Source organism: Anopheles nili, chromosome 3 (assembly GCF_943737925.1).
Source record: "Anopheles nili chromosome 3, idAnoNiliSN_F5_01, whole genome shotgun sequence".
In the NCBI taxonomy this organism is placed as follows: domain Eukaryota; kingdom Metazoa; phylum Arthropoda; class Insecta; order Diptera; family Culicidae; genus Anopheles; species Anopheles nili.
The window spans coordinates 57,277,192-57,418,508 of NC_071292.1; the positions used below are offsets into that span (position 1 = coordinate 57,277,192).

Sequence of the window (141,317 nt, forward strand, 5' to 3'; positions counted from 1 at the left end):
GCGATGATGGATCGTAACGGTCCGATGGTGCTGCAGTTTCGTTCGCGAGAGTGCATTAAGAATGTACATGATTTATTTCACTATTAAGCTGACGCGGTTCCGAGCTGACCAGGTGCGTTTTGCCGTGGGCTTCTTTATCCATAATCAACGCGGTGTGGCTTTTGAGACGTGCTAATACGGTGTTTTTTTTTTGCTCCCCCCTCACAAAAAAAAGCCACTTTAACAGCCCATTTGGAATGTATGTTGTGATTGAAAGGGGGTAATATGATAGGGGATGTTTTTTTGTTGTTGTAATCTCTTTAACCCTCATTCTCGCCGGCGAACTTGCCGAAATTAGCAAAAATTTATCGGACCAAATTTATGCACCGAACCGGATCGCTTCCAACCTAAAAGGCGTGCTCTGCTGCAAACCGTTCGGAGGTCAATTCTTTGCCCAACGTTCCAAAACAACCGTCTGCATCGTTAAACAAAAACTGGCAATTAAATTTGCGAAACCCGTGCCCAGCTGGTTAGATTGTTGTTTTGTCGAACGGGCGCATGAAGAAACGAAAAAAAAACAGCACAAGCACACAGAACGGTTCCGGGTTTGCGGGAGATTGTTCGCGCACAATTTGATTGCGTATGCATATCGACCAGATACCCGCCCGGGACGGCTTTTATCGTCCTCCATACGCCATATGGCGCTTCGCAGCGTCATCGTAAATGTTTATCGCCACTCGTACAACACAAAAAAAATGGAAAACCCAGCCCGCCGAATGTTTCCAGAACACTTTCTATCTCGAGTTCTACGTTTACGACCCGCGACCTGGCTAATGTCAAGGTTTACATTCCTCGCGCCCGCGGATCGGAAGGGTGTTGTTCGTCGGGATGGGATTTTTTTTTGCCTCGAGCATGTCGCTGCAAAAAAGCAAGCAAAAAAGGCGATCACGATTCGGGCGATTGCGCCATCGCTTGACATGGTTGGGCAAATTGCAATAACCTGTCGGGCGGAAATGAATGCAAAGCTGGCTAGACCCCTGGCCAGAACTCAGAGCCCCCCAGGGGGCTGCCGGACAGTGGGGTTAAGTTGCCGACGAGGCAGAAAACTCCCTCGGACGGTGTTGGCGTAAACACACAACCGACGAGTTCTGATTTGTTGGCTCACTCGAGGGCTTCTGGTGGTGTAATTGATTAAGCGTAAGTAACCACCGTGCACCGTGGTGTTGAGATTTTAATCTAAATCTCCAGAACCCATCAGTCCCGTCCACCGGCTTGGGGTCGGCAAATGCGTTCCCTCGATCACGTGGCCAGTTTCGCCATCGCAATGTGCCATTAATTGAATAGCCGCGACGCCACAACGATCGAGTGTGTGTCTTTAAGGTGCTCGGTGCCTAAAGCCCGGCAATCATCAGTCGAGCGGGGCGCCATCGAAAAACCGGGCTAATCGTTTGCGTTGTTAGTGCGTCTGAGCGCGGGAGGCGAAAAATCGAAGCGCAACGCGCGACCTGGCGAAAATAACGACCCACACGGGTGCTTTCGAAAGGGACGCTCGGTTTGCTGGCGAATATTCCTGCGGCTTGATTGACTTTAACCTACTTCCGAGCCACGGCAGCCAGCTTTGGCATGGCTCTCCTGCGCGTGATTACGCAACAAAGCCCACGAAATATACCCCCGGCTGGGGGTCCTTCGTGCACCTTCTCGCTCCTCCCCCGTGAAACGTGGAGAGGTTTCAAATTTCTTCCGAAAACTGCGGCTCATCTGGAGCTACAAATCATCATCCCAAAATTTGCCGTTCGTCGTGCCGCAGCGAACTAGGTCAGATCAAAGAGCTCGCTTTCGGGCGATCGGTGGCTCCGTGTTTGAGCCCCAACGCTAGTGTTTCGTCTCTTCCCGGGCTTGAGCACCGGGGGCGCACCAGAAATGGGGTCGTAAATTTTTACCCCAAAATCACAAGTTCATGTCGAATTCATGGTCAGCTCTCACGGGTTGACCCGGGCGCGGGAAGGCCGCATTCGGAAAGGCGATCGTGCGTCGCCTGCGGGCCACCACCAGCTGTGTCGAGGACCAGCCCAAGTGGACCTCGCACAGCATCGAGAGGCATTCCGGTGTTTTACACCCCCTCACACGAAGTGCTCCCCCGAATTCGGGCTAAACTGTGCTCCTAACGCATTAACCCTGTTACGTAACGCATGGTCGATGGCCGCGTGCGCTTTTTGGAGGGAGCTTCAGTTCAGAGTGTTCTTTTTAATACGAACGTTTTTTTTTCTCCTACGCGCAGGAAAGCGCCCCGGAAACCTTGGGTGGGTGTGGGGTTGAATTTTCTCAAGATAAGCGCCTCCGTCACGAGAGCGCACACCGTTTATACCCGCTAGTTCACCGCCCGTAAAACATGGCCGGAGTTTTGTAGGCGAAAAACAAAACATAACGAGCCAGGTGGGCACGTGCAATAAATTGCTAATGGCACACAGGAGGAAAAACGAAGTGCACCACAAACAAACACACACACACGCGCAAAGAAAAAAAACACAGCAACCTGCTAACGTTTTACTGCAAGTAGCAGTTCATTAGCTCGATGCTCGAGATAAGATTCGTTTCTCAACGCAACTGTGGGGATTTTATTTTTTTTTGTTGCGGTCCCTCAGCTGCCTGGAGGCTGCTTTTTGGCAAACGCGAAACGCTGCGGGCGTTGGCGTGAGTGCGTTTTTCAGCGATTTTCCGTCGATTCCGAGCAAGGTCGTGCCCGTGTGGGAGCAAAGGCCGTAAGGCTCGAAGCTTTCAAGCGCGAGCCCCGCTAAACGAGAGCATGATAAATGATGCTGCACTGGACTTTCGTTAGATGACAAATGGGTGGGTGGGTGGGTGGGTTGGATGGAGCAAAAAAACAACAAACCACCGCCCAGTGGGAGCGGTTCCGGCCGATTCGATTTGCCTATCAAAGCAATCCATTTATTGCCAGGCCTACAGGTGAATGTGCGGTGGATTCGATTAATAATTCGCTGGCAGGGAGGGTGTACGCACACACACACACACAAAATGCCACCCCCTATTGCTCCCTTTCGATCGCATAAAGTACACGAATGGATTCGTTTTTTTTGCAGGTGAAACCCAGCGCCAGAGAATGTCCTGCCCGTGATCGGACGAGATTGCCGTGGGCACGAAATTGGATTCTGTGTGTCGCCCCCGAGAAGTCGGGAAGATTCTTGAGATTAATAGCTAATTGCGATGAATGGGTTCGTTTGACGAATGGGGCGCACGATCGGCGGCCCTTGAAGCCCAACCCAGACGGCGAGCAGATAGCCATCGATAGAAGGGGGACCTCTAAAACGAAACGGCAAAAGGGCCACAACCAAATCTTGAAACAAACCACCGAAAGGCTCAACACCGAATTTTCAAGGTTCCCTCGAGGGGTGTGCGACCTTCAGGGACGCTTCCTTCGCGGGTGTGTGCGTTCGCCCTCACTCGCTCGCTTTCCACACCCAGTTCGTGATCGCGATCGCGAGAGACGAGCCTCGAAGCTGGGCCCGGTTGGTCCGGTTCAAAGCGGGAAAGCCTTCGAACGCGCGCGTTTCACACGGCACTCACGCGTTCGCGAGGGCGTTTGTCAGAATTAACGACACCGCGTCGTGGAGTGACAAAATTAATAACGTTCGTCACCTTGCGCGATCGTCGGTTCGACCGGAATGATCCTTTCTAAAACCTGACCACCAGCGTGAGGAAGGAGACGCTTTTATTTTGCTTTTTCTCTTCATTCCACTCTCGTTCGATTCTAGCCGGTCATTAAAATGCGTCTCATAATCGGCTTATCTCGCGAGGCAGATTACTTTGGCGTCGAGTGATTGATGAAATTACCAACCGGCAGCAGGTGTTTGGGGCGTTTTTATCCATTTCCATCCGCGCCTTGCAGACTGTTTGCTCTCGTTTGCTCGGGAAACACACCCCAAGCGGAGAAGCCACCATTTTGTGGCAAAACGGGTAACAGCGCGTAATGAAGCGCGGTGCAACTGCGTGCATATAAATCAATAAACCCCCTTTGAGAAAAAAAACCGGAGCACTTGCCACACCAAGCGTAAGGCGCGCACAATGGCGCGCCACCGGGTCTACTCTCCTTCGGGGGATGCTGGGTTTTCTTGTGTGTGTGTGTATGCCTTTGGTCACGCAAGATTACGCAGCTCGAGAGCTCGTGCTTGTGTCCATGCGCGTGCGCAAACACGCCTCGCTTGATCTCGATGCACTTTCGATCTTGCTCACGGCTCGCAAAAGCGGCGCTCTTGCAGTTGCCAAAGGGCTATGGAATTTCGATTATGCTTCAAAACGAGACACACACGGTGTGCACGGTTGCATTGTGGCTGATGAGGAAAAGCTGTTTGCACTGTGTGTTTTGTTAGTGCACGCGCTATCGGGGATAATGAAATGAGAAAAGAGCGGAAAAAAAAACAAACTGGGAGGTTAAAAAAAACACACACCCTCGGATCAAATTGGACCTCGTGCACGTGGTGTGCAATTTATTATTCAAATTCTCCAATTAAAACCGCGCAGTAAATTAAGCGAGCACGTTTCGTTCATTTCTCTCCTGGGGCTGGGGCTGGGATTGATGGTTTTCTGGTTCGCATCTCCGCCAAGAAGCTGCGATTGCACCATTCCGGCCTGGCATCGACCACAATGTTGTGTTCCGTTTGGTTCAACCTTACGACATGGTACCGTGCGCGTGTGCGTTGCCTGCTGATTGGCCACATCGGCCAGTCTTCCGCCCTTTTGCCACAGCACGGCACCAAATCCAGCCCAGTCTCACAAGCCATCAATCAGCTGCCCGGGTGATGTATCGAAATATTTGTGCTTCTATCGTACGGCTGGCCGGACCACCGGGCACGATCACACGGACGGACGGACACGGTGACACCACTCGACGGCCAATCGGCGACTCATTAAAGGATCACGCGAGTGGAAATGCATCAATGACCCCTGGCACCCTACTGGCAGGACGAGGGCCACATTTGTGACACTCCACGACAAAATGGCTCGTCGGTTGGTATGTACCGGTATGAATTATGTAAGTTAAATTGTTCGAAACTTACCTCCCAACGCCTCCCACGCGACTAATGGGGCCGCATCTCGTTTTCTTCGGCGGTTGCGGCCGAGAGTTGTCGAAGCGCTCGTTAGTGGCGTTAGTCTTTGTGGGGATAATTTTAGAGCGGGCATGGTCGGTTGCTTCTGCATCGGTACCGTTTCCGGCATGCCAGGCATGTCGTGAATAATGCACACGGCACAGGTGGCGTGAAAATGAGAAGACAACATTTTGGTATCGCTAACGGCAGCTGACGCGTGGTCAAACTTGTCCTGACGATCGTTGTCATAATGCCGATGTTTGAAAGGAAAACTTCCGAAAAAAAGGTTCCAAATGAGGGAATGAAACCGTGTGCAGCATCGACAGTGAATAAAACGAATGAGTCATCTGTTACGCAAGCAGTAAACGGTTCGAAAATTTATCGATCTTGAATAATCTGTTTTTTTTTTTGGTTTGAGATGACAAACGGCCTACTCAAAATCGAGTGCAAGAGCTGTTTTCTTAGGCTTGTTGTTACGTCAAATGTAGCAAGAAAAAAACACACATAAATGACTCTTCTATTACCTCACACAACGACTTGATTCTTATCCACCGGTTTTTTTTTTGCGAAAGCAACACACACGCCGTGGCCCTATTTTTGCATTTCTCTCTTCCGCCTAATCCCGAAACATGCGCGACATAAGTCAATGATCACGTCAAATGGTGCACAAATTTCCGATGACAGAGCTTTCGCCGGTATCGCGTGATCGGTAAGATCGGTCGTGCGATAGAGGCTGTATCGTGGGCTCCATCCTCTCAGCCAGCCAGCCAGCCAAGCTCTAATTCGGTGGCCTCACTTTTCCATTCAAACCCTCCTCGGTGGCATGTCACCGTCTCGAGTTTGCGATCGCTTCCACGAACACGTACGACTACGAGCCCGTGAAATGCAAAAAAACAACACACCAACCCGACGAACCCGACCGCGTGTGTTGAGCTTCATCTCCACCGCGATTGTCCGCCACTCAAAAGCTGCCAAATTGGTGGCAGCGAAAGCAGCGACGGCGACGAGGGCAAATGGTCGATCGATTATACAACGCCACAATTGAAACGCACATAATTATAAGGCTCTCGTGGCGTGCGCTGCGTGCCTGGAAGTTGGACAAAGTTGTGCACATTAATTCGTATGACATGTGTTACCGTGTCACTCTGGGCGGCTGCATACCGGGGCTGCATCCTGGCCGAGCGAGGGTTGCAACTCCACTCGACACTCGGTGGCACCGGAGTTTCGCGCATAACTCTGCATTCCGCGGCCATCTCCTGGCGTGAGCATTACTCGGAGGGCGCTTGGCGCTGGAACAACATAAAAGAAGGTGGAGAAGCTGAGCAGAAAAAAACACACACACACACAGAACTCGAAGAAAAGGAGCACAGGACGCTCGAGTAGAGCTCCGAAACGATGTCACTTCATTTTTGCCTCACGATGCTATTTCGTGGACTGTCTGGCGGCGAACACGAGCACATTGGCTGCGTAAAAATAATGGGTCACTTCTGCGATCGAAGCGAACAGCCTACCCAAGCCCAGCCGACCGGTGGCTTACTTATCTTGCCCGGCCCCAATGGAGGGATTTATTAGCTCGCACCGAATTCACCCGATGACAGATCAATTACCCAACCGGGCGGGGGCGTGGAAAATTCCGCCCATAAGCACGCGACGCCATCGCGGTCTGTTTCGTTGTTTTTGTCCCTAGCGGCGTTTGAAGCGTCGAGCGCAACCGAAAACCGAGCCCTTTTGGACCCGGGTCGACCCATTCGTGGACCTCTTCGCGTGGCTTGGGTTGTTTGCATTAGCGCACGGAGGAAACATAAGCCTCACTGGCCTCTCTGGAGGGGTCGCGTTCGTGTGCGTTGCACGCCTCCAAACGGACCCCATGACACAAGTGACAGCCTCGCATGACATGAACCGATTCTTTCTATTGGGTTAGGTGTGTGTTTTTTTTTTCTCCCCTTTGCCGACAACGCAAGAAAAGAGAAAAGCTCTACCGCACGCGCGTTCGAAGGTGGAAGAGAAAATTGGTGGCGATCGCCTTTCGAAAAATCGTCCAGGCCCTGTAACTCGATATTGTTCTACGTCCAAATGGGCGAGTGCGTCCACCGGTACACGGTTTCACGGTTGATCACACGGCACAGGGAAGGTTGTTAGACGTCTGTTCGCTCCGTTGCGGTTAATGTCGTCATTTTGCAAGCGGTGACGCGAGAACTCAACTGTTCGGGCATACACCGATGGCTGTCCTTTCGGTAAACCGATTCCCATCGATCGAACAACGGCGAAGTAACGAAAAAACCCATGCCGGAAAAACAGAACACAAACATCGGTTCGGGAAATTAATATGAAACCACGCGAGCATGAGTTAAGGGCGCCCGTTTGAGTGCTGTACCTGAGAGCTCGCAAACGACCGTTCGGTAATTCAACTACGCCAAATTGACTCGTGCCCTATCGATGGCATTCCAGTGACGAGGCTTCCTCGCTTTTCCGGGAGCAACGGTTGCGAAGGATAACGGCCCGGTTGCACGCACTTTTCGCCACTTGTGGTTGGGCCGGAAAATTTCGCGAATTTCTCTACCATTGCCCAATGCCCGGGCGTATCATAAACGGGTGGTCGCGCTGGTTCGGTTTTACCCGAAGGACGGAAGAAAAACGTGGCGGCATTTTCAATCGAACACACCGACCGAGTGGCGGACATGCGAACGATACGGTATCATATATAGCGTGGCACGCCGCGTTACGAACCCCCGTTCACCATGTAACACGAGGGAAAATAACAAATTGCTCCCTTGGTGGTTCGCGGCCGTAGAAACTTCCACACCGTAGGAGTTTTAATTTAGATGAATAATATCAGGTTCGCGATTTCTTGTGTGGGTAATTTCCTGGAGCACTTTAAAAGCACACCCCCAATGGCTTCACCGGCCAGCGCCCCATATCAGCCGGCGCAAGGAAATGGGGTAATAAACACACGTTAATGGGATCGTGTCGGAACATTCGGTAGATGTAATGGGAGTGATTAGTACTCACTCGCAGCGGCAGTGACGATCGACTGACGACGGACAAAAATGTGCACAAGTGCGGAAATCCATTCCGAAACGTTCCACGCTGGCGGGTGGCGTTTACTCTGCTAAAGCAAAGGTCGTCGACTCCCGCAATGGACATCGAGATGAATTACCGTGGCCATGATTGAGTGTCCACAAATTGATTCGCAGCTGAATGTCAAAATCTATTTGGTCTGGTAAATTCGTGTTCTCAATCACCCCGTTGATCACCTTCACCTAGCAAACAACGGCCGTCTGATTAGGTGTCACGATTCTCGAGAGGCTGAGATGGAAATAAAACCACGCGGAAGGAGAGTTAAGACTCAGAACACTTCCAAATTATGAGGCACAAATCACCGCACGTTTCCACGAGTAAACAACGACTCAGAGCCAGTGCGCCTTCGTTGGCCGAGCAGGGTCATTGGCTTAATTAAACCGCAGCCATATATCACGTACCCTAATGGAGCTTTTATTGGCACGTCGTCGTAGGGTGTGTCTGGTGGTCATTTCGATCGACTACGATCCTCAATTGCGGTCGTTTGCAGAGCGTAGCACAGGTACCAAGCCGCAAGTACGGTGCTGGTAGTGAATTGATGCTGAATTTCCATCGGGTGTCGATTTCCAAAGCTCCATAGAAACGGTCGCACTGTCACAAGTCCGCATTGCAGCTCGATCTACTCAAATGCACGCCAATTTGTACGTTTTCGAAATGGCGATCATGCAGCCACAGCACAAGAACCTCCACTAATATGGCAGCGGCCACCCCGGACATTCCACGGCACGCGTTTATCCACATCCGCAGTGTTTGAGGCACGCGAACAAAGGTGCTACTTGCGGTTTTGACGCCGCGTTCACACCCCCATCAAGGTGGGTGAAAATTATGCCCACTAGCCCTCAGAACGGAGGCGGTTCTAGCCAAGGTTGTGACGAATTGCACACCCGATTGAAATATGCAACAGCTTCGGTCACTTTTCCCTCGAAATGAAGCTGTTTATTGAAGGGGCGCACGATTGGAAAATCGTATTTTCAATCAGCTACTCATGCCGATCGGAATGTCACACCGGAATACCACGAGCACGAGGGTGAAGAAATTATGAAGCAGTCCTTCAAGCACTTCGGAGCAACGAATCACGCGTAACGCAGCCGCTCTAATTTTGGTCCAGTAGCAGACCTGCAGCAGATGAATTATGCCGTCAAAGAACTGTTCATTCAAGTGCACGTTGCACCGGCCTTCTCACGAATCCGCTGGCCACGTAGACGGTCCGGTGACCTTAGCATACCAATCGTTCGCCCAACCCCTGGGCTGTGTTTCCCTTCCGTCGACCCAATTTCCACGCATCATCGACCACGAGTGGCCACCCGGCTTCCGGAAGCATAACGCGAGCTTCCACAGCAGCCCTCGCGACGGTACTCGGTACCGATGGCGTTCAATGTGTTTCGCTTGGCCGATGACTTACGTGTCTGCCACCGTTACATCGCATCCCGGGAACTACTGTGGGTCCATTCTGCTCTGGTGATGGCGGGGCTACTCGATCATCCTTGCAAAATCGCACATTGTCTCCCAACGCGAGCATGCGCGAGCTGTAACGGTCCGAGCAACCGTGGCATTATTATGTCATTAATCTGCCTACTCTCGCTCGTTTTTCCAGGTGGCCCTACGTCGGTGGGCCAAGTTTGTCGCAGCTTTGGTCCAGTTTTCCATAGCCCGTAGTGTCTGTGTTATGTGTTTTTTTCTTCTTCTCCTCTCTAAGCTCTGCTTTCATGTCAAGAATGTGAGAAATTTTGATTAATCTCAAACGCCCCTAAATGGGGCCAGAGCCTGCACACCGATGCCAGCCGTTGCCTTCTTCGATCCGAAACCGTATGCGTAAGCGAAAGTCATAACGATTTGCAAATCAGTCCCTCGATCGAAGGTGGCCATGCGCGGTTTTTATGGGCATCGACATCGCCGCGATGGAGGTAGGACAAATCATGGTGGCGAGAAGCAACACACACGCACGAAAAAAAGCCACCCTTAGAGCGGTTGCTTAGGCAACGCCGTTGTTTGGAGGTTCCAGCGCGAAAGCTCAACGCGACATTTTGTTTTCGGGGGAAACCTGATCAACCGAGCGGCTAAAACAATGGCAATTAGTGTTTGGAAATAAATCATTCTGCGCCGCGGTGAGCCAGAACAAACAGTGAAAAATTGCACGCAGCCTGGTGCGACGTGTGTAACGAAACGCTTAAATTACATCTTTGGGGATGTTTTTTTTTATTTCATCCCCATGCCACCCATTTTCACCACACAACACAGACGACATGGATTCGAGCTTGAAAAATGGGCTTCCAAAAAAAATAGAACCAACATTCCACCACAACACCAATAATTAGAGTGGGTCTGTTCGTGAAACGGACCATCGAGCTCGCATGAGTGACTCGTACTTGACCAAACCGCTTCGATCGTAAATCAATCGCACCAGAGGAGCGGCCATTCATGTGTCAACCCCGAAAAAGGGTCGCTGGCTGTCGTTGGTTTTGGCCAAACGTTGGCTTTTTTTTGCTGCTCTTCCACGTTGTTTGCTCGAGGTGTGCTTCAGCTGGAAGGTCGTAAATCATGCATCGATACGAGGCGCACTCGCACTCGGCGTATTAATCCATGGAAGCCTTCGCTGCTGTCACAGGCACAAACAACTGTCTTTCATTCCTCCAGACGCCACAACTGGTGCGATATGGTTTTTTGATATACATTTTCGCTTCCCTTTCGTTCACTCCCAAGAACTTTGCACCAAGCCGCTCCATCTACGATAACCGATACCGATCCTCAAGCGATAATCTCTTGCCTTCTTGAAGACCGAGGTCGTGTTTGGCGAACTGAAAATGGTAGCCCACCCTTTTCAACCCCCAAAAACACCCGTCGCGTTTTCCCGGCCATCGATTTGGCAGGGTCGTAAAATAGTGGATAGATTCCGGTGGGTGACGATTTTATGGCACACGATTAGATGCGTGCCACATGCGCGTAAGAGCATCGACTGTGGGACATTTTCCTTCTTTCCTTTTTTCTCTCTTTTTCCACCATCTCTTGCGTTGCCAGCACCACCGACGGTCGTAACGTTTAATTTCTCCCGAAGGCACCGATTTAACGACCAGCCCGATGCACCGTTGCGCAATGGAATTGTCATTCCGCCCGTACGGAGCCGTATTAAGATGCACTTTCTACTAGCTCCACATTGCTATGCCGCGGAACAGTCGCCACTTTCTCGAGCGCCACCTGTCATGTACGGGGGGGGAGGTTTGAAAAATAACCGAGCAGCTGTATTAGGAGAAAGCCGTCGCTCCAAATCACCCTCGAAGTGTTCTGAAATTGCTTCGGAACGTAAATAAAAGGATGACGCCAACGGTACGGGATTACCCCATCCGTTGGTTCGGCTGTCGGTTGCAGTTGCAAGCGTTTTATTCGATCACGCCGCACGACGCAGCCACAAACAAAACTGGTTCGCACGAGTCCCCGCGTGATAAGGCCCATTCCATCCCAACGATAACCCTAATCATGGCCTCGAGCAATCGATTGGCGTCATCTTGAATCGCAAAACTCTATCAGTTTTGTTCAACATGCGGCCGTTGCAGGTCCCGACCTGGGTGCACATTTCGTACGAGGAGAAGAAGCTGATCGCCTACCTGGCCGGTGTCGGTACGACGGCTTGTAGCCTCTATCTCCTCACGATGGCGGGCCGATCGTTGAGTTTTTCCGATCAAAGCAGCCCGTGTCTGTCGGAGAACAGTGGTGAGTGAGCGTTGTCCTTGCTAGCAAGCCAAAGGAGAGTGTCCTATTTGTACCTGTTTGTTTCCCACATCCAGCGTACAACCTGGAAATCACGCTCGTGGTCATCCTGTCCGTGGTGTACCTTTTCATTGGTGGTGCGTTCTTTTGGGGCATCTGGCGCGAGAAGGCCAAGTATCTGTTGCCGTTCTTGTGCTTTCTGGTAGCGGCAACGGGTTTCCTTGGACATGCCCACATCGACTGGATGCTGTTCGAGGCCGGCACTGGTGAGCGACAGTTTGGTATCTTCGCTTTCATCTGGGCAACGAGTAAGTGTTTTGTGAATGATTTTCCTCATCGATCGTTCCACTAAAATGCACACGTTCTCTTCCAGTGGTTCTAACGTTTGCGAGCACGATCATCTTGCTTCTGTATCGCGAAATGAACTCGGGTAAACACACCAAGAAAGGCCTTTTTGAAGTGTTTTACAACGACGAAAAATACTGAGCATTTCCCCGCTGGTGGTGAATTGAAATCGCGTGTATATTTAAGGTGCAGCTGTAAGCTTTTAGTGTTACAAATAAAGTGTTATTCCATTTCGAACACACACACACGCTGGTGGATGGATTACAAATTGCTCGCTTCATCTCTGTGCAGTCGTGAAGCTTGCTGAGAATGGTGTCCGACTCGTCAGGTGCAGGTTGCGTCCTGAGGCGGTGCATAAACGTGCGCTCTATCTGCCAACACTAATTAAGCTCCGGTGGGCCTCACGACCAACCCTCGGGACGTTCCCAACGCGAGCAGCACAAGTGTGAGCAGACAGCGAGGGCAGTTTTCCTCACTCTTTCTATTTTATCTAATTACCAATAAACGAGCCCGCGGTGCGTGCGTGCTAATAACCGTTCTTGTGGTGTGCCTTTTTTTTACTATCACTAGTTTTTACCCCGATTTGACTGCCACCCCTTTTGCATGCGGTGAATGAGGGCTTCGCGGTCGCGATCGTCATTATCCAAAAGCGGTCATATTGTGGGCAACTTTTTGTGTGGTGCCTCCGAAGTGCGCACAAATGCACCCCACAAAGGCGCTTTACGCGAGCGAACGCAGGTGGTGCTCGGTTGCCTCGAAATTAAACATTTTTACGTGAATTACTTAACAAATCGTGCCGGACCGAGCAGCTTGTTTGGTTGCCAATTTCTGCATCGATCGCACCGGTCTGATAATGACCTCCACGGCTGGTACACGTGAGTAGGTGCGCACTTTTTTTTTTCCTTCCTTCATTTTACTGCCCTCAACCACGGTATCGTGGTGCGATCTCGACCCACCATCGTCCTGTCGTGAGGGGTCGGAAATTCTCCAACCCCATCTCGAGCAAGATCGATCGAGTTTTGTTGCGTTCTATCGGGGCCGTTGCGATCGATCGTTAAAATTGCGCTGACTGCGTTTGATTAACCTCACGACTCAGTGGCGTGAATGGATGAAAAATCTGCGTCTGCGATTGCTGAAATTGGCCGCGGCTGTCGAACCAAAGCGCACTGAAAACCCGGACCTACCGAAACGGGCTCGCTGCTGCCCTAAGACGACAATTTCCACCATCGCGTACTCGTGTGTCTGGTGGGTCGCTTGTCGTCGCAAACAAATCCATCCGCCCGAGAGGTCGTGTAGACTGACAAACCCCCACGTGCCTGCCTGTAAAGGCTCAAAGGCGGGCTGGAAATTTGAAAAATATTAAAGCAAAGCAAAAGACATAAACCGACCAGCACGGCGGAACTGAACCGACCTTGCATTCCGCGCCGGCAGCCACCAATTGGTGAAGGTATGCTGCCGATCGCGCTCGGTGCAGCACGCACCTCCAGCAGTCACTGGGGGATTCCGCTCCGACCAACCCTCTGGGTTCGCTTTCGTCCTTCCGATGGGGCCTGTTGTAACGGAGCGTTTGAACGAACTAATAAAACCGCTCGAACTGCTTCAACCGCCCTTAGCATTACGACGCGCGAACGATGGAGCTGCGTGGCGTGCTTTTGCGTTGCGTATTCTACCACCCAAAAGAAGGAGGGAAAAGACGTTGAAAATGCCTTTTGCGAGCATGACGATTGTTTGTGTTTCCCCCCATTTTTTTTTCCTCCACACCGCGATCAACCAACAGATGTGTGTTTTTCCAGTCGAACTCGATTAGCGGACAACTCAATTTCCACCACGAAAACCCCGAAACCCGGCCATTGGTTGGGCGCTCGTGTACCAAATTTAATTAAACATATTTTACAACATCCGCCTACCCGCCGTACGACATGGCTGACGATCATTCGCGCGTTGCACCATGCAACGCGTGTGGTAACTGCGCACACGCGGAGCTCGCGGGTATTATATGCGCGCCGCGATTCCCGAGCATAAAAAGGCTAAAAACAACAAACGCGAGAAAACTATTTCCACTTTACGTAAACGGGGCGCGCCTGCTCGATGGAAGGCTGCCGGAAAATGGGGCCTCCGGATCGCTCGATTTCGCTCGAGCAGACACGCGCACGGGGGCAGAAGATTCCGACGGTACGAATTAAATTAGGAAGCTTATGAAATTGGTGCCAATTCAGCGGGGGCAACCAAACCAATCACCGGCTCGAGATGGAATCAATCCCGCCGTTTGAATAGGGACGGTTTCCACACACACACCACACACGGAGTAGGGTCAATGCGCTCATTCATCCCTGCGTGCGAGGGCCATTTGTCATCTGTTTTCCTTCCACGGGCGAGTGAAAAGCCATTTCCATTCCAGCACCAATAGCGCCGGAGCCACAATTAGCTGTACCACCCTAATGAGCGTACGGTGGCGAAACGAGGCACTTACGAGCGATAGCAGAATCGTTCTTGAATAGGGTTTTCCTCGCTCAAAACCTCCACATGCCATTACGCCGCACGTCCATTGCAATGGCGTACATCTTATCGTGCTCCACATTGCCATCAACCACCACCACTGGTACATACGCGAACAATACGCGAACGAAATGGGTGACATTTCCAAATCGACTCGCGCGGATTTCTCGAATGGATTTCTCACGCCGACTTCTGCATTCTGGCGATCGTAGGAAGAGCGAATGGGACACAATGCCAAAGCGAGCCCTCGATGTAGGGCATGCGAGCGATGGCGTGTGGCAACGCGCGGTGACGCGGAGGAAAACGTGTCGCTGATTAGATTAATCTCAGCTCACGACATCACCTTAATTAGTGTAATCATGGGCTCCCGGCACGGGTGGCTACATGTGTCTGTTTTCTTGTTGTCGTTTTTTTTCTCTATTCCGTTCTGTTATTTATCGTTTCATTTCCCGCCATTCGCTTGGAGGGTGGTTTTTTATTACGGTTTTTTTTTCAGAAACTCCTGCACAGTGCACCTGCACTCGATCGGTCAGGGCAGGTGGTCCGGTTCTGCTTCTTTACTAGCGGCTTACCTATGCCGCTATCAACCCCTTGCGAGTGCCGGTACTTACCGGGCCCGTCTTAGATGATTGGTACGCCACGTGGAGTGACCAGGGTCACGAACGCAGTCACAGAAAATTTCGCCCTTTCACTGGGCTGCCACTGGTTTTCCATCGAGCGCGTTTCAAGATCGCCCGCACGATCCGAGAGCGGCTTTTGTGCGGTTCGTCGCTTGTGAAACGTCGTTAAAGTCGCGTCGTACACAAATTACTTTCGCCGCCACCGCTTTTGTGGGGACTTTAGCATTGTGATATCCGATCCGTCGTCGTCCGGCTGTTCACGGACCCCGTGGACCCCCGCGTTACATAAGGCTTTTTGGGGCCGGCCGGATGCGGGCCTCCGGTTTCTCACGAGCGCCAGATTGGACTACCGGCCGCGCGGACATTTGAGTCCACTTGAGGTGTGCATTGTTCGCCGTACCACACGTTCGCCAATTATGACCGTGACATGACACGGCCGATGCGGTGCTGCACACAACAGCAAGCAGTTTCGTCTCCACAGGTGGTTTTGGATGCGAAAAAACGGCGTCACAAAATGCTCACAATTTGACCATAAATCGCTTAGTTCACTTCCTTCTTGGGAGATAATAATAAAAGAGAAAAAAAACCCCGAGATGGAATTAAAGCCTGGCGTCTCATTGACGCAACGAGTTGGTTGAATGGCGTGAGCGGTAGCTATTTGGCGTAGGCAATTTCCAACCTTAAGTACTATCATCTCGGTGTTCTCGACGCCAAACGGACGTCGGGTGGGTTCGCAATCAAACGCAACAGTCGAGGTCACTAGAACTACCTGCAATTGGCGATTCCGCCGGTAGGTTTCCTTTCTCCCAGGTTTGGTCGTTTAAAAGACCACACCATTAATTTAAGCAGCCGTGATTAAAATGTGAACCAACCGAACAACTTCCCGGGGAACGTGCTGAGGCAAATGTGTATCCGTTTGTACAGAAAAAAAAACACAAAAACACCCGCCATAAAATCGATCCGCAACGCGATAGAGATCTTGATCAGCAGTGGTAGGTACAGACAAATGTTCGGTGTTCGAATCCACTTGGCTTTTGGTTGACACATTCCGGTGGTTAGGGCGAGCGATCGATCGCGCCCCTAATTGATTTGTCACGCATCGCGATCGATTGATATCGATTGACTTAATGGGCGGTCGTACATGCGTTCAGCCTGAAATAGGGTTAATTTGGGATGGTTTTCGGTGGGGTCGTGATGGGGCGCGATTGGAGTTCTTCAGTCGACGAGACCTCCAAAAGAACGATGAAGACATCTCTTGCAACGAGCGGGTATTTGATTAAATCGTGCTGCTTTGGTTGGTGGGACGTGTCAGTTTTATGGGCCATTTAAAACTTTGTATTCATTTTCACGACAACTGTCGAAATATCTGACCTTTGAGAGAAGTCCTCCCATCGAGTCAAACAACTACCAACTCGCACTGCCGAAGCGACGGCAAAAACCACGTTCAAAAGCTTAAATTCTTATTAGTGGGATTAAATTTTCGCAAACGAACACGGACACGCTTTCCCAGTTCCCGGTCGTTGGCAGCGAAATGTGGTCCGCTAAATGAAAACCCCACAAAACCCTCGTTTGATCTTGACAAAGTGATACACCATACAGCAGGAAAACGTGGGTTTAATGAGCCAACGTTGGTTATGACATCCCCGTCCCGGGGTCGACTTTCCGTCTCCGCTTGGCGTATAATTGGATATCGAACGGTCTCATCTGCAGACGCGTGTCCTGATTCCAGGGCGACCCCGCGAAAACCGAAGGGTTCGCCCGTGTGACAGCGTCGAGCCCGTTTGCCGGAAGGAGCAACTGTCAGACCCTCGTCTCATTACGCCACCGAGGGAAGGCAATTTGCGCCCAACGGACCTACCCTTTTGCCGTCGGCTTCGGATACCTATTCGGGATGCGGTAAATTGTGGTGCTGGCTCTAAAGGAGATACAGAACCACGCTTCACAGATTTTCACATAAAATCTCCAATTTTAAAATAGTCGTGCTTATGTAGAATTTGCGACCAACGCATAGTACAGTTAAACCCATTGTGGCGAGATATATGGCTCTAACGGCAGTCAAATCACGTCCATCAATCTAGACGCCCTTCCGGGAGTAGCTCTCGTTGGGTGTAAAAAGGCGATACACACTTTAAAAAAAGAGAGAAAAATCTCAAACAGCCGCAAGGGCCTAGACCTGAGCAGATTAATCATAATTGAAGTCTCACGTCTCGCGAACTGCGCACCCGGGTTAAGCCTGCGAGCACCCACCAGGAGATGTGACGAACGCCTTCCCAGACGTCCTACGCCCGTCGGCGCGTTCTTTGTCCACGGTCGAGGTCGAGGTGTGGTCCGCGAAGTGATCATAATCGCGTGAGATTCTACCTCCTTCTGGTGGGCTTCGAGCCCGTTTGTAAGTGGCTCACTATTCATCCGAATGGCGACCGAAATGTCAAGCGATCCGTTCGAAAATGTGTGTTATTCTTTCCATTCTCTGCCCTCGAGCAGCCACGATCACGAGGCGGAAGTGGCTCGGGAATAGGCTCACCGTGAGACGAAACAATCGGGCAGGTGCTCCATTGCGAAGGCACGCACAGTGAATGGAGATGACAAAAAAAACCCAACATAGTAGGCTATTCCGCTAGATGCAGGGCTATTTAGTGAGCGTAGTTTTACGGCTTCGTCCAATTGATTCGGGAGCGATTTTTTTTGTCTCTACTACCTCAATCATAGTAGGCTGTACAGCATGCTGGATGTCAGGGTTCTAGCGAATCACCAAACACACACGCGAAACAAAAAAAAACCTATCAAAAGTACACCACTCTGGTCAATGTCATGAGATTGCGAAATTCCATGCTCGCATGTCACCTCAAATGCTCCATCGAAGAACAAACGAGGTAAGCAATCGCTGGGCGTGGTTGTAAAATTAACTTTACGCTTGTTCTCGGTTAGTTCACGACTCCTGTACCGATCGCTACCCCGGGGGCGTCCGTCGTTGTTTCAAGTCAAGTGTAGGACGCCACACTGACTCATGTCGGTGTTGTGCAACGTCTAAGTTGTTTGAGCTGTTCAACACCGTGAGGGCCGCCGTATCGCTCCTTCGCTATCCTAATCCACCCCGCGAGAGAAAGAAACACTTACGAAAGAAATGAGGTGTCGCTGTTCAAGATAAGGACCCCCTTTCGAGGACGTGATCGGTGCAAGTCAGATATCGTCAGCAGGTCGTTTCATCATCCGTCATAATCCGCCCAAAACACAGGCACGTTCCCAGCAACCGATCGGGTCCGTCAGCATGCTCGATCGATGAAAAAGCCCAAACCTGCACGCACCGGCCTTGATCGTGGCGGAGTGACAACTTTTACCCCCAAAAATCTCCCACCCAAACTCGAGGCAATCCGATAAAAAGGAAGTCTATCGAGAAGCCTGCATCTGGAGCGCGTCGCTCGTAAACAACGCGCTCCGTAACGCGAATCTCGGAGAGCTCGCGAGAAGGGGTGAACTCGTTTCCAATGACTGATAATCATGCCACCGACAAGGCCACCGGCCGGTGACAGGTGCAGGATGCGTGGAGTTTGCCCGACCCCGGATAGAGGGCCAACACCATCGAACCGGTGGATGTGTTGGCCTCCGACAGGCTCCGACAGTTCGGGTTCGGGTTGGAGTTTCAACTTTCGAAATCCGACAAACGGCCAAAAACGGTCCCCGGTTCGCCAGCAAGGGGGTTGGTTCCGTGAATTCCGGTATCGCTGCATGCTGAGGCTTGTTGGTGTGATTGGACCCTGCTCAGAGGACGCATGCAATGTCAACGAGTTATGGCGTAGTGGGTAGCACGCCCCCTTTGAGAGTAGCTCCGTTGCAAGCGAAGGGGCTTGGGGATGTCCTGCAAATGGGCGGATGAAGGACCAGTCCTGCTCAACGTACGGTACCACACAGCTTGGTGGGGACCACTAAAAGCGACATTACGGTTCCGAACGAACGGGTGACGGCCCATGGTAACGCGGGAAATATGGAGCACCGTTTCGAGCACTGTTTAACTGTCTCGAACCGCCTGAGGTATGTTTCAGCGCGCGTCGAATCTTGCGTGGCGACCTTGAGCCCAACGAGAGGAGTGTTGAAATCGATCAAAGCATGCCTTAATTCGATGTAATCGATGGTAAAAGTTCGCCGTGGAAGCTGAAACAAAAGCGCACCCGATCGGACCGCGTCGGTAAGGGTATGGGCCAATTTTTTCTTCTTTTCCCGCTGAACGATTCCACCATGATACTTCCTTATCGAAACCCGTTTTTCTAGATCACTCGCCTCGATTACGTACCAGCAGCGGAATGTTCCACCGTAATGATTGGATGTGGAAGCCAAATTATCATACTCAACCTTCGCGCGAGGAACGCAAACTATTCGCGCGCGAAATTGGATCAGATGGATGATGATTTACTGAATCGCGGACGCTGCGGACACATTTATTTATGCACATTTTATTCGCATGCTCGCAAATTTATGCCCTGCCCAGGCAGACCCGCGAACAAGCGGCACAATTAGCAGCTGTTTCCACGAATGCACCCCCACACGCTTGGGGGGTGCTTAATTTATCGCATACACGAACGAACGCCAACCCCGGCGCATAGCTCGCATCCTTGACGCGCGCGGGACAGTACCGAGCGAAAACCGGTGCAAAAATTCCGACGGCACGAAACGTTAATTATGCCACCCGCACGCAGCAGCCACATTTGTTCGCTGGTGTCAGTTCACAAGGGAAGCGTTCGCTTTCGTGCGATTCGAATGGTCCACCCGCAGCATTTGAGCTGCGTGTAATTATAATACGCGTTCGCGTGGCCACAAGGCTGCAAGGATTCGATAATACCAGGGCAGGACATGGCGATCGCAGAAAGGCTGCGATCCGTAAATCACTTCAAACCGTACCGTGGGGTCCTTTTTTCGATTTGCCCGTGACCTGACCCGGCCGTGACGTTGGAGGACGAGTGGGAAAGCAGTCGACGCGGACAGCGCATTGTCTGTTTACTTTCGCAGGGTTCATAAAGGATCAATTTTGATTAATTGCCACACCGATCGGATCGAATCGAACGGCTCGAGCGTGGTAACGTGTCCTTACGCGTGGTAATGAGTCGGTTTTACTTTTATTATTCACGAATCGCCCGAGGGCAGCCATCGCCGAAGAGTAACGCATTTCATGGCCTGGAAATGAGTCATTTCGCTAGCCGAAGATAAAGTGCCCCTAAAAACATAATTAAACATGATTAAGGTATTGCAGAAAGTGTATGTGTACCTGGGTGTGTGTTTTTGTTCTATTTTGCCCTTCTGCAAAAAGCCTCCTATTTCGGGTGTCCTTGACGTTTTTAAAGTCCTTTCTAAGACGGTACCATTGGAAGCGTTTGACCGACATACACAGGAGTTTGCAGATTTGCTGGCTCTCTCTCTCTCTCTCTCTCTCGCCACCCACCAACAGGAGTGCCGGGGAATCAATCATAATGACCACCCATCGTGAATCACACCATGCCGTAGTTATCGCGACCCAGAACCTAACCGCACCCACTCCAAACGTGCACAAAACATGACCGGTACAAATAAGCGCCTAACGCCATCAGGGCGGGCGTGCATTTTTCTCCGTCTGGAGGTTAGGTGGGTTGAATTTGCAGCTGGCAAAAGAACCGATCCGATGTGATGACGTAGCCAGGCACAAGCTACAATGTTGCGGCGTACGTTTCCCGTTGTGAGTGCTGTGCCCCGGCGAAGGTTAACAGCCCTCGACGGTGTGCGGAAGGTCAGCTGAATAATCGATATTTTGCCCGCTGGACGACGTCAGTTCCCAGGCGGTTTCGCACTCCCACCTAGAGCCGTTGGGTCGGGAATCTGACCAACTCGGTAGGCCGTTTATCAGGCAGCACCGATCGACACATGCGATACGGGGCGAGGCTTGTTCTGGCGCGAAATTAATAAAACCTCACAATTGGAGCACTTGGCGCGGAAGGAATTCCATTCACAAATCATACGCGTGAAGGCGTGAGTGCGCGCGCATGCTGATCCAGCCGACGTAGCGCAAATCTAAATCGTAGTTAAATCGTAAAATTAATTTCCAATCGATCAGCGATCGATCGCACCGTCGCCGTGTTTTAACGATCTGCAAGGAGTGGTGCGCTTGCATTGGGTCGTTTTGTTTTGTTGTTGTCTCCATCGATGTTGTTTATCAACTTCTACCACTGGAAGGATGTGGGCTGGCGTATATCCGATTCGATCGCGCACTCGATCGTGTGATTGAACACTGCATTTATGCGCACGCGGCTGGTGCGCTTTCGGTGTAGTGGGCTGAACGATGGACGAGGCGAATGAAAAAAAAAATGGTGCACTAAAATAAGTGCTCCTTGGCGGAGGTCATCGGACCACTTATCGCGCCCGCCACCGAATGCAGCGAGATCAGGGCCCGAGTTTGAGTGTCGTTGAGTGACGGAGGCTTAATCTGCGTCCGAAGGATAAGCAATTAGGGTTTGCACCGAACCAGTGGGTCTGTTGTGAGCTGGAAATGGTGGCATAAGACTGGCTTTGGCATACGCATAAACCGTCTGAGAGATATGCGGGGCGAAATCCGGTGATAGAACGCATATTTAACCACCATGGGTGCAATGTTAATGAAGACGTTTGATACATTAGAAGCAGGCTTATGAGGCTTTTTGCATTTATATGAGGGTTTGAGATATGAAAAAAATCAATTCAAACGATACACAAACTAGTTTATTAACACAAAACGGTGCAACAGAGACTATAAATATACTATTTGATTACGATCCAACGGCTCAAATGTAACGACAGTCCCTTAATTATTTTTTAAAACTCAGAAAATAAACTTCGCTTTAAACGATCTTTGTTCCAAATTGCTGGCATTCCTCCACCAAAGGGTTAGTTCACCTCAAAACCTATCCTATCATTGTAAACGCCACACGTACTGTTCCTGCCACAACTTCTAGATGGACAGCTCTCTCTCTCTCTCTCTGTCTCGTCGTCGTTGACCGCAACTACGATTGACCCAGCTGTCAACCCCAGCATCACTCCCGCGATAAGGGTGGATAGGATTGGAAGTGGTGCGAGATTACGTCCGTACCGGGCCGTGGCGTTCCGTCGGAGGTTACGGGAGTCACGATCACTGAAGCCGTTTTCACCGAAACGCACCGTCTTGAGGCCAACATCCACCGTGCTGCATGAGCCGCTCGACCATCTGGAGTGACCATTTTCTAGGGCACATAGGGGTGAGTTGTCCATTTATGCGCCAAACGAATCGCCCCAAGGAATATAACACTTTATGCTGCCGAATGAGGGGTGCCTTTTCGCTTCATTTCTGCAGCAGTGCATTCGCTGGTGGATGCGGGTGGAGCTGTTAAAAAGAGAGCAATAATCGAAAGACGCAAAAACGGCTCCCCGAAGGTCACGGTGGAAACCCTGAAGGTCGCCATCACTCGTAACCGGGGTGACAAGAAAGCGTTCGGGTGCATTTATGCGATATTATGTGCCGAACTCGAGCCCCAGATGGAATGGAACGGATCGGAAGGTCACTGGCTGGGGGCATAGATGAAATGCTAAGCCACCCGATATGACGGACGGGCGAGCAACATTCGATCGTGCCAATCGCACGCATGGGGTGGCTTTGTAGTGCCGCAGAAGGAAAATGAATTCAAAAATATTGAAAGAACAACAAAAAATCACACACGAGCCCCTGAAATTCCATACCCGGCGGTCGAATAGCCGCTCCAATCTGGCCGATAATAAATGATTATCCGTTTTTAATGCATTGCGATGTCGAATAGTGGCAATAATTTTGTCACAACGCTTGTAAAACAATCGGCAACATTGGGATTGCCTGAAAAACCTGCTAAAAGCGTCCAGCCAAATTCGTGCCACAACCAGTTGAGTTATGTGATCGTATAATGTTCGGATCTCAGCGTAGTTCGCCGACATCGGAGCGAGTTTACTGTCAGTTTATCAGTTTATCTTCCATCTAAATGAAATACAAATGTTTATGCAAAAATGTGAACGAATGCAGATAGCACAACATAAAGTTTCCAAACCTAACGATAAGTACGATTGAAATGCTATAGAATCTGGAAAATGGAAAACAAAATGCCATGGACGGAAAAAATGACTCACAAAACCATAATATTTCACCAGACCTGGAACGGTAGAATCATATTTCGAAAATCAAGATCATCCTTTTCACTTTCAGGCATTTGTTGAACTTAATTGCTAATTTCTCATATCTTTTTCTGTAGCATGGAGAATCTTTTTTCACTTTGAAAAAAGTACAAATAAAACGAAAAACGTAGGTTATATTACACCTAATGTCTGTATGTATAATATCCTACATGGTAATTATAACATATTCCTAATCTTTGCTTACATGTTATTTCTAACATATTCCTCATGTTTATTACATTGTTGAAAATAGACTCGACTGGTCACCGCTCCTCATTAGACGATCGTTAAACAAATAATATCCGCGGAATGCGAATCAGCGTACCAGTTGTGGTTTCAGATCATTCCGTTTCCTTATCCATACCTTCTCGCACAGTTTATCAGTTTATTCTGCAGCTAAATAGAATAGAAAAATATACCAGACAATATGATCTAAAGTAGAAAACAAAGCATAAAATCTCGTAGTCTCACGATATATCACAACTGTGAACGAAATGCTACAAACAAATGCTTATTTTATTTTACACTTCTTTTATACACACGCACACACAATCCATTAAAGTTTTATTGTAGATTTTTTATTCCTTCTCGCTTGCTTCCAATGCCAACATCCGGCTCGATCAATAAACCTCTTACAGCCCGGCACTGCCCGTTCGTGTATGCTAATGGGCACTTTTAATTACATCCCCAGTGGGGCTGCCGTTTTCCTTCATTTCGATTCCATCAATTTCCTTATTGGGCGTTATTAATTATTGCCCTGATCCTGGGTCGATCCGGCGTGGGCTGATCTGATATCGTCCCAGCCAACGGCGACATAGAATCGTTTAGCGATACCAGATCGAGATGATTGATTCCGCGTGGCAGGTGACGTTCTGGCGCAGGGCTTTGATCAGGATAAAGCGCCGGGATCCGGGAGCTTGCCCGATTTGCGGATAATCCTAGCTCCCGAGACGTCGCGTCTAATAATGACATCCGTTGTGTGCCTAAAAATAATCCACAATCGATGGTGATGGAGCCCAGAGAACAAAGCCGAAAAATCCTCACATTCCACCGTCTGTCCAACTGTCCTCGAGAGGTGCGCCCATCAGGTTCGGTGACATGCGCTCTAAATACGTCCACCAAAAGGGGGCCACACCAGGCTGCGGGCGGATACGCCATCGGTGGCGGATTCCCTTCACCGGACGGCCGGAGGCTCCAACACCAGCAGGACCAGCATAATTAGTACCGTGCCGAACCGCGAAAAGCACCGTGACGGCGTGGAAGAAGACGAAAAAGACACCCGAATCCATTTTATTCGCGCACTTCACGGTTTGCCCGCCGGCCACGAGGGAGGGCCCACGGTGCGTTCTGATATTCTCGTTCCGTACAACTGGCTGGGCGATCGACAGCGGGCCTTGAGATCGCCGAAACACACGAAGAAGACGGAAAGCAAGAACAAGAAGCATCAACCTCGAAAGCGAAAGCGAAGCCGAGCACAAATGGCGAATTTGGAAGCGAAACAATTCAACCGGCCCCGTGCGCTATGCCAGAGATGAAGTGGTGACCGCGCCAAGGCCGGATCGCGCTATTGACCGGCAAGGTGTGTGTAGGGTGTGTTCCACCCCCCGGGGGGGGGGCCTGCGTAGGGGTGGAAGTTAAAAGTAATGAATTAGACTATCGAAACCATTGCCCATGGTGGTCGCGTTGCCCAATGGATCCTGGGCGTTGCTTGATGGGAACGGTGAGACAATCTGGGCCTTATTATCGGCATAGAGAAATGAGATCGCTATATTTTGCTACCCATTTATGGTAGAGGAATTGAAATTGAAATCGACCGATCAATCGACGAGTTGATGAAATACATCCCTCGTAGGAGAAATTTCAAAAGAGATCGTTATGCTATCCACTCAGAGCGCTTCACATACAATGTTGAAAACTAAAATCATTTGAGCATTGAGCTGAGCTGTTGTTTGGCATTAAACTCAGCCCCTATGAATGCAGCTGAATGATATTTTAAATGGATATTTGTTCTGAAATAAGTGGCATTGTGAGGAAAAAAAAAACTACCGGTGGCCTACCTCACGGGGGAACCGATCCACGACGAATCGATTCGCCGCTACAAGCCTTTCGATCGGAATAGATGATATCTTCCGGGGCGCTGGACGTTCACCAACAAACAAACAAACAAAAAAAAATACATCCACCTTCGGTAAGTCAATGAACGGGATGGCGAAAGGAACGATCGTACCTCAAAAATCCACCACCATAAACCGCCGACCGGACGGGGATTTGCGCAAGCACTGGGTCCGATCATGATTTATTAGAATTTAATTCCGTTCCATGTTCATGGGTTGGGTTCAGCCCCGACATTAAATGATATTCGATTCTTTCGATTCTACCCCCAGCTCGTGCCAGCGGCTTTCGTTCACGGTTGTCCCATTAAGCCAAACCACATAAAACCAACCCCAATTCCGAGCGGAACTACAATTCCGCTTAATGGGGACAGGGTGGTCCAGGCCGTTTTTCGTTGTGCTCCACGATTGCAAGCGGTCCAGCCACTGGAATTCGCTCGCCAGCCCCAGATTGCTCCCATTTCGGAACGGCGAGTGCCCGACTGCGAGGGTGCACATTACCATCAGGGAAACCGTAAAATCGTTCCCCTCCAGGATATGACTAATTAAGGTCACCCGCCAGGCCAGGCCCCTTCGAACCGGATTTCAACCACCGCTCGACTGGCGCTTGTTCTGGAGTTCGAGCGAACAAGCGATCATACACCTTCACGGCCACGGGTCCTCCGTTGGTCCTCCTAGCGCGTGAGAGTCCCTCGCAAACAAAGGGCCCGCTAGCCGGCATCGCGCGTGGTCCGTCACGATCGGTCGATTCCGGTCACATGCCGCCGTTTCAGTTGACGCGCGATTATGTAAATAGAAGCCACACTTGCATTCTGGCTTGCCACACGGCTCGCGATTACGTGGCATTCCGAGCCGGCATCCTGGACAGCGGTCATATTTCATCGCCGGGGCGTGGGGTGGTCCGAAAAAGTTTCGTTCCCATTCCGGGTCGACCGTTGATTCGAACCCGATAAGACATGTGTCGGCTTGACACTTTCGAAACGTGCCGGCCTATCGGTCGGAACCGATCTCTTCGAACCATGCACCGGTCTCGCGTGAACATATGTTTGTGGAAACAAATCACCGCCGGAGTCAACCGTTGGACCGTGGGGTCAGCAGTTTGGGTTGGACAAAGCGAACCAGCGCCCGAAATGGACCGCTTCCGATGGGCGGGAGAAGGAGAACCGAAGTGTGTCACCGTATGGGCGGAGTGCTTAATTTTTGGGTGTATTTTTCGTGCGCCTTATGATTTATGCACTTATCGAGCGGTGGGAAACGAATGGCGCACTGTAATTAACCCTGTCAGCCCGACGATAAGCGTGCCGGTCGCGTTATGTATCGCGGGGCAGCAAAAACACAGCCGTATGGGAGCAATTTCGGCAACGGCTTACGTCATGCCGCGAAATTCCACAACCGTTGCTGAATTGAATTCGGTAGAACTCCTCCGCCAGCCACAAAGACGTGTGGATGCAAATGTGATGCATTGTGGGATCTCTTTAGGGTTTTGTTTTATTTTGCCACCTATGCTCACGCCAGTCGTTTCGAAAGTTGACTCGTTTCTGTTCGACGAACCAAAAACCGCTTTTTTTTGCGATGGTTTAAATTGTGCTGAATTTAAACTGCCACTCACCGACGATGTGGGGCTTCCAGTGCGGTTGCACCGCCACAGAGAAATGGCTCCCACAAGGACTGATAACCAAAAACATTCTGAGCCGTTTTCGACGCGCAATTTCATCATCGTCATCTTCCAGCGCACGAAACGCACCGCAGCGTCATGCACCTGAGGGGTCCTCAGACGCGAAAAGAGACACGGACGAAGAGAACGCAGCGAAGCGGGAGAGTGAAAAACGGAAAACGGTGCCTCGTCGAGTGAGCAAGTGAGTGCGCGAACGAGATGCAACGAATCGTCCGCAAAAAAAAAATGGAAACGGCACAAAAAAACCGGGCCCCGCTAGAGCAACGGTGGGCATAAAAAAGATCACTTTCGATCTCGTTCACCGCACGGTGGGAGCAACACATACACACGCTCTCAAACCGGCCCCGCGGAAAAGTCTCACAGCTCACGATCAGCTGCTACTACGGGAGAGCGAGCGAACGGTACAAACGCGCGTTGGTGGTGGGGTCGACGATCGTGACCGATCGCGAACCCCCCACGGGTGCGAGTGAACGGCTTTTGCCGGAGCTTTTCAAAGCGCACTCAAAGCTCGCACTCAATCTCGGTACCCCTTCCAACGGGAGATTTGAGCCGACAACCGGGCGCTCAGTGGCACGAATCCGGCCGTGAGGAAAAAGCTTACCATGAGTTACCCGCACGATCGATTTGAAATCGATGCTCTCGATCCTACAATGAAATGAATATACAACAGCTTTTTTACGGGATTTTAATAGATTTTTCACATACAAAATAGTTCAACTTTGAAGCACTTGACTCCTCGCTGAAAGATCTCATTGACATCAAAGAACTTCAATGACGCGAAGTTCAACAAGCGACGAACCCTGATGCGAAGCTCACCACACCTACTTGAGTGCGTTCGAAAGATCCTGCCCAAAATGCGCTCAACTCAATCGATCATTTATTTTTTTTTCGGTCTCACCAGCCTCCCCCTCTACTTCCCTGTGACCCCAGCATTCTCTCTACCCCAGGGCTCGTCCACCAGCCCCGGTCGGGTGCGAGAGAAAGAAATTGAAAGATTACCGTTCCTTCAATACGCGCCACTCGGCTCGATCAGCTTTCATTACCCAGCGAACCGTCGGCGCGCGCGCACGCACTGAGAGCCACAGCCCTCTCTCCAACCACCCATCGGACCCACCCCGACTACCGCAGCCCCCCTGCCCCCGCGAGGGCGGCCCGAAAAGCGAAAGCCCCCGAGCCATCGAGCCCGCGATCGTCCGTGCGCGAACACTAGCGAAGGTGACTAGCGAGCGTTCGCGAATAATTTTGCGCAGTTCCACTTGATCCGTCCGCCCGAGCAGTGGTGTGTGCCGTCTACCGACCCCACCCCAAACCGCCCTGGCCGTGGTGGCCAGTTTTCGTCAGGAGTTTTCGCGTGTTTTCCAGCGAATAGTTTGTTTTTTTTTCTCTCTCTCTCGCTCGATCGCACCACCGCGGAGTGGTAGTGTCCGCTGGCTAAAGTGCTCGTCAAGTGCGCCGAAATTGAACGCGCGCGCGCGCGTGCCCCCTTGCGCAGTGACATCCAGAGGTGCCGTGCGATTTCGTGTCGTAGCGAGGGATAAACGGGTGAAAACGCCATAGGAGCGAGGAAAAACAAAACACCTCAGTGACGAATAGATTTTTCCGTGGCCGTTACAAGCGAAGCGAGTGAAGCGTTCGGTTTCGTTCAGTTTTTTTCCCCACTCCACTCCGGTACAAGCTGCCGTCCGCAACATGGCCATAGACTGGCGAAATCGTGCGAACATACTTGCCCTCGGCATCCTGCTGGTAGTGGCCGCTGCGGTCGATGGCGTTCGCGTGCAGCATCTCACGTCCAGAAGATTCAAAGGTGAGCCCGATCGGGAAACTCCCCCATTCGAGAGTGTGTTCGAGCGTGTGTACGTGTGAATGTGTCCTTCTCGCCAGTGCCCATTTGGCACCCCCCCGAAACCATGCCAAATTGCACGGCAAAACGTGGCTCGCGGAAAAGGTCGCTGGTCTGCTGGCACCAGTTCAAACGAACACCCAAACAAAGGGGCCCGTACGCTAGGGTTTTTGCTGCCAGAACGAGCTTCTTGGCTAGGCTGGGTGGCTTGCACGGCCAACGGCAGCTCGGGTTGGCCATTATGCAATTGCGAGCAACCGTGTTGTTCCCGCCGACCCGGGGCCCGTTCTCGAGCCCCACCTTCTTGCGTCGGGAGCATTAAAATGTGGGCTATGTGTGTCCCATTAGCGCCCCAGTGCAACGGTGCAGCGATGGCCATTTTTTATCCTTGCTTCGCGTTGGTTTGTCTCCACCACGCAGCCGGGTCGCTTTATCTCGCGACCCAATAAAATCCCGCCCCAGTCCCAGCCAGCCCAGCTTTTTCCCGGGGCAGAACCCACCCCCCCGGGTGGGGGTGGTGTATTCTGTGCGCAATTAAAGGGGGTGCTTGGCACGGAACCGCGCCCGCTTTTCTGCGTCCTGTTCGTGCCTCGGTAGCGGTATTTTGCAGGCCATCTAGCGAATGCATACCCCAAGAACGTACGCTAAGGTCGCTGGCGGGATTCGTGCACGGTCTGCTTGTCGTGGCACCGAGCGAACGTAGATTTTTTTTTACTGCCTTTTCGCTGCCTTCGCTGCGCACGTCGTTCAAGGTGTAGACCCACCGGAACTGATGGTCTGGCTGGGCGCCGTGAACGGGGCGGCTGAACTAAATTGCTGACATTAAATTTTCGGACAACTTTATCGAACCTTCGCCGGAATGGCGGGAGGTCGTTCGCAAGGAATGGTCCGCTACACCGCTGCGGAACAAACGAGCTGTTTATTTTAACTTGAAACTCACCCCCCAAAAAAAAAGGCGAACGATCGCTAAGGAAACAGCTAAAAGAATGATTCCACCTCGGTTAAATATTAAAGCCACCAGCGTGGATGGTTTTGGGGGAAAAAAGAACACGCCCTATAAATCACGCCAGCAAATGTATCAGGCGAACCATGGTCGATGGAGGTCGATTGTTTTCGCAGCATCAAACGCCACAGCTCCCGTTTTGGCGTTTCTACGTTAGCAAGCAAACAGAACGATCCGGTCGTGTTTGTCTTCCCCACTTTCGTGCGGTGGCGTACGCTAGAGTGCAAATGAATTTTTCCAACACATCGTCGTATCGCCAGGGGATCCATTGGAAAAATTTCTCCCGACCAAAATGGCGACGATCCGTGGCTTGGTGGTTCGGAGAAATGCGCCCATAAAATGCGCCAGTCCCCGAGAATAATGGTTCCCGTGCGATTGAGCGCGAGTTGGTAGCTATTTTTCCCGGTAAACAGAAAAACAGCACCATAATTTCGAGTGAAAAATGTGATTCTTTCATTTCGCGATTTCGATTACGCCGAAACTTATTGCCGATGGTTTTGCGGTTCAACAAGGGGGCTTTTTCGGTGTCTCTTTCTCTTCGAAGTGCGACATTGTCCATTTGCTCGCGGTGTTGAGTAGCGAAAAGCTCGAATCGAACGAAAGTGGAACGACACTATCGAGCGTTGGATCAATATTTTCTTTCGCCTGGAAGATCTCCAAAAATCGATCCCACACAATGGTGGCATGTTTTCGTTCCTTCTTTGTATCTTTTTTGCTTTCGTCCCCAACCGAACGGCCGCGGGAACTATTGCAACTCGCACGCCGTACCGGATTGACAGCATCATCGGCCAGGTGTCGAACGGACTGGTCGCATTTCACTTTCGGTTTCCTTTTGCGGACGATTTGCTACAGGTGATTTTCTTTCTTGTGCGCTCAAACCCACCGCCCAGTTCCGTTCGGCAATTATAGATGTTGGAACAAATTGTTTGCCGTTGGCTGTCATTTTCTGTCCGCACCGGAACGCGAACAATACCACCGTACCATACTTTGCGTTTTTTTTGCCTTCCTTCCCATTTTTGGTGCCACCGCTGTTCGCTTCTTTTTTGTCGATGTTTTTTTGGTGCGTCTGTTGGACCATGCTTGCCGGTGCGACCGATATTAGCATTCCGGTCCCGCGACTACTTAACCGCCCATCGTTTGCGTACGTGTGACAGATGTTAGTTCGTGTGCTTTTCCTTCCTTTTCCGAACGGACTCTTGCCACATCGGTTTCTTGCTTTTCCCACCCATACGCACGTAAATCGAACGGATTTTTTTTTGAACTTCCACGACCCTTCAGTCGCGACTGGGCTGCACATTTCGAGCGTTTGTTTCGACAGCCAACAGACGCGGAACGAATGTCGAGTGAATTGTTATTTTGCGACCGGTCACCCGTGCTCGCTCCGATCCATTCGACAGATTTATCGATCAAGAGCGGCCGGAAATCGGTACGGAACTGAGTGGAAATAAAATGGAAAAAAAACCGAGCCAGTGCACGCGAAAAGAAAATAGAGTTGTTCGCAGTACCATGCCATGCTGTGTCCAGCGGTGCTTTTCTCCCAGTCCATACTTGGTGCTGTTTGCTTGGCAAAAAAAAAACAAGCAACCCACCCACCCGGACAACCTCAAACTCAAAGCTCGAAAGCTCCCGCACGGTCGTGACCTGAGCGTGGCACGGCACGAGAAAAATGACAAACTTTATTAATCCATTTGTTTCCATTTTGGTCCGGCATGGTCGGTCCAACATCTTGGTCCTTGGTCCTTCTTCGTCAATTCACTTACCCGTAAGCGAGCGAGTGCGCTTTCAAGCACCACAACAAATGAAGACATTATGGGTTGCGTTTTTCCACCCTCTTTTTTTCACCACCCACAATGCCGGTTGCAATTACGGCACGAGAGTTGACTGGCTGAAATGGCCTTTTTTTCTTCTCTATTTTTCGTCCTACGAACATCGCCTGCCCACGGCAACTGATCGAGCTCCATCGTGCCCACAGCTTACTGGCTTACTGGCGTGCTCGTTTTTTTGTTGTTGTTACTTTTTTCTAATGCCAGCTCCACAGAGTGGCTACCAATAAACAAAAACGCTGCTCCAAAACAAGCCACCGGCTCCACAATGCGAGCGATTAGAACTGCGCTTAAAGTGTTACCCCACTTGGCTCTCGCAAGGGAGGCTATAATTTTACGACGGTTCCTTTTTCGACCCGAGCACCCAACTTCCCAGTGAGCATAGCCACGACGCTGACGACGGTGGCGTGAGTTTATTGCCGGGAGAACGATCTTGCGGGCAACGCTAAACAAACGCTAAATGCACACGGTGCGCTCAACGGGCTCGCGATCGAATAATCGAAAGGCGTCCACGATCGAGCCGGCTGCCACAATTATATGCCATATAATAAAATAATAAAATGTCGTGACATAGAACGCCTTCGAGTGGCCACCGTCACTGACGGTCCCGTGGCTAAGATTCCATCTCCGGGCACCTGGTCTGCCACCGGTAGTAGTAGTCGCCAACACATGACCTCACGTTTGCTCACGTCGACCATCTGGTCGGAACGCGATCGTCGAGCCACGGTCGAGCAGGACCCAAAGGGCTCGGGCCTGTCAACGGGGTGAACCGCGACAAATAGCACCGGTTCTGACACACCGGATCGGGGATGTTGGACTAGGCATTATCGACAGCCAGCGCCCAGAACGCGACCTATTGCCTCACGGAGCATGTCCGTGCCTGGCGTGTAATTCCAGCGGAACCGTGGGAGAACTGCACTAACCGAGCTGCCCATTAGCCCTCCACCCAAGATAGCCCGAACGATCTGGGCCACCGTGTGGCGCCGGCATGCGGACAAAAGGAAACGGCATCCCGGCACGGAAGGCACGCTGATTGTAATTTAATTATTAAAAAACAATAATGCAAATCATTTAGTGCACCGGCACCTGGCCACATCCCGAAAGGAATATGAGGGCCAGTCTACGGCCGGCTTGATTGACGGACGGAAATGGTGCACGGTCAGTTTATGGGTCGTTAAGGATCGGCTGCCTTCGGTGGGGCTTACATTGCGGGTGGCCAATTTGCGAGCGAACGCTCATAATCATTTGCATGATATGGGGGCCCATTGTTTCCGTGCCGCAGGATCAGCTAACGAGGGGCAAAAGGGCGCGCGAAAATGAAGCCCTTTCGGGCTCACTCAAGCAATGAGTGCTGGTCAGCTTGGTGGCGTATTAGCTGCACGATATACTTCGAGGTGTTCTAACGGAACGTGCAACGGTGGATTGGGTCAACTAATCAGGACATCTCAAAACGCTTTTTTCAGCCCAGATAGTTATGTTGGAAAATGTTTGTTTTTGACTAATTGAGGTACCATTGAGTAAATCACGACGAAAAATAGATGAAGCAAGTAAAAGGCCCTTTTTCATATACGCCAGAAAATGCCCGAGGCTTTACACTCCTGTGTTACGAAACGTTTAAGAATCCGAATGGAAGAAATATCTTCCCCAAGGCACTCTCGGCAGTCTCGGACGGGTGAACATAAAACATAATCCTATTAAACCACCCGGCGTCCTTGTTGCTCTCGAACGTTCACAAGATGGAAGATTGAATCGATCTTAGAGACGACGACGAGACAGGAAAACTCCACACCAAGGCAGCGCGCTCTGATGCGAGCTGAAAATCGCCGCCACGCGTTCCGTTTACGGACATTCCGGAAGGCTGAAATTCCATCCACCGTACCATAATTGGAACGCCGGAAGATCGACCGGGCACGCGGTCGTACCTCGTCAGCTGTTTCAAGTCGCACGCGTGCCTTCGAAGCTGCCTCGAATGCTTTTGCAACGTGGTGCCGCTTGTTTTCCGTTCATCCTACCACGGTCCCAACGCACGACGTCATTTATTGCGGCAATCGGGGCCGAGTAATGGAATTTTCTGCTGCCCCACAGGCTGTCGGATGCACCTCGATGCAAGGAGGAAAAACGCAACCGAGCAAGGATTCGTAAAATATGACGCCAACGTTGGGGCGCAATTCTTACCGCGAAAGTGAAAAGCGCCCGGTGCAGCATACTTTCTGGTGCGGTTATGCTGCTCGCAAACGGGGTTTCCATTTCCCCGATGCGATAACACGCTGTGGGATCATCGTCTTCATCGTCGTCGTTGCGAAATGCCGGCTCGTACGTTACAACGCGCATGGTTCGGGGAAAATTTCGTTCCCGGAATCAATTAATTCCAGCGTTTCAACTGGCGCACACGCTGGGAGACGAGAATTTGCATGGATAATTATGCATTTTCCAACTCAAATTCGCTCGAATAGAAAACTCGCTTCGCTTCTCGCAATGGGCGGGGGAGGGATTGAAATAGTATGGCCCAGGGTGCGATCTCGAGCGTTTATCTTTCATCGTTCTTTTTTCTTGTTTCGCTTAATTTCTTCTGACTCAATTCACTCAAGCGATATGTTGACGCTGACAGCTTTCAACTCGCGCTTCTCGCCCAGGCAATATCCCGTTCGCAACACAGCTTCCGACCGTTCGGCTGGCAAAAGATTACAGCTTTTTTTTTCTTCCTCTCCATGCTTCATTTTAAATCAACTCATAAATATGCATGCGATGACACCGCGCGAGGGCTCGCTCCGGGAAAGCGCTGGGTCCCTGTTTACCCCCATCTGAAGCGACGACGATCACGCTTCTCGAGCAAATGTTTGTGTGTGTGTGTGTGTGTGTGTACACATACGTTCCCCATCTCACGGCGATGATCAAGACGCTGGTCGATCGACACTAATGAGGCTAAAATCAATAGGCACTTTAATGAGCCAGCATAAAACAAATATGGTGCGGACGCGCCCGCCGGGCGTTCGACGTCGAAAGAGAACGGAAGAGACCTCGAATCACGGCAGAAAAAGATGTTAAAAAGATAAATTTATTAGGGCTCCCCTACCCGGTGGGGTGGCCCTGGTTTTCCTGCCTCCCACCACCCGGGATGACGCGCGCGCACACACAAACACGTCTCTCGTTCGCTCGTGGATGGAAAACATTCGTCCGGTAACGGTTCTTTCCACCCCAATGGCGATACCCCGATGGCCTACGGTGCGTGCCTTGTACACACATAAAGCGCCGGGGTGTTCGAGTTCGGGCGCAAAACCAAACCCAACCAGCCCACTTCCCTTCGATCTGGGGGTCCGTTCCACCCAACGAAAAATCAATCGACATTGCGCGGTTTGAAACGAAGGGGTTTCATCGTTCAGCAACGTGCGGGTTCTGGAGGTCCCTCGCGGGGAATCGCACTCAAACAGGTTCTCTGAACCGAACATCGAGCCATCGAAAAATGGAACGAATCGGCCACCGACCGAGCCAAAACGCTAATTGTGTCAGTGGGGCTTCGGTGGTTATTCTGCTCGTTTGTCTGGTTCTGCTGGATGACATTTGACGTTCATCCCCGTGGGGAGGATGGAATGTACATTTTGTCTTCCTCTTACGCCGGTCGACGTTCGTGTTTTGTCACCCGCCAGTATTGAGTCAGGTCGGAACTGGTTGCTACGAACGGCGAGCCCTCAAATGGGTGGATGACATTTGCTTACAAAAAACCAACACGAAAACAAACAACCAAACCAAACACTCAACGACTGGTCTGTTGGTACGGGAAAGCGACGCCATGTCCTAGACGCTCGAACGGGATCTGACGGGGTGAAAATCATCACCCCAAATGGTGGCTCTGGTGAGATTGTTTGTTTTTTTCTTCAGTGTCAACCCACAAACACCACACCGCGATTGCCGTGGACAGGTGACGGCATCTAACTGTGGCTCGCGGAAAAAGGCTTCACATCGAAAGGCTTGTGCTGTACCACCCGGGGAGCACGTCAAACAGGAACACTGCTGCTCGTTGTCGCTGAACTTGACCGGTTTTTAGAAGTGGAGTAAAAGCGCAAAACCATTCCGCAATCCGGTCGGGAGCACTGGGCTGGTTACGAATCGGGTGAGCCTTTCGTTGTCACCGCCTACGGCCACCTCGTTCGCTACAATGTAGCACTGGCCAGGTCACCAGTTCGAGTTAGAACAATGTAGCGAGGCTCAGGGCTTGGGGGCGTATTGGAATGTGCGATTGATTTACGGGCTTCCTCGAGCGTGCATGTTATTAATACTCAATCAGGCTCGAGGACAAACACACCATCGAAAAGGCACAAAAAAAAAACATACGGTTGCAATCTACCGCTGATTAAACCATCCCAGTAGGCCGTTATCGTAAAATTGCCATTACCACGGCAGGGCCCCATCTGCAGGGCTTGCCCACCATAAATCAGTCCAACCGTGGAATCGCATCCCGTATCCCTCGCCATTGGCCAGCTCGGTTGTGCCCAAAACTGATTTTTCGCTGGTCACCGACAGTGACTTTGCTTGCTTTTCCTTGCCACGCGGTTTCTAGGCCAACCGATTTATGAAGCTTTCCATCGCACCATCGTCATCGCCTACTTCACCGGGTTCGCAAGGCTACACCGAAGGCTCGGACGAGTGAAGGAAGCAAAAAAAAAACGAATTTGCCCCAGCACACAACCGAACGCGAACGCACGCAAAACAAATTGGCGGTGTTGTTTTCCTTGTGCCAAACCAGTTCCCTCCAGTCGGGCCACTCCGCCTGGGGCTCCATTAAAAAGTAGCTCCAGTTTTATCATTCCGATGTGTGTTTCGCGGCTTATTATCTTTATTTATCGGGTACCTGAATGAGGCGAGGAAGCTTTCGAGAAGCGGGAGGATCGTTGTGCTCGTTGTTTTCTTGTTTTGTTTCGTTTTTTTTTTGCGCACACACGGCCGGCCTTCCAGGGCATGGCGTCATGAATTTTACAACCGTCCCGCTAACCGAACAACGGTAGAAAACGCATGTCGAGCTGGCTAATTGCTTCGGGCAGCTTTTTCGGTTGCTTATTAGATTAGGCGTGTTGTTAACAGTGCCTCCTCCAAAAAAAATGAGCTGCCATGGGGCCGCCGTTGGGTGACGGACAATTTCGAAGGCTCCCTCTCGACCAAAGTGAAAACCCCCTTCGAGGTACGAGGTTCCGCTTCGCCTGCGCCTTTCCAAACGCCAACGACGCGTGCGCAATGGCACGCGCTGCCGTCGCTTCAAGCGAGCAATATCCGGTTCGATCGGCGGTTACGCTTGACCACCGGTGTTCCTAAATCGACCACATCCGACGCCCTCCGGTGCAAACGGGCAGCGATCGATTAATCGATCCTCGGAGGCGAATCGCGCAGCGGTAGCGCACACACCTTAGGGCTCGCTCGCCACCTAAAGAGACCGAGAGGGTCATTTATCTCGCGCCTTATACCCATTCCCATCGTGGCATAATTGCCGCCATTCGGTGCCACCATTTATCAGCCACACACGCACTCCCTCCCTCGCTGCATGCGCGGTTACGATCAAATAAGAAGCATTTAAGAAACGCAATTTAATCATTATTTAATCGATTTTTCGTGCCCCGAACAGGAACCCCCGCTTGAAAGTCGAGTGGCGAAATCAGGGCGAGCTTTTCGGTGACCGTTCATGGGGAGCGAAAGAAAAAATTGTAAACTAAAAAGAAAGATGGCAAACGTTGATGAAAAAAAAAACAACACCGGTGCAATTATTATGTCACAATTACTTCACGATCACGCCGCCATTAGCTTTTGCGCCATCGCTTCCCGTCTCGCTGTGAAGCCTGCGGGGGTATAAAGCTGAAGATGCGTTTTTTATATGCGCTTCTAAATCACTCAGCTTACGTGCGAATGAGCCGTGACGGAGTTGCAAAACGTGCCGCCCGTTTTTCGGCACTGGATATCAGAGACAATCCCCTAAAAAGGCGATGATGAGATTAACCGCACGCTAGCAGGACGTTCTGCAGTACCGCTAATGGAACGCAATGGGACGCGCGTAATCAATTTCCCTCCATCGAGTACTTTTAATTGCTCTTAACACTTCATTAGCGTGCACGCTCAAAGTGATCGCCCAAAAAGTTGTACCATAATCGCCCCTATTCACCCCATAACCACCCTTGGGGCTCAAATCGCGCCCGATTTGCATAACGCTCCGTTTGGGCGGTGAAACTGCACTGCTGCATTTCAACGCAGTGTGCCATTAGCAACGCGAGGCACGGAATTCGAACATAAATCGATTAAATTTGATTACGCCTTCATATACACATATTTCGGCATATCGCTCCACCGCTTCAAAACGCGATGCAACCAAACCCAAAACGGTGCCAAATTAGCGCCATTTTATTGGTTTTACTGCACCCCGGTTTATGGTGTGAAATAACGGACGACCATTCCACTCGGGCACGACACAAGAACCACATTTGATGGGTGTTGGGCCGTCGAAAGGGGGCGATTCTGTGTCCATGTTCTCTCTCTCTCGTTCAACCCACACCTCACAACAACATGTAAAGTGACTTAATGGGAAAGTTTAGGGAAGGTGTTACGAAACGTTGCACCGTTCAGCTTTACCCAAATGGGCTGGTTCGAGTACGATTAAATCAAATCTAATATTTTCGATAGATCGCGTGTCGATCCGAGTGGCCCTTTGCTCACCGGCACGAACCACCACGAATTGCTAGCCCTTTTGGCTAGCTCAGCACGAGCAGGTGCTATCGAATTCACCGCTTGGCTATTGCTTAACCGCCACGACCCGGACAGGACACGAGAGGTCTACAACAACTTTCACGCGGCCAGTATCGCGGCCAGCGAGCTTTGTTTACCGCGTTCCAATTAACCTTGAACCAGATTTCAGCCAACTCGCTGTGCCACCGCATACCGGAGAGTTTGCGACTTCGCTTGGCATCGGCAAGACGGAATTCCCATCGTTTCGAAAACCCCCTCGGGTGCAGGTGTTACTGTCAGCATCTCTTGATCCTGACCTCCCAGAACCATCGAGCGTACAGGTTCTGCCTGCCGGGTAGAATCAAGGAAATTCCACGAACGATCCCGTGTACAGATTTGTTCGAATCGCAGAGATCGTGTACCTTGTCCGCCTGTTCTCAGGCTCCTGCTCCAGTCGCGAGAACACACGTCGGGTCTGGCTCTTGCCGGTCTCGAGGATTGCCGCAGGGATTTGGTTTCCTTAAACGTGACGCGTGTTGCAAACCCACGGTGATCCGGATTGCACAATCTAATTTAAATTCAATAACTATTTCGCAATCCAGCGAACCGCGCGGGGCCACAAGCTCCAACGCTGCATCCTGCCGGTGTCGTGTCCGCGTGTGTGCACATGCAACAGCTGCGGTTTGGTAACGGTGGAGCTCAACCTTTGGGCGAACTCGCGAAGCTTGTTTGCTGCTGCTGCTGCTGCTGGTGCTGCTATGGGGTGAACAAGCCCTTTGTAGAACGGCGTGCGAGAGGGAAGTGAGAGAAGCGAGAGAAGAAATAAAAAAAACCCTGACAGCAGACTTTAGCGACCCGCGCGATTGAATTACTTTCATAAACACAAAAAGCCCCAACCGCGGCAGTTATCGTTTGTTTGACATCGTTTGTGATAGCTTGTTTTCCGCAAGCGATCGTACGCAGGACAACGAATGCCAAACGCCCTGAATGATGTTGAGTGAGAGAGCGAGAGAGATGAAGAGAAAAAATGGAACAAAAAAAAACCGATTGCCAAGAAGGAGACAAAAAAGTTGAAGCTTAAGCACATTTGGATAGCGCCTCGAATTGTTTGGGGTGCTTTTTGCTCAAAATATTTACCTTCAAACCGCTACTTGGCAACAATTTCAGGGAGGGTGTTTTTTTTTTTTCGTATAAATGCACCCCCCTCAATTGACCCTGGCGTTGAATTGAAAGAAGCAAGACACAAAAAAAAAACAAATTACAAAACCATTCACACAAACGACAGCAGCGACACGCAAAAAAAAAGCTCATATTTGCAACATAAATAAAGTTCATTCACGTCCGTGCGTTTCGCGCCGATTGTCGCAGTTTTAGTGCGTTGTTTTTGCGTCCAGGAAATCATACCAATGTGAAATGCAGCAAAACATTCCCCGAGCCAGCTGCTAATTACTCTCAAGGACCCTATCGTGGTGCTCATACTTTGCTAATCTTAATCTCGCCCGAGGAGCCGTCGATCCACTAAAACAAGGCTTTTACCTCCTTCGCAAGATAGTGCAAAAGCGCCCACCGGTGGGCTTTAATCGTATTTTATCATTAGCTTCAAGAATCACGAAACAGAAGCCCACATTAAGCGCGGGCAGTGCATGTTACGGTCGGGTTTTAACACATCCAAACGGTCGCCATTGGACGCTCGTTTCACTTACATTAAGTTTATTTAAATGATGATGATTATGATTGTTACGACCTGCGCTCAACGGCACCATCCCGCCCAAGCCACGCGGATTAAACCACTGCCTCGCTCGCGGGCTGCATAATCGCGCTTGGCTTCGTCTAGAATTTGCACGTTCATTTAGCTCGATCAAGCAAAACCCACCAGGGCCGCTGGTTCGCCACTGACCATGACTGAAACCGTGGTGAAGCCTCCCAGGCGTCGGTGGGCTGGGGAGCATAAATATTTATTAATGCACACCAGCCGCCATGGCGTTGCGTTCGCCGGTGTTGCCCATAAACCAACACCAACGCGTGCGCGCGCACGCTCTAAACGCCGGCCCGATTGGCCTAGGTTAGGGAATCGGAAGGTTAATTGCCGGCTCTAATCGCCCTGAGCGGGGATTTCGCTGTCCAGACGACCCCGGACGGTCGAAAAGCGGGCGCATTTTGACGCACCGGTCGGTTGGGTTAAATAATTTCCCTAATAGCACCCCGCACGTTCTGTTGGTTCTGTTGGTTTGCCCTACCCCTTTTAGCCTCTTAGATGCCACGAAGGGTGATACCATCTCGGTGCATGTCGGGACGACTTTTAGGCTATCCAAGCTGACGATCGGACGCAAATGTGTGGGTGCTAAAGTTCGTTAACTAGAACCACGCCAACTGGGTCACTCCCTCGCGGAAAGAAGGCCTGAATTCGTGGCTCCAGCAGGCAGGCATCGAATCCGTGTCATTGTGGGTGTGGGAGCCACGCAGGTGACGTTGGTCGTCCATTGCTGCCAAACGGCTTGGTGGAGAATAAAAAAAGCTCTTTACACCCCTTGGGGCCGCCACAGCCGTAGAAGGAAACGCTTCCTTGCTGAGGGCGAACAAAATTTATTGCCCACGATCGGGAGTGTGAGCTTCGGACGTGCTGTGGATTGGCGTGTTAGCGGTAAAAAACGACCCGTCCCAGAAGCCGGTCCCAGGAGCTGGGTGACAGATTTAGAGTTCTACGAACCGCTGCACCGGTAGGCCTTCGTGACGGAATCTATGACTTAATGTTCTGCCCCGTTCACCTGGTTCACTGCGTGCGGCGTAGCGCTCTATTAGATAAGCCAATCGGGGGTCAAAAAGGGACTGGCATATAATTGTTGAAAAGGCGTACAAACTTCAGTTTGCAGTGGCCCACGAGTGCATCGATGGATTTTCATTCGCTTCAGCACGAGGTCACTCCCGGGGGCTAAAAAACGTACCTCGGGAGCTCTTCCCGACCCACATAAATAAATCCAGGCTCTGGTGATGACATAACCACTGTACGGTCCATTGAGCTCCCACGTACCACTCGATGTCGATGGAGCTGGGATAAAGAACTTTCGCTTTCCACGGCACAACGCGCCGTCGACGTCCGTAATGCCGCGCTCGTTGGGAACCCATGGAGCGGAACTGACCGAACTTTACAGCTGCGACAGAGGTTGCGAATCTGCAGCCCGGTTCATCGGTTTCATCGGAAGCACGTCGCGCGATGTCGCTTTAGTACTCCATTTTGGGTGCTGGAAGAACTCGAAATCTACTCCGAACGGATAGCCACACGATCACCAGCTTACAGAAAAATGTGCGCGCTTGATTGGAACATTCCGCTCACGTATCTTTTTCCGCCTGCAAAACTCCGAATTGAACGCCGTTTTTAACATCAATATTTTTTCTTTTTTTTCACTCTCTTCCAGGTAAGAAAACGGCTGTCATATTTATCTTCCAATGAATTGTGGACTCGGTAGTGGGATTCGTTCGAGAACAGTTTAACGTCAGACTCAAACATACCCCTTACCAAACGAGATGATGCGTGAGTAAAGTTTAAAAACCAAATCTCGCTGCCGAAACGAAAACTTTACAGAAAAACTCAGGGATGTTTTTCTGGTTTGTGTCAGCAGACATGCTGGCCTTATCCGTCCTGTGTTAGCGCTGTTCGTCTGTTTGTGTGTGAATAAACGCCTCAAAACAAACCCCCACTGTTTGTCGGTGGTCCGTGTGGAGCGGCAAAATTTTCAATCAAAACTTTTATTGCCCCCTCATGTAATGTATTTACTGCTGTGTTTCATGCACGCTTACTTACAGATGACAATTTCCAGCACCGGCCTACTTCGGTACGCCGGTTCACCCTCAGCGCCATGGCAACGGAGCTAACGGTGTGGAAGATTTTATTCTTTTTGTTTGCCATTTTTAAAGCTCAATTCCAAGGCACAGCACATGGGAAAAGGGAGAACAGCGATCCGAGTGGGGTACGATTTCGATTGGCCGCCTACGGAGAACCTGTCCTGCAAGAATCCAGTTTCGGTGGCGAACCCCCAGAACGTTGCAGCCAAAAATGCAAAAATCCTTCGCATGTCCATTGCCACCGTTGAGAAAGGCAGAAATCAACGCCACAAACGCGCGGTGTGAGCGTTTTATGCAAAAGAAAAAGAAACACACGACCTGTGCCGCCAACAAGCCGCCATCGCATACTTTCCACCTCGAGTTATCGTTTTCGAAAGTAGCCTTTTTTTATACGCGCTCACAAGCAAGGACACGCCTGGCTATCGCGAGAGGAAAGCAACCCTTTTTCGAAGGGACTCACGAAACTCCGGACCATCACCAGAACGCCAACGGCGGCGAATGGTAGTTTTTGGCGTGAGCCGGCAAAGGGTCAAACGAATCCGGGTCGGTTTGCGGTGTTTGCGTAACAATTGCGCAACTAAATGAGTGCAAATTTTTACACCGTGCCACGTGGCCGTCACTCCGATCGTGGCGGTTAACGGCGCACCATAAAGAGGTTGAACGGTGTAAAAGATGGAGAGAGAGAGAGAGAAAAAAAGAGCAAAATGTCGAGCCAAACTGGAACGGCCGTTTGGATGTGGGACGTCGGAACCGTGCGCAACCCCGGCCAACGTTCATTAGTGAGTTCAATACCATTTTCGGCCAATCACGGAACCTTCCGGCGGCTCGCCACGGATCGATTTCTTACGGTCGTTCTGCAAAACGGCACCACTTCAACTCCATTACCACGAGACCTCTGCACGCGCCTCCACGGTCTAATTCTAGCACTTCAAAGAAAGGTCTCTCCCAACGTGGTAAGCCTGACCATGGTCACGGTGGCGTCGGCAAAATGTCAAGTGATCGTACCGGCAAACAAGCCACAAGGTCCACCAGACTTCCGATCGACGAGCACAGAACGGGTGCCAGCCAGAAACCAAAGGCACGAAAAATAAAGGCCTCTTCTCGAACGGAAGCAGCCTCTCGTCCGGCCCACGGAGAAATCTCGCCCCACGCGCATAATGTCACGCGGATGACGCGGAACCTCGAGAAAGAAAACTTTCACTTTCCACTGCCAGAGCAAACGTTACATCATTTGCGCCAAGAGCACGAGCACGAAATGGGTAACAACGAATTGAATCACCTACCAAAATGCGTTCCTCCACGTTCCGGGTGGCTTGAGAAGCTAGCGGTGGTCGGAAATTTACGCTTCCTCGGTTGCGAGTGTGGGGTGGAAAACTTTTCCATCGCATCCACCCACGTTCCGTGGCGTAGTTTTTCCTTTTTTTTTTCTTCACCCAGCTTGGGGAAATTCGGGCTTCGAGACCCACCCCAATGTCTTACGTTCGGCGTCACAATCAAGCATCAAGCTCGATCGTGCGATCACAATCCGCACCAGGTCGGGTGTGGCCCAGCCGGGAAAGCCAACTCGCAAGTGAGCCAATAGAGCTTTTCTCCGCTCATGTGGGCCGCATAAATCCGAACCATCTACCAGCCATCCTACCGTGAAATCGCTTCGTTAGTGAATTTATTTAAAACAATGTTCAACCGCACTGCCTCGGAACGCATCACCGACCCCGAGCGGTTCAGATTGGGCCGACGGATGTCGGATATCTTTATGCACCCCTATCTACTCTGGCTCCGTTCGCTGGGGCGGAATGAAGTTAACAATCTAGTGCGGACGGCGTGGCACCATCAGCGAGGGAGGGAAGAATTTCGGTGAAATTTGATTTGAACCGCACGGCTCTATCGGTCGAGCTCCATCTGCGGTTGGTGTGCCCGCCACGCCAAAAGGAACTTAATTAACCCGCCAACGAACCGCAAAAGCGACCAAAACCACCCCCGGTTCGTATTTACGCCCGGTTCGTTCGTTACTTGAGCACTTGGAACAAATACCAGACCACAGTCTGACGAAGACGGCACCACAACGTTCACTCGCTGGGACGTCTTTATGCTCCACGATTAATCATACATAACGTACCTGGGACTGGGTACATAATTCATGGACCGAGCTGCTGCGGAAACGTCTCAATAGCTCACCTGTGCGGGTCTTATCGAGCGTTACCCATTGCGTCATGATTATCGTATATTATTAACCATTATCTTGAAGTAAAACTCAAATAATGCCTGTATTATATGAATTTACGGTCTCACTCGTGCTTCGAAATTAAATCATGCAGCACGACCTTCCACCGATAGCCTGTCCGAGGGAGCTGGAACTGCCAATGGGGCCGCTAAATAGCTTTTTAATCGCTGTCAGCCACATAATGGAGACACCTCGATTTATGGGTGAGAAATGTACTCGGGGCTTTTCTCGGGAACAGTTCCACCACTTAGCAACAGACTCGACATGGTGCTGAAGCCACTCCGGACAGTAGCCCTGGGTCCGGTGTTGGTTAATGAGCTGGCGACAGACGGATCTACGGTACGGCAATGCGCCCCAAGAACGTACCTCCATAGTCGGTGAAGCCATCAAGGGGGCCTTTTTTAGGTCAAATCCCCGCTTCCCAAGACACCTTGAGCAGCTCGCCCGGTTTGGAGGTGATCGCTTTTTGTTATTTCTCGCCGGAAATGCGACGGCAAACTCTCACGCGAATGCAGCCCTTCGCGCGGAAGGTTGACCAACACGCGAATCGAACATCTGTCCGAGCAGACTCCGACGGAACGGTGGGTATCTTAATTCGAAACCGGACGCCAGCTCTTGGTCGCAGTGCGGGAGTAATTACTTCATTTCGTCACCGACGACGAAGCGGAGTGATCTTTTTTTTATGCTCACCCGCTCTTCTGACGAATTTTTTCGAGGGGTTTAACTTGACGTTTGGCTGACGTTCTAAGGTCGTGTGAACGCGATTCGCGTCAGGACACCACCGATCACCGAAAGCGATCACATGCAAAATGGCCACTAAACTCTCAAATGCGCCGCGAAACGGAAGAGAAGCAGTAGATAAGATTTGGTTGCAAAGTGTCCGATTGGTGGAGATTTATATTTAGCGTCCTCATTTTATGCGAGAGCGCCACCCCATCCCAAGGCAACCCCCTGGAATTGGGGTGTCTGGCCATGAAAATAACGGACCCCAAGAGTGTGAGGCCCCACTTGAGTTTGGTGGAAAGAAAAATGAAAGCACTTGATCGCGAATGGTCTCCGCGCTGATGGTCAATGGTTTGCGTGGAAAAACGAGACAACCTCACCATGGCAACGCGAAGTGTACAGATCAACTCAGCAACACACCCGAAGGCTGCAAGAACCGGGCTGCTGGGTGCATGGCCAGCGATTGTGAGACCATTAAACCGACCAAATGGGCGACTGACCGGGAACCGGTTTCTTTTGTGGCCGCTGAACTTCGGCACACCATATTGGTAGAATTAGTTCAGCCCGGTTGGCAGCGGTTGCAGGACTAATGCAACCGCGAGTCGAGCTTTTAATTGGTGCGCAATGTCCGATTCGTTCGGCCGTGTGTTGACGATGTCCTCACAATTGTCGGGAGCAAGTGCCTTCGTGCCGGTGTGCCGGAGATACGCCACCGTATTTATCAATTAATTGGACGCAACGAATCGGACGCCTAACGGGCAGTGTGTGGTGTGGAACAATGGTGTGTGCTACGGACCCCGGGTGTCTATGGCGGATGCTATAAATTAACCCCTCTCTAGGGTGGATGGCGACAATTTCTAAGCTCGGTCCAATGGCACCGTTCATTTGATGGTTCATTTGACGAGAACAATCGAGGCCGGTTGTTCCCTTCACTCGGTGTTCCATCGCGACGCGTGGCTCCGGATCGGGCTCGATTGTCTTAACGGGAGGTTTAATTACAAGCCTTCGAAGGTTCCGCAACACGCTGCTGACGAGCGACTGACAAGCATCGATTTCGGCAGGCTCGGATTCTTGAATTGTGTGCTTCCGTTTGCCGAAAATTCCACTCTCGCAGACCGTAAGCCTTGCTTCAACCTTCAACTTGAGCCCCCGTCGGAGTGCCGTTGTTGGCACCTTGAACCTGCTGTTGAATTTCGCTCAAGGGTGCGGTTCGATGGTGCAGAACTTCATTCAAGCGGATCGCCCAAAAACGGTTCCCCATGACAACGGTGTGACGGGATCTAGTCGTCGTGGTTAGTCAATCGTTTCCGTGCCGACTTTTGCTGATCGTCGGTTACTCCGTCAGAAGTCGAAACAAGATTAGCACACAATTTCCGGCTCGCGATTGTCCAACGAACCGTGCAGGTGGTGTGCAAAAACAACCCGCTTCTCTTAAGGACACACTTCCTGGGGGCGTTTTAAACGCCACTTCCCGACAGATCTGTTTTCAGAATAGAGTCTACTTTGTTGTTGATTGTATAACTCGTTTGCTGATTTGTTAGATGCACGCCAGACGTTACGTTGCGATGCTGACTTCGAACCCTAACCAACACCACCCAAAACGGCTGCTCCAGACCCATCTCACAGCACCTACTCGTACCTCGGAAACCTGTCGTCTCGCTTTCTACCCCGCTTTCGTACACTTAAAGAAGTGCCCATCCTCCTAAGCAAACCATCACCACACAACGGCACAATCTTTCACTGGGACGTAAAAAAAAACCACCCCGAATTGTGGACCCCATTTGGCCCTCCGCTCGTGAGGGCGAAAGGCGTTCCGTTCCCGCAGCGGTATGTTTTATTTATGAGCTCGTAATTGGGCAAACGATGTGCGGCGGGATCGATTCGTCGGTCAAAACCGCAGTCAGCGCGTTTCGGAACCTCAAGAATGCGGCCCCAACCGACAAACCATCGCCGCGGTAAAAAGGACGTTCCGTTCGCTTCCTTCGCGAGAGTGCTTCCGCCTGCGTATGCGGCGAGATTTATTGCGTAATGGGTTGCGTCTCGTTAGCCGCAAGCGCAAATTGTGGGCAGTGGGCTCTTCACAACCGCTCGGAACTGTATCATCCCTAGCTGGCAGAGGGCAGCGAGAGCTAATATTATGCTGTCGATCAGTCGTCGATCAGCTACACAGTGCACGCGGTGTAACGAGCTAAAGGCAGACCTGCCAATCTGAGACTGCCCCGACAATGGCCAGCTCACACGAAGCCTCACAGCAGATGGGCCGATTTGGGTCAGACTGGCTAGCCGGCTGTGGTTTGGTTTGGTGTGTGATGGCGCAATAGCACACTAGCAAAACGGTACCACGAAGAGTTGAAACGGGACGGAACCCACACGCGATCGATCCACTTGATCGCGCTCTTTCCCGATCGGAACCCTCTCGACCGGCTGGCCCACTGATGTGAGCTCGAATTAGCTTTATGACCAAAGCGGGCTAACGGCTCGACTAACAGCGGCCAACATTGACATCACAGGGTGCCGGAGTTGATCGGCCCTACGTGACACTCAACCTCTGCCGATCTAGCGATCGTCGGTGGCCCCCGAAAGGTTGGAGGCCATCTATGGGGTTGGCTTGCAAATAATTGGCACCGACGAATCGATTGATTTTTATCGACTCCCCGGGTCAACCGCTACTGGGAGCCCTGGGTGCCCTAGGCGCGCTGAGGTTAAGCGTTGGGACGAAAAGTAATCACTCTCCCGGCCTGATCAGGTGGCACCTGATTCCACGATTGCCAAAAGAGGGTTTGCGAAATCGATTTTTACTCATTATTTTAACGCCCCAAGCCAGTAGATCATTCGCGCGATCGTACCAAACTAGGCAGCACGTCAAAGACGTACACCTTCGTGGCTTGAAGGTGCGCCACAAACTGTGTGCATCCGATTCCGAGCGGTCCTGGGTTGCGTTGCGATGATTCCGCATCTGCACGGATATGGATTCCCGTCCGTTCGCTACCAAACGCGGCGTCTGCTCTCGTTTCGATCGGCCATTACGTAAGCCGCGGTTGGGAAAGGAGTTTGCGCAAAAAAAAAGCTTTCACCGGGAGCTTCCACCATTTGTATGGCGCTTGTAATTGCGAACGAGGAAAAGGATGCCCGTAACGGGCGGCAAACGGCTCCATCTCGTTTAACGTCTCGATTTACCCAAAAATACAAAAAAAAAGCACTCCGTTAATTGCGGCACACGCGTGTATGTGGGCATTGTTTAAAATTTATTTCGTCCATTTTGCGGATTTGCCATGGTAACGAATGACTGCTTGGATGTCGAGCGCACGTGTGTCGTTTTTGTTTTATTTCTTCCATCCGTTTCCTTAAGCCATTCGAATTAACTTCTTACTTTCACGGAATCAACTATTCAGTGAAAATAATTCACTCAACCGGGTCTCATTTGGCTGATTTTTGAGCGCGTGTTTATGGTAATAAAATGGAATTGAAAATTAATCCATCTTTGGCATCTCTGGCGGGAGATCAGCGTGATTAATACGTTTACGAAAGCAAACGCGTCATCCATCACTACTTTCTTCTTAATGCGCGGGTCCGGGCTTGATATTATTCCTCCGATAAAACTCGCGCCCGCAATGAATATTGATGGTAACAACTTCGGTGGAAATGAATACATTCCAGCCGCTTTCCGAGGGGCGGCATTATTTGCCGAAGTTTCCGACCGCAAACTCGCACCCGATGTGCTTTTAATGGCAGCTAGCGCTCGCACAAAACAGGCTTCACGGTGCATTTCCAGGGTGATGCCGAAAAATAGACGAGCTTTCTTTCACAGCGTGCCTTTTTGAGGTGTAGAACACCCAGCCATTAGGCGGCAAATTAACATGTCGACCTTTCGAAGGGTAGCCAAGGGAAAAGCCGGGTGCTATTTGCTCCGGAAATCGACATTGTTTGAACGGTACTATCTCAACGGATGAGTGGAAAAACACGTAGTTTGACATGGAAACTCCAACAACCCACCAGGGAATAGTTTCCACCCCAGGCTCCTCGGGAAAATGTGGTGAAAAATACAGCTCGCCAGCTTTTTCCCTCCCACATCGGTGATCCATTTGTCGGTAAAAAGGTCAAAACCAAATGGAACGGATCAGCCGGGAGAAGAAGTTGCGACGGTCATCAAGAAAGCACAACATGGCACTCACAACATGGCCAACTATCAGCACGTTTCGATGCGAAAGTGGAGCAAAATTGTGGAACCGGCTTCAGACTGATGCCGAGGGCGGCGAAAGCAGCAAAACCAAACCGTTTTCCAATGCCATTTGTTGGGCCATTTTTCCGCCGAACGATCTTAATACGTTCTAAACGACCGTCTTTCGGCCACAAGGCAAGAAAAAGGGGTTGGCCTGTCCTCGTTGCGGGAGTGGTTTGAGCCAGCGAAAAACCCACCGCTTAAAGACCACAGACCGGGTCCGGGTGATAGCCAACGGGACAACCGACCAACCTAAAGTGCGACCAACCACCATTAATGGACGACAACCGACGGCTTACAACCGCACAGCTCAAACAGCGCACCATTGTTCCCGCCACGAAACAACATTTTATGTTGCCGTTGGGATGGAAACGAGGCCCACCAATAGACGGACGGATTTATTACGGTTTTTATTTCGTTTTAATCGCCCCAACAATCGAAAGTGGTGGTTGGCGATTTGCGTGGATCAGGTGTTTTGACTTTGTGGCTTTACCGTCGTCGTCCCCATTCGTGGCCCCAGAGGGAGACACATTGTTGGCGTAAATGAGCATACAACCCAACCCTCACGACCCCCTGCTGGCGGTATGTCACCCAGACACCCACTTGCCCACCCCATTCGGGTACTTTAACGAACGAGGATCGATTGTAGTTGAAGCCGCAACTCGATCGACCTGCCGTGGTTTCGCGAAGAAAGGTAACAGAACGGCTTAGGCACCCGAACCAACAGAACCACACGCTCGATGGCGGCGAAGTTTTGTCCCATTGTCGCCCTTCTCCCGGTAAAGGGTTTCCCCACCGTACCGTACCGTGTGCAGGATTACGTAAGCCTCCTCCCGAGCCAAGCGTACAGACGCCAGCCTCGTAGCTAGGTGTACTTACAGTGAGGACAATTTGAAGCTTGTTTGAAGCCGTCCCGCAATCCGAGCCCGGACAATGTGGCCACACAAACTAGGCCGCACTAGGCATTCCTCGTGTCACCGGTTTATGATGTTAAATGATTTAATGGCGCCACGGTGCAATCGACCGATGCTGCAGTTTGCCGGTGTATGGCCCGCGGGCGGTGATACAATCGGCTGGTGCGGTAGCCGATTTTAGGAGCCACTGTTCGCGAGAAGCTTCAAGCGCGAAGATTGCCATCAATGCGGGGTGGGTGAGCTTGTAACACGGGGGTGTGTACAATTGCACAATAAAATAAATCTACTCGCCGATGCCGACGGGCCGATGATTTATCTGCCAGTGATAAGCCATTTGCGCTGCAGCTGCGATCTAATTTTCCCACTCCCAGCCCAATTCCGCAGGTGCTGCTATCAGTTGGCGTCGGGTTGGAATTGCTTTTAAATATGCTCCCTCGATTAGGCTCCCACGGCTCCCTTTTTTGGCGTTCCCTTTTTCCGAGGCTGGCACGCCTAATCCACCATCGCCGTTATCGTCAAATTACCCACTGGTTGGTGGGAAATGGAGAAAAATGAACAGCGGGAAAAATTACACAATTACAAGCACTGTGCGCAACCGAAAATTGGTGCAATTCCGCGTCCGGGATTAGATTAGATCGTGCGGCACATCGCTCTGACGGAACAAAAGCCGCATCATAATCTGACATGATCACGCGAACCCAAATCAGCCGTGCCGCGCTTCTGTGGGGGCTTTCTGCAAACGGGCGTTAGGAATCGAACGCGCGACCGAGTGGAAAGCGAGTGGAAAATAATAATAACTGGCCACGCGCCCGCTGGGAATTTCTGCGTGCGGGTTTTTGTTTCGTGCCGTTGCTTAGCTAATCACAACCGCACACATTTTTCTTTCCCAACGTACTCTACTGAAAGTGAAAAAAAAAAACAAACAGGGGCGCCTATCACAGGCCGCTAAGGAAAAAACGCACGCGACACATCGCGGCCGATTCAAGTGTCATGCTAACCGGTCGTTCGGGCTACAATTATTTAGTGGGGCTTCTTTAAGGGATGAAAATTCAAACACAATCTCGGCACCCTCTCGAGTGCATGTTACGCCGTGCAACGTGGTCGAAGGCGGGCTAAGCAATAGCAGCAGCAAAAGAAATCAAACAACGGAGCCTTATGCAAACGTGTCCCACTGGCCGCGAGCCTCACACCGCTAAACGGTGCGTTTGATAGAGTGGTTAGGAAAAGTCAATATTAGCATTCATTTCTACGGTCGTTGAGCAGGTGTGTGCGCGTGTTTGCAGCCGCGAATCGAAAGCTCGACAAGCCGTGACGATGGGCCGGTTGGGTTTTTGCGTGTGTATGCTTGCTATTATTCTTCTGATTTCTTTCTTTAACTCCCATCCCGATTCACCTCCCCTCAGGCGACAGGAGGTCGTATTAATTAAGGCGTTTTAAAATTAATTATTGTTCAAAATTTTGCCTTCGAGCCAGCGCGTGTGGCGTTTTTTTTTGTGCGTGTTTGTCGCAAGTCTATTCCGCCAGGAAACGTATTTCAATTTTAACGACCCTCGGTCGCCACACTTTAAAGCATCTCTTATCTTGGAGCAATTTCCTGCAATTAAGCAGTCCTACTTTTGGCTCCCGCGAGCGTCCTAACGACACCCATCCCCTTGTGCCGGAGAGCCGCGACTCGGAAACAACAATATATCCTGCAGAAAGATAACAAGCTCCTCGGGTGGGAGGGAATAATAAATGGAGGATAAATATATATCAATTTAATTACATCACCGCTCGCAGTTCACATTAACGTTGGAGTCCCAAAATCTCGCTCGCCCCATTTTTCGCCCGACTGATCCGATGCAAATGGCCGTGATATTACCGGTGACGGGTTGAGCTCCTGCGTCCCGTGGCTCCAGGTACGAGCCTCAAAATGTCTCGACCTCCCGGTGCTGGATCAATAAATAACTAACCGTGCCGGACGGTCGCGACGTCCTGGGGTCCCATTTGTCCAAACAGCGGGGCCAAACGTCAAAGCAGCAGCGGATCCTAAGCAACAAAAAAAAAGAAAGAACATGATATATTCACCCGGGGATGCCATTACCTCATCGCGCGAGCGGGTGAAAGCTCTCTAAATAAATAATTGATTTACGGGTCCCAAGTTGAGGAGAGCGACGGCAAAATTTGATACAATTTGCTTAATCCTCCCTGCGTGGAGTTCCATCTCCCATGGACCCGTACCCGTTGACGTTTTCTCGGCTTTGTTGCTCGGAACGCGCCCAAGGGCTCGCGTCCTTGCGATGATGGATTGTGCTTGAATTTTAATTAAAGTCAAACTCCCTCGCCGACGACCGGCATTCATCACACTCACACACATAAATATCCACACAAGGCAGGTGAAATGAAGGAAAACCCGTGAAGGAAAGGGAGCGAAAAACGAGCATCCACAGAGAAAGAGACAAAATCCCTAGCGACCTTCTGGCGCGTTGGATGCAAACCACATGCAACATGTACGGGAGCGAACGTCAGGATGGAGAAAGGATCTGTGGTCTCCAACCGGTGGTCTCCAAGCAGGTCCTGCCCCGGCACCGGGAGGGTAGGGCAAAAGCACAAAACGAAAGTATGACCCAGCTCGGGCTTTTACATAACTTGTTGAACCAGTTATTTTCGTCGGTTTTCGCTCACGTCCGTCCGCAACCCGATCAGACCTGGTCCCTTGCGTCAGATTCTTGCCCTTGCGGTCACTGCTCGACTGCGAAGTGAGGGCAGCACTTTTGCATGTGTCGTAAGGCACACGGCACCGGCACGTGTAAAGCCACCACCAAACCGAGGCGACCGCGCGGCAAACACCAAGGAACACCCGAAAAGCAACTATGAAGGTTTCGCTGCCACCCATTCACCGAAACTCTCGAAAGCCCTGAAGGGCCGGTGTCGGTTGGCGAGCGCTTGCAAAAAAAAAGCTAAATGAGCCCCGAGCTAGGGGAAAAGAAAAGCACACCCTTCAGAGTGAAGGGCTTCAGAACCGTCGGGACGAAGCTGTAAGCCTGCGTCTGTGGTGTCCCGGAAGCCTGTTAAATCACACCAGGACGATGATTCGGGTCAGGCTTTCATTGAGTTTGGGGATTTGTGGTGCTGTTTTTTTTCGGCCTTTCGTAGGGACAAGTTCTCGTGCTTTCAATTTCATCGTTCCCAGCCACCGCCGTGCTACAGGAGCCTTTCATTACCGTCGCTTGTAAATAGCGTGCATCCTGGCGAGGACCTGCCGCCAGCGTATCGAGTGGCAAAAAAGTAATCTATGTAAACTCATGTTGGTGCCATGGCAACGAGGTGAATTTATCTTCAAAACTTCACCCCAAACATCGACATTTTCCCTCGACAGGGTTGTGGTTTTAACGCATAAAAAGGATTACGGGATGCCGAGTTTTGTTTCAGCAAATGACGACCTAAAGCCAGTGGAGAGCTCCTTTACGTGTTTGACCCACGCCGTGCCGGACGATAATCCGTGCGCTTTACGCCATCTTAATCCCTTTCGCTGAGGCCTCTTTGCATGGTTCCGGAAAGGTCTCCGTCACCGGGGTGTTGATGCGATTTGTGGGACGGATTCTTCCACCGAGCGTCCGATCGTTTGCGGATGGACATTCGCGTCGTTCACGTGCCGATTCTGTTCGAATGTCGGCAGTATGCCCGGTGCACAAGTGAAAGTAAAGGGGCATAATTTAACCACGCGGGATAGTCGACGAACTGTAACTCTCTTTTTTTTATTTTAATTTATTTCTCCCCCATGGATTACGTACACCCAAACTCGTGTATTGTAATAAGCTGGGTGTTTTTTTTTCATTATAAACCACCCTTCAAACATTGCATAAGCTCACCGTCACGCCACTTGCGGAGGATTTGTGCAACATATCATTCAAAATGTATGCTGATTAATAATGACACACGATAAATTCATGGAGTTATTCGCATGTGCTTTTCTCCGGTGAACAAAAACCGCTATCTCAAGCGGTGCCATTTTTCCCAAATATCTCTGCGCATTATTCATTCGCAGAATTTGCAAGCAATCGGTTTTGGTTAAAATGTAATGTGGTTGGATAGAAACGCTTTAGGAGGCCCATTACTTCTTGCAGACAATAAAAAATCGCCAGTACCGCTATTAATTAGTACGCTTTAGCACCCAACGAGGGGGTCGTTTCTTTTTTTTGTCAGTCCACGCCGTTTGATTTCCGTTGCATAATCCTAACCAGCCGACAGAAATCGAACCCTGCTGCTCCTCCTGATCATTAGCACGGTGCTTAGGGTTTATGACCCCTTGGTGGAAAGCAGAAAACAGCATTAGTGGCCCTCACCACGGGAGCCGCCCGCGGGCGAGCCAATCAAATAAAACAAACCTCGACCGAATCAATCCAATCAGTCGAACCCGATTTCGATCGCCTCCGGTGCGATGTGGATCGAATGAGCTCGAATTGTTTTCACCGACATCGGGCTTATTTATCTCGGGGACTCGCGATTGGGATCAGCGGGGCCCACCCCGTGTTTGCTCGCCCTCACACCACCCGAGGTTTTTCTTCCCAAAACGGCCGATAATTCCTGCACTGAATTGCAATAGGAGTTTGGTGAGTCCGCTCATTCCCGTGTTTTCACCTCCTACTCGTGCTCGGGTGCCTCTGCTTGGACGGATATCCGGATTAAGCGACCCGAAGATGCCAACCAATGGGCCGTGGTTTTGCGCTCGGATCGAGTTATATTGTTTGGAGCATAATTGAAAATAGATTAAATTTCTCCGCGCTTCGCGGAACTGCAGCCGGTCGAGCTGGGCCTTGGCAAGGAGTTAGTCGTGTGACAAGCGAGACACGTTTATTATTGCTATTAAGCGGGAAATTAAATTAGCTGCGGTGCTGGAAGCGAGCAAACAGGAATCTATCGTTCGTAAAGGAGTGCGTCTTTCCAATGAAGAAATTGCGTTTCGTCTCCATATCATTGTAAAACTTGCTAAAGTGTTGTGATAAATTTTAAAGCTTAATATCCTTTTTCTCTCTGTGCTTTCATTGCAGGTACGTTGACCGCAAGAGCTTTCTACCGCGCTCCAATCAAACTTTCGTCACTGCCAGCTTGAGATAATGCAGAGCCTGCTACGATTACAAAAGCTTCTAAGCACCCTCGACGGCGCTCTGCTGCGTTCAGTTTTCATTTTATTCGAATAGTTTTGGACGAAGGCTTGTTTTGGCGCCCTTTTTTTTTTGCTCTCCTCCCATACTACGCCCCATGACATGACCACCGGCGTGAAAGTGGAAAGATTGCAACGCGCACTTACTCGCTACCCGACAGCTGCTGCTGCCCGCACCGGTGGGAAAGTGAAAAACTTTTGCAATTTTCATTCCATTCACTCACCACGCGAAACCAGCCGCAGTTGGAGAGGCCACGATGAAGGCGTAAGTGGTGTGGGAAGGGCGTGAATTTCCATAATAATTTCATACGGCAGCCAGACGGCAGTCGAGCGGGCAGCGAGAACACGGAACGCAACAAGTCACACAGGTTCAAGCGGCTCGTAAGGAAGCTTGCGAAGTGTTCTTCGACCCGTTAGCGGTTTTCTCCGGAAGGCACGGTTCTGAAACTGCCCGGCACTGGACGGCCATAGTGTCTCGCTCACTGCCCTTTCCATGCGGGCGACCCAGATTTCCCCGGGGTGCCAGCTGAACGGGGTGCACTAATTCAATTGCACCGCAATTAATACGCAACATTCCACGGACCGCTGGGAAACCCTACCGATGGGCCGTGATTTCCCTCCCGTGATTGCATGAAAACTCGCAGCAACAGCAAAAAAAGAGGGAAATCTGAGAACCGCACCGTAGCACGGTTGTTTTTCCACGTTTTCGAGTAACCCTAAACCTACGCCCTCGGGGGTGGTTGGCTTCGAGACCGCAAGATCGAGCGGCTAGTTCTAGCCAGCCGAAGGGTGCCGATAGCTGTAACTGCTCGTCGAGAAGCCTTTCGGAAAACCCCTTTCCCAGTGGGTGCAGGTTGGCGTGCCCAATCTGTTTACTCTAACGCTGCCTGAAGGTGCTTTACACCGTGCCTTAGGCAGGTGTGATTTCTGGCTAGCCCCGGTAAGACTAAGGTGTGATAATTAAGTTACCACTCTTTCACCTCGCCAACATCTTCCCACAAGCCGAATGGTACGTTTGCGGTTTGCTAGGTGCGAAAGCGGCCCGGAACCGCTACATCGCCCCGAAAGCTCACTCGCTGATTGTGCGCCCGTTGTTTTGCGCCTTATCACTGATAGAAACAGCTCCCACACGATACCTGGTTTCCCAGTCGAAAAGCTGGTCCGGTTTCTGGGGCATCTGTATCTTCGTGGTACTTTTTTATGTTTTTGCGTCTCCCATCTTACGTCTTCTTTTGATTTACGGTGGCGCGGTAAAAGTGGAATGCCAGTGGAATGATGCAGGTGCGAGTGATTTATGAACCAAAGGCACGCCTCCACGTGTTGAGAGCAATTCGTCATAATTACATTAAACTGATACCGGAATCCTAACGGATGTGCATAATTGAGCTAATCAGATTGCAGTGGAATTAAGTTTAAATCTTGTAGGGTAAATTGGCCCGAATTGGCCATCAACGGGCCTGTGAATGGAGAGGGCATTGGGAAAGTTTCGGTCCACTGGGCGGACGTCATCGTAAAGGCGAAATGATTCGGACAATGATTCATCTCGCACCGCGTGAACATGCGCAATCCAAACCCCTGCCCGAGGTGAGTGGCCAAATTCATGAAACGCGGTAAACGGTACTAAAAAAACTATATTTCCCCCGTGACTCACGGGCAGGAGATCCGGGCGCAAACCTTGACAGCATTAGCACGATGTATCGAAGCCAAGGTAATCGCGAAAAACAAGATCCACGATCGAGCTTGGGCCCTTGCGAGCGGCACCGTTAATTGCTGATCGATCTACGATCGTACAAGCGCTGAAGACATGGCCTTAGAAACGCAAGCAAAAATACAAACACACACACGTTATGCAAATCGAAAATTGCGAACGCGAAAACCCCCGAACAGAACCGGCTCGATCGCGATCAGGCCGCTGCTGCTGCTGCTGCTGCTGGGAGACAGGCAAACACTTTCTTTCTGCTCTAATGAGATGAGAAAGTTTATAATTTCCGACCCGGGCCGCGCAAAACAAACGAACGGAACCGCCGGTCGGGAAAGCCGTCGCCGATTTCCGAAAGCACACTTCAACGGTCGCCGGTCGGATGGACTTTTCCGCGAGTTCCTCGACGCGACACACGACCACTCGTTACCGTGATGCCACTCGTCCCGATGATGTCACGTGTGCTTGAGCACCCACGGGGTGGAAAAACTCGCCAAACTCGATCTCGAGACGACACGAGCCACAGCTTGCACACACGTCAGGTTGCATCTCGATTCGCATCCGCAAAGACGAGAAATTCCGGACGGCAAAATGGACGGACAAACACCTGCTACGGCCCAAACGGCGAAGCTATCGGCGATACATCACACTTGGCTTGGAGAAACGCGCTGTCTCCAGGGATCGCTAACGGCCCAGAGCACCGAGCCCCCTTGTGGTTAGCTCGTTATCGCGAGCTGTAAGTCAACGGACGCGCAAAACTTGCCTCCCGGACGACGGTGTAATTGCAACGAGCTGATCCGCTTACGTAAACCGGTGCACGATGCAGACATTCACACGCGAGAAAATGACTCCCTATAGGGCGGAAGCGATCGCCACCTGGAGGGTGTCCCGTGGGTGACCTCCGTATGGGCGTCGGTCAACCTCTCACCCTTGGTGCTAAAAAACGGCCGGTTGTCCCACGGTCCAAGGTGAAGTTCACGCCTCTCGAGGGGCACAGAAAACCTCGGGACACAAAGCGCAGCTCACCACAGTTGCAAGCGAACAAAACGACGACTTTGCAGGCATTGCTTTGGGGGCTTGCCATTAGCCCTCTGAAGGAGAGAGGGCTTTTTTGGAGACTCAAGCTCCTTAATGGCTTTGTGAGGCTGCAATTGAATTCCAATTACCGCGTGCCTCAAAAGAGCTGGTAGATATAAAGGCACGCTCTGACATCGTCCATGGGGCAATGTGAGTTATCGCGTACCGATCGATTGAAGCCAAAATCGATCGCATAACGATTGTTCTGTAGGGACACCGTGGGACACAGCTCCCTTTAAATCCTCGGCACACACACAGAGACACACAAAAGAAGGGGCCCATTTTGTGGCCAATCTGAAACAAACTAATCAACAAAAGCGCACTTCACCGCAGGGCGGCTTTGAACACCGTGTGAGTGTTCTCGAGCGGGTGACTGATCAGGGTCAGTCCTGTCTTGTGGAGGGCCTTCAACAACCGACCTGTGGTGCTTGTCAACCGTGGACGGTTTTAGGCCATTCTCGGCCATCGGCCATCGGCCAGCGACCAACAAAAACCCCGTCTCGCGAGCTAATGAGGTGCGACACACTCCAACCGATCGGCTTAACGGCACCGGCTTGATCTAGATTCGGTCGCATGTCCAAGCTGACCGTTCGTTGGGAATTGATCGCCGCGGCCTTAGGCGCTAATTGATGCGATTTAAATTTGGAGATTGGCCGAGCGCGATAAATCTAACCCCCACTGAGAGCCCCGAGTGCGCAATTATTTCTCCGGGTGCATTTTGGCAACGTAATTGGCCGGCCTAATCGAGCCGAACCAAAAGGGACATCACGGGCTAAGGGTGTAAATCGGACCGATCGATTAGAAGTCCGGCCTATCCGGCTACATCTTAAACGGCCCCTAAATGGGCACGATTATAATTAGTCCCAAACGAGCGATCGGAACGCAACTTTGTGTGACCGCCGCGAGGACCCATGTCTAGTTCGAGAGATCGTTTATCGATTTTGGAATTCTCTCCAACCTAAAGCGCCAACAATCGGCCCTGTTGTGCAGTTTTACGATGCACAGCATCCATCGCATTCGCTCGCAACAACACCTCTGCTGGTGAAGCCGTGGGCTGTTGGCATTAAAAATACGGCAATACGGTGCTTCCGTGCACGTGTTACGAGTGCTTCCAGCTCGTAAATTCCTCCCCCAACGACCACGCGAGAGGAAAATCATTCTCCCCAATGAAGGTGCACCAGCTAAGGCATCCACTCGATCCGGATCACGATTAGACGGTGACGGCGCGCAGAAGCTGGTGCAGTTTACGAACCCATCAAAACCCCATCATCAATGGCGATAAAGTTGAAGTGGATGAAGGCACGAGTGAAGAGAGAGAGAAAGAGAAAAATAAGCAACCAGCCCCGTATGGCCGCGCAGATGGCTGCCTTGTGCGAGATCCAAGATATCGAGCCCCCTTTGCGCCGTGATATCGATCGGGAGAAATTCGCTACCGTTGCGGACCCGGCCAAACCGGAATGGTCGGCCTCGGTTCGCCGCCATTAAACCAACATGCTAATCTTATCAATTTTCCACTTCGAGCCCCACCTGAAGACAACGGTTCGTACGGTTCCTTGTCGCGAAGGGAAAGCTCCTGGCAGGGCACGAAGGCGTACGATGATTTGCAAGCGAAGGGTGCCACTGTGCGAGGACCATATGGCCCTTTTGGCGTGGCGAGTGGCGAAATGGGCTGTCCCCAATGGCAGGGTTGTCTCCGGCGTCGCCCTTTTCATCGACGGGAGTCGACAGCTCAGTTGGTTGTGAATAACTTCATTAGACGTGGAGTGGCCAGTGGCATGCAAATTAGGCAGAAAACGGATCTCACGCCGGCCGCGTACCAGGCGCCGGGGACAGTTTCGCTTTCCATTGGGCGTCGATTGGGCGTTTGGGCTCCAACTGGCTGGTGGAGAGCGAAGCAAAGGGCAATGGAAACGACACGACCGAAAACACAATTGGTCATAATGAAGCGTTGGCGTGGGGCTTTCCAATACCGATCGGGGCCCGAATGTTGTTTTCGATTTCTGCGATTCATGCGTCCATAAATCGATAATAATCTCGGTTTGTGCCCGGGTGGAATGGCACGTGCAAGAAGGGCGCAAATTTCCATACCCTCCTCGTTGCGAGCAGCATTCGCGCGCAGGTCCGAGCAGTTTATGTAAGCGCATTTATACCAGCCGAGTTCAATTAAACGTCCACCCGCGAGCGGCGAGGGTAACAGAGGAACTGGAAACACTCCATCATGGTGCCGAATCGGTACAAATATTGACACAGATACGCGAATCAGTCCCACGTTGCTGTCCAAATTGCATTCTGCAGTCGTTACGGTGCACGATCAGTGGTTTGACTTTTGCGCTGTCAAACGTACCGAAAACAGCATTACGTCACAGCGAACTGGATCGTAGTAGGCCAAAAAATAAAACCAGCTGCCACATCGAATAGCGCGGGATGAATATGATCCACGCCAATATTCACAAACAACCTGCAACAAAGTGCACGATAACACCCGGTGGGGAAAATGTTACATCCGCGATTTTCCACCCCATCCTCGTTCAGAACGACAGGGAGCAAATTATTCTGGCTCGTCTTACCGTCGCCGTCACCGATAGGGACGAAAATCCGATACTTTTTGCCACCGAGCAACAAGCACCGCGTGCGGCGTACTTGCGCTTCTTTTTTTTCTACACCTCATGGACCTTTTTCCACGGCGTCCTCGTTTCCGGGACATCGAAATCAATCTTCATCAACACGCCGGTGGCAGGGCGTGCGAAACCCAACCGACCCAGATGGTCGCATGTATGCTTTCCACCCCGAGCCGGCCCTTTCGATGGAGCTTTTTGCTTCTATTTCTTTCGTTTCCCCTTTTTTTTGCTCACTCTGTGTCTGTGAGTGACTCTGCTGATACACGAGGGCAGCTCGCGTGGCTGACGTTTGCATCCGACAAAATGATACAACTGTTGATATTATATCGATAGCATAGACCCCCCCGGGAGGTACCGAAGCCGGCGGGCGTTGGTGGGAATGGTGCGGGCTCCAATGGGAAGATTGATGGCCTGGGCGGGAACTTCGAAAGGGGACGAACGACAACAGCAACAAAAAATGGGCAATAAATAACACCGGGAGCGTTCAATTCCAATCGCACGCAGCTCACCGCCCATAGACGGCGTGAAAAGCGGCCCATTTCCCGGTACAAAACACGAAAATGGAACTTTCCCAGCGGGAGACAACCGGGTCGGGAAATGGACGTCCCGACCCGAGAGCTTTTGTTTACATTCCACATCATTTCTCATCGCCCGTGGGGTGGTGACGGAAAACTCGAAACCGATTCCACGCCTCAGGTGTCCGCGCAACAACGTTGCTTTCTTTTCTGCGGACATCTTTCCCGGGCGTGGCGGGTTTCGATGGGTGATTTTCACGGTTTCACTTTCGCAGTCGCTCATTTGCATCGCCCGCTGCATCGGATGCAAATAACGGAGGACGAGAAAAGCTTCAAATGCACTTGTAGTGTGTTCAAAAAAAAGTATATGTTCACACATCCCGATTGGCCGATGCAACCGGTCGTCGACGGGTGGACTTTCGCTCTCGACCATTTACAGTTCACGTGCGGGTCATGTTAATTATCAACAACTTGCCCTGAGGCCAGATAAGACCCTCGGTGGTGGAGGCGTTCCGGAAAACTGCCCCACGGCCACAGATTCGTGGTAGTGGTGGTGTTGTGTAAAAAAAGGTGTCAAACGATTGAGCAGTGATTATCGTTTTTTTTGCTCCCCATCGCTATTCACATGCCTCTATTGCAGGCCGCCCACCGTAAATTGCCTCCCCAAAGGCTGATCACCTGTTGAGACATGATTAATTGATTTTGCTTCTGCCCGCAATTGAAGCATTTCCCGACCGTACCCCAGGCTGTCTTCACAGAGACGAAAAACGCTTCATAAAAATTGCACCCCAAAGCACATTAGAGACACATTATTTTGCTGGCACACCGCGCTTTCATCTACAAAAACTTTCATGTCGTTTGTGCGAACTCGAAAAGCCAACCCCAATTGGCCAATTGTTTAGCCAGGGGGGCACATATTGCACACCGAACCGGCGTGTGCGGGCAATGATCCGAAAAAGGAAAAACTGGAACGGCCGCTTAAACGGATCGGTTAAATTTTAATGCCGCAATTGCCGGTACCGAGAAAGTGGCCGACTACGCGACCCACCCCAGAGAGTCCCTCCGGGGGTGGGTATGGTTTTGCGTTCATCATCCGGATCCGGTGCCGTTTTGGTGTGGTTGGTCGAACCGCGCACACAAACGCACACGTAATTGAGTTACCGTTGCCCGGCGAAACGCCATTTTTATGATGACGCGCACCAAAGCAAGGCTTGTGGCCTTTATGGCAGCCCCGACACGGTTCCACCCGACACGTGTTCGACTGGAGTGAAACATAAATTGCGCCCAAAACCACAATCAAAGCCCTGCCCGGAACTGGTGCTTATTTTTGCTTCCGATATTATACAGGGAAAACCGCGCGGTACCAGTTATTTATTGCCATTTTCCCTCCCATTATTAACTTCAGTCACAGCATCCTTTCCGGCTCGTGGTTCACTTATGCACACGGGCCGACATAGCCTCGGTGTCTCGGGTGAGCCTGGTTTTCCCTTGAGGTGCACCTCTACCCTCGAATGTTGTTGCTTCGTTCCAAGGGCTAGAATGACGAGTGCAGATGTGTCGAAATTCATTCCACAACGACGTACCAGCAACCACGTAGGAGGTCTTAGATAATCACCATCGCGCATTACCAGCCTGACAGATCCCTGGCATGTGTGTGTCCGTTGCGAGCCCTCGGGCGCAGACGAATGAATGAAATCGTTTTTTCAATTTGCACCTGCCTGGAAAATTATGAATCGAACGCCCGGTCCCAAACTGGGTCAACGGCGGGCGCTCCCATCAGCCGCGTGGTGACGAGTGAGCCGAGCTAATCAGTCAACCGAGTCTTGGGCAGGCGCGCTGGAAAGTGAACGCGCAAAAGCAAACGCAACGAGCTATGATTTACATTTTGATCGAACGCGATTAGTGCCACCGTGCCGTCGGGAGGGGTAATGGAATGGGGTGAGTTTTCCATCGTTTGACGCAATTAAAACTTTTACCGCTGGTGTCTTTCCACCGGCGTCGTGCGAGCAGATAATTGAAAGCATAGTCACTGCCACCTGCGCGGAATTCGTGTCACCTCGTGTTCGCTCGTCGAGTGGGTGAGGGAAAATGAACGTGAAGCGAAAGAAAAAAACGCACAAACCCCCGAGCTGTGTTTTTTCTTATGAATGAAGCAGACTGCGGATTGGTAGGAAAATCGAAAAGCCATCAAAAATCGGAATGAATTCGACTTTTAAGGACATAATCAACGGGAAACAATCTGCCTGATTACCTGATTCGATTAAAACACATCGCCGAAAATTCGCTCGCACAATTTCAACCCCCCCTATTGGGCGATATTCTCTCCCAGCCTCCACTCTCTCGCGCATGATGCAAGCCGTCCCTTTCGTCTTCGCACAAATCAATGCGCACTTGCGCGACCCGCGTTGTGCAATGGTTTGCGCGGCGAAAAGTGCAACAAGCACCCTTTTGTATGATCTCTCCGTGCCGATGCCAACGAGCGACCAAAGCGACCGAAGCCCGGTTTGGTTTCGGGTTCCAACAAACTATTAAAACCGCACCGTCTCCGCTGCGCTAACCATCCGCGAAATGTGCGGCTTGGGCGCGCGTGTTTGTTTGCTTTGCTCGGGTCTCCATTATTTGTTTCTTCTCCGTGGGTGCTCGAGGGAGGCATGACGCGTGGCGGCTAGGGCTAGGGGATACTGGAGAGTGCCCCAGAGACGGGGTCGGTTCGATTTATTTCGATCACGTTCCGTCCATCGATCGATCGATGCATTTCGCGCTTTGGTGGACGATTCCTGGCGGTTGCTAAGACCACCTGCCTTGAACACGGTAAATGGCCTGCTGCGGTGGTATTTGTCACTCGCTTGCTATCATCAAAAAGATGTAAGATGTGGTGAAAATGGCGCCAAAACGGGTTGCTTCGTGAAAGCTGATCAGCTTGCTAGTAGAGAGAGAGAGAGAGAGAGAGAGAGAGAGAACAAAAAAAGCACCAGCCGGAACGTATAAAAATCGCATTTACACCTTCTTCACGCGGGCGAAAACGATCGATTGATTCGTTTCCTTTTTTTTTTGTTCGTCAAAATCGGCCGACATCGGCAACGGACGGCTCCATTTTCGTAAACGTTCCCTTGCACGCGGCACGCGGCCACCCGCCGGACAAAGGCGAATTACATCAGAGAAATGGGTCGCCGGCATTGCTCAAGCGCAACATCTAACCGTCGTTCGCTAATTGCAGCGCTGGCGGTTTGTCACGATTCATCAAGACCTCATCAATGGGAATCGTGGCGCTCGACGGGCGCTTATTTTGGGGATCGATTCGTTTTTTTTTCTTTTGCCTTCATTTGTCCCGACCCGTTTGTTTGCCTACCCGCCACGGGGGTGAACCCGTCATTAAAGAAAAGGGCCCCACGAACTGTTTGGTTCATTTTCGAAACATTCCTCCGGAAGCCGTCGCGGTTTCGCTCGGGATTACGCGAGCGCAACGTGATCGGAAAGTCTGAAGTACCAGGCCGGGACTGGCACCAAAAACCACAGGGCTTCGGTGCTGCTCGCAAGCAGAGCGGGCTACTCGGGAAAATCCCTCCCACGTGCGACCGCACCGGATAAGAGATGAAACGGCGACGAAGGCGAATTGTATTAAAATGCAGATTTTCCCGGCTCGCAGGGTCGTAGGGAACGCCACCAGCTGGGGCACGTTTTCATTAGATTTACTATGTGGACGGAGTTTTAATGGGATGTGCCGGGCTGCCAGGATTCACGCCGGTCCCGAGAGACAGAAAGAGAGAGAAAAAGGGACCGAACGTCTACAAATGGTCGTGTTGCTCGGGGAAATATTTCTCTTACAAACATTACACCACAAGATGTCGCTATCCCACGGGTTCCGGAGACATTCGAAGTGGAAACGCTCGACCCGTTCCCGATGGGGATTACAAAAAGGATAATCTAAAGACGCTACCCAAAAAAACAAAAAAGGAACCCGAATGAATGTGCCTGTGCGTCTGTGCCTTGTGATCGATCCCTTTTGCAAGAGAAAATTTAATCCCCCTTTTATGTGTGTTTTGTCGTATTTTTACACCAAACAAGCGTTAAGCAATTACCGGTTAGCTAACAAGATAAATCCACGCTTAAAAAAAGGGCTTAATTATGACAAATTACAAGGCCGTTTGGTGCAGATTGATTATTATGAAGCGCTCGGGCCATCCTCATCAACGCACGATAAAACCCTGCAACACTCGCGTTGGGGCTGGGGATGCAAGAAAATCGTAAAACTTTCCCTTTCGCGCCCGGTCACCCGGGACCGGCCGATTTCATTCGATACGCCGTGGGGAAAACTCCACCAGATTATGGCAAATTAAAATCGCTTTCACGACAAATTGCCCCGGCCCGCGTGCGCTCGTGTGACCGTCCCGTTCCGGTGGGCTGCAGGAACGGTAAATAAATCCTTTCCATCTCCCTCGATCGGGTTCCGGGTGTCCAGAGAAATCGCTCCATATAATTTCACCATCCGTCGCCTCGACCGGGTCCGGTCCCCGTTGGTTGGGTTTGTCAAATCGTCAAAATTGAAAACTGGTCAATTTTCTCCAACCCCAGCCCACGGAGGTGGTCACTTGCACCGCATTGCATCGTGCCTCGGTGTCCGGCTTGAATGCGACTCTAATGCTAACCCACGACACTCAAAATCACACGTGGCTAATAAGCTTTCGGTGCCGGTGGTGCGCTGGGAGCGTTTGATTAATCAGATCGCTTCCTGTCACGAGAGACTTCCGGAGCTCGGAAGGTGGGCTCGATCGGCAGATCGTGTGCGCCCGCGGATGGCGTGATAAATTCACGCAATCCGGACCTCGCCCTGCGGGTGTCAGCTTGGACCCTTCAATTTCCTCGACTCGCCACAGAACGCCCTAATGATTTCATTGAATCTGTCGCTAGCTCTAGCCCACCGAGCAACCGTGGGATGCGGGCGGATTTTGACATGCAGGTGTGGAACTAACAAGCGCGTGAATGGTCGGCTCTATGCTGCTGTGAGTTCCCGTGGGCAGTGCTTATGCTGCGTGCGGGACGCCCAACATTGCCCAGTGGCAACATAACAGACCGGCAGAAGTGATTTATAATTACGTTATTGTTTGTAAAACAAACAGATCTCGTCGGGATAGTCACGGAACCACGTCGGGAAACACGGCACCATACAAATCCTCATCCCCCGAGGGCGGTCTAAGCGATGACGCAAGTCATCCGGACACCATGTCCAAAAAGCCGAAAGTAAAAAAAAGTGCTTCATGCCCACATCGCTCGCTGTGAAAGGTGACTTACGGGAAGACAAACGAGCCGTACCTTGTTGGCCCACGGGGAGGGATTAAAGCTGCGAAAACGAGCCAAAACCTGCCGCCGAGGTCGAGCGGGCGCGTTCGGTTGATTGATTTATGCCCTCGCCTAACATTGTTTAGCCATATCCTGTCCGAAAGGCGGTAGGAATGGAGCGTAACAGCATTATGATACTCTCGTCCTCGTCCGGAAGAGCTACTTCGCTCGAACGGGGCGCCACAATTTTTCTTTGCTAACGCTTTGTTTTATTTCCTCTCTCTGTTGCAGGTAACATTAATGGCCCCACCGATGTCCGGGAAACGCAACCGTTCCTTATTGTGGCTGCAAAAATGTCCGGCCCCGATACGGGGAGCAAATCTAAAAAAGCTCCACCGGAGGAAAAGCGTGCTTATAAATCTTCCCAATGGCTACTGGGTTGGCGAGTGATGTAACTTTTCCGTCAACCATGCCCGTTCGATCGCAGTTGGCTTTGATTTCAATACATGCTCATTTCCTGCGAAACTCATTACAACTCCCCGCTAATTCCAAGATTTAATCACTTGCCACAACCAAACGACCCATTTTCAGGCCTTAAGCGGTTGGGCCGTATCGCGAAGGGCTCTCGCATTCGCGCTGGTATGTCGAATGTGGCGCGATAAAACATGACACGTATATCATCACCTGACGATCTGAAACCGTTCAACGCCAGCTAACTGGCGGTTGGTGAAATGATCCTCGATTTTCCAGCACACACCACCCCAAACGTACTGCGGGAAATTGCGCGCGCGAAACGTCTAATGCACCCGTGGAAAAGGCATGTGGCGGCAACTATGCCGCCTCCTTGACAGGTGATAATCAACATGTTGCGATTAATGCGACAGTTTTGCCGTGGGAGTGATTCGAAATTTATGGACCGATCAGCAGTGGTGAACTGATTTTCGTGCACCAGCGTGCGAAAGGGGCCGCCAAGGGAGTGCGAGGGCGAAAGCGGGGAAGTCCCTTTCACTGCGAGGTGGACATTCCCAACCCCTCCGTTCTTGCCGAAGCGTAACGGTTAATAAAGTTTAATTGATAGATAAATTTTGTGCCGTTTTCGTGGGTATCATTTCACAATTCTCGTGCCTCGTTCGGTCAGCCGTTTTACTGGACACTAGGTCTTTCTGAACCTGCTTAGCCGACGCGAACGCGAACAGATCGATTTTTTTGTCTCTCTCTCCCCTGCCCTTAAGAGGCCACCGACCCTTTGACGGCGTCGAGTGCCGTTCGATTTTGTGCGCGTTTTCGAAACACCTCTCGCCACCGCCAGACCAGAGCCACACTAGCGCTGGAATCTTGTAACGCCTCAATTACACCTTCCAAGTGGGCCCAGTTCCCGATCGGTGTGCCAGCTAGCTTTGCACTTTTTGGGCCGTCAGAAACATCGCGAGGTGGAATGCGTTTTTCCAGCTTCGATTTGATTGATTAAAATGTCTGCATCTAATGAGAATTGGCTCAATTAGCGGCGTCTGGTGGTTTCGGTTGTGAAAGCGTTCTTTTTGGCTCGTTCCTATCCGACGTGCGTGCTAACAAGAACGCATTATTGCAGTCGAGAGTAATATTTGCCTTCGTGCCATTTGCGAATGGGTCGTTTTATGCGGTTCGCACCACCAGTGGCACCTTTCGGTTTCCAACGGAGCGGAAAAGCCACCCCAAGCCTTGCGGATGATGCCATAAACAACGGTCACCCCTTGACAAACACGGCACCTAACGCCGATAGGTTGGCAATTTATTTTAACCTTGCCAAATCCATCGGGGTACTCGCTCGCGTGCACCGGTAGCAAATGCCACGCAATATTTTATGCGAATTTTTATGCCCAACCGCCTTTTACGCCCCTCAAACATAACGTGGAGCTCACTTTTTCGAACTTAATTGGTTTCCAATTGCAGTGATTGCTTTATTTGTCCGCCTTCGTTAATATTAAAGCAAGCGATGCCGTTTAAGGTCGCCCGATTTCCTGGAACTCCGGTGGAAACGGAGCAACTGGGCGATTCCAAAGCATAAGCGCACGGTCACCGATAAAATGGCCGTTGCATGCTGCGCGTTACCGTTTACCTTTATGTCTTGATAATTTTTCAGTAATGTGCGTTTGTACAAGAAAAATATGGGCGGTCGCGTAAAATTACAGGCTTCTACAGAGCGGTCCCAGAGAGAGAGAGAGAGAAGGGCCATGGTAAGGTACGACAGGAAAATGCCCCCTGATGGCATAAAGTGTTTTTCAGCACGAGATGCAAGCTCATTTTTCCCGCACGACGCTTATTGCGACGCTAAATTGACCCACTCTCGATTGCCGGCAACATTGTACTAATCGATCGGTAATTAGAACAGGTCCTCTCGCTGAGACCACAGGAGAAAGGGACTCGCCCGTCGATACCGATAGAGTGTTTAAAAAGGGGGCTCAACTGGCGTGCATGGCCAGGGAGGGAGGTCTCGATTAGCTCCACCGGTTAATGGGTAAGAACGCTTATGCAATCAAATCCCCTCAGAACCTCAGGTGGACACCCGTGAGTCAATCGATGAGGAACTCGGGCACCACCCAGCCGGTTCGCACGAGAGCGTACGATTTGCATGCCCTTTCGATTCGGAAGGGAAAAAAATGATAAAAGCTCAAGGTCGAAATGGAATGCAAACCCGGCGGGCTCAGTCAGTAATTGATACTGCCATTGCGACGACTAGCGGCTCGGGTGGAGTCTCTCCGGGTGGAGTTTTACCTTCCGGCGAGGGTGTCACATGCGATTCGTTCGTGCCAACACGCCAACCGAAAGAGACAGGGCAATTAATGACGCTAGATGCTAATACGTGCCCTCACCGGTCCACGGATGGAAAGGTCCTTGCGGCACTCCACCAATCCATGACTGCATTGCGACGCCGCAGAACGGACGGATGCCTATGCTGGACACAACTGTCAACTCTCACGATACCAAACCGACGGATCGGCATCCAGCGTAAACGTTGACGTTGACGCGGCACGTCGAGATCTCGTAGGTGAGCTCGCGTGAAAAACGACCATTAGGAGCGTTTAAAACCGAACCCACCCGCCGGGGACCGGACTGGAAAGAATGTTGATGGGTCCCTTTTGATAGTCGGTTCTGTTGAGAACATCGCGCGGACTCCTTTCAACGTGCCGTTCCCACCGGTTAAGGAGCGATCAGTCGTTCAGTCTCTTTGCACCCAAAAAATTCCACAAATTCCGACCTGCCGGAACGCGTCGAAGAGAAAAATGCAACACCGCCTCCATCACCTTCACGAGCCACCGATGGCACCGTAATGGTCGCGGACATTAATTTCCTCTAAATACACGCGCGCTTACTCAACCGGCCCCGGACAAACCCGGTAACTGCACCTTGTTACATTACGCCGGGTTACGCTACCGGAGGCTCCGATGGCTTGCATCACGCGGCCTGCAGCTGGGAATGCAGCGGGCGACGAAACAAAATGGCGCAAGCAGTGAAGAGAAAACGCGCACATCCTGGATCCCGCGCGCACCGTGCTCATCGATTTGTGATCGTTTGCTGATCACCGTAACGTCCTCATCGGCCTTTCTGCCTTACCTTCCGTCAATAATCGACCAATTCGATCTGGTCTGAGAGACTCGGTGAATGAAGAAGTGAATGAAGGAAGAAAAAACTAACGAAACAAATCCCCATCTCGTCAATCATCGTTCGATCAGGCGACAATCATCGGTCACAGCTCGGTTGAGGTTGTTGATTGGTTCCCCGATCGCCAGACCGGACGACCAGCGTCGATCAGACAAACAAATGCACGTGGTTTTGCTTTTTTTGTTCCTCCATTTTGCGCCGTAATTAGTATGAGCCCAAATCTGTAGAAAAAGCCCCACGTTCTGTTTGGTTGCTCGGGGGAGCAAAAAAAAATCAGTAAAACGCCTCCCATACGTATGGATCGAACGACGTGCGATTGCGTCGATTGCCGCTGAGGACCTGTACTTGCCATCTTTGGACGCGTCTGGGTCACCATGTACAGAGGAGCACACATCTGAGCCCGTTAATTAGCACCGCCGGAGGGATGTATTTCGTTGTGCCACAAGCAGCGGCAACATCATTTTTCGGGGGACCATCGTTTGGAGCCATCGTTAATGCAAGCTCCGAACAACTGTGGGTAGGGCAATGATGGTGTACTATTTTTACTTTTTTTTCCTCCCCAACGTCCTTATGAAAGATAAAATCACACAACTTCATCGTGCGCTACTTCTTACGATGGTACTTGTGTTCGTTGGGTTCTGAAATGTGGCTCCATTTCGTCCACACGCTTCGGTCTCCACCGAGGTAACTTGCGAACATTATTTAAACTAACAAACCGGGACCAACAATTTTGCGAAACCCCTTTCATAGGTCTTCAGCGATAGAAAAAAAACAGGGTCATTCCCAGACAGGAAACGTTTGCGAGACCCCCCACGAGGAGTTCAACCTCGGGAACGCTCGTTTGCTCGCAGCGTACGCCTTCCAGCACACTGCTGTGGCCTTCCATAGGCGAAAGCTGGCGAAACGGAAGCACACCAAATGGAAATCTATGCAAAACGTGGGCTGAGGAGAGCATACAAGAAAAACACAAAACGCTCATACAACCCCACCCAACAGCACGCACCACGATGCGATCGCGTGCAGCTAGGAAGGAAATTTTGTCGACCAACTCAAAGTTGAGGTGGGGGTGGGACGAGCATTGCACAGGGTGCATAAAATAAGGCCATAAATTACACCTGCACGAAGGTGCGATGTCGAAACGGGCCTGCAAATGAGCTGCGGCCGTAGAAAGCACGCGCAAGTGGCGTTGGCGGCCGCATGAGAAAATGCCGAGCGCTTCGGAGGTGCGTTCGCGTGAAATGAGGAAGATGTTGCGAGTACACCCAGCACCTCTCGGCAGCAGATGGAAATGGGGTGGAAAGCGGGGGGGGGGGGGTGTAGTGAAATCCCCACCCCCATCACCACCCCAACATGCACGCAACTGGCCCCTTCCCTTTTCGTGAAACAACATTGAAAACGAATTTTGCATTGAAATCGTTAATTCAAGGTGTAGGTCAGTGAAACAACATCATCGCGCGAGACGCCACCTTAAAGCTGTGAAGGCAACCCTGTACACCCTCTGTGATGTGGTTGGGGTTTTTTTTTTCTCCCTCCGTGGCGTTTGAGTTTTGCATCGCTGCATCGGAGCGCATTTGCTGCCCCGTTCGAGGCGTGGCGAAAAAAAAAAGACGGTATGCCATCGAACACGTATCAGCCACCGGACGCGGGAATTCGAATCCGGACGCTTTCCCTACTGCTGCGAGCCACTAAAACGGACCGAAAGCTTGCCCACCTCCCGGTGGAGCTAACGGCACCCACAACAGGTGGTAATGACACCGGTTTTTCCAGACGAAACGAGTAGGTGAAATAAAAAACACCACCGTACTCCAACTAGCAGAGACTAATCGAACGAATCCAACCAGCTAGGCGGGTTTAGGAGCCGAGAGAAATATCATTCCACGGTTAAGGATAAGCCGAAGCTTCAAAGGTGGTTTGGTAAGCTTGTGCGCTCGATCGCCACCAGTCACCCGTTTAATTGATGATGGTGCCAGCTGGATGCATCCGAGCGAAAAGCGAACCCGTTGGAATTACGAGCAAATGGCGTGTGGGCTTTCTTTTCGGTTCGGCGTGTTGTAATCCGATCGTTTAGCCGGGTAATTAAACGGAGTTATGTTTGATGTTTGAGCTGGAGGCGCTTTCTCGTGAAGCGTGGTTGAGCTTTTTTTTTTACCCGCTCCATCCGTAAGCCGGTGAGATGCTGTGTTTAGGTGAGGAGGCACTGGGTTTCTTCTGCCCCGTGTAGTAAAAAAAAACACAAAAGAGTTTGAAATAATAACCATGCTGAAGATGCGTGAATAATCAAACAATCATTACCCGCTAAAATGTGGCCATATTATTCACTTTGGAAGGCAAATTCATTAAAAAGCTTCATTTGGCGAGGGCTTTTTTTTACTTCGCTTGAATCTCGATAATCGAATGGAGCGCTTAGTTTTCAGTTTCACGACTCGACAACGGACTGTATTTGCTATTACCGGAAGCGAGCGATGAGTTACCCGTGTCCAGTACGACTGATTGATTTTTCCCACATTCGGTGCGGGATTTCCGCAAACCCATCATGGGTTTCTGCAAAAAAAAACGAGAAGAAAAAAGGCAATACGGAACATTATGCGCCCCAAACGAAACACATAAACACTGTCAATCAAAGCGGCACGAAACAAATGGGCTGCAATTAGTCAGCGACGCCTCATCCGGACGGATGAGTGATTGAAAATTTCCGCCATCAGCCTTCCCAGAACTCCACTCATCGACTCGGTTGGACCCCTTTTCAGCTGGGTTTAATAACAAATCATCATGGAGGGCAAAGATCCGAGCCGAGAGAGCCCCGCACTGCACCGATCGATACCGAAGCCTCAAGCTCCATCATGGGTCGGTTCCCGGGCGAAAGGGAAACCACTTATCGTGTCCATCATTCCGCTATTACTCATCTTAAGTGCCTTCGGTACGGTACAACGGATCCGCCACATCCAGTGCGTGTCCCCTTGCGCTCGCAAAGCGAGAGAGCCAATCGTAACTTATCAATTATCCTCCGATCCGACCGGAGAATGTCATCCGTTTGCCGGTGCCCGGTTGCAGGAAGTACTGCTGCCGGTGCAGTTGCAGCAGCGATGCATATAATGCATATCAATCGCACCACCGCCACGATTAGCCGGGGCCGGGCTTGGGTGGCTACAATTCAATTAGCGAGTACGAGACGGCGCAAAACGGTAATAAATTCCGGTGCACGAGTTCGAGAGCCAGTGATTGCGATTTAATTGTGTTCAGCTCACCGACCGGTGGCTGTTGCGTTCCGTTGCGTGGAAGAATTGCTCAAAAATGTCACACCAGCCCGGATGGGAAGTCCACGATCGGTTGGCTTTATCAGCTGCGTAAAGGTAACGTGCTGCTTCTCAGCCTTTAGCCAGCTCATCTGAACATCTGGGAAAAGGTCCTTCCATCACAGGTCACGATCGGCACAGTTTCGTCCCGGTGACCTCGTGTAGCCCAGAAGGTGCCATTACCGTGCAGCTGAGCTATGCAAAAAAGGTAAACGAACGTCTTTGGGTATTTCATCATTTCACCAAGCGAGCTTCACGACGTTTAGTGCCGATCGTTTGCATTTCCCTAAATTTGACAGCCATAATTACCGGTGGCAAATGCTAAAACACAAAAAAGGAACGTAAACTCCCCTCGTTGCGCGCTCATTTGCGGCCATTAGTGCACCCGTTTACGCGAACGCATCGTTCCGTTGGCCTCGTTTCTTTTTTTTTGCCGAGGAAAACCGACACTAGTCCACCGCATTGGCTCACCGGCGGGGAGTGAAAAATTGAGTCAACACCTTTGTCTTTTAATTATCCTAAATGTGCACCGCCCGCGGAGACGGTTGTTCGGTTCGGTGTCGTGCGCTAATGTGTGCATTATGCATTTACGGCGAGTTTTGGGCTCCCCTTCCAAACGAGCAAGCCTTCCCTCACATGGATTCGCTCGTTCGACAGAAATGGCTCCAAAAAAGCGAAAAAAAGGGTATAACTTAAGCCCTTCGTTGGCTCGGTTGGCAACAGGCGTGTAGTTATGGGGGGTAAAAAGCTTCCCTGCTTACGTGACGAAATAACTTGCTACAGTATGATTTTGCTTTTCTGTGACTTTTTTATGCCACCGAAGAGGATGCACAGTCTTTTTTCTTTTGTTGACCCATTTGGCATAGTTCAAAACACGCTTCCTGGGTGAATTTGAACGGATCAGTTTTCCTGCATCGCTTCGTTAACTATTCTCGGCGGGCGTCAATCAAATGCATTCGTCCTATCGAAGTAACATAAAGCGATTCCAAAACTTTGCCAGTTCATTCGATCAATTAGCACCACGATGAGGCGCGATGCCAATAAAACTAATTTCATGCGTTACGGGCTCGCGAACAAACCCACCAAGCCGCAACAAACATCCGCTGCAAATCGCCACCAGAAGATCTAACCGTTTGCTATTTTACCTATCTTTCCAGGTGAGAAACGATTCCGGCACGAATGTGCGACAAGGAACAGGAAACCGGTGAATAACAACAGAGGTGTAAAATATTTTACCAACCAGCGAACCGAACATCCCTAGTTGTAGCCGCATAGAGAGGGTTTTTTTTGACGCCATAAAAGAAAATAACATAAAGTTGGGTGAAAACGATAAGCGTAGAAATTGAAATAGGCTGTTAATTGTGGCGGAAAACACAACCGTCGGTTTGTTAATGTTTTGTAGGTTCAGTATTATTATGGCTTTCATGGGAATTAACGACAATACGGAAGAGTAGCGTCCTTCATGCTATTCAAATCATCCCACGGAATGTGCACTAAGCAGCATTTAATTATGAAATGCATCATAATCTTGCGCTGGTGAACCCATTATCAAAACTAGTTTGGAGTAATCACACAGTCAAACACACCTAACACCCCATTTTCCGCATTATCACAACTCACACAATAAACAGCGTTCATTCGAATTGACGAGCGCGTTAACAGCGTGGGGGGGTGTTCGCTGAAAATTGATGCACATTTGGGTTTGGCTTTTCCGCCCGATAAGCGAGCTTATATCGAGCAGGTCCAATTCTCGACGGCAAATGTTACAACAACGGAAAACCATCAACATTCCATCAATTAGCGCCACATAAAAGCCTACATGCAACGCGCGAACCATCAAGCGCCGCAACGACTAGCTCAACCGTGGGCCCCGTGTGAGTGAGCGAAAACGAAGCTGAAAATGAAAAGAAAAAGAAAACTCCAGCCCCCTGATTTCAAAATCCCGCTAAGTAGGTAATTATGCACACTCGTTAAGCTGGCGCAACACATTCACACACTATTGCTCCAGTTCGGTGTGCATAAAACCATTTACTACCGGGCACTGGGTCGGCGTTTGCATTATGGCGGTGAAAAACCCCGCATGTGAAACGCAACCCGGCGGTGGCGCTGTGACCACGTGTTGGAAGGGCACCCGCGAGAAGAACCATCCTGCGCAAGAGGTAGCACACCAACCACAACTCGTGCTAGGACTAACGTTACCTGAGCGTTTTTTTTTGCCAACTGAGGCTGCGTTATGAGATCGAGCAGAAGAAATATCGATTTCACTTAAGGGAAGCATCGTTTCAATTGAGAATTTGCGCGTTTTATTTCTTCTCTCTTTTCTTTTTCCCAACACACCATCGCTAACGACGCCATTGACAGCAATCAATAGAGCCCCCGGCTAATTGGCAGGTACATAATCGCTGTCCCTTTGGTGGCACACCACGGAAACTCCGCTGTGACAGCTGATATCCAAGTGTCAAAATCTAGACACCATTTTCCACGTTGCCCCACGCAACGGAATGCCCGCTTCTGTACTCCGTCAGGTGTAGATAGACGCTATTTGTTTGTATATACGACCCTCGCAATATGTTTCGTTTTTTTTTGCAAGCTGCGAATTTACGTTCGCGTACCTATTGTGTACCCATTTAATTGCATCAATCATCGTCAGGCTGGCTGGCGCGCTGACAGGCGAGCCCACAAACGGTGTGTTCCTGGCCCCGGCGGCAGCCCAACGCTGACATTGCGAGCAATTAAATAAAAAGCACTGCACCAACGGGACGCAGCATGGGGCTTCAAGGGAGCGAACGATGAAGCGAGATTAATGAAGATTAGGGCCACACTGGGGAGTCGCCTCCTGAGTCGAGGGTGGGCCACCCATTTTGGGCGGTGGTGTGTGTTTTCTTTTTTTGTTTTGCTCCCTGAGCCAAAACAGCCCGAAGCCTCTGGCATGGCCAACTGGGGAGTGATTAAGAGCAATCGTTATTGCTCTTCTACAAAAGCCGGCAGTTGACTAAGGCTTACAGCTACTCAACTGCCTCTAGCGGTTTGCGAGACGCTGTTTGTAAACAAAAAAAAAATGGATTTATTTGTGGTTGCTTGGAAAACAGCTCCCAAACGTAATTAAATAATTTTCCGAGCCTGTGATACCCTAATAAAATCACCCGTCGTTACGCTCATCGACGCGAAATTCGCTAGGCATCGTAAGCCGAAAACAAAAACAGGGTCAACAATCTCGCTCGAACCCTTACACGAGCTGAAGAGGGAGCAAATTTTCACGTGCATTATTGAATCGCAGCTCCGATTTTGATTGTGATTTCGCCACATCGCATCGCATCCATGCAGCGAAAATGGTCGGACCCGGGTCGGACGTCAGCGACGGCTTACGATCGAAATATATCGCGCTCGTCCAATTCGCGGCCCTCGCGATGCATAAATAAATTTAATTTCGTACCGAAGTATTTCCAATTTTTGACGCACCGCCTCGGTAATCCAATTTTCCCGCGAGATGCGAATTTCTCGCGCCCAGCCCCATGATGGGTTGGTGTGTAAAAAACAGACAGGGCCAACCAGCCCGGTACGATGTGGAAATGATGGGCAACAGAGCAATATGATTTCGCGAGGGCCTCACCGCCCATTTGCATGCCGATTTTCCACCTCTTTTTTCTCTCGAGCCCAGCACCACGTGGGCCGCATCATCGGTGTAGATTCATCTGCGTGGTTGTCGCAATTAAATCGCCCCCACCGTACGCAACCGTTCCCTTGGCAGCTCAACAACCACACCCCATACGAAGAGAAGCTCCCATTTTTATGAGCCGCGTTGTTTGGGAGCTGCGATTTTCTTCTTCACGTTCGCACCCGCGACTCGAACTTATGATTGAATGGTGCTATTTCTGCGAACCACTCAATTCGATCCGGGGCCGATCCAATTTCCTCCACGCCCCCGAAGCTGCTTCTTTTGGGGTCGGAAAATTTTGGACAGTGTTTTTCTCTTTTGGCAAGTCCGTTACGCTCCATTTGCAATCCTCCCCCGCTTGCAATTGCCCACCCCGTTCGCCCTGCGCATTACTTCGCGGTTATTCAACGTCTCGTGACGTCCTCGATCGCCCTTTCCGCTACACCATTGGCATCAAATGTGGATCGAAATTAATTACGATTCGATCGAAATTTTCTTTAATTACTCGCAACGTTCCGCGAAGCGCTCGAGCACAGGTCGGTGCTGGTGCGTTTCGGTGCGCTTGAGCTCATTAATTAAACAAGCACTCAGCATGGCAAAGGCGGTGTAAGGCACCAAGCGGTCTTCGATGATTGTGCGCGTTGAGATAATTCGCTGATTGAATGGAGTGTGCGTGTGGGAAATCCGAGTGGATGTGTTGCGTTCGTTCCTTCGTGCCCATTTAAGATCTAGTCTGGTACGGCTCGAGCTTCATCTTGCCTACTTGAGCCGCTACATTGTATATCTTGGGTGCAGATCTATCCATTTGTAGCTCGTCGTTTGCTCTGAGGAGATTTACATAATGCCCTCAGCCAGTGTTGGGGAAAATCTTCTACCCGGTCAGCCCAGCCACCGGGAAATGTCTACTCAATCACGCGCAATTAAAGCCTACTGACGGAAGAACGACTCACTTGCACCTGGGCACTCGACCCTCACGTGACCCTGGTTGAGGTCATAGGGAAGCCCTTGGCTTGCAAACGGGCGCGGACTTTCACGACCCGTTCCCATCGCTTTCCGCTCGAGCTCCGCTTAGCCCTAATTAGTGACACCCCTTCTGCCGGGAAGCGTTCTTTTTCTTCTTTTTCTTTTTCTTCTTCTTCTTCGTTATGCACTGCACTGCACTGCAGAATGATCGAGTGCACTTTGAACGCCTCCGCCACCGAGACGCTGGCAGTTCGCAAACCCGAACCCCTCAATCAAACTCGAGCCGGAGCAGATTGATTTACGTTTGACAGGGTCCCGCCATGTGCTTCCTACTTTGCGGCCTGCACTGCACGGATCGAACGGAATCGGGAAGGTTGAGTGAGAGCAAAACGAAAAATCTGACGGCAACATGTTGAGGGAGGCCAAGAAAACATACCTCATTGGCGCGAGACCGACCGGTAGGCCATAAAAGACCCGCCGATCGGTGATTGGTACTTCGGCCACATATTTCTGCGGCCCTTCCGATCTCGCAGCTGAGCGCGCGCGCGCACACTCGCGCCTCTCGAGTGGAGCGGTTGGGTGGGTAAGGTTACGTTTTTTTTTTGCTATGTTTAGCTCCCACCCACTAACCAACCCTTGGCTTATCGCGGCGCACATAACTCAAGCTGCCAACGCCTGCGCCTCCGGTAGGCTCGAAGGAGAGTCACCGTGGCCAAGCCGGCGCAATTTGTGTCCAAACTGAAGCTTACGGAATTCAATTTATGACCTCAAATTGGATCATTTCCAGCTCAAACGTATCAATTACGGTTGCGGGGACTTTTTTTACCTCCCATTTTCTCCGGGTGGTTGTATTTTCTTTCTTTTTTTTCTCCTTTTATTTGCTCGATCCAACAGATCGATTATTGAAATTGTGAGAAAAAAAATCTAACAAAATCCGTTTCTGTTGTTGCATCACGCGCTCTAACGCTTTGCTCTGGCGTAAAGAGGCGCCTCCATACCCGGATGTGGGTCGGTGGGATGGCTTGGGTTGGAGAAAAACAAAATTGTTACCCTTCCTTCGATGAAAAAAGCGCCCCTCGTGAAAGGAAACGAACAGCTCATTCACACTCCGTAACGGAAAAAAGGACACTACTTAGTCGCTTTTCACCTCGCCCGAAGCCACATAATCAGCCCGTGTCCATCTCCGCTCGGCTAGCTCCAACGCCCTTTCAAATGGGCTTTTCCGATCGGACTCTCATCAACCCACTACCACAACCGATGACGAAGCAGTGCACCAGCAACCGACAGCGCAAACCATTCAATAGCAGTGAGGTACCAATTAAATCAATTTCCTGTAATTACCGTCCGGATTACCTCACCGGTTCTGACCGCGTCGGTGGGTACCGGGGCCGGAGGAATGGAGAGGTGCAAGGGCGCAAAAGGCCCTCGAGGAATGTGATATTTGTGAGCCTCGGCAACCGGCAGCGGGCGTAAATGTGCTAACGGATCGAGTTTGCACGCTTTGGTGACGCGAATGGCACGCATCGGTGCATCTGCCCCCCAAGCGGAGTGGATCGGTTTCACTCACCGGTGGTTCATTTTCCACACCCGTGCGCCGTGGAAATTGTATCCGTAGACAAGCGCCGATGGTGGCCGATATATGCCTTCGCAGAATTAACTCCGAAACGGTAGCAATTTTGAGTTCCGCTTCGCACGCAAGTTTTCCCATTCGTTTTTCTTTTCTTTTTTTTTTGCTCTTGTTTTTCACCCAATGCACAAAGTGCAATCAAAAGCGAACACAAAAATTAAACGAAAATAAAGAAAAACACGAAAAAGCCAATCAGCACATTCGCTGGCAGAATCGTTCTCGCACGAAATACCGCTCGTCGGTGTCGTTTGCAAGTTACCACATCGAACCATTCCGGCCGTTCCGGGCACGCAATGGCGGTGATGGCTTTCTCGAAACCTGCAGTCGAACCGACTAGCCACCCTACCGGAAAATGTCGTAAATCAGCAGTTCCAGCGAAAAACTGTGCCACCGGTACCGGTTTTGCGAGAACTTTATCGCGTGTGTTTGCAACTTTCGTACGGCTCGGTCGCCGAACTACCCGTGCGGTAACGATGGCCTGTAGAACACGCCCAGTCCACAAACGGTGCCAATCGTGCCGGTGTACACAGCACTTCCGCCGTTGTCAATTTGTCTTCCCGACGGCAAGCATCGCATCTCGAAAATCAATCTAGCTTCGAACGCAAACTTCGAGGGATGGCTTCTGACCTTCTCGCAGCAACAGAGAAAACGCTACGAAGCTACGAAGTTCGGCTGCAGTTGAAATATTTACCGAAAGTTGCATCTGTTGCACACCACCGGAAATGCACGCCGTATGCAATGAGCGTGAAATATTGATCACAAAACTTTATTGCGCTACTGGTACGCAGCAGCAGCAGCATCCAATCGCCTCGAGACAGGCGCTTTTCCGTTGCTGTTTTCGTGTTGCGGGCGTAGATGGAAAAATATGCGCACAAACATGCACACACACACATACAGCTGGAGCGAGGAAATGAATATCGAATGATGAAACTGCTCGAACGTGAGTTATGCCGCTTTCCGGTCCGATAGAGCGCCTCCAAATGGTCGCAATCTCGCCTCCAGCCTCACAAAGATCAAACCGGCGGCTGGGCGGTGAAATCGTTAGCATAAATTATGTCGGCTCGTCCGGGTACGAGGACCTCAAAAATTGATATCCCAAATCGATCTTCAAACGGCAACAGGCGCCACGACCCGGCGCCCTTTGGAACGCCCTGGTGCCCGCGAAAAGGACCGTGCATTTTAGAACGATTTATTTTCGACCAAAAACCAACCCAATCCTCCGTTGCCGAGTGTGGGCGCATGTGTATGTGTGCTTGTGTGCCAGGGGTCGTAAAACTACGCCAAACGGTTGGGCCGCGAGTGCGTGTTGCCCTTTTCCTGGTTGATGGCAGAAATTTCATCAACGCTCGTCGCCACTCTAGCTCGATGGTGACGCCAACGACGACAATGCCGCCGGTGGTGGCCAAATGCAGCCCACCTGGAAGCAGAGTTTCAGTTTCGATGGAATCATTTCAATGGCAAACATTGACATTTTCCAGTGCTCCGGCGGGTCGTTCGTGCGCTCTTCCGTCTCGGCCCAGCCCAGGACGAGGCCATAAACGCCCGCGCCATCGAAACACCTGGTGACTCGTGCCTTGCCCGGTGCGCAAAGTATAATTTATCGTGCTCTCAGATCCGACCGCCAAACGAATCGAGGTCCCGATCGCCACCCACACTCACACGCCACGGCGAGCTGGGACGCAAAGGGATGTCGGTAATCGGTAATCGAATCGAATCCGTTCGAAGCTTGTGTCGGCGTTTTTTTTTTGTTTAGTTTTTCAACCGTTGCGTTACTTTTCCGGCTCGATCGGTCGTGGGTTTGGCTCTCGCACCCGAGTACTGTGAGTGGGAAAACTCACCCCACACGATGACCATTGATTGGATGAAAAATGAATCGAAACCACCCGAGCTGCTGCTGACCTTTTCAAAGCCTTTTGCCAGTGCCGGGATTTGTTTTTCGGCACCCGGCAGGCGGTTATGGGTCGGCCACGAGGTCGTATCACTTCCAAAAGAGCCTGGGCCAATTCATCAACCAACGGCACGGCACGTGATTGTTGTAGTAATGTGATGATTGACTGACGAGGCGCTTATTCAAGGGCTTTATTAGGTCTTTAAGGACGGTGTTTTTTTTTTGTGTCTCAAGAAAACTGAATTATATTCCCACTAATAAACCCTCCCCCCTAGAAATCTAGAATTTCATCGTTCGCATTTGGATCAGTGGCACAAGCGAATGCAACCGTCTAAGGCACGAGTGATGTTGCAAAACCCCATCTCGGTTCGAGCCCGGGTGCCGCTGGAAATGGAAAACAAACGACAAGATTTCGCAATGTCAAGGCCTTGGCACTCCTTCCACACTCGAAAATGTCACTTTCAATCGGCCGGTTGCATCTCCGCCGGGTTGCACTGTCGCCCAAACACGCATCACAAGCACAGAAAATGGAGAGAAAAAAAAAATGACACCCCAACTCGAACGAGGAGGCTCCCACAAATAAGGTGCAACACCTCTTGCGTAGTTTCCTATTCCTCAACGGTACCAGGCGGGTGTTATTGTTATGCAGGCAGTCGTCGCGATGGATTTGTTTCCATTTCAGCGGCATTAGCTGGGAATCCGGCCTCCCCGGCGTTCGGTACGTTATGCATACGAGGCTTTGCAGTACGTGGGAACTTGCAGCCCGTGGATTGTGCCATGGTGCATGCTGAGACCGAGGGATGCACTCGTCGTGTCTGCATACGGATCGATAATTTCACATGACCGGGTTTCGGCATCACCATACCGGTGTACGTGTGTTTGTGCCTATGAATGGCGACCCACTGTGCCTTCGCTAATAAATGGGGCCTTTTTTCCTGAGAAGTTGCGCGCGCGTGCGGGTTGCAAAACGTGTGAACAAACTGCGTGAACTTAGCTAACTCTCTCTCTCTCTCTCTCTCGACGTCCTCCACACGCTTTTTGCAGATGAATCTTTCGGACACGACCAGACACCAGCCTCGTCCTGGTGGAACTCGCACCTGTCGGAGCCACCAAGCAAGAACTTCTACCAAGCCACCCACGGGCTGCTGCAAACACACCCATCGGTCCCTGGATTAAAACCGGCCAGCCCGTCGGCTTTACCACTGAGCGCAGGTCCCCGTAAGGCTCCGACCGTCGGCGCTCCAGTGTCCTCAGCTGCCCTTAACAGTGGCTTTCCGTCCATCGCTAACCCGAACCCGCGATCGCCGTTTCGCCATCTGGACTTCAGCACCAGCGCGACGGCCGAACTTCGCCGGAACCCCAGTCTCTCGGCCCCGGATGAGTGTGCGCGAGCCTGCCGTGAAGGTGAACCACCAAGGATTTGCTACTACCATTTCACCGTGGAGTACTACACCGTACTGGGAGCGTAAGTATCCGGCATTTTCCGGGATCGTGATCGAAGCTCCAAGCATTCTAAAAGCATGATCATTCGCTTGTCTGCACCTTTCCAGAGCCTGCCAAGTTTGCACACCGAACGCTACCAACACCGTCTGGAGCCACTGCCAGTGCGTCCTGGCTGACGGTGTCGAGCGCGGTATCCTTACCGTGAACCGCATGATCCCCGGTCCGTCCATTCAGGTGTGCGAGAACGATCGCGTCGTGATCGACGTCGAAAACCACATGGAGGGAATGGAGCTGACGATCCACTGGCACGGAATCTGGCAGCGAGGCACGCAGTACTACGACGGTGTACCATTCGTCACACAGTGTCCGATTCAGCAGGGTAACACCTTCCGGTAAGTGTCTCATTTTCCTGTTCAAGATCATTCTTTTGCTCAACCAGCTAAGTGATCTATTGACGGTTCGGTTTCACCTCTCAGGTACCAATGGACCGGAAATGCAGGCACACACTTCTGGCACGCTCACACCGGTCTGCAGAAGCTGGACGGTTTGTACGGTAGCATCGTGGTGCGGCAGCCGCCATCGCGCGATCCTAACTCGCATCTGTACGACTTTGATCTTACCACGCACATTATGCTGGTGAGCGATTGGCTGCACGAGGACGCCGCTGAGCGCTATCCGGGCCGACTTGCGGTCAACACTGGCCAAGATCCTGAGTCGCTGCTGATCAACGGCAAGGGTCAGTTCCGTGATCCCAACACTGGCTTCATGACCAACACGCCGCTTGAGATCTTCACCATCACACCTGGTCGTCGGTATCGCTTCCGTATGATCAACGCATTCGCGTCCGTTTGCCCGGCTCAGGTCACCATCGAAGGACACGCGCTCACGGTCATCGCTACCGACGGCGAACCGGTGCATCCGGTGCAGGTTAACACCATCATTTCGTTCTCAGGTGAGTTGCAGAGCATTAACATCGTGTACGAATGTCCTGATTGTCTCGAAAGCGACATCTAGCGGGAAGAGCGCAACAAGCGCAAACGAAGGTTGATAGGAGACAGATGTTGCAAAAAGGACTTTGGAGCGGAAGTTGGAAAAAGGATATTGTTTTGTTTTATTTTCTGAGTGCTTTTACACCCACACGGACGATCCTTGCGGCTTGTGTGAGAACACACCTGGCTGGAATCGATCACAAACGCCCACGCCTCCAGTCCGAAGCCTCCAGCATGTTTTCCAAAGCAAATTGTGTTTTTCCTTCACCGCTCACGCCAGCGGCAAAAGCTCACGCAATTCTATTAACACCGGGCTCCATTATTGGCTCGATGTGTTTGTAATCAATTACACCGGTGTAGCCCACCCTCAAGAGCAAAAGGGCAGTGGGTCACGGAGCGTTTCATTAGCTCCTTCCGTGTTGATTTGTTGTTTTTTTTTTCTTCTGTTCCTAGGCGTTCTCTCGAACAACGCCCAGCGCAACACCTCGTTACGGTGTGTTTCATTCCTCATTAAACCCAACGCTGAATGTCGGGCTACAGTGTGTGATTTTGGCGCCCTGGGCCACCCATCGATTGGTGTCGATGGTGCCACAGGAAAGAAGAAAAAAAACCCGCCACCAACCACTGTCAAGGCAACCGACGCACGGGACCGACCGAGAGGCGACCTTTACCGTGATTCGAATTACTGCCAGCAGCTGAACCGAGGGGTTTGGTCAAAAAATATCGCGCATTATGCGCGCGTTTGCCTCTCGGGCGGTTTCTTTTTCCCTCGCTCTTTTTCTCTCTATCTCCCTCTCGCTTTTGGGGGTCGGTAATTTTCTTCAACTCGCCTTACCGCTCGCTTGCAGCACAGAAATCAATTCGTGGCATACAATCGCCCCACATCGATGTGCCTGGCATGAATGAGGCACTCGAATCAATTTGATCGCATCGCGAGCTCCAAACGGTGACCATTAGCGAACTGGTAGCGTTAGCTCGAAGCTGCCCTTGCGCGGGTGGATATCGAGTGCATTCGATTCACCCACCGCCGACGATGCACTTTGCATTTGCGGCACTAGAAACTCTATGGCAGTTGAAAAAAAGGGAAACTTGCAGCACGTGCCGAACCGAGGCCGGACTCTTTTTGCCAGGGACTTTTCGGTGGAAAACTAAGCCATGTCGGTGCAAGGTCTCATTGGTATGCGTTGGACGTTGGAAACCGCACTGGCAAGGCGTGTGCCGCCTGTCCACATCCGGGAGCGCTTCCAGGCGTTCCGTTTGATGTTTCGGTGCGCCGAAGAAAGTGCTACGAACCGCACGACAAGAGACATTATCGCTCTCTGTTGCGAGTGCAACAAACCATGGCAACAGCCGCACGGTTGCGTCTCGAAAGTTTTCCGATCTCGGAATGCCGGCGCGTAATCGTGGCTCGCTTTGTCTTTAATCGGATTTATCGTCAAGGAGCCAGCAGGATGGCAGACAACCACAGCAGACGACCACCAGACGGACTCCTGGTGAGCGCTCCCACAACCGTCTGGAGGTATAATCGAATAAAACAAGCGTAAATAAATCTCGTGACTTTCTCGTATCGTGCTTCGTCCAAGGAGTTTCACGGAGGGACAAATTTGTCCTTTAATTTACGCTTCTCTGGGACAAACAAATGCTCAACCACGCGCAGGAAGCTTGCTCAAGTGCAATCCTCGGGCTTGTGTCTGTGCATTATAAATCAATTACCCGTTCGTTGCCCGACTGCAGCAGTGCAGATTATCTCTCCGCGGGACATGACGGCACGTTTGCCCGTGTCCCGAATCGTGCAAGCGCAACAGGTCCTTGGCGCGAGACACTCATTACTAGCCGTATTTTCCCATTACTGATGCACCGTTTCCGGTTGCTTACACAGGAGAGCGTTACGATTTCGTCATCACCGCAGACCAACCGGTCGGTGCGTACTGGATTCAGCTGCGAGGACTCGGCGAGTGTGGCATCAAGCGCGCCCAACAGCTGGCTATCCTTCGGTATGCTCGTGGCCCGTACCAGCCGGCTTCACCACCCCCAACGTACGATGTCGGTCTTCCGCAGGGCGTTGTAAGTATAATACCATCAATCATCATAAAGAAAAACTCACCCCATTCCCTCATTCTACTTGGCACCACACTGTCCTTTCGCCCACGCCCCATTCTCTCGCTCCTGTTCCTGTTTGTATGAGTTTTTCCTTTTTCCATCTCCACAATCGCTTCGATTTTCCGATGAAAGCGATAAAAACCCAGCCTGAAAAGAAAACCCCAGCACTCCAACCGGTTCCACGCGGTCCCACCGCTTGACCTTTTCTCTGCATTGTGTAAATATTTCATCATTTGTACAGAACCGAGCCCTGTTTGTTTGGTTGCCACTTTTTCCTCCACCTGAACCTTTATTTTATCCGGCAGCAGTCCACTGCCATTTTCGTTTTCCCAGCACACTGACGCCGTTGTCATTGGCTACGGCGCAGGATGACGTTTCTATTGTACAAAGGTTGCATCAAGCTGTCTCTTTCGTTTTCCTTTTTCTGTGCTGCAGGGTTTTTCTTCGCTCTCCCTTTCACGCTCTATCTGTCTGTGTCTATCTCACCCTTGAAACGCCATTCTACCGGGATCCCTTTTGTTTTTCTTTTGGTTTTTCTCCTTTCATTCCCAATCTGTTTGTTTGTTCTCCCACAAAACCCACTTCGAAAAGCTATTTTCACCACAGCTGCCTTTTTGTGGCCTCTGCCTTGGCAATGCTTTTTGCCCGCTCGCATCTACACCGATCAATCGGCGCCCGCCGGTAAAGTGGTTGTAAATAACCCGTTACCACTTAACGGATCCCTTCGGGGCCCGCCGGCCTGCACCCGCAAAAGCCTTCTGCAGGGGCTATGTATGATATTAAAACGTTTCCCTTTCGCCGAAACTGTTGTGTGGATTTCATTTTCTACTCTCTTCCTTCACACCCACGACACGATTTGTACAAAGGCATCACCAATTGATTTCCATTCACCCGCCCTAGCCGGGATACGTTCTGTAACATAGTGTACCATAGTGTATTATAAGTAGGATCATTTGTAGAGCATTTGATGTGTTTGGTCCCTTTGCGCTGGAAACGATGTAGCTGTTAAGATTACCCCAAAGCAAATCGTCAAACCATTTCTGTGTAATAATTCTCCCTGTGCCAGTGACGCAAAAGCCCCATGCCCCAAAGGGCACGCGGCACGAAGGATTACGCTCCAGTCCGGTTTGTCCCCAAAAGGGAGCGCATTTCCCGTAGCCGGACCTATTAGTCGGGCGCCCTCGTCCACACATTGGGGGTGGTTTTCCTGGAAACTGCTTCGAAAGCACTCATAAATGTGCGACCCCGTCTCCAGCGTGGAGCCGGTGAGCATATTGTGCGGACGCACGCAAAAAGTCGGTAAGTGATTGTGCATTAATTATTACAGCGGCGCGTGCGATCGGATCTAGCCGATTTCCGATTTCGTCGAATCGATTTAACACCACCGGGTTGAATAGTCCTGGAGGGGTTTAGTTCACTCCCAAAAACAAAAAAGCACCCTATAACAGTTTTCTCGCTATCCGTACTCATAAGCCACAAAAAAAGCGACCACTTCTTTGCAAACCCCTACGTCAATTCCAACCCTAGAGTGGTTTGGTTCGTTACTTTGCACCCTCGCTGCTAGCGTTGTAGAGCTGTAATGGATGGCCGGCGATGCCTTTTACCCTAGTGACCAGTTGACAGGTAATTAATCGGAGGGTTGCTCGAGGGTCCGTAGGTGGGCCAATGCGGATGTTCATATGACTGGTGGCCATTGTTTGGCCCCGTGTGCACGGAAGCCGTAGGATAAATGAACGTACTTCCGCTTATTAAAGCCGATGGAGCTATTACCTGCAGCCCTGGGAACCCTTTTATCCGTGTCCGAGGGAAATTAATATATGGCTCTCTCCTACACGCCTTATTCCTCGTTGGTGTGGAATTGTGTAGCAACACTCTGGTCGGAAATATCCTTTTCTCCCAGTCACCCGGCAGCTTTCTCGTAAGTGGCACGATGGAAAATTTCCGACACAATTTATAATCGTAGTAGTGAGATGGTTTTGTTTCATTAAACCATTTTTTCCACTTTGAAGAATATACTGGAAAGTGGTTTAATAAAAAAAAGTTTTAAATTACCCGCTTGATTATCCTTTTCCCAGTAGGATGCACCTGGCGGTCATGTCAATTGCCTTCTTCCAGGCGTATTGCAAAAATGGTCACCTCCTTCATTATAACTAATATTCCCAGAAGGAGCAGGACGGGTCGCAGTGCCAAAAAATCCCTAAAAACTGCTTCTAAGATCTGATATACTTATTTAAAAGTGTAGCAAACGAAGATATGCTTAAATTAAAAGCCCCATCGCGAAGCCTCAGTCAAATCTGACGGTTCTATCTTCCCATCATCGTCGTTCTATCCGCTTCGTATACCCGTCGCTTTTGGATGCTTTTTTTTGTTCCGTCGATCGTTCGCATTCTCCAAACCCATTGACCTGTCACTCATCAAACCCCAAGCCCGGATACGAATCTTAATCGACTGGCTTTTCTCTTCCTCACGAAAACGAAACGAAAAAATCTAAAAATCGACGACTTTACTCCACAAAATCCACTTCCCGAAACACCACACACACACACACACACACCGATTGACCTGGAATCCCGACGAATGGTAAATCGAAATCGGTCGGACGATAAAACAATCTCAAACATGAACGCACATACATACACCCACACAAACACACCATTTTCGGAACCATCGACAACGTCGGGCAGGTCATGAATCCGCTCGATGCTCAGTGCAACGTCCAGCGGGACGATGCCATCTGTGTGAGCCAGCTGAAGAACGCCAAGGAAATCGACCGCGCGCTGCTGCAGGAAAAGCCGGACGTCAAAATCTTCCTGCCATTCCGCTTCTATCTCTACCGCCCGGAGGAGCTTTTCCAGCCGAACACGTACAACCGCTTCCTGGGTGAGTAGGAGATTGAAATTTTTGCTGTGCACAGCAATCCCTATGTCCTGGCACTGACTCCTGGAGATTTTTTTCTCTTTTCGTTCACCGTTTTCCAGTCGCTCCAACGGGAGACCATGTCATTTCGCTGATCGACGAGATTTCGTATCTGTCCGCACCGGCCCCGCTGCTGTCGCAATTCGATGACATCAACCCGGAGCAGTTCTGTAACGGTGATAACCGGCCGGCCGACTGCGGTGCCAACTGTATGTGTACCCATAAGGTCGACATCCCGCTTAACGCCATCGTGGAGGTCGTTCTTGTCGATGAAGGTACGCTGGCAAGTGCAGGAAGAAAAGAAGAAAAGCTCGGGAAATTCACGATTACTCACGGGGACGATCGTATGCTCTTGTCCTTTCCAGTCCAACAACCGAATCTGAGCCATCCGTTCCATCTGCACGGTTACGCGTACAACGTGATCGGTATTGGCCGCTCACCGGACTCCAATGTCAAGAAGATCAACCTGAAGCACGCGCTCGACCTCGATCGGCGCGGTCTGCTCCACCGGCAGTACAATCTGCCCCCGCTCAAGGATACGATCGCCGTCCCGAACAACGGCTACGTCGTGCTGCGATTCCGTGCCGACAATCCAGGTAACCCACGCCGAGTCACTACGGCTTTCAACATCTAACGCGCACGCGTGTGCTATTCATTCGACAGGATTCTGGCTGTTCCACTGTCACTTCCTGTTCCACATCGTGATAGGCATGAACCTGATCCTGCAGGTCGGCACGCTCGCCGATCTTCCGCCGGTGCCACCGAACTTCCCAACGTGCGGTGATCACCTGCCACCGATCAACTGAGCGCTTTCGGCGGTGTCTCGTCCGGCATGACCACACACAGGGCACTGCGTTCGGAACACTAGCACGCCCATTTCGGGAAAACCGCTTGAAGGACGGGAAAAAAATGCCCCCACGCCGGAGTCATCGGACGGCGCCGAGGAATATGCCGAGATTGTCTCTCGAACACAATTGCTACGATTACTGCCTTATCATTATCCCTGTCATTATTTTTTTTTATTTGTACTTGTTTTATAGGTTGCGTCCTTCACGTGCCGCTCGAAGCACGCATGCGTTTGACGGTTACCCTCCAAAAAAGCGGGGCCTTCTTTACGTTTCTTTTACTATTTTTTTTTTCGTGCAATTCTCAACTCTTGCGATTCTCGTAAGCTTGATGCGGGAATTCAAAAACCTTGAGGATCCATCGTAGGTCCAAACTTCCCGTAACCACAATACTCTCGCTACCCTTAGCACCGGTGCAACATCCCAGCAGCCCAGACATGGCCTACTAGGACACGTTGCCCACGTGCGAGGCTGCGTAATATTTTAATCATTATCCTCACGGAGCTTTTATTTTCATCTCCTCTTTTGCTCGAAACATTGCGACGACCAGCATCGTCGGCCTTACGCGCTCACGTGCGAGGCTTTATTTTTCATGTTGTAATTTATAGCGCAAAGCTTCCAGTGTTTAAGTAAATTAATTGTAGATAGAACTAGAACGAGAGAGAAAGAGAGAGAGAGCTCCTTCTTCCGCCTCTCGATGAGGGAAAACTCTGGCAGCTACTAGGTATCATTGGCATTTCGAAATGTGGCCAAATCCGGTGCAAACTTCAAACCACACCACCCACCACCTTCTAATCAGCCACACGCGTGCAAGCGGGTTGTGCGCACACACAAACACACATGCATGGGAGCGCACCCTTTGTCGGGATGTACGTGCCGGGAACGGCGTTCCTTTCTCGTTTGTTGCCATATTTGTTTGCTGCGGTCGTTTTCCCGTACCACTTGAGTGGTTTCGTTCCATTTTTAATTACATTAGATATTCAAACCCCATTCGCCTACCTTCTTAATGGTGCGCATTCGTAGACTACTATGCACGTTTCATTTCTTATCACTGCGTTGGCATTTCGATTGCGATTTCCTTTTCGGTTAGTTTCACACAAAACTGCTAACAAATCTATCTGCCATCACCACGCTATCCTTTCCGTACTTTAGCAAATGAAGCAAACAAGGGCCGGTACCGAAACCCGAAACGCCATTCGGATTGGTGTCCTTTCATCCCGACAGCGCCCCTCCTTTCTGAATCCACCCACATTCCAAACACGTAGCGCACATCAATCACACGTGGCCGCACTCTCACATGCACACACACACACACACATACACAGCCCCCCGTTCGTGGTCGATGACCGATGGATAGTTTGTAAATATTTGATAAAATACTCAGCGAATTCGAGCGAGCGCGATCGTGCGACCGATCCCGGCCACGGGAAAACCTCGGCCAAACGGGTAGGAAAAATCGTCCTGTCGCGCCCAGCTCTATCGCCTTCCCCATTTATCATACGCCTCCGGATTGTCGATTTGTTTTCCATCCGTCCATCAGGCCCGAAACAGGCCGCTCCTTGTGTCCGATTTTTTTTTGTCGTTTGATTGTTACATTTATACATTTGTAAATACTCATAGCCGAGCTGCCAGCAGACGCTATCCAGACCGTAACAGCGCATGTACGTATATGCCGACCACATTTCTGTTGTAATATAGACGAAGTTTTCGTTGCGCCGGCTGCAAGTTTTCGAGCTCAAATTTCTAGAGTGTTTCCGCTTCCGCAATTCCGTGGTGTAGCAATGTGCAGAGGGTGGCCCGCGGTGGAAGCAAGGCGAAGAAAAACAAACACAGGATTCCCCGAAAAAAAATCCCGGGTGAAGCATTGAGCATTCGCAGCCTCGCCTTCTAACCAAGGACATCCCTCAACCGGCACATGCCCACACGCATATAAACACACACCGCATATGATCGTACTTCTTTTACGCCTATATAAATATATGTACGAATATACCTACTATTAATTAAAAGTTCAAACACAACCCGCTGCGGTTGTGCAGCCCGCTACGTGCGTAAACCAGCTAAGCATAGATCTGCCACTATTAAAGAAAGTTTTTGTAAAAAAAAACCTGTACATACATTGTTTGTTTTTCTTTTGTTTGTATTTATGTTTCCGTGTTTCTTCCTCGCTCACGTGCGTGTGGGTTGACTTTCCTATCGCTTCACTTCTGTCGCGCTTTTCCACCTGAACTGGGCACTGCCGAGTTCTAAAACCGGCAACAAACCTGTACAGCTTTCCGATGGGAATAGCGAAACCCTAAAACGTCCCAAAAAGGTAAAGACTAACTCTAAAGCCACCGTTTTCCCGGCGCCATCATCGTCAAACTTTACCCATTTGGAACGGAGAAACTTCCTCGGATTCTGGCTACAATTTGCACCCCTCCACCAATCATCACCAATTTTTCTAACCCCCATCGCAATCGCTCTTGCCCTTTCTTTCGGTAGCTAGTTGTGTGTGTCCCAACCACCCCAGGTAAGTACGACTCGGGGAGGGCTAGAACGTGCCTTTGTCTAAAAAAAAAACAGGGCGAGCCAAGGCACACACAAAAAACACACTCTCACACTCACACAAAATCAATAATTAGAGCTGATGTAAAGCGCTGCCGAAATGGTGGAAATTAATTAAATATACACGCCGCTGAAATGTGCGCCGAAAACGCGAACTTTGGCCCCTGGCTGCCGGACTCAGTTCTCGGGCTAATTACGTGCCGTTACGCGAGAGAAGGGCCATTACTGCGTTCTATATTTCCCCGTTCCCATGGGTGCCGTGGGTGGAGGAGAACAAAAACAACAACAAAAAAACAACCCCCATAGAAAGCACTTCCGTAAAACAGGACGGCGGGCGATAAAGCGTCCAATTTCGCGGCGTTTTCTTCCCACGGTTCTGAGCGGTCGTGGAGTTAGCTGCGTGCCTCCATCAAGCAAAACAACCGTTCTGGGAGTACGACATGAGCCGTAACCGTTAGCTAACCGACCAAAGATGATAACAGAACGCGAGACTCTTTACCACACACACGCACACAAAACACAACGGCAAGCACAACAAACGATGCCCTAAGGTGATGCAAAACTGGTCCCTTAAATGGCTGCGACAAAGGGACGTTGTCTCGAAAGTTTTGCTCCCGACATGGCCCCGTGAAATGGACCGTTCTGATGGGGAACTGGCTCGAAACCGGCTGATGATGAACAGAGTCTGTAAAGAGTGTTGTTTTTTGTTCGTATTGTTTCAAATGTTAATGTAAACTTTGATGTAACGTTAAGTGTCCTTTCTAACTGGTAGCTATTTTCGTTAGACTTTAAGCCATTCCGTGTAGATTAACCTCTTGTTGTGTACAGGTAAAGCAGTCGTTCTTACATCGTCTGCTGATCACGCATAAATTCAAGCGCTCGCACCATCGGCACTGTACAGAGACTGTTCACGAGCGCCTCCTTTACGCACGCCAGCACGGAATGATGTGTAAAAAATATGTATAGAAAATCAACCCTCAACTCCACACGTTATCTTATTCTCCTTCATTCACTCTTTCACTCTTTCTCTCTTACTGTGCAATGCTCGTTTCGATTGACGGTTACAAACCCTCCCGAAGCCAATCGAAACCCACACTCCACTCGAGCGCGATAACAAAGGACGTTCATTTTCAACTCCACAGGTCCTGAACCCGCTCGATGCCGTCTGTAACGTTCCCAGGCCGGATGCGGTGTGCGTAAGCAACCTGCGAAACGCCAAAAAGGCCGACAAGGCCGTCCTGTCTGAGCGGCCCGACGTCAAGATCTTCCTGCCGTTCCGGTTCTACTTTTACCGCGTCGAGGAACTGTTCACGCCAAACACGTACAACAAGTTTTTGGGTAAGTTTTTTGATCGAGTCCACCAACCACCAGGCGTCTCCATCGTGTGACGTCAAAAAGGCATGTCAAAGCTTTCGAACTAAAAGTCGTCCAGTTTTGTACAGCACCACTCACAACTAATGGACGTTAGTTATTTGCAACCGGTTGCGTCTCAATTACTGTATAACCACAAACGTTTTGTATGGGGAAAAAATCACTCTTCTGAAAACACCACCGGGTATTTATCAGCAGGGCACATTGGCAGTAAGGCCACAAAAGGAGCTGGTTCGCTACTCGAAACGCATCAAGCTGCCGCTATTTTCGTTCCAATGAATGAGTAATGTTTGGACGATTCCGTTCGTCTATGGAAAAAGCTCGGTAAAAATAAAGGACGTCCGAAACCCGGTGTCCTGCCGGCTGTCCAAGGAGGCACGTTGCAATCGTTGGCCGCGATAACGAACCTTCTACATGTGGAAGCGCTAAAAATAGCGTCAATTCAGAGCCCATTACGATGTGTGCACGATTGCACCATATAAAGGCTATTCCAGTTGGCTCGGCCGAAGGGAATTGCATTTTCTCAGTCGGATCTTACCCGGACTGCAGGATGCATTTTTCAGGGTGCTTTTTTTGTTTGTTTTTTTTGTTGCCACTCACCCACAATGCAAAAGTGCAAAATTGTGTTTCCACGAAGCGTGGGGGTGGAAGCACATATCATCCTGCGGGGCGTCGATCCTTCGCAACTCGCCGTGGCTTGGTCGCTGGCAACTGAGTGCATCCTTTTTCCAGCCCGGTGATAGGCGAAAGGTTGAAACAATTGCCGGTGAAAGATTGGCGGGGCACACGAGAAGGCAAACCTCGCTTCCCGGGGGTGTCACTATTTTGCCTCTCTCCTACTCTCCCCAATCTCTCGCTCTCTCCATGTCCCAAAGAAGAACCACCTCGACGATGACGACGTCGACGGCTTCATCCGGTATCATTCCCCCAAAGGGCACATGGCGTTGGTACGGGAAATGAAATAAAATACCTCAACGTCGTCCTCGCCACAGGCCGTTTGGAAAATAAGAATGCACTTCCGGCGCATCCGAAGAGCAGCAGCAGGCGTTGGAAAGCTGGATGCTTTCAACCCAACCTGCCGTACCGGATGCGCTAGCGATGAGGTGTGCTCTGAGATAACTTTGTGCCGTCCGGGCGAGTGTCTAAATGAGCGCCCGGGAGTTTCGTTTTGGATGTTTCTTTTTTTTTGTTATGTTTGCATCATGAGCTTTTATCCAACACCTCGCAGATGGGGCATACAAAAAAGGGGGAACGACAAGGGAGATAAAACCCAACAAGTGAAAACTTTTATCTTTTCCGTGATACGAACGTGTTGTGGGTGGCGAGTTGAGGTGGAAAACTCGCCACCCAACGTGTCCTGAAATGCGACGGCCATTTATGACATCGTGAGGCGATTTTTTGTCGCTTTTGCAGCACCTCATTTTCAGCGCAGCTGGGACAGCTTTCCGGACCCAAATGGATATGGTCCTCTGGCTTAATCTCACTCTTTTTCACTTTACCTTTCATCCGTCCAGTTGCACCCGGTGGAGACCATTTAATTTCACTCATCGATGAAATCTCGTACGTATCGCCACCGTCCCCGATGCTGTCGCAGATCAACGACATCCCGCCGGAGCAGTTCTGCAACGGTGATAACCGTCCGCCAGACTGTGGACCGAACTGCATGTGCACGCATAAGGTCGACATCCCGCTTAACGCCATTGTAGAGGTCGTGCTCGTAGATGAAGGTACGTCTATGGTAGAACATTCCATGCTTTAGACACCCTTGACACGTATCTTCCTTACAACAGTACAACAAGAGAACCTGAGCCATCCGTTCCACCTGCACGGACACGCGTTCCACGTGATCGGTATGGGCCGTTCGCCTGACAGCACCGTGAAGAAGATCAACCTTCGTCACACGCTCGATCTGGACCGACGAGGTCTGCTCAATCGACAGTTCAACCTACCCCCGCTTAAGGACTCGATTGCCGTTCCGAACAACGGCTACGTCGTGTTGCGATTCCGGGCAGATAATCCCGGTAGGCCATGAATTTAATTCCTTAGAGTGACGTACGTTCAGCAGTACTAACACGAATTGCTCTCTCTCTCTCTTATTTCCTTCACAGGATACTGGCTATTCCATTGCCACTTCCAGTTCCACATAGTGATCGGTATGAACCTGGTGGTGCACATCGGTACCCACGCCGATCTCCCGCCCGTGCCACCGAACTTCCCTCGATGCGGCAACCACATACCTCCTATAAAGTATAACTAGTAGAGCGATAGTCTTAAACGCACCACGCGTCCAGATTCCTGCGAGAAGGCTCTCACGGTTCCAAACGATTGAAAGTTCCACCCTGTCCCACCTGCCATCCATCCCTTCCAGATCCTTTTCCCCCAGTGATAGGTCCCGGCTGTGCCAGCCACCGGCACCGTGCCTGTCGCTATACTACACCGTCCCTACCGTTTAAGGAACCCCGTTCATTAGTTAAGAACAACGAAACGGATAAGAAAAACAGTGCTCGCAGTGAAGGGCGTTTTGTCGTCGGATCAGTGTTCCAGGTGGCTTTTTCCCGGTGGTAGAGCCATTTCTTGCCACAGTGCGTTAGTTAGGATAAATGTACTCTTTATTTGTTAGACACCAGCCGCGCGGTCTAGTAGGCGTTTCGCCTCCGTCACTCCGTAGGGATGCGTGGGGTGAGAAACCGCGAGCAAGGATCCAAGTATGCACAGCATGTACGTCGTCTTCTACCATCGTCTTTTGCATTCCTCATTACACCGGGGGTTTTGGTTGCTTAGATTGGTCTTGCGAAACTCCTCACAAAAAACCAGACGTTACCACCAAAGATGGCGACGATTAATCGCGTCGATCGCTTATTTCCGGGGAGGAAAACCGCGGATTCGAATGGGGCTTTATGCCGAGTGACTGATAGCCGTGCACGAATCCAATCCCAAGCAACCGAAACCGAATCCAATCCTGCTCAGTTATCCCTCGAAACCGTTTATTGGCGGTCATCTTGTAGGTGATGGGATATCGCATGCAACAGATCAGAACTAGCCCGTTTTTCAATGGGGATTTGCAGTGTTGCTCTGCAGAAACACCGTTTTCCACCATCAGCATACCATCGTGCGTACCAATATTTAGTTGTATATTTATGCTTCTGATTTGACTCACCTGTAAGCGCGCGAGAGAGATGTATTTGCGCTGATTTGCGGAAGTTTTTCCTGTTTTGCTTAGATTTGATTTTGCTTCTCTTCTTCCTCTTCGCAATATAGCGTGCGACCAGGTGTAACAAACTAGTAAAATACCATTCGTTGAATATACTGTACCGCACTACCATAAGAACGTGAAAAAACGAAAGCGGAAAACAATGTGAGGAAAACTCTAAAGAAAACCGAGTTCAGCCAATAAATAACAATAATACAACAGTGAGATAAGAACCACTCGTGCTTACTGCCTTCGGGCGCACCATCTTCCGAACCACCCGTTAGACTCTAGATTTGAGGTTAAGTAGATTTTTTGTGTCCTTTTCTGTCCACCCCAACCGGTTCGTCCTTGTCCGAGGTAGCCATTGGTTTTATTTTTCATGGGGATATTCACGGACCGGAAAATACCATAAAATAATTCCGCCACAGTTTGGATTACCGTGGTCTCGGGTTCTACCGAACGATGTGGGGAAAGTAAGAGATAAAAGAGAAAAGCGTTAAAATAAACAGCCCCAACAAACAAACAGGGACAGAAGTCCTTTCCAGAAGGACAATTTACGGTTTGTGAGGCGAATGTGGGACAACAAAAATTGTGCTAGCAAGTCCGTGCGTCTCTCCTTTATTGTGCACCTTCGTTCTGTTGTACTTTCCGGTTCCCTGATCTGAATCTGATTGTGAATCGCGTGTTGTCCAATGTCTGCATAACATTTTTCTTGCTTCGTGAGCTCCACTAATTTTAGAACCAGTTGCTGAAACCCGTTGGGATCAATTTTCTCAATCCAAAAGTACGAAAATCATCTGAAATGTGAGCTATTAAGTAATCTGCAGCTAGCTTTAACACTGTTTTGTTTATTTTCGGTTCGTTCGCTGAGACATCATGAATAGTTGATGAAATGGTATGTGAGTTTCACAATCATGAAATAGCTAGCATAATTTACTATTATCGTTTGAAAATATTTTTAGCAGATGCACTATAAGTGTAAGTATATTAAAATGAAATTAGTATACCCTAATTTCTCTATAGCACACTAAACGCTATAATATTTTCAAGGATACGAACCAAGGACGAAAAATGCAAGCATTGCTATACTTTTTTCACCGGTGTGCATTGTCAACTCATTTGACGTATGTTGTTTATTTTGTTTATGTTTGATTACAACTGACTCGATAATTTGTGGATCCTCTTCACTGCCTTGTAACTGCGAGTCTTTTCATATTTTCAAAAAACAAATACTAGCACAAACCAGATAAAAATAAGTGACACAAAATATGGCTAAAAAGAAAGATTCATACGTGGATAAGGATGGTAAGACAAAGCTCAATACGTATTCCCAATAGAATGCTCTTGATTATTGTGGTTCATCTTCTCTTAGTTGACGATGTGGCAGAATCATCACACAAGAGGCATAAAAAACACAAAAAACATAAGAAGGTTCGGAATCAGCCAGAACAAATATTTGAAGTTGTTGAAGAACAGCAGACGCTAGACGAGACCATAGAAGTCGTCGAAGAAATCGAGTACATGGAGGCCGACCCGGAACCTGAAATCGTTTCGAAGGTAGAAACCGAGACACAAACCACGATGGATACGAGCATGTCGCAGACAGACCTGAATGAGTCCCAACTTTTACAGCAACAGAAAGCACTATCGCCCGGAAAGTCGCTAGCCGCTCTAAACAAAGCACAGAAGAAAACGCGCAAGAAGGGTCGCGACAGCGGTACATCCAGCGAAGAGGAACGCTGGCTGGATGCGATTGAATCGGGTAAGCTGGAAGAGGTGGATGATGAGCTGAAAAAAATCAAGCCAAAAGACCCCAAACTAATGACGGCACGGCAGCGAGCGATGTACGAACGCAGCACGGACAAAGAGCCAGGCCCCGGATCGGAACTGCTCATGTCTCTTCCGACGGGCTACAAGGAAAAGGTAATGACCGAGGAAGCAATACAGAAGGCACAGCTTAAATCACAGAAGCGCAAGCAAATGGCCGACGAGAAACGAGAGAAGGATAAAAAGAAGACCATGGAGCGGTTGCTCAAAAAGCAAGACTCGAAATCGGTAAAAGCGATCAAGAACCGTCCAGTGAAAGAGAAAGTACCGATGATAACGTACATGAACACCGTCGAGGGCGCAACGATTTCCCTGCCACCGGATGTCGAGTTCCCGTTGCCGAAACAAACGCCTAAAGAAGCACCAAAGCCCACGCTGTGTGCCATTCCGAATTGCACCAATATTAAGCGGTACAACTGCTCGAAGACAGACACCCCGTTGTGTAGTTACAAATGCTACAAAGCGAACATTGAGGCAATAAAGAAAATCATTTGCTGAAAAATCTTGTTTTTTATTTCGTTTCGCTTGTTAATGCATCAGAAGTCAACCTGGGAGGAAGAGATGATATATTTTCTTGTATCAGCGATTGTTTCGACTACGTAGGGTATCAGCAAGTGCATATATAGAATCGGGAGGTTCGTGCTAGCGTAGAACGTTAACTACAAAAATAACATATATTTTTCTGAATGGAGGTAAAACAACACTCACCAGTAGTTGGTTAAGGTACAGTTCGTAGGCTATTTTGTCTGTAGCCATGTCAACTGCGACTGCCATCATTTCCTCCAGTTCTTCTACCGTGAAGGGTTCCCCTTCCTCCGTGATCAATTTGGTCATGTATTCCTTGTCGACAAATCCCTTTCCTTCTTGATCCAGAACGCGGAATGCCTTCAGCAATTTTTCAGGAGGTGCTGGCTCCATCCTTGAAGATGTTAAATTTTATCTGTAAAATGCACGAATCTATGTTGCAAAGCCCATACTTATGTTCCGCGATCAGCTGGCTAACATAAGGTAGAAATTTGGACAGATGAACCGTTCCGTTAGAATCTTCAAACTCTGTTGCCGATATTACTTCATTCACATCTGCTTCAGTGGGTACACATCCTAGAAGTATTATTCTATTTTGACACGTGTTCTAACTTGGTTATAGCCTTCACTTACCAAGAAATCGTAATATGGTTCCAATTTCTCGAACGTCTACGGTTTTATTGCCATGATGATCGAAAATCAAAAAGGCATCGGCAATCCTTTTCTCCAATTCATTTGCAGGATTGATATCTATACGATAAAAAGGTGAGTATTACTGATCAAATTAATTTCTAAGCTTTTGAAACTTTGTCATTTACCAGCGTATTCAAAATCAGCCATGTTACAAAGTCAATGACGAATGTACAAACGAAGAAATTTGTTTTATCATTAACAAATGAACCAGCCACATTTGTTTAACCGTTGCTATAACAACGTGCTAAAGAACATCGATGAAATATACTTTGAAGAGTTGCTGTAGATGGATTTGATTTAAAAATTTAGTGATTTAAATTTGAATTATGTCGTAAAATGTTGCCTCACACTTGAATACGACCACATTTTCGCAAAAATAAATCCCAATTTGCTGTAATAATTGAATGAAAGTATGGGCAATCAACACACTTTATGGGAAGCTTTGAAGCCTTGCACTCTGCGCTATCAACACACTACAAGGTTTGCATGTGTCAAAATGGGGTTGTTTACAAAAGCGTTTGTAGACCCCAAGAAGGTTAAAAAAGTTAGTGAGTAACTAAAAGGTAGTGTAGTTTTAGTGTTCTTGTTCGCTTCGTTCAAATAACCAAAGAAAAATCGTTAATTTAACCTAAAAAAGAGCAGGACCACCGTAGCGCTTTCGTTAAACAGCGCAGGCACAGCAATTTCGCCAGAGATCGGTGGTGCCTTGCTGAGTATCGGTGCGTACACGAATCGTACGCGGAACATCAGGAAAAACTTGAACCCGAAGGCTCATCGTCCAGGATGTCCGGTGATCAGAAAACCCTTATCAAGGGCAATCCGTCCCAGTACGTGAAGCTGAACATAGGAGGTTGCTTGCACTACACTACGATCGGGACGCTTTGCAAGCAGGATACGATGCTTCGCGCCATGTTTAGTGGGCGGCTGGAAGTGCTGACGGATTCTGAAGGTATTTGAGTGTTTCCTGTCGTTTGTTGCCAACATTACGCATATAACCTTTCGAATGCATCCCCGCTTTTTTCAGGTTGGATCTTGATCGATCGCTGCGGTACACATTTCGGCACGATACTGAACTTCCTGCGCGATGGTAGCGTGGCACTGCCGGAAACGACCAAGGGCATAGCGGAGCTGCTGGCCGAATCGAAGTACTACTGCATCGAGGAGCTAATCGAGGCGTGCGAGAAAGTGTTGGCGAAAAAGGAACGAGAATCGGAACCGATTTGTCGCGTGCCATTGATCACGTCGCAGAAAGAAGAGCAATATCTGATCAGCACCGCCACCAAACCGGTGGTGAAGCTGCTGATCAACCGCCACAACAACAAGTACTCGTATACGAACACGTCGGACGATAATCTGCTGAAGAACATCGAGTTGTTCGACAAGCTGTCGCTGCGTTTCAGTGGGCGCGTCTTCTTCATCAAGGATGTGATTGGCTCGAGCGAAATCTGCTGCTGGTCGTTCTACGGCAATGGAAAGAAGGTGGCAGAGGTGTGCTGCACCTCGATCGTGTACGCCACCGATAAGAAGCACACGAAGGTGGAGTTTCCCGAGGCGCGCATCTTCGAAGAAACACTGAACATTCTGCTGTACGAGAACAAGAACGCCCCGGACCAGGAGCTGATGCAGGCGACCTCGCTCCGTGGAGCCGTCGGTGGCATCAGCTCGTACACGAGCGACGAGGAGGAGGAAAGAACCGGACTGGCAAGGTTACGCTCGAACAAGCAGAACAATCCCACATGATTCACACACCAGCTCATGCTGAAGAAGAAGCTGTTGCCAAAGAGGAACTAGCACTAGAGGCAGTGCGTACCGTGGCCGGCATAGCGGAAGGGAGATGGCCACAATGCGACCGGTTGATTCGTCTTTTCGACTCCCAATCGCACATCCAACAGCTGATCGATTTCGTGCGTGCGTGCGTGATTTCCGCGACTAAAACATGCCGCTAGATCCGTCAGCGTGCGTTTGGATGAGGATGGGGCAATTAATAGCTATGAACAATATTAACATTTTACTAGGAGCAATTCACAATTCAGACCATCCATCGATACCGCGTTTGAAAGCACTTCAATCGACGAGAATTGAATGTGTTATAATTAACGGGGAATGCTAAACAGGAATAACCAAGAGAGGATACGTCTTCTTTGTGCGAATTCATAACCCGTGAACTGGGGGTACGAAGAGGAAACATTCAACAATAACTGCATGAATCTTAAACATAATCTATATATTGTAGGAAAAAATATCAATAAATAAATCAATAAGGTATAGGATTTAGCTATTCGTGCGTTTAGCTGAGGTTTAGTTCGATGGGTACAAGTTCAGGCACACGGGCTACTGATTTTGGTAGAAATTATCAATCATTTCCTGCTGCTCGGATTCGATGCGCTGCAGGTACTGATATTCGATCTTTAATTTATCCAGCTCAATCATTTTTTCGATGATTTCACTCTGCAATCACGGAAAGATTATGTTAACGTGAAGGATGCGATTGCGTCTACTCCAAATACCTTACCTGTATTTGTTGTTGCTCCGATTCTCGCTGCTTAGAGAACGTTTTTAACATATTCTGCACGCCGACAGCACGCATCTTCTCCTGGTCCACCTCTACGGCGAATACCTCGATGATGTTTGCGAATTGGTCGATAATTCTACGAAAATCGGTTAGCTCTGGAAACGGGGTAACAGAAGAGGGTAACAAATCCGAGGTGTAGTGCAAAAACCAACCCGTGTGCTCGGTGAGCACGGGGACGACGGTAGATAACACTTACTATCGGTAAATTGTTCACACTCATCCTTCAGTTCGTTCGTCTCGTTAGCCACCTCCGGGTCTATCACGCGTAACGTGTAGAGATCATCGATATACAGACCGGATTTACCGAATTCTTCACTCATTTTTACCAATGCGAATGCTCTGAACTGTGGCGAGTTAAAGCGGGCATCAAATAGGAACGTACGAACTAAATATTTGTTTAGTCGAACGGTTGCCATGGCTATCAGGTGGGTGATGTCGCGCCTTGCACCGGAAAAATTTTTGAAAATATTTCGCGAAAATAATCGGAGAGTGCACTAGGTTTTGAAATTCGTCATCAAAATTCGATTGGTAGAACACTACAAATGTATGAAACTTTTCAGCGATTGAAATATTTCAGATCCAATAAAGCGCCATCTATTGCAACAAATTTGAAACAATGAAGCGTTTTCTGTGTGAAATAAATCAGCGCCATCTATTGAGTGTTCTATGAACTAAAAACTTTTAGTACAACTAGCGCCATCTGTTGGTCAGAAGCGAAAAAAAATTAGTACGTCACGGCTAAAAACTGGCCAGATACTTTTCCGGATTGCAAAAATACCAGGAGAGCATGCCAGCCAGGAGGCAACATTTTCAAATCCAAATCACATTTTTTTTTCGAAACTTTTTGGCGATCGTGGCGATTTCAAAATGAGCAAACATCAATCATTCCAAACCAACATTTTTTGATCTTTCGAGACAGTTTCGACGGAAAATTGGCTGGAGCAAAGCGAAACGGAAAAACAAAGAGGAAGCGAGATTTCTTTCAACATTTAATAACAAAACACGCATGGTACGCTTTAGTTTACATTCTTTGTTTTGGATCGACACACTATGTACAATGTTTAATGTGATTAGTTTTAGAGTTTCCTTAATTCCAACAGCAGCAGCAGCAGCAGCAGGGTTACAGCCCCTTTCCCATTCCTATCTGCTGCATTCTCACCAATCACCACCGCATTATCTCTCTTTCTATCTCTCTCTCTCTCTCTCTCTCTCTCTCTCTCTCTCTATCTGCTCTCGATTTCGTGCCTAGCTGTTGCAATTTTTGCACCATACACGCTTAGGAAAAGCCAACAGAGTGCGTGTCTACAATCGACGACATCGATAGGTTTCTAAATCAACACATCTCCCTACAATGCACCGACTCAATCCGACGCTCGTGCACGTGCCTAGCAAGCGGCATCGGGCTATCCTCTTCTCATTAACTTCCGCTAAAACGATGCAGTAATTGAACGTAATTCCGGCGTGGAATCGAAATCACAGTTCCTGCGTCAACATGGGGCGAATTTCAACCTCCTTAATCTCTTTCTTTCTCTCTCGCTCTCGCTCTGTACTAGTGGTACTTCCATAAATAGAAATTAAAAAAGGATTAATAGAAACCTAGGACCTATGACACCCATCGCCTGTTGCAACGCCGGATTTACCACCCTCGTTGCTTCTTTCGTATTGGAAATACTGGAAAAGAGCGATCGGAAACTAAAACGTAAGTATTCTAAGGTAAAAGCCCTGACCGCGACAAAGTAGTTAGTGCGCGTTCGATTGCTCGTTCAGAACCTAGCTCTCACCGGTTTTTAGCGCAGAACCCCATCCGAGGGGAAAGAAAAATCGCTAAAACGGTTCTCTGGCCTATCTGGGCCTACCTCTGTCCGGGGGCGACTGGGATGGTGCGTGTACGGATAGTGAACGTATAATGTATTACAATCTATTTAACAGAGCAGCCACTGCTGCTCCTGTCTTCCGCTGGTGATCTGATCCCTCTTCCTCTCACTCTCTCTCTCTCTCTCTCTCTCTCTCTCTCTCTCTCTCCTTCTTTCGATTGATCCCACGCAGGACTTTCCTCCAACACAAAAACGCGTTCACGCGTGAGCAGCTCACGTCGAAGATGAGGCCGCTTCAGAGGAGCCACCTTCAGCTGTCGTGGCGGCATCCACGGACGAACAAGAACCATCCGCAATCGACGCAACGGCGGCAGTCGCTTCCGTCTCTTCGGTCGCATCCGCTTCCTTTCCGTTGCTGTTGCCACTGCCGTCCGTCGTCGAGGAGGCGTCATCCACCGTAGCGGCATCAGTTTTCACCTTCTTCGTGGCGGACGATACTGCGTCCGTGTCGCAGGCATTGGCCACACCATCGACCGAGTGAGACGCGGCACGTTTGCGGGATGCCGCCCCCGTCAGCTTGGGCGTGAACTGGACGATGATGGCCGTCATGTTGTCGCAACCCGTTCCATCGCCTCGTGTGTGCGGTGCTAAGCAGTAATCGAACAGCTGCAAAGCAACACAAAAGAAGAGAGAAAAACCACATTTACGTGAGATTACGTTTCCAGCTTGGGGGGTCTGCGCGCTTTCATCGTTCCTGCGTACCTCTTCGCAAATTTTGGACAGCTTCGTGTCGGGTTTGTTAATCCGTTTCTGCACGAACTGCACCACTTCCTCGCTGTTCAAGTAGTTCCAGATGCCGTCGCAAGCCAACACCATAAACTCATCCTCCGGTCCGATCGTGATCTTTTCGATGTCCGGAAGAGCTGATATCATCTGTTCTTCGGCGGGGAGAGATTTGTTCTGCAAAACACACGAGAGGCTCGATTAGTGGTTCCGAAACGCAGAAACGCGATCGCGCGTCGATCCCTCACCATTTTGTAGCCATGATCGCCGATTGCACGCGAAAGATTCAATCCTCCATTGACACGGCCATCGAGCGTCACGCGCCCGCCAGCTTTCTCTATCCGCTCGTACTCGATCGTGTCTTCCGGTTTGTGATCGAAGCTCATATCCAGCGCCTTTCCATTCCGACAGACGACGCATCGGGAGTCTCCTGTTTGGTGGAGGACGGAGAGAAGGACAAAAATAATGCAACCAACCGACCATCGGCAAAGGAAAAAAAAAGGATTCAAAAATCGCTTACCGGCATTGGCCACGTAGAGGTCCTTTCCGTTTAGTAATGCCACCACGGCCGTACAACCGCTGTCCTTGCCCGGTTCGTCGGTGATCGTTTTCATGAATGCCGCGTCCTCTTCCGTGATATACTCCTTCAGATGCATGTAATCTTCATCTTCATCGACCTCCTCTTCTTCTTCGTCCGAATCGTGCCCTTCATCGCTGTGTATGACAAATTAGAAACGCTCTAATCTAATAGTCCGCTGGGAAAACGACTCATTCACCCATCCCGTACGTACCCATCCGTGTCCTCCTCGCCTTCACCGGTACTGGAAGTGTCATCGGTTGGTTCTTCGGCGTGTGGGAACTCCTCGTCGGAGTCACTCTCATCGTCATCGTCGTCGTCATCCGTATCATCGAGTTCCATCATAGACGCATCGGGCGCTGATGGGCCATTCTTCGGCGCCGCTTTCCCAGCGGTCGAGCTGCTGTGTACCTTTGCCGGTGATGACGAGGACGACGACGTACCTTTGGAACCTCCGGCACTGCCGCTTCCACTGTCGCAGCTACCCGTTCCGGCCACACCGTTCTCTTGACCACCCGAACCGGACGACGAGCAGGAAGACGACACCGCACCAGAGGAGGCGGCTTTAGCGACATTCCCGTTCACCTTGCCCCCCGACGCCGCCGACTGTTTGCTGCCGTCCGAAGACGAACTGTCCGGGGCACAGTTTTCTTTCCCACCCGTGCTTCCGGCGGCTGCTTCACCTTCGGATTTAACCGCAACGTTACCAGCCGTGTCGCTGATTTCATTGCTTTGTTCGGCCGTTTTGATGCCACTGCTCCCTGCTGCGGCCACTTCGGCTTTAACGGGTGCAGCAGCACCGGACGCAGCGGACGACGAGGACGACGACGATGGTTCCGGTTGCGGTGTCGATTCCTTTGCTCGTTCCACCGTTTTGTTGCTCGAGCTGCTAACGGTCGAGTCGGCTGCATCCTTCGAACTTCCTGCCGGTATGCTGTTTTCTGCTGCCGGATCAGCTTCCGCATCGGAGCTGCTCGAGCCACCGTCCACTTTCGTTGGGCTCGGCTTGTTGACACCGTCCTTTGACGTGCCGGAACAACCGGAACCATCGGTCGCTCCGCGCCGCTTGCTCTTCAGATACGGAGAGATCGGTTTCGAGCAGTTGCCCTCCTTCGCCACCATCGCTACTCGCTGATTGGCCACTGGTGGCTGTTTTACGTCCTTGCGGTACTTTTGCAGCACCTCGTTCAGGGGCATCACCGCTTCCTTGCAGAGATCCTCCACGTTATCATCCTCTTCCTCTTCTTCGTCCTCATCCGCTTCATCCTCGCCGTTCGATTTGTCCGACAGTAGCTTCAGCTCCTCGATGACCTTGTCCTGTAGCAGCGTGGCGTCGAATCCCAGGAAGGCCGCCTTTAACGCCTGCTCGAAATCTTTCCGTTTGTACGCGTCCACCGTCTTGAGGAAGTTCGGCAAGTGCTGGCTACAGTACTGGGCCACCTCGGCGCCACCGTGCCCGTCGTACACGGCGAAGAAGGAACTGTTGTCGTCGTAGCTCATAATGCAGTTGTGTGCATCCTGTTGTGGGTGGACGAGAAAGAAATAAAAGCCATAAATTCATCATTCAAAACTCTTCAACCGGGAACCATATACGGGGGGTGCCCAAAACACGCGGGTTGCTTTGATCCGAATCTTCGTGTGACCTTTCACACAACGCCTCGACGGATAAGCCCTCCGGTTATAATCACCTCCTGGCTGATTCGCCATCCCTGCATCGAGCTGGAACCGCATATCACCAGCGCATTCGCCTCATCGCTGGAATCCTTCGTCGTCGATGGTTCCGAAAGGTAGGCCCCCATGTTGACGACCGGTTAGCTTTGTTCCCGGTGGCAATTGCAATGTTCCGCCAACGAACGCGACCCGGTAGGCGATGGTGTGTGTGTGTGTGCGCGCGCCCGCAGATTAGCAAAAGGTCCACTTGAGACAACAAACTCGCCCACGGAACGTTGATGCCGTTGTTCACAACACACACTGTGGCCGGACACTGTTTTTTATTGTTATTTTCACCGCTCTCCGCACTCGACTGCTGCACTGACCTCCCGCCCCTGTCACCGCTACTCTTCACCACGCGCCAATAAGCTCGCTGTCACGGAGTGCCGCGGAACACATCGAGACACACGCACACAGTCGTATGGACACGCGCCACCGGCAACCGTACGGCAGAATGCTGAGGCGGCGAAATGACCTGAAACCGGAACCGTCCGGCGAGATTAACCACAATGCCGCCAACACTGTCTAGATCGATCGAAACACAATCGGACGGCGAGAGAATGCAGATTCGCGAACGCTACATGACCGCGGTGAAACTTTCGATTTCTCACACCGGAAGTCCTTCGGTGGACAGGGTGTGCCCGATTACGAACGTGCCCCGTGTGTGTCGTCTCTGCTTCAAAGGGCACTGCTTCCCGGCAAATTTTCAGCTTGCTTTTCCCACACTCGCGCACCGACGCATGTCACCACGGAACGCGCTAGCTAGGACGCGATTCGCCGCAAACGGCACACGAACCGGACGCACCAAAACCGTGGGCCACTTGCACGCGGCGGAAGCTGATTTTTGCGGAACAATTCCGGTCGCAAAGGATCCGCTTGCAACGAGGATGTTTTCGGCCAGCTTGCCTACTTCGTGCACGCGCTTCGATGAGAAAAAAGCGGCCAATCAAACATGGCGGCAACAAGCACAGTGGGATGACACTTTCACAGCTGTCATTCGGACAGGCTTTCTGTTTCGTTCGATGCAATTTTAATGCTATTTGAATCTCTTTTTGTTATTGAAAATGCTGAAAAATTAAAGAATAAACTACTGAATTCTTGAAATACGATATTTTAATATTATTTAATCGCAATATACCAATATATTCCTTCCGATTGACCTAAGGGAGTTGTACCGCAAATGATGGTTAAGCGCAGATTACACGTAACATCAAGTGCTGAAGCATAATCATGCTTATGAACATGTTTAAAATTTTGTTGCTCTGCAACATAAAAAAATCATATTCAACAGCAAATATATGGTTTATGAAAACAAAACATGAACAATATAATTGGAAATATTACATTAATGAAACAAGCATCTATATATTCACTATTCATATGCAAACGTGTACAAAATGATAAATACAATGTGCGAAATAAACTCAATTTTTAAGCTTTTTATTGCACCAACGGTTCTAACAGCAAAACTATTGGCAAAATTTTTTATCATAGGGTCACAGTTTACCCATTCCACCACGAAAAATAGCCAATAGGCATAATCGATTATCTCTTCTCGTAACAGAAACGGTTGATTAAAATTTACTATACATCAACCGTTGCTTTAATGGAGGTAAAGAGCCATCAAATGAGGTTACAGAATCGCTTATCGCCTTATGGTTTCGTTTGAAACATGTAATACTTTCTGTGCCATTTGCGATCGCTTCAGTATGCTTAGTGCTCACCATAAAGCCTTGTGGTTATTTTAAAGTTCAACTAGACTAGTCGATCGTGTGATCTTAAACTCGGAGGTGATGAACTTGAAGGTTTGCCATGTTCCGGAATAGTGCTTTGCAATCTGTGCTAGCTGATTTGTTTGTGCAATTGCCGAAACGATGTATGATTATGGTGCAGTAACCTACAAATTTGAATACTCTCACTAGGGCAAATTACTACCGATAACGAGATGAGTGTAGCATGTTTGTGTTTTGGACATGGAAGGTTTACTATGTGGAATGTGCTCTGATTACGCCGGGGTGAATGTTGACCAAAAAAGTCAGATTTTAGAGGTGTTACGGAGCATAAATAGCGCGAAAACAGTGATGTCATCGTCGTCGTTTAGGGTATCTCCCGCTTAAAGTCGGTGGTAGGCCATTAGATTCCTTTTTTAAGTTTTGGAACGAACGCCAGATTAAACTTTGACCCGTGTACGAACACATCTTCCCGCACCTGCATCAACCGAAACGCAAAGAAAACTGTCCTGCCTACACGCGGCATTCACACGTGGTCCTTCCTCAGAGGCCGCCCATAAAGCATTTTCCTTTCGCCCTACGCGGCGCGTTTTTATGCCACCCACGGTAGCACGGTTCAGGGCCACGCGTTCGTCATGCCATGCGCTGAAACCGTTAATCTAATTTTTTGGGCAATTTATTTCATCGCTATATACCCCTATCGGGCCCGTGCCATTATCATCGTGCTTCTTCCTACCACAATTTAGCATCCAACCGGTGCTCTATCTCATGCTCGGGTGGTGCCACACGATGTCCTTCCTACCTTCCTTCAAACGGTGCCTTAAACCCGAATGGAAACCAAAAGCCCTAGTGGAGGAGAAAACCGACCTACGGTATTATAAATAAACCCGCGTCGTCGCCGGTTGTGCGCCAATCGCCCTCTCCCAAAAACCCTCCCAAAACACCCCTTCCTCAAAGGACCATAAACTAGCAGAGCCCGGACGCCCACAATTAAATCCCTTCCCGAATCTCACCGGGGCCGTCGTAAAAGTGAAAAACAATGTGCGAACCAAACCTGTTTGCCATTTGATTCGGAGCCTTTTTGAACGGCGACAGCATGCTTTACGATTCCCAGTGCGTACCGGTGCGTTGCTCTTTTGCCGGGAAAAACCAATATCAAAGATCCCGCAAATTACGGCCCGGCACGACATCCGCTCGCAAAGTTCTGCCAACCGAACACGCGGATGCTGTGACGTCACCCGGTGCGTGGGCCACCCGAAAAACGCGGGTGAGGTGAAACCGCAGCAAACCATTTCCCTGCGTGGCTGCGTGGGTTTGGTGTGGCTTTAATCAACGTCTGCCAACATCCGCCCACGTGCATCGAAAACTCCGGGGACCGGTCTTTTCCGGTCGCCCGGCAAAGGTGCTCCTGGTCCTCTTATCAGGTAGATGTAACACGCGACGGCATGGGCAGCTCACCGATCGGTGGGTTGGTGATGTCGTGAAGCTAAGCCATCCTGCTTGGATTGCTTCGAGTGTTAGAAATCCTGCCCGAGCGGGGGTTGAAGAGATTTGGCAGTGATTGCCCGACTCGAGATCCTGGCCGGAACCCTCGCTTGAACCATCTGCGTGGGTTTAAAATGTGGTAATCCCTAATTACGCTCATTAGCAGTACGGCGTTACATGTTGGTCCTGTTGCGCCACTATCATCATCACCATCACCACCACCACAGAAAAGCTCCCGAGCTGGCTGAACCCTCCTGACGGTATGTGTGTGACGACAGAAACAAGGCCACACGTTTCCCAGGGTCGTAGCAACGTCATCAGACCCGCAGGTCCTTGAGCCGGAGCCCCGGTTGATGACGTTCGGGATAGTAATCGTAAATTTACGCTTCAAGCTCGCTCGAACCAACCGCTCGACCCGTGGGTGGTCACGCTAGAGCAGGACAGTCCGCTTACGAGCGTACGACTACCCACACCCGTCACCGAGGGGCAGAAGCGTAAAGAACCGACAACGGAATGACAAAAAACAAAAAAGAAAAGCACACACCAAAAGTGCATTCGTTCCCGCGCATAAAGCTTCATCCATCGAGTGACCGGGGACGTGGGGAGGTCAGGATCGCTGAAAGTGCGATTGTTCCGCGTCGTTGGTGCATTTTCGAGTGCGTGTGGGTGTGGATGGGCATGAGTGAACGCGAGAAAACCACCTTAGACAGAGGGAGCGAGCGAGATAGCACAACACCAAGGGGCGCTAGGAAAAGCGCAGGCGTTGGAAAGTGTGTTTCACTTCACGGCACGATGGGAAGCTCAATTCATCCACCGGAGCTTGGGAAGGGACAAAGGACGCAGGGCTCGAAAGAGGAGGGTGGAATGGGGGTGTTTCGAAAGCACGCACCGAGCAAGCGTGGTGAAGCAACGTGGTGTAGGAGCACGAAAATAAACGACAAAACACGTACACGCTCACGAGAGCACGACGTCGTTGGAACGGAAGGACGCTGCCGAATCCTTGAAAGTTCACGTGTATTGATTCGCCACGCTCTGTCGCATCGTGAAGCGTGCGTGGGTGTGGGTTGGGGTGCTAGTGGTGCTTCCGGTTAGTAGTTCTTCCGCACGACATGATCGTACAGGACGACCTGCTCGTACACGTCGCTAGGGACCTCGATCCGGCTCGTATTGGTGCCGTAGTAGTTCGACGTTGGATCGAGATAGATGTCCTTGCGGTCGTACGTGTTTCGGAAGATGATACCACGGAATGGATCGCACAGGATCTGGTAGTTGCGAGAGTTGTTCTTCCGGCTGCTGCCTGTTCGGCCATTGTAGTACAGCAGATCGACGGGCGTTGGGTAGAGGACTTTTTCTCCCGCAAAGATGGCTCGCCAGTCGTTTGAGTACTGCTGATAGTGGTGAACTCGCTTCAACCCGTCCTCGTAGTCGATGTAGCCAGAAATTTCCGTATTCTTTCTGATGTAGCGCATGTAAATTATCGTCTGAAATGGTTCAAAATGGGGGGTATTTATCAGTTTTAGGGACTCCCTTCGAAGCTGCTCCTTATTATTACCGACAACAGTCCCAACCGGTTCGGACGTTCCCGTGCGGCTAGCTCCTTCAGAAATTCATTTTTGGGCACCAGGTTTCGGCTGAACAGAGTGAGTGGATCCTTCTGGACCTGGAGGAACGATCTTTGTGCTTCGAACGCTTGCTTCGTGAGGGCACTTTGGATGGGGGAAACGATTAAACTACCAACTATGCTCAAATCGAGGAAACTTGAACACTTACCGGTAGCCTGTTCGGTAAAGACTTAGTAAATTTTCACGATCACCGAAATATTGGAGACTTTTGCCATCGATAAGTGAATTCAGGTAGTCCTCGTAGGAGTTGAACTCCAGTATTAAGAGGTCCTGCTCGGTTAGCTTCATTTTTACACCGATGAAGCCTTTGTGTCAACTCAATGAAGATTTTTTGGCACACAAACGAGCAGCCAACTTGATTGCAATTTACCCACGTCAACGAATATAGTCGTTGATAGTATGCGCGTTTCTATGAATGACCAGGCGCCTCCATTGATTTTAAATTTGATTGTATGCTTCATAATATTTGCATCGAATTCGCCAAGAATTCATAATATTTGCATCGAATTCGCCAGAATCAATGGAAAATATATCAAAACGAAAAATTATTCACAAATTTGTGAAATTATTGCGTAAATACACAATACGTCTAATTGTACGTAAATACGAAAAGTCTTGGGGCGACACGTGCTATCCGATACACGCGCCTATTGGTGCTAGCGTAACCCAATTTCTTCTAATAGTAGCATTAAAATTGTATACGCTTGATAACTCCGATAACAACGGTGACGAAAAACAGCCCATCCAGGCGAGACGAATAAAGCGCACGGGACGGGAAAATTCAACAAATGAATCATGAATCATAGCCAACCCGTGTACGTTTCGGCACTCGGAGCGGTTAACCTTCACCGCCAACCAACCGTTATCCTAGCTGAGAGCCAGGACATGGTTGGTTCATTGTCACCACCACCACCAAACCGAGTTTCGACGCACACAAGCACAGCCAGCTACGAATAACAACGGTGACGAGTCAATCGCCCGCCAAAATCAATCCCTTTCCCCAAACCGACGGTCGACAACGTGCTTTGCGCATTTTTATCCTTTTTCTCTCTCAATTTTACTCGTTCTCTCTCTCTTCCTCTATTATTTAGCCACACAAAAAGTTCATCCGCAGAACGGACGCGCGACTTCCAGCCACGTTCAACACACATACACACTGGTATAGAAATAGCTAGCAACTCGCAGCTGGAAGGCTTCCGCTGGGGCCCGCCATATATTTAACACACCTTCCAGTTGGTGGCGACGCTCAGAAACGAATGAACACTGGCGCTGGCCGGACGACGGCGCGCGTTTCCGGTCCCTAGCGTGCGTGGCGGTAGTACGCGCTTCGACAGTGGGCTCGCACCATCGACAAGGGCAGCCAGAACAAGGCGGTGTGAAGCTGAAGCAAAGTGACACCCTGGGAAAACGGGAAAACCCGCAGTACACGCCTCACCGAGCGAGCGAGCCCCATCGGAACCATCGGACGGGTGCTAGTGTGCTGGTGATGTTACATAAAAAAGTAACGCGAAGCAATAACAGCGCTCCTACGCTGAGGCCACGCCGCCTTGGGGGTTGTGATGCGTGAGTGAGTGCGTTTGTGTGCCACTACCCTCTACCCCACGGGTCGGTAGTGTGCCACCGCGTGTGCACCGAACGTGTGTGTTATCCCGGATTATCGATGGCAGGTCGTGCGGTTTTAGCTTACGATTGAAACAAATGTGCCCTTGCCTTTTCCCCGAAAAAAAAAGTGCCCGCGAGCCCAGTCAAGGGCTTGTGAAAGTAAACCCGCGCGAGCGCTGGTGGTAGTAGGCCGCGATTGTTGATGTGATTCTCGGCCTGCTCGGATTTGCCACTCGCTCCGGCGCTCTGGCGCGTTCTCGCTCTCGCGCTCCATCCCTGCGGGTTTGTTTCTCACACAAAGAGCACACACTCGAACACGCGCACGCGGGAGTGCAGCTGGTTGGGTGCGAGAGAGGAGTGTGTGAGGTGGAGGCGAGGTGAAGATTTTCCGAACTACTGCCGCCACTGGTGTATCGAAGGATTTCCGCTTACTTTTCCCACCCAACCGGAAAGAAAGGGCCTTCCCTTTTGGAGGGAGAAAAATCGACCACCGGGAAGGGTTGACGAGTGTGTATTTGAGCATCCTGTTCGAAGCAGAGAAGCATCCTGTTCGTTAATATCCTGCCGATGTAGTACCGAACATTCAGCAAGTTTCTGCCCTTCCGGAGTCCTACCGGAGGTCGCACAAAAGTCGATCCATCGAGACGTGTTGAATTGCGAAACAGAGAGAGGGAGAGAGAAAGAGAGAGCGTGAGATAGTGGTGCGTTGTGTGTGTGTGTGCGTGCGTGTATTTCCGTTCGTGATGGACGTGTTTATGGTGTCCTGCGTCACGAAGCCTGAAAGCTCGTCCTTTTAGGCACAGGTCCCATGCTCGAGGAAGTGGCAGTGAGGTGTGATTTTCCCTGACCTGACGTGACCGTGAACCACCGCCAAGGGGCAAAACGTGCGTGCGTGCGATCGAGAGAGAGAGAGTAACGAAGAGAAAGCAAACAATTGACCGAAAAATGTGCCGTTTTGCCTGCGAAAGCACTTCCGTTCGATGCGGTGTGAACGAACTGTGCGAGTGAGCCCCGTAGTGAGCAGTGAGACCGTGAGAGTGAGATGAACGTCTCACCAGCACCGAACCGGGAAGTGAAAAGCAAGCCGTTAACGGGCCGGAACGTCCTGTTGGCTCGCCGCGGGCTGGAACCGCGCTCGAGAGTGATCCGCTTTTCCGACCGAGATACCGTTTTTCCTTCCCATCGGTGGTGAGTCGCGTGTGCCGCATTTTGGCGAGCGGTTCGCTCTGGCTTTTCCATCCGGTGTTTCCGGTGTGGCGGGTTTGTGTGTTTTTGTTTTGTGCTCTCTCGCATCCTGCTGGCGCGGGCATCTGAGCGCATTACATGCCACCGATGTCGCCGGAAAAGCAGCACCACAAGAGCCTACCTTCGTGTCGCACCGTGATGTGATTCCTCTCGGTTGGTGGGCTTTAGCATGAGCATAGAATGAGCGCCACTTGAATCAACACCCGATGCCCCACGGTTGAGGGGGCTAAAAAAAATCGAAGGTAAATATATAAAACCACCGAATGCCAAAAGACACTCGGTGCACCCGCGCGATGGGATAGTGCCGTTGCCGAGAATTAAGAAATACACCATAAATACCCACCCGAACGGTGATTGCCGGAAGGAAGCGCACACGAAAAAAAGGCGGTGGAAGTGGGGGAGGGAGAGAGGGGAAGGAAAAACACACGAAACTTCCCACTCCGTTTCCGACATCCGGCCACTTGCCATCGTGAGCCGGAATAGAAATGTCAAAGCCGCGACTGAAAATAGTAAAACCCCCGCAACGAGGTGTCGCGGTTGGGCGGAAGCACTGATAACGAATGAACTTCCACCCCCCCCCCCCCCCCACGCCCGAGACGAGGCGGATGTGTATTAGTGTGGAATTAGCTCGAAGGTCTTCGGTCCTTTCGTCGCCAGGCTCCCACCGCGTGGCACAATCATTCCCATCTTCTATTTGTTTCTGCACCGTTCGCTCCACCGTTGCGTGCTAGAGAATCGGTGTTCGCCTTTCGCGCGGCTCGACCGGATGGTCGGGATTATTCCACGGAAGAAGGTGGAGACCCACCCAATCACCCAACCACCCAACGGCGGTGGAAAGCTCGCGTGGTTCGTTTTTATTTTGCTTCTTTTATTTTTCCCGCGAGTTTGCGTTCAACGCCACACGTGTGCGTGTGTGGTATGTGGGTGCAAAAACACCAGAGACAAAGATAGCGGGCGCGCGCGAGAGAGAGAGAGAGAGAGAGAGAGAGAGCGAGCGAAAAGGATCCGTTTGATGGTGCAAACGGCACATCGTTGAATTTGTCGCTTTCCTCCTCTTGACTTCCTCGTAATTGTGGTTTGCTTCGGCCATGGCCTGCCCTTCTCGAGTCGGGGCTTTACGCTTCGAGCATGTGTGCGTACGGATCAAGTGCTCTTTGAGAAAACGGTCCGTCGCCGCACACACTCGCAAAGAGGCACAAGCAAAGGAGCAAAGAAAAAAAACCCACCCCACACGCTCGAGGGCGCCGAGGACAAGGGTTGCTTCGATTCGCACACGGAACCGCAAAGTGTGTGTGCGCATAGCGGGTGGAGTTCGCACACATCCTTACGTCCTGCTCGTGTGGTTCAGGCGCCCAGGCGCCATTTCCCAACCCTGCGACCGAGAAGTTCTCACGCTCGCTGGCGTGAGTGTGTTGTTTCGCGTGGTGGCGTTGTTTTGTGCTTCATCCCGTGGAAAGTGCTGCGACTTCTTGCTGGTCGCTTTTCATTGCGTTTCTCGTTCGCTCGTTCGCGCTTTTCCGTACCGGTGAGGGGGCCGTTTCCTCGACCTTTGTTTTTGTTGCCACTCTGCCACCTTTTGCCTCAGCCGTTTGGCGCACGACCAGGACCATTCGATGAGACGGTCGATGGGTGGCTTGGGCGGTTGGTTCCGAGCGTTCGCTTGGATCGTCCTTGCGAGCCCGCGGTGCTAGTAATCGGTTTGGCATCCGGAACGTTGCGCTTCCGTTACGATTTTGCACTGAGACGATGTATGAGTGGAAGGGAAGGTGTGGAAAATGAGAGAAAATTATGTGCGCTTGAAAGAGAGAGAGAGAGAGAGCGAGAGAGAAGAGTGCGCTCAAAGTGATTGCACCGTAGAGTGCTGTGGCAGGCGTGAATCCTTTGTTTGTTTGCCACTGGATTGAAACACCCTAATGGTACGGGGATGTGGGTGGCAGACAGGTGGCAGAGGGGGTTATGGGAGGAAATAGAAATAGCACGATCGTTACGATTGGAAGGATGCGCCCCCCGAGTCAAGCGAGGTGTGAGAAAAAAAATAATCAGCAACCGAGGTGATAATAAAAAGAAGATGGTGAAATAAAAAAACGAGAAAAAAAAACGACAGTCCCTCACACAAAGGCGCCATTGCCCCTTACAGTAAACGCACGGAGCCATCCGTTTCGAGAAAGGAGGTTCGCCTCGGTATGAGGTGCGAACAAAGTAATAACAGTAAAAAGGCAAAGAAATTCGTGATATTTTGCATCCCGTCGTGGTGAAGCAACGTCCTTCGTTCGCTCGCCGCGTTAGCCTTACGATTACATTGACGCCCGGCCAAAAGACGCTCGGCCGGATTGTTTCGCCCACCGTACGAGCCCCGGGAGCTTTCACGCTTAAAACGATTAGAGCCGGATAAGAGCTGGTAAGCTTTTGTTGGGTTAGCGTTTTGGATGAGTTTAAGCTCGGCGCATCCACCGTCGCACTTCTGAGGCGGCTGGCCGTACGTGGTTTATCACCCACGTTAGCGTGATAAATGTTTGTCTATGCCGAGCGGTATTGACCCAGTTTTACGCACGATCTGTTTTTTTTCCTTCGTCTACGTGTGGGAGTGTGTCATAAACGGTTGCAATGGGGTTTTGTGGCGAGAAGAATCCTGCGCGAGAATGCGGTTCGGAAAGAGCGGCACATATCGAGATGCCGTAAGAAAACAGCTCCATCGGTTGAGAGTGGATCGTATTTATTTAAAAACGGCACGATTGAAATATGCAACACGTATTGTTTCGCGCTGGCCTGAGCCCCTTAGCATGATTGCGGGCACGTGAAATAACATAAAGTGCTGCCATGCAAACAAATGGCACTCGTTCTATTATGTTGGCGCGCTCGTTAGCTGGCAGCATATGCTTTGGTGTGGGCGAGCGTGGCAGGGATGAATTGATGGCTGTCATAAATAAATTGTTGCATTTTATCGTTCACTTTGCGCTTTTCGTGGCACAAACCGTGCACCGGCCGGACACCTTTTCGAGGGTGGTGGAATTTGGAAGGTTTGTTTCCACCCCGCCTATGATAACGCCGAACGCGCAGCTCACGCGGAGTGTGGGCTCATTTTTCATCGTACATCAAGCGGGTTGCATCGCCGGGTGCATTCGAAGTGTGTTTTTTTTTTTCGTTCACCTTTTCACCGTCAAAAGCCGCTCGGATATCGACGGGTGTCATATTGGCGATTTGTTGAATGCCACCGGTGTTGGTGTTTCCGTATTTTTATGATAAATAGCACACGGCGTATCTATGCTCGCGCTAGCACGAGGTGCTTTTGGCTGATCCGCGAGCCGTTTAATTATTCATGTCAGATTGTTTTTTCTTATCGGAATTGTTATTTTTGCTTTCCCACGCCGAACATTATTTTTATGGCGATGCATAATCAATACTGGACAAACACTCTGCCGCACACGCTCACACCCACGCGTGTTTGGGAGATGCGAGTACCGAACCGTACCGCTGCTCTCGCCTAGGGAGCCAGCATAAAAATCGTAACGACATAATTGCATCGATTATTTGCCATCCATCGATGGCACGGCCGCGCTGGTCCCCGCGTATCCTTAAAGCACTCGTTCAGGCGTCCTTGGAGCGACCAGCCGCGTTACCAGGTTTACACGTGCCGAAGAGAACCGTACAAAGCACCCAACTCATGCGAAGCGGACAAGTACACCCAGCCGGAGGCACAATGGGAGCATAAAAAAAGAAGCATATTATTTATATATCCTCTTTGGGCAGTGACGTTATATTTTATTCCGCTTCTTCCATGTTTTTTTTGTTGTTGCTGTTTCTGTTTCGAACAACCCTAGTTGACCACTCCCGAGCATCACAATCGATTCGCTCGCCGTTTGACTTCCGTGCGCGATTGGCAAGCGAACGGACTAACGAACGAGCAAACGGCGTGTGTTGACCAAACGCGCGCTCAAACAAACTAACCGTTCGCGCCCGGAATGGTCCATCGATTTGGATTTGAATCGGTGGGTTTTTTTTTTCTTCTCTTCTCGGTTTGGTTTCCGTACTAGCTCCGGTTGTCCAGTTCCAGCTCGGGGTTCAGTTGAATGGTCGCTTTCTTTCACGTTTCCTGCTCACTTGGAGCACTCAAGAGCCAACACAATGTCGCCTATCAGCTTGACACTTTTCGAGTTCCATGCATTCCTGCGTTAAGCGCACGGGAAAGGAAGGCGCATGTGGCGTAATGTGAAGGAAATTGATTTGATGGCAGTCGCAGGGTGTGGGAGGCTGATGGAATGTACATTCTGCTGAATGGGTGATGGTGGTTGAGCGTATTGTCCGTCCGGGGAGGGACCGCGTGCAGTGGACAGTTCCATCGATGGAGGCGCCTGGTGGCGCACGAACGTTGCAACGAGTTGACAATTTTTCTCGTACACACACGTTGGTTGGGAATCAAAAGAACAGCCATTGTACGCAGAAAGTCCGATCAAGCTCCATTGATAGCTTGTCGAACGTGTGAAATCGGTTAGTGAGAAAAGTGTGCTAAAATCATCGTATCGCAAACAATACCGAAGAGTTTATTGTGTTGAATTGAATCGTGCGAAGCGATGAAAATAAAACAACAATTGCCATTGAATGAAGATGTTCTGATGTATTGAACATGTCCTATCGGTTTTTAATGAAACATTGCCCCCTTCTAAACGTCATTGTTAATATCGTGGAACAAAAACATAGCAACAAGAAAACGATCATTCAGCGATTCAAATGGAAGTTTGCATAGATGTGAACCTAAACGACCACAACTGGTTGTTAGAAATGCTCAATCGCCATTTTGCCAGCATGTGTGTCATTAAAATCGTCCCATTTGAGTACACGGCAGGTGAAAGGCGGACCGTTTCAATCACTCAACGGTCGTTTCACTTTTACCCAATGTCCAAAAACCCAATGTCAATAGCAACTGACGCACTGCAGATGGTAGCCCTTCCGGATGGTGCAATGGCATTGGCTAACAGGTGCATAACGGGAACATTTCGACCCAATCTCTCTCTCTCTCCCAACTGGTGGGCTGCTATAGCCATTCGATGGCAAGCTGGTAATAATTAATAAACCTGACCACACACAAGGCCGGTGCTGTGCGTCCAGCGAGCGCTGGTAAGGGCTAACATCAAACAAATCGGGATTGAAGTTCAATGTTGCCATCAATCGCCCTGCGAGGTTAGTGCCGGCAGTGGTGCCCCTAAAATGGATGGGTTTCATCGCAACGATCGTCCGATGCCATGCGACTTGGCGACATGCTATCTGCCATTGACATGCAAACTGTCCGTGTTGCCGTTCAGTTTTTCCCTGCAAACGGGCGAGTTTCCGGGATGGATATAATCGTCGGGTTACTAAATTCGGCCACTATTTTTGGTTTGACACGGAAAACATTCCCAGCGTAAACGTGAGCTTTTACAGCGTGATCGTTCGTCGAATTCCTTTCCAGAAAAATAGAAAAAAATCAAAATGAAAAGGCCTCTTTCTTGCGATCCGACAGGGACGATTGCACACGGTTTCGTTAGATCAGACCCGATATGATTGCCACTAATTTATGTTAAGCCCACCGGGGAATCGTTCAACCCGATTGAACTCTACTCACGTCTCCGGCCTATTTCGCCCAAACAAACGGCTCAACGGTCGGCTTTGGTTCGATTTATATGCCTCCTGTTCGATCCGATCCCCTCGATTTCGATTTTCACAAAAGGGCACCAAGCCACGCACATCAACGGTAGAAGTTCTTTGCTGTTTTTTTATTCTCTACACCTTCTTTCTATCTCTCTCTCTCCTTCTCTCTCTCCTTCTCTCACTCTCTCGTTGCTGTATCAAGTTCATCTCGAATTCGTCGAGTTTTCGCAGCAATCGTGTTTTCTTGTCTGCCGCTTTTCGCCCAATCTTCTCATTCCATTTTGTGAGTTCGGTTTCGGAGTCGGTTTCGGGGTGCTCTCCACACGATAACAAGTCGGCCGACCGGAAGGGCAAAAGCTTAATTTAATTAATTAGCTTTCCCTGCTCGAGCCTGCCGTGCCTTCAAGAAGGATGGCTGTGCTCGATCCAAAGAACGGCTGAACCGTCGCCTAAAAGGACGTGCATCCATCAGCGTGGGGCCGGCTTTCACTCTCGTCCTTTCGCCTAGTTCGTCCCGGAAGCGGGCCCGCTTATGGTTGAGATTTTCATTTTATAAACCGTATACGTCGATCACCCTCTACACCTGGTGGCATACAGCACCCGAGACCACGGGCCTCTAACATGCTTAACGTTTAATGGCTACGTGCAGCGGGTGCGCAATGTTACCGAACCAGCTCGCCTGGGTCGGGGCTTTGCGATGGATAAGCTCACGATTGATTGCCCGGTGCTGGAGTGCAGAAAAGGAAATCAATTAATTTTGTTGTACTTCGGCGTTTTTTGTTTCTCTTGCACTCCCATTGCCGTTGATTAACAGACCCCGGCCATAGATTGGGGGTGGAAATGGCAGAAAAAAGGCTAATGCGCTGGCGTAAACTTTCCGGTCCCAACACCGGGTCGTTTGCTGCCGGGCATCTTCGCTTCAACTCACCACACAGTTTTCGACTGCAAAGATACGCGTGCGGGCTTTCACTTGTGCCCCAACAGCGTTGATATTTCGCTTCTTTTTTTATAACGCTCTGTTTTACGATCCTAACGTGTTTCAACTAATTAGTGTGCCTTTTACGCCGGCCATGTGGCTTTCGGGTTGTGTTGGCTTTTTGGGGCAACGTTGACGAATGGTGCTAACCCCTTTTTGGCCAGCACCGGTCGACCCTCCGAAACCCAGCCTCGGGCAAGGTTTTCCGAGATGTGCACAAAGAAGCCACGCTAGCGCAACGGAGGCAGCGTTTCCTTATAAAGCAAACCGTCGTACGGAGAAAGCGGTCGTGTGCTCTTAGCAAAATGGGCAACAGCATCGAAAAGTCAGCTCTCCCGTCCCAAGTGCTACACGTGCACCGTTCCCGCGCATCAGGGCTCGATGCTGCAGTTCGGGTACGAGGAAAAGCGCGGAAAACAGGGAAAACGCCCACGGTGATCGTTTCGAGAGGATTTTTTTCTTTCCTCGAGTGGATTGTCGAATCGACGTCGAAAGCACCAGTTATTGAAGAACGTGTTTTTCTCGTGCATTTTGTTTTGCTTGCTTGTTGTTAGTTTGATTTCGAAATCGGGCTAGCAAAGAATGCTACAGCACTACAGTTTTCGATAGAGGAATGAAATGTTTATCCGGGCGCCGAGCGGCAAAAGCAACAGCACTTCAGCCTTCTAGTATTTGCATTACGGAGGTAAATAATTTACTATAATTGGGCAGCACTTCCACCGATCGATGGATCGGGGGCAGATAATGTCAACTCAATTATGTTAGTTAGTTCGACGATAGTGCTTTCACTGTACAAACAAATTTCCTGACCGCCGATACACGTTTCCAGTTCCAAAAAACATGAGCACGTGGTTGTTTGGTAAGTGTTATGTAGTTAAACGTACGAAACATCAAGTGCTCTTGAATGAACAGATCACAGGTGTGTGTGTGTGTAAATGGATATCAAACAAAAAAACGTTAGATGGCATTGGGATGATTGAACATTTTTTACATTCATTTACTATTTTAAGCTAACACACATAGTTTAAGCTAAATATTAAATGAAAATGAACTTAAAAATCATTTCATCACATGAATCCCGTTGCAATGAACTGCAATGAATAATATTTGTATGCCTATCCATATATGCTTCTAGAATGCAAAATATATTCACCCCTATATTAACACCTTCACAGTTTTGTCCGAGCAGTGCTCGTCCACATTGAGCGCGCCCTTGCCCTCTACTGATTTGCCCGAGCAGTGCTCGGGCAGTTTTGATTCACCCCTTCACAGTCCTTCAATTTTGAGAAACAGGGTCAAAAGGTGTCACCCTTTTTTATTTTAGTGTGGAAGAACCGTGCTCTACAATTCAAAAAATTTAAAGTTTGTATTCTTTTTTATTGAGATTTTATGCTTAAAAATGATAATTGGTTCAATGTTTCAGAAAATTTGTTAAAAACTGCTTGATTGTTTTCAATATCAATGAATTCTATTTTTTAAACTATACCATACTTTAAATTTCATCGTAGTTTTCTTTTGCCTGGAGCAAGGAATTCTATTAAGAGAATCTTATAATAATATTTAGTTTCTTTGCGCAGCTTATAACCGCACTTGCTTCTGCACGAACGATGGCTGGTGAGCATTTCCTTCCATCAAAAAATCGTTGTAATTTATAAAAATTTTACGATTTAAGCATAAAAGTAATAAAACGCAACACATATATTCATGGAGAATCTATGCATGCTCATTAAAATGAAGAAACAACAGTGCACAAGGCAAATTAGGAAGAATAAAGTTTAATCAAAACTACCCGAGCTGCTTGGGCAAATCAGTAAATACACGCTTGCATGCAACAATTGCATAAAAATCAAGCCCACGCTCGTCGCTAAGCGGTTCGATTCGGCGTCGCATTTTGAACGCCAAAATCGCCAAATTTCAATTCGCTAGTAACGAGAGATCATGCGTCGAGGAGGATGCATGCACCAGCTGGTTTATCGCACTAAAGCTATTGGCTTTCCCCTCCAAATATTATCGGTACATATTGTCGATCTTTCTGGCGCATGATAATTAGCATGCCATCTCGTTTGCTCTCGTTAGCTATCGATCGGATTATTCTAAGCACACTGTAGGATCATATTGAGTGTCGTATCTTGCCGGTCATAATTCGGTCGCAGTATTTCATCGTTTATAATTATCATTTGTCGGCAATTAAAAATTATCATTTGGCATATGGCACTTGGGTGCGTAAGCACATAAGCAGGATCATCGATAGTATCAGGAGCGTGCAGCCTCCTCGATGGATGTTCTCGAGCGACGTGATTGGTCTAACCGCACTATGAACTGACGTGTACGACAACCGGACACTGCATTCCTTTACGGTGTAATATCATCTGGTGTCGTACAAAACAAACATTCAAAGCTAGCGAGAATATTGAATTCCATCACAGAAATTATTCGCATACAGTTTTCTTCTTTGTTTTACGTTCAAAATTATAGTTGTAGGTGGAAAAACAACATAAGTTCTATTTAAATCTCACAACTTATGACCACCAAGATCGATACGGCCATCTCATAGTGTGTTTAGAGCAATGAGATCGAAGGTAAATAAGATGGGTTACGGATTATCACGTGTTAGAGCGATCGACGATATGTGCTGATAACACTAGAGGGAGAAAGCAATCAAATTTGCCAATGCGTGGGAGCGGAGTAACCATAGAGATCGCTTGCCCTAGGTATCAGCTAGGTGCAGCCTCCTTGACGCATGCTCTCTCGGTACTAACGAAGCCAGAATCCATCAAAATCGGGCCGTTTTTGGGGTCTTTTTGGGGACTTTTTGGGGATATTTGCGAAATATCCAAGCGCGCAGTCACTCTGTCCAGCACGGAGGCTCATTTGGCACTGCTGGTATGATTTTTTTGGATTGCAATTAAAAATAATTATTTCGTGTATGGATTGTGGGCGCGTGAGCAGAAAAGCAAGATCATGCGCGCACTACTTCCTTGACGCACATGTTCATGTATTTCCGGAATGTTCAAGCGCATGGTCACCGTCTGTGGCGAAGGCACATTTGGCACTGCTGATAAAATATAACTTGAAGGCAATTAAAAATTATCATTTGGCATATGGCACGTGGGTGCGTAAGCACATAAGCAGGACCATCGATAGTATCAGGAGCGTGCAGCCTCCTCGATGGATGTTCTCGAGCGACGTGATTGGTTTAACCGCACTATGGACTGACACGTACGACAACCGGACACTGCATTTCTGTAAGGTGTAATATCATCTGGTGTCGTACAAAACAAACATTCAAAGCTAGCGAGAATATTGAATTCCATCACAGAAATTAGTCGCATACAGTTTTCTTCTTTGTTTTGCGTGCAAAATTATACTTGAAGGCGGAAAAACAAGATAAGTTCTATTTAAATCTCACAACTTATGACCACCAAGATCGATACGGCCATCTCATAGTGTGCTAAGAACGATGCAATCGATAGTAAATAAGATGGGTTGCGGATTATCACGTGTTAGAGCGATCGACGATATGTGCTGATAACACTAGAGGGAGAAAGCAATCAAATTTGCCAATGCGTGGGAGCGGAGTAACCATAGAGATCGCTTGCCCTAGGTATCAGCTAGGTGCAGCCTCCTTGACGCATGCTCTCTCGGTACTAACGAAGCCAGAATCCATCAAAATCGGGCCGTTTTTGGGGTCTTTTTGGGGACTTTTTGGGGATATTTGCGAAATATCCAAGCGCGCAGTCACTCTGTCCAGCACGGAGGCTCATTTGGCACTGCTGGTATGATTTTTTTGGATTGCAATTAAAAATAATTATTTCGTGTATGGATTGTGGGCGCGTGAGCAGAAAAGCAAGATCATGCGCGCACTACTTCCTTGACGCACATGTTCATGTATTTCCGGAATGTTCAAGCGCATGGTCACCGTCTGTGGCGAAGGCACATTTGGCACTGCTGATAAAATATAACTTGAAGGCAATTAAAAATTATCATTTGGCATATGGCACGTGGGTGCGTAAGCACATAAGCAGGACCATCGATAGTATCAGGAGCGTGCAGCCTCCTCGATGGATGTTCTCGAGCGACGTGATTGGTTTAACCGCACTATGGACTGACACGTACGACAACCGGACACTGCATTTCTGTAAGGTGTAATATCATCTGGTGTCGTACAAAACAAACATTCAAAGCTAGCGAGAATATTGAATTCCATCACAGAAATTAGTCGCATACAGTTTTCTTCTTTGTTTTGCGTGCAAAATTATACTTGAAGGCGGAAAAACAAGATAAGTTCTATTTAAATCTCACAACTTATGACCACCAAGATCGATACGGCCATCTCATAGTGTGTTTAGAGCAATGAGATCGAAGGTAAATAAGATGGGTTGCGGATTATCACGTGCTAGAGCGATCGACGATATGTGCTGATAACATTAGAGGGAGAAAACAATCATATTTGCCAATGCGTGGGAGCGAGAGCATCCCTGGAGTGACCTTCGAGATCGCTTGCCCAAGGTATCAGCTAGGTGCAGCCTCCTTGACGCATGCTCTCTCGGTACTAACGAAGCCAGAATCCATCAAAATCGGGCCGTTTTTGGCACGTTTTTCGGCGTCGTTTTAATTTTTCGCGGAATATTCAAGCGCACGGTAACCGTCCGTGGCGAAGGCTCATTTGGCACTGCTGGTATAATCTTTTCGGATGGCAATTAAAAATGATTATTTTACATATTGCACGTGGGCGGGTGAGCAGAACAGCAAGATCATCGATAGGATCAGGTGCGTGAGCAGAACAGCAAGATCATCGATAGGATCAGGCGCGTGCAGCCTCCTTGACGCATGTTCTCTCGGTACGAAAGTGGCCAGAATCCATCAAAATCGGGCCGTTTTCACGTTTTTGGGGCGTCGTTTTAATTTTTCGCGGAATATTCAAGCGCACGATGACCGTCCAGCACGAAGGCTCATTTGGCAATGCTGGTATATAATCTATATGGATTGCATTAAAAATTACATTTGGCATATATGGCACGTGAGTGCGTAAGTATATAAGCAGGATCATCGATAGTATCAGGAGCGTGCAGCCTCCTCGATGGATGTTCTCGAGCGACGTGATTGGTCTAACCGCACTATGAACTGACGCGTACGACAAACGGACACTGCATTTCTTTACGGTGTAATATCATCTGGTGTCGTACAAAACAAACATTCAAAGCTAGCGAGAATATTGAATTCCATCACAGAAATTATTCGCATACAGTTTTCTTCTTTGTTTTGCGTGCAAAATTATACTTGAAGGCGGAAAAACAACATAAGTTTTATTTAAATTTTACAGCTTATGGCCATCTCGCCACGTGCTAGAGCGATCGACGATATGTGCTGAAAACATTTATTATGACCGACAAATTACTGCGATCGAATTATGACCGGTAAGATACGACACTCAAAAAGATCCTACAGTGTGCGTAGAATAATCCGATCGATAGCTAACGAGAGCAAACGAGATGGCATGCTAATTATCATGCGCCAGAAAGATCGACGATATGTACCGATAATATTTGGAGGGGAAAGCCAATAGCTTTAGTGCGATAAACCAGCTGGTGTATGCATCCTCCTCGACGCATGATCTCTCGTTACTAGCGAATTGAAATTTGGCGATTTTGGCGTTCAAAATGCGACGCCGAATCGAACCGCTTAGCGACGAGCGTGGGCTTGATTTTTATGCAATTGTTGCATGCAAGCGTGTATTTACTGATTTGCCCAAGCAGCTCGGGTAGTTTTGATTAAACTTTATTCTTCCTAATTTGCCTTGTGCACTGTTGTTTCTTCATTTTAATGAGCATGCATAGATTCTCCATGAATATATGTGTTGCGTTTTATTACTTTTATGTTTAAATCGTAAAATTTTTATAAATTACAACGATTTTTTGATGGAAGGAAATGCTCACCAGCCATCGTTCGTGCAGAAGCAAGTGCGGTTATAAGCTGCGCAAAGAAACTAAATATTATTATAAGATTCTCTTAATAGAATTCCTTGCTCCAGGCAAAAGAAAACTACGATGAAATTTTAAGTATGGTATAGTTTAAAAAATAGAATTCATTGATATTGAAAACAATCAAGCAGTTTTTAACAAATTTTCTGAAACATTGAACCAATTATCATTTTTAAGCATAAAATCTCAACAAAAAAGAATTCAAACTTTAAATTTTTTGAATTGTAGAGCACGGTTCTTCCAAACCACAAATAAAAGAGGGTGACACCTTTTGACCCTGTTTCTCAAAATTGAAGGACTGTGAAGCGATTAAGCATGCTACGAGTGCGATGCTCATGTGTCGTAAATATCGCTTGCTGTGGATCATTTGTACAGGCCCTAAAGATGAAAATTCATAAACTCGTGTCACAAACCCATCCCGGAACATTCTCGCTATTCGCCAAAAATGCAAAACTGTTTGTGTTTTTCATTGAATCACAAACAGACGCGCTTCGTCTGCGAGTCGTTGATTTAGAAATCGTCACACCGATATCCGCGAGTACCGACGCGGAAACCTTACACGGTGGCTAAACAGGCAGACGAAAACGGCTAAAAACATCCCACTTCTTTAACCGTGTCAAAGCTGGCTGGATTTTGAAATACCACAGCAGCACCCGCCAGGCCGAGGCCATCACCCGGAGGCGACAAATTACACACGACGACGATACGCTGCACGAGCACGCGTTCCACCATCGCGACGGGCGTTGAAGAAACGTGTCGTCCATCCAGCTATTCGAAAGGACGCGCGAGTGTTTGACTTTCGCGTGAGTGGTGGAAAATCTAGACCGAGAGGCGAAACGTCATTCCTCGATGGCGTCACACAGGGAAAAGCAAAAAACCCGGCAGCTAAAGTATTTGGCCGCCGTCCAATCTTGGGGGAGGCGTGTGTGTGTGTTTTTTGTTGGCAGGCTCGGCCAGGATTCATGGGGCTTCTGTCAGGACACGGACGTTTTTGCAGCGATGGGACGAAGGCTTGGACGCTTAAAAGCAGACAGCTGGTCGGTTTTGCTCGTGCTTTCCCAGGAGCGATAACATCGCACACGGTTATCCTTTTTCCTTCCTTTCGTTAATCTCGCCAGCCGAACCGACCAAAGGAATGCTATTTTCTGTGCGCTCGTAGCTCGTGTGTTGGCATCTGGGTTGGGCGTTTGGCGCCATTTCACCGGAGTCCTGTCGATCGAAGTCAATCTAGCGGCCGTAAATCAAATAATATCTTAATTGAATATTTCACCTCAAACGTCGCTCCGGTGCGGATGCGATGCCATGCACTGGTCCTATTCGAAGCCCGTGGCTTGTGGTTTGAAGCATCGTGGTCGTGTCCTGGTGCGGCATGCCGACACGTTCCAGCAGCGGAGCTGGGATCTGAAATTTGATTTGGGGCTTTAAAACGAAATTTACGCGCGTTGTTTAACGCTTTTGAGCGATGGGTCCGTGCCGGAAAACGATCAAATGGCCGTAGTTTTATTGTCGTTGTAACGGAAGCCCACGGACGATTGCATCCGTGTGTTCCGGCAGGGAGCAAATGAGTTCAACCTTCACCCGGTTCGCAGCGGTGCTGTGAGCTTTCACCTAGAGCAACGGGAAACGATCGGAAAAACGGGTCATTGCATTAAAAAGTAGGGCACCCCAGCGCCACAAACCCTACACGGTCGAACAAAATGGATATTAATTGTCTCAAATTAGGGGGAAAGTGTAATTTACATTATCATAATTGTACGGGTGAAGTGGCACGTGCATTTGCCCGATAAGCCGGAGTGATCTCGTCGAGTGTCGCTGCTTTCCCACCCCGTGATGGCGTACTCGTCCTTCAACCGGGTCGGTTACGAGTGGCGTCATTTCCAGGGTCGCTACTCTATTACTACGGACGTCCTTGCATTTGCATTTCTTGTCCGCGTGGAAACGGTGGAAAGCGAAAAGAAATAAATGTTATTTGCCCGTTAATTACATTCACTGGCTCCTGGATCCACCAGTGTACCGTCGCTTTTCCTTTATTTCTGTACCGTTTATTATTTACCAGCCGGTGGCGTTCGCGAGGTGTAATTCGGTTTGGAAATTTGGGGCTTCCTTACGAGCGCAACCTCAGCTCGAGGCTTGCTCGAGCGCATTGCGCTCCTACGGAGGTTTTATGGGGTGGTTTTTCTGGAGTTGGGTGGATGTAAAGCCACCTGCATCCTGCCCGTCGAACGCTGCAGATGGCCACCGTCGATTGTGTAAATGCGGCGCGAACCGGAACGGACCCGTCCGGAGCGGTGGTTGTAATGTCCGATTTTAATTCCATGCTACCGGTCGGGGCTTGCTGGCTGTTAGAAGCAAGTGGTGCGATGCCCTTAATGACACCGCATTTAAATGAGCTTCCGCTTAAAACGGCTCTCGAATGGTGACAACACCGAACGGTGACACCACCGGCAAGGTGCGGTTTGCAGTAAATTTGTTTCGGTAGTATTTTCGGGTGGCTAGAGTGGTTTAATGGTTGTGCATAATAGCTGTACAGGAACTGCGGAGCTGTGGAAGGAATAGTCGACGTTACTTTTTCTTCCGTTTTTTTTGTGCAATTTTACTCTTGTATCCCTGCCACTGTTCGGGCTTACCGATCTTTCGTACTAACTTTGTTCGCCTTTTTTTTGTACCGTTTTAGATCGAGCAATCTTCAACGAAACATATCATGTAGAAGTCTGAAACGGAGCAGCGCAAACCATCGTAACAATGCATATCAGCAAACGCCTCGTGTGGTAGTGATTACAGTGCTGCACAGTTTTATTATTAGTGGCAAGTTTTGATAGCCTGTGAGCCACCTACCAAAAGCTTTACAATTACTAGTGTTAAGTCGTGCGCACGTGACCAGCGTGTCCGCGTGTCCTGTGTGATCCAGAGCTCGTTCAGCTCATACATATCAATACAAGCGAACCATTGAGTGCAAAAGGACGACATCCGGTTACTTATATTGGGCACGAATTTATATCCCACGTGCCCTAACGCAGGCGTACCGAAACATTCCGCGAGTGGAAAACCAAACCGTGGAAAAGCGGTTTGATACGTGGGAAGTGAAAAATAGAAGACAGCACAATCTCGCCGTTACATCCCCACCAAATACCGACGCGTTCGAAGGACGATTTTTGAAGCCGTACAACCGTTTCCTCCCAATCGCCCCCACCGGGGCCCGCTTCCGGTCAGTGGGCCGTCGCCGACACCGATGCATCCCTTGCGCTGCACCAGATGGCACCACCGGAAACGGAAATAATAGGAGATCGATTTTGCTGCTGCTGGCCTCGCTGCCGCTGTCACCACCGCTACCGCCCGGCCCGATGCCCACGAAACGTCGCGGTGATCAATTGAGGGATTGTTCCGTTACATTGCCACTGGACATTCTGTAAGTGTGCCTCGCTTGGGACCGCTTTATAACTCAATGTTCGCTTCATCAGCTCGAGAACCGGACGATTTGGCGATATCCGTCGAGTTGGGATGGTAGTTTATTAGCACCGGAGATGAGCGTTGGCGTGCGCAATTCATACCGAGCGCAGGGACGATTGCAAGGATTTCCGTTACTGTATGATACGGCAATTAAACCGTGCTGGCGGGAATTTTCCGATAGCGTGCTGATGAGTTAAGGGCTGTTTTGTTTGCTGAGAAAGGTTTTTTGTACAGGTTTTTCTGTGCACGGAATATTACGCAGAAAATTAGAGCAAAAAAATTAAAATAATATAACATGAATAGCTCAGAGTTTCATCGTTGAGGCATTTTCTATCTCATTTTTTCCGATGGACACAATAGAGCTCAAACAAAAACCGTGGTTAAACAAACTCTACCTATTTGGTAGCTAATTCATGATAAAGCAATTTTCCTGAACCCCGGCCGGTCCGTTCGCAGCCCGCTTCGTTATCAATTATGCACCATTGCAATCATAGGACTGTCATTGTGCGTTGGCTGGACCATTTGCCACGTGATGTTCAAGGTCACGACCCGTTGCTGGACGATCGTTGAGATGAATCCGTGTAGACTCGCGGTGCCCAACCGGAACGTTCTCTACGCAAGACGTCCCGTGAAAACGGCTTCAGCACGGTGACATTCGACGGCAACCGTGAAAATATCACTCACTCTTTCTGTCTCACTGCCCTGCTTCTGGCAATGGCGAATGCATCCGATGGCGTTGGCAACCGACAACGCCACCTACGATGAAACGATGTCTGCAGGGAGGCTTGAAATCGATACACCCATAGCAAGGAGAGTAGCGTTTATACCCACCCGTTCATATGTGGAACGGTACCTGATGAAACACAAATTTCCAAGCCTACCTCGATGCGCTGGGAAAGCGAGCTTTAGAAGCCATTGCACCCATTCCACCCATTCCGGAACTCACAGTTTTCGTGTCAGGAAATTGAAATCACGAAATGATAATGGAATTAGGATACCGAATAATTTACAATGAAGGACGGGGTGCCGTTGGCAAGATCGGAAAGGAAAATCGATACCCGAGGCAACCCCCAATCTGGAGGGTGTCGGAATTGCAACCGGGCCCTTGGGTGGTAGAGGCGTCGATGGGAAAAGAAGAAGCCTTGCCGTGTGGATGTGTGGAGGCGAACGTCGACAAACTGGAGAATGACACGGTATCGAGTGCCGAGCCCGGGGGGCGGTGCCTTTTAAAGGAAGATTGATGTTTTCCAACGAGTCGGGGAGGGCGCTCAATTTAATTATGTGTTTGTGCCGAGGAACCCGTTCCGGTCGGGGCTTTGATGGTTTCGTGTTGCAGGAATTCTGCGCCGTTTCGGAATGTAGGAAGTGCTTCACCACTCGGTGTGGAGTAACTTCTCGTACGCTTCGATGCGTAATGGAAGATGTAAGACTTAATTAGGTTTCTCTTTTGTGACCCATCTTGCAGTGTATGTTTGTGTGAGAGCATCCAAAACACGCCATATATATTAACTAACCAAGGGCATGGGAGGGCTGAAAGCATGACATAAAGCGTTTTCTCCGCAAAATATAGAGAACTTTCGAATCATCCCAAAACGCCAAGCGAAAAACGCCATCCTTCCTTCCAGCGTGCCTGGCTGCATGCGATGGCGCAACATATGCTTGAAACGGACTGAAACAACCCGCCACTACATCAATGACACGTGCGGTTTCCGTTCCACTCGTAACAGGTCCGTTAATCAACGGCTGTCGGCCACCAGAACGAACCGTCTCACGTCCGCCCTGCCATCGCCAAGTTCCTGCTGGCAGGTGTAAGTTAGCGTGCGGCTGCCTCGACAGCCAGCTGCAAAGTTTGGTCCTTGGCCGAAGCAACAACTCCTAGTGGAGCGTGCATGCGTCGGCAGTCCTGCCCAAGGATACGCGCCTACTAGCTCCCTGCGAGGTGAGACGTCCGAGCCGGAACAGAGTGGCAAGGTATCGGAAGGGCGCATCTATCGAGGTGTGCATTGGTGCGGCAACATGTGGATGGCCTTCGGGGGTCGTTTTTAATTCTAAAGCTCACCACTCCTTGGCAACCCCAAAGGCGGCCTTTCGCCTATAGATTGCCGCTGTGTGCGTTTGCACATTGCAGGCGTTTTGCGTTGTTTGCTGTGCTGTTTTTTTTTTGTTTCGGGTTTCGAGTTCCAAACCACATGCTCGCTGCAGTTCAACCGACGACCGAGCCACTTGCTCGACCGGAAGTTGTCAAGTTTTGCATTCACCGCGTTACAGGTAGGTCGTCGGGAATGGAAGGACGCTTTATCCTCGGTTTGGCACACCACACCACTCAACCGGGTTACTTCGAGTTCCTGGAGCTGCTGGTGCAAGTTCCTAATGGTAGTAAACGCAGTGGCGCAAGAAAATGGGCCCCATCCGCTCGCAATGTGGCACATCCGCTCTGTCGAGGTGCCTTCCTCCCGGTGTGGTAATGGCCACACCAAAGTGCATCACTGCGTGTAACATTGTTTCGTCCATAGTACAGCGCCCATTAAATAGGGGAGCATTGTGTAATTAAATTCCCGCACCCCAAAAACCCACCTCCAAGGACCCCAGGGCAAGGTGGTTGCCTTGAGTGCGCTTAGCCCCCGGGGCGCAAAACGGGAACAGAAAAAGGACCCCGGGCACTCTTTCCGGAATTATTTGCATATGAATGTAGTAATAATCAGTGACATGTGATTGCAGTGTCGTGACGGGAAGGTATTCTGCTTCTTGCCAGACCGGGGAGCTTTTTCGTCCTCGTCAGGGACATTACCCACACATACGCAGATACACGCTCACGGCACCATTTAGCCATATTAGCAGCTATTTTTCGCTCCGGTCGGAAACCGACCAATCGATCGCGGCTGTAAACTGACTTCCGGGCAATTTACGAGCGTTGTAAAACGCCCATTAGCTAACCAACTGGTTCGTGGGTTCGACGCGTGGCCGTAAATGGAGTGCTCACCAACCTTGGGGGTGGATGAATTAGAGCTTTTCCAACCACCAAAAGCGCCTCATTCGCCAGTCGAAGGGTAGCTACATGCGGGGTGGCTTTGTTACGCTGGCCGATACTTTCACTTGCACTCCGTTCCCGTACCGTTTGATTGACCTTCATTATCCTTCTCAGCCAGTCCGAATGGCGGTGGTGCCATTAAATGTTCGCCCTCTCTCTCTCTCGGTGCACTTCAATCAAACACGGTGCTGATAATTAAATTATCGACGATCGGTAATACCACAGGCTCACACGGTGGCTCGATTTCACCACGGGCCCGGAATTAGCTGCCCCATAAAATCCTATTGCCATTGTTCACATTTCACGTTCGAACGAGCGGCTCTCGGAGACCCTTCGCTACTTTACCCGCCAGAAGATCCGGCTCTACGGGGGAGCAGGGATTTCGTAAATACGTAATGAATTAGTTATTGATCGATATTGTTTTGATATTTCGAACCGACGTCCGAAGAGCACGCGCTCAAGTAGGTTCGGTCGGCCATTTTGCTGTGGTAGGGCCGCAAACAATGGACACGTTCTCGCACACAGATAATGAGGGTGCTGTATCGTGATGGCTCTCTTATCGATGAGCCGCCGAAGGTTTGATGCCATTTTTCGGAAGCGTCATATAAAATTAAGCACGCCAATGTCGACCGAAGGACCTTCGGGTTCTGGAAAAATGCTCATGTTGGTTCTAGCCCGTTTACCTGCTACTTTCGGGCAGATGGGGAGAAGAAAAGGATCCTTTCGTCGAGTCGAGTATCCATGTGCGTGTGTGTGTGTGTGTGTGGAGTGGGTGGGTGACTTTTTCGCACAACCCACCACCGCCCCTGAAAGGGCGACCGTGCGTGGGGGTTTGCGTTGACGAAGTGGTAGGAATTGAATTAGGGTATACATGACAATCAATTACCGAAATTTATCATCTGTCGTCGGTGATGCATCGGTGGGGTTTCCTGCTAGTTGGGCTGAACTGCCTTGTCCGGGGGTAGCACCGTACCGGGAATGGGTCATTGGCGATTGTGTGTTTTTCAATGCCGTAAATAAAAGCCATTTTCTCGGGAGAGGGTTTTATTTACACACAAGCGCTATTGATACAGGAGCGCTGTTGATATCGGACCATTGAAGGCTTTTCTCTGGGAAACTCACGGTGGATGGAGGTCCTCTGGAGTGGCGTATATTTTCATCATTGCTCACCAAAGCGATGAACGTAAAGCCAGCGCGAGTGCGCTGGTACGAACGATTTGTCGTTTATCGAAATCGTTTATTCATCGTGTGTCGTTTAGATGGGGAAAAGAAAAAAGACACCTCAACTCACACATGTGATGCCACCAACAGGTGATTTCTTTGCACGAAACACACCAAAATACCCAGAACGTAGCGCAAAACAGGACGCAAACCAGAAAAAAAACACACACACACACGCAGTGCCCAACAATAACATAAAAAGAAACGGTCATGAAAGCATCGGCGCGCCATTTCGTTTCTCGTAAATCAAATTAAGGGTGTTTTCTATTTTTTTCTTTTCTCTTCTTGAGCTTGAGGTTTTCTTTCTTCGAATTGATCGATATTGCATGTTATGATTGTGGGCTGGGCTGGCTGATTCCCCGGGTGCTTCGGTGGCAAGGTTTGATTTCATGTCGTCCTTCCCGGAGCCTAGCTAGAGTCCTCCGTACAAAACGGTACTATTTTTAAGGTACCTCTCGCTTCCGAGAGCGGCCACAAAACGCACAAAGGACAAAGGTATGGATGGGCTCGTGGCTGCTCGAGTGTGCTTTAATGGAGCGCCCTCGGAGTCCGTGTCCGTGACTTCTTGAAGCGCTTCCCGTTCGAGCGGTCCTGCCGGCCGGCATCGATGGTGCGTATTCCTACGGCTAATACGTCTCATTGGGAGCATCGCCATTGTTGTTTACCTGAAAAACGAGAAAACGAGAGCCCCGGGAACGACGTGTCGTTGAAGAAAATGTCACTCCTGCTTGGGGACAACGGCCCGTGGGCCATGGGTAAAAAACACAAGAAAACAATATTACGAGGCAACGTGGCATCTCCGAGTCTCTGGCGTACGGGTGCGAAGGTGAATTTTATGAATAAATTTATTTTCGAAATAATTATTTTATCGCTCCCACCGCTCCGGGGATAACAACAACGGGGATGTTTGTTTTTTCTTTGTTGTTGTTGTGCTGCGTGCCATTTTTTTTCGCCCTCGGGGTCGTCCCGTTTCGTTTCGCACACCCAAAAAGGGCCGCCTGACAGCGGCACAGGGCACGATCCTAATAAACGCTAATGGTTGCCGAACGCAGCGCACGGGCGGGAGATTTTATGGCCGCTTCCGGTCACGAATTGTTGCACCGGTCGACCGGGATGAAGCCAGCGAGGAAGCCACCGACCGGGTTAAAGGGCCATCCGCCAATTAAAGACAATGTTTCGGCTAGATAAATTTGGGCCCACCGGGTGGAAGATGTATTTTCTCGTATACGTGTATGGTGCTGCCGAGCGCTTCGGGCTCACTTTCCTTGTCTTGTCGTTCGAAGGAAATCTCTTGCCCTCGTAAAAATGCGGCACCGGCGATAAAGGACGGTTACGGAGGCTCCCGTTTTTCATGCCAAACCAACAATGGGCGATGGGTGAGCCCGATTATTATGCATCGGGGCGTCGAGGTGCGTATAAAAACGCAAAATTGTCCCAGCACGACAGTGAACAGGCGTTTCCGCCTCCGCGTAGGATCTCGAGTGACAACCAGAATGGCCTACCAAATCAAATTTGCACACCCACACACCAAAGCGCTCGGTTTTATAAGTTAAGTTTTATTTCCGCAACCAAGCAATCGTAATACGAGCCTTTGTCAAATCGCTCCCAATTGCTCGTCTTTCCACGTTCGCTCGAGCGCATATTGTGAGTGGAATGCTAAGCGCTTTGTCTGCTCGAATCGAATTCATTCGGTTTCGGTAACATTTCGGGCCCAACCGTGATGAATTATTCACCGCCGGTGTCGCTGGCGTGGGAGCTAAATTCGAAAATAATTTCCTCCGTATTTTGTCGGTTCTTGCGGCGCAACTTGTGCCACTCGCTAATAGGGCACCGTTGTTCCAAACGAACCGTTGCCACCGGATGGGTGGGAAAAGTGCGCAAGTGGGCTTTGCCTTATCCGAACGTGATTGAAAATCATAACCATGGCTAAAGGGGGTGGGTTTGATTTTTCCGAAAGCTTGCATACTTAGCCGACTTGGATTCTCGGATTTAAAGCTTCGTTTTCGGACATTTCTTACTGTGCAATTTCTTTCTCTTCTCCACAGATGGTTACCCAAAGCGGCTATGAGGCCCCTCGGGCCAGATCCTTCTCACTCGGATTGCGTCCTCGTGGTAGGCGTATCGAGGCCTAAACTGGCGGCTCTCTTTCTGTCGGTGATGCTCCTGTCGCTATTCCTGACGTTTCACATCCTGTACGATAGCGCGGTGTACAGCATACAGGCAAGTGATCGCGAGTCCTGAGCCGATCGTGAATATTTAACTTTCTTTACTCTTCTCGCTTCTCCCTGACAGACGGCCACTGCGATTTCGGAGAATAAAATCGCCATCCTGACAAATCACATCCCCAATCCACCGGTTTTCAATCAGCCAGTCGTCTTTCCGAATCGGATACACTTTCCCAAGACTAGCCGTAGGTTACCACAAGTAAGCATTCGACCGGCGTAAAGAGCGCACAACACCCATCGTGCCAACCATCATGCATTAATTATGCGCTTTTCGCTCTCTCGTCCACGCCAGTGTTTAATAATAGGAGTGAGAAAATGTGGCACACGCGCCCTGCTCGAGATGCTGTACTTGCATCCAAGGATACAGAAGGCCGCCGGCGAGGTGCATTTTTTCGATCGCGACGAAAACTACCTGAGGGGGCTCGAGTGGTACCGGAAGAAGATGCCACACTCCTTCCGTGGCCAGATAACGATCGAGAAGAGCCCCAGCTATTTCGTGACACCAGAGGTCGGTATACCAGGGGTGCGGTTGCATAAGCGGTTGTAGGATGTGTGGGGGTGGGCACGAGCGTGCCAGAATAATTATATCATCACTGAGGTCGCCACCTACACCGTACGAAACGTCGAGCGGGTGATGAATTTAATGAAGCATCTGTTTGCATTTGCATTTTCCTCGCGCACATGGTCACGTGTCGTGTGGGTGGGGGAGGTCCTTTTGGGGTGAATGAGTATTGTGTCACTTTTCTGCTGGTGATGTTGCTGTTCGAATAGTTATGCACTGATTGATGGACTGGTGAGCTGAACAAGGTGCGGGACTGGAATATGTCCTTCCAACAGCTCTCGTGTCCTTGATGGTTTGCCGTCGCTAGAATTGTGCTTTTCTTTTATGCAAATGCAAGGTGAGACATTGCTTAATGCGGTCGATGATGCAGGGTAAATAATATTCGTATCTCATCCATATTTCATTTCGTATCCTCTTGTAGTTATACAAACACACACACACACACACACACCTCCGTTTAGAAGCGACAGATACTGCACAGAAAAAAAGCATGCGAAACAAGGATCAAATTTAGCATATCAGGTTTACGGAGGGATGAATGCTGTCACATGTTTATTACAAGCAACAAATGCCATTCCAAAAAAAAAAATATGCCCTCGTTTCTATTGTTCGTTCTCAGTGGACACGTGCATTGAACGAGGGATGAAAAGAGAAAGAAAAGGACCTCCTAAACTAGCTCGCCCGGTTATGCTAGTATTTATGTGTTTTCGTGCGGGGTTTCCAACCACTTTCGAGCAAATGCTATCTGTTGGCAGAAACCACACTAACCCATTTTACAAGAGGAAAAAAAAAGACACGTGAACGAAAAACGGAGCATAGATAAAAACGCTCCATTTCATTTTTACTGAATTCACCGACCGGTTCTTTCGGTTCGCACGGTTGTCGAAACGGGACAATCGAAACAGGGGAACGAAAACGGGACGAGCTGTCGAAAATTTGCAGTAAACAACATAAATAACATTATTTCGCCAGCCCGTGTGCCGCTAAATGAGCCATGAGAGTGGCACACGGCACCCAATGCCACCCGTGGGGGGTTGGCGTGTGAAATCGAACCGAACTGTGTCAGCCCGAAAAAGTATGACAACTAACCGGCTTCAGAATCATCCCTGCCATCTGTATGTTTTTTTTTTGTATCCTTCGTCTTTTCCTTCGCCTCTTACACAACGACGGGTTTTTCATTTTTCCAACCCAACTCGCAAGCAACAACCTTGCCCAAAAACGCGATGGCTACAAGCGGGTCAAGCTGCCATGCCGGAGCGTTTGCTAACTTTCGTCCCGCTCAAGCACACTCCCGGGGAACGCGCGTGCTGGATGGCGGTGAAATGCGCTTGCAAAAGTGAAATTTTCTTTCCACCTTCTCGCACCCAGCAAGACCTCCTCACGACAGCAAGGCCAAGGTGGGATGGGCCGCGCAACGCCCGAGCACCGACCGAACGTCCGACGGGCAGTAAATGAATCAATTTCAAGTGACAAGGTTTAGCGTGCGAAGGCAAGATTACAATCGCACCGCTGCAGGACGCCCGACCGCAAAGGACATTCGTTTGACCTAGGTCGTTGAAATTGAACCGAACGCGATCGATGATCCTGGTGGGCAGGTCGTGGGCGTTGATGATACGAGCGGGCTAGTGGGCGAGCGGGTGAGCGTAGGGTTGCAGCGAGAGGCGACCAAATTTGGCGAGCACGCTGGTTTGGAAAGTTCACGGTTGCACTTCTTCGCTCGTCCTTGAAGCGCTACTATTCATCCTCGCGCTCGGTGAGCTGTTCGATATTCGAAAAGGTTCGTGGCACGGCGTTGAACGTCCTTTTTCATGCTTCTCACGTCATTTTTCCGCTTTCGGTGGCGTTTGGGGATGGGGGATGCTGAGCGAAATGTAAAAAATAGGAGGAGAAAATTGATGTTACATGAAAGGGATGATAAAAAAATAGGCACTGGCGTTGCAGCTTTAATGGCTCGACAGGTGCCCTGGGCACTGTTAGGCAGTGGCCTGCAGACGTTGCGAGTAAACTTACCATCATGTTGCAAGGGCGAGTTGAATTCGTGAATCCTGGATCGAAAAACGTTCGTTACAACAAGCGCCCGGCCGGATCAAACGAAATCCGTCCCGAGGTGAATCACGCTAATTCGGTGAATCCCAGGAACGGGAATTCAGCTCGGTGGATAACACGAACGGGCTTCATCGGAAATCGATTCGTTGATTGGGACGACGTGAGAAGCGAGACAAGGATGGGCTGTGAGTCGTTGTGTGTTTTAAAGGAAGCCCGAGAGGGGTTTGTTTTCCAGCCCATTTTTGCCCCGAATCCGATGAACGGAATATCCACGCGCTTTGAGCGGGTGTTTGATCTGTCGATTCGCTACGCTTAATCGTAATTATTTATTTAGCCAACGCAAAACTCGAACACCGAACCAACATAAATGGGAGGGCAGAGGGAGAGATGATTACATTTGGAAGCTTTTTCCTGGGAATTGGTCCACCACCACCGTGTCTTTTATTATAACTGACAAAGTTTCCATCGTGTTCGATTGCGCCTTCCATTCGCAGGTTCCGGAGCGAGTCCGGGCGATGAATGCATCCATCAAGCTGCTGCTAATTGTAAGGGAACCCGTAACGAGAGCAATATCCGATTACACACAACTTCGAAGTCACGCGGCAACGGCAACGCTACCCCAGCAACAGAGTCTCTCGTCAACTTCTCCCCTGTCGAGGTGAGTAAACGC

The 141,317-nt window shown here is 50.0% G+C and overlaps 9 protein-coding genes across 11 annotated transcripts in view; 5 read left to right on the plus strand and 4 right to left on the minus strand.

Annotated features, from left to right (window-relative positions):
* Positions 1-11,692: 11,692 nt before the first annotated feature.
* LOC128726340 (uncharacterized) lies at positions 11,693-12,687 on the plus strand. The gene is made up of 3 exons (XM_053820144.1): positions 11,693-11,864; positions 11,939-12,169; positions 12,235-12,687. The coding sequence occupies exons 1-3, from the start codon at positions 11,693-11,695 to the stop codon at positions 12,345-12,347; spliced, it is 516 nt and encodes a 171-aa protein (XP_053676119.1). The 3' UTR covers positions 12,348-12,687.
* A 16,263-nt stretch (positions 12,688-28,950) lies between these two features.
* LOC128725619 (uncharacterized) lies at positions 28,951-96,421 on the plus strand. Of its 3 annotated transcripts, none has more exons than XM_053819378.1 (9): positions 28,951-29,081; positions 82,998-83,418; positions 83,504-83,788; positions 83,873-84,348; positions 86,265-86,449; positions 93,936-94,131; positions 95,679-95,891; positions 95,955-96,185; positions 96,273-96,421. In XM_053819378.1, exons 1-9 carry the CDS (start codon positions 28,967-28,969, stop codon positions 96,419-96,421), a joined length of 2,271 nt encoding a protein of 756 aa, XP_053675353.1. In that variant the 5' UTR covers positions 28,951-28,966. The 3 variants fall into 3 exon arrangements, with proteins under 3 accessions (XP_053675353.1, XP_053675354.1, XP_053675355.1); XM_053819379.1 differs by lacking the exons at positions 93,936-94,131; positions 95,679-95,891; positions 95,955-96,185; positions 96,273-96,421 and adding exons at positions 89,170-89,365; positions 89,464-89,676; positions 89,767-89,997; positions 90,065-90,207; XM_053819380.1 differs by lacking the exons at positions 28,951-29,081; positions 93,936-94,131 and adding an exon at positions 89,170-89,365 and having other exon boundaries at positions 83,349-83,418.
* A 2,201-nt stretch (positions 96,422-98,622) lies between these two features.
* LOC128725927 (INO80 complex subunit B) lies at positions 98,623-99,679 on the plus strand. The gene is made up of 2 exons (XM_053819701.1): positions 98,623-98,659; positions 98,727-99,679. The coding sequence occupies exons 1-2, from the start codon at positions 98,623-98,625 to the stop codon at positions 99,677-99,679; spliced, it is 990 nt and encodes a 329-aa protein (XP_053675676.1).
* An 81-nt stretch (positions 99,680-99,760) lies between these two features.
* LOC128726229 (dynein regulatory complex protein 8) lies at positions 99,761-100,546 on the minus strand. The gene is made up of 5 exons (XM_053820026.1): positions 100,525-100,546; positions 100,340-100,456; positions 100,159-100,282; positions 99,890-100,100; positions 99,761-99,823 (listed from the first exon to the last, which is right to left on the minus strand). Exons 1-5 carry the CDS (start codon positions 100,544-100,546, stop codon positions 99,761-99,763), a joined length of 537 nt encoding a protein of 178 aa, XP_053676001.1.
* A 633-nt stretch (positions 100,547-101,179) lies between these two features.
* Positions 101,180-102,637, plus strand: LOC128725252 (BTB/POZ domain-containing adapter for CUL3-mediated RhoA degradation protein 3). The gene is made up of 2 exons (XM_053818981.1): positions 101,180-101,348; positions 101,424-102,637. The coding sequence occupies exons 1-2, from the start codon at positions 101,183-101,185 to the stop codon at positions 102,137-102,139; spliced, it is 882 nt and encodes a 293-aa protein (XP_053674956.1). The 5' UTR covers positions 101,180-101,182; the 3' UTR covers positions 102,140-102,637.
* A 93-nt stretch (positions 102,638-102,730) lies between these two features.
* Positions 102,731-103,291, minus strand: LOC128726661 (intraflagellar transport protein 20 homolog). Its single transcript, XM_053820481.1, has 3 exons — positions 103,168-103,291; positions 102,912-103,066; positions 102,731-102,847 (listed from the first exon to the last, which is right to left on the minus strand). Exons 1-3 carry the CDS (start codon positions 103,289-103,291, stop codon positions 102,731-102,733), a joined length of 396 nt encoding a protein of 131 aa, XP_053676456.1.
* Positions 103,292-103,987: 696 nt separating this feature from the next.
* LOC128722992 (probable protein phosphatase CG10417) lies at positions 103,988-107,944 on the minus strand. Its single transcript, XM_053816693.1, has 6 exons — positions 107,834-107,944; positions 106,360-107,663; positions 106,089-106,282; positions 105,817-105,998; positions 105,548-105,745; positions 103,988-105,451 (listed from the first exon to the last, which is right to left on the minus strand). Exons 1-6 carry the CDS (start codon positions 107,942-107,944, stop codon positions 105,059-105,061), a joined length of 2,382 nt encoding a protein of 793 aa, XP_053672668.1. The 3' UTR covers positions 103,988-105,058.
* A 4,214-nt stretch (positions 107,945-112,158) lies between these two features.
* LOC128726471 (cilia- and flagella-associated protein 299-like) lies at positions 112,159-112,980 on the minus strand. Its single transcript, XM_053820284.1, has 3 exons — positions 112,841-112,980; positions 112,623-112,776; positions 112,159-112,551 (listed from the first exon to the last, which is right to left on the minus strand). Exons 1-3 carry the CDS (start codon positions 112,978-112,980, stop codon positions 112,159-112,161), a joined length of 687 nt encoding a protein of 228 aa, XP_053676259.1.
* Positions 112,981-131,375: 18,395 nt separating this feature from the next.
* The window catches only part of LOC128726117 (heparan sulfate glucosamine 3-O-sulfotransferase 5), a 14,422-nt gene continuing 4,480 nt past the window's right edge, over positions 131,376-141,317 (plus strand). The window contains exons 1-5 of the mRNA XM_053819906.1: positions 131,376-131,524; positions 137,860-138,034; positions 138,107-138,238; positions 138,332-138,547; positions 141,142-141,305. Of these exons, the coding sequence (XP_053675881.1) occupies positions 131,460-131,524; positions 137,860-138,034; positions 138,107-138,238; positions 138,332-138,547; positions 141,142-141,305 (752 nt within the window). The 5' untranslated portion in view covers positions 131,376-131,459. The remainder of the gene's footprint in view (positions 131,525-137,859; positions 138,035-138,106; positions 138,239-138,331; positions 138,548-141,141; positions 141,306-141,317) is intronic.

What these genes read in the sequence shown, in the direction of transcription:
- LOC128726340 (XM_053820144.1), top strand. Translation starts at nt 11,693, where the DNA reads ATGCGGCCGTTGCAGGTCCCGACCTGGGTGCACATTTCGTACGAGGAG. An exon ending in GTGTCTGTCGGAGAACAGTG is followed by an intron (nt 11,865 to 11,938) that starts GTGAGTGAGCGT and finishes TCCCACATCCAG; the next exon opens with CGTACAACCTGGAAATCACG. An exon ending in CGCTTTCATCTGGGCAACGA is followed by an intron (nt 12,170 to 12,234) that starts GTAAGTGTTTTG and finishes GTTCTCTTCCAG; the next exon opens with TGGTTCTAACGTTTGCGAGC.
- LOC128725619 (XM_053819378.1), top strand. Translation starts at nt 28,967, where the DNA reads ATGGCCATAGACTGGCGAAATCGTGCGAACATACTTGCCCTCGGCATC. An exon ending in CACGTACAACAAGTTTTTGG is followed by an intron (nt 94,132 to 95,678) that starts GTAAGTTTTTTG and finishes TCATCCGTCCAG; the next exon opens with TTGCACCCGGTGGAGACCAT. An exon ending in GGTCGTGCTCGTAGATGAAG is followed by an intron (nt 95,892 to 95,954) that starts GTACGTCTATGG and finishes TCCTTACAACAG; the next exon opens with TACAACAAGAGAACCTGAGC.
- LOC128725927 (XM_053819701.1), top strand. Translation starts at nt 98,623, where the DNA reads ATGGCTAAAAAGAAAGATTCATACGTGGATAAGGATG. An exon ending in TTCATACGTGGATAAGGATG is followed by an intron (nt 98,660 to 98,726) that starts GTAAGACAAAGC and finishes ATCTTCTCTTAG; the next exon opens with TTGACGATGTGGCAGAATCA.
- LOC128726229 (XM_053820026.1), bottom strand. Translation starts at nt 100,546, where the DNA reads ATGGCTGATTTTGAATACGCTG. An exon ending in GGCTGATTTTGAATACGCTG is followed by an intron (nt 100,457 to 100,524) that starts GTAAATGACAAA and finishes TTTATCGTATAG; the next exon opens with ATATCAATCCTGCAAATGAA. An exon ending in AACCATATTACGATTTCTTG is followed by an intron (nt 100,283 to 100,339) that starts GTAAGTGAAGGC and finishes TAATACTTCTAG; the next exon opens with GATGTGTACCCACTGAAGCA.
- LOC128725252 (XM_053818981.1), top strand. Translation starts at nt 101,183, where the DNA reads ATGTCCGGTGATCAGAAAACCCTTATCAAGGGCAATCCGTCCCAGTAC. An exon ending in AGTGCTGACGGATTCTGAAG is followed by an intron (nt 101,349 to 101,423) that starts GTATTTGAGTGT and finishes CGCTTTTTTCAG; the next exon opens with GTTGGATCTTGATCGATCGC.
- LOC128726661 (XM_053820481.1), bottom strand. Translation starts at nt 103,291, where the DNA reads ATGAGTGAAGAATTCGGTAAATCCGGTCTGTATATCGATGATCTCTAC. An exon ending in GTGTGAACAATTTACCGATA is followed by an intron (nt 103,067 to 103,167) that starts GTAAGTGTTATC and finishes CCCCGTTTCCAG; the next exon opens with AGCTAACCGATTTTCGTAGA. An exon ending in CGGAGCAACAACAAATACAG is followed by an intron (nt 102,848 to 102,911) that starts GTAAGGTATTTG and finishes CCGTGATTGCAG; the next exon opens with AGTGAAATCATCGAAAAAAT.
- LOC128722992 (XM_053816693.1), bottom strand. Translation starts at nt 107,944, where the DNA reads ATGGGGGCCTACCTTTCGGAACCATCGACGACGAAGGATTCCAGCGAT. An exon ending in GGCGAGGAGGACACGGATGG is followed by an intron (nt 106,283 to 106,359) that starts GTACGTACGGGA and finishes TGTCATACACAG; the next exon opens with CGATGAAGGGCACGATTCGG. An exon ending in TGTCCAAAATTTGCGAAGAG is followed by an intron (nt 105,452 to 105,547) that starts GTACGCAGGAAC and finishes GTTGCTTTGCAG; the next exon opens with CTGTTCGATTACTGCTTAGC.
- LOC128726471 (XM_053820284.1), bottom strand. Translation starts at nt 112,980, where the DNA reads ATGAAGCTAACCGAGCAGGACCTCTTAATACTGGAGTTCAACTCCTAC. An exon ending in CTTTACCGAACAGGCTACCG is followed by an intron (nt 112,777 to 112,840) that starts GTAAGTGTTCAA and finishes CCCCATCCAAAG; the next exon opens with TGCCCTCACGAAGCAAGCGT. An exon ending in ACCGGTTGGGACTGTTGTCG is followed by an intron (nt 112,552 to 112,622) that starts GTAATAATAAGG and finishes GAACCATTTCAG; the next exon opens with ACGATAATTTACATGCGCTA.